Genomic DNA, 115,282 nt, shown 5'->3' with positions numbered 1-115,282 from the left:
GGCAGGAAAGGACAGCAATTTGAGGAGTGGCCACAAATCAGTCCATTAATTCAGAAACCATTTAATGAGCTGCATCTATTAACCTTTTAGTCAGAATCAGCTTGTCATCCCAGCAGCAGAGTGGGGGCAGGTGTAGGGGTGTGTGTGTGTGTTGGGGGGGGGGCAATGATAGCAAACATTCAACTCAGAGAGTTAAAACTCTTCCAAAGCTAGCATGGAGAAGTAAAAGTTTCCTGCTTTAAAAAAAAAAGAAACTCAAAAGATGGGTTCCCCCCCTTCTCTCTCCTCTTCGCTTTCTTCTTATTCTTCGCTGTTACATTTTGATGTGGGTTTTTTTTTTCCCCCGCTGCAAACACCCTTGTCAGACAATGCTTATTCTTCACCTAATGCCTGTCAGCAGCTTTTCCTTAGCTGACATTCCAAGGACTTGACACTTGAAAGCAGATCTTATTCAATAGTTCTATTTCCCTGCAAATATTTAGAACCCTATTAGATAAGCAAGGCATCGTTGCCTTCTCTCTCAACTTTTCAGCAACAATTTGATGGATGATTTTTTTTAAAAAAAAAATTAGAGTAACTAATCAGACCGCAAAAGCATTTCAGAAGGAGGAATTGAAGCAAGGTTGGCATGCAGGAAGGGTTGTCTTCCTTCTGGAGTCAGAAAAACCAGGGAGGAAACAAAAGACTCAGCTTTGAACAGAGTTAGCAAGAAAGATAAATTTTCACCTCTGGAAAAATCTTTCTTTGATCCAGTCAGTTTGGGAAGGGTGGTTGATATAAAGGGGCTTTTGCTGTTTGGCTTTTCCTGGGAAGGGTCAGGGTTCAAAGATAAAGTATCTGCTCAGCATGTCAAGAGTCTCAGGTTCAGTTCTTGGCCTGTATTGGAAATCTCCTGTGTGGTACCCATAATCACCGATCTGTCCAATAATATTTCTCTTGGTTTTCTGCCGTGCCTGACTTGTTTAAAAAAAGAAGTGGGATTTAGATGTTTTTAGTCTAAAATGGGAATCTGGCAAAGCAACAGCCTTCAGGACCCTCTAATTCCAAGAATGTTCCTGGGTCCCATGTAGACCCAGATGAGAGATGAGCCTGTCCTTGGATCAGGAGGCCTTTCAGAGAGCCACTCATGCCCTCATCATCTCACCAATAGGCTATTGTAATGGACTACAAAGCAACTGAGCTTGAAGACCACTTAGAAGCTACAGTTGGTAGAGAATGAGACAGCATGGGCATTAATGGATGTGCTGAAAGGAGGCCATGTGATGTCACTGCTCTGCAAGTGGCCCTGGTTGTGACTTGGCTTCCAGGTGCAATTCAAGATGCTGGTTACCACCTATAAAACCCTTCATGGATAGGGCCTGGTTATCTGAAGGAGTGATTATCTCTGCCCATCCCAACTATTCTGCTTCAGGTCCCTTCAATTAAAAAAAAAAAAAAACATTTAACAGAACCTAGGAAATGTACTTTCTCTGTCAGAGTGTTGGTCCTCTGGAAATGGCTCCCCCCCCCCATCCATATGGTTCCTACCTTGATGATATTCAGAAAGGTGCTGAAAACCTGACTGTTTTCCCAGGCCTTTTGGTAGGCTGGGTGCCAAGCAGGATGTTTTATTTATTACGGATTGTTTGTTTCCAGATGTCTATCATCTTGTTCTTTTAACACTGTTTCTTGCTTTTAAGCTTGTAAGCCACCCAGAGTCTGGTGGCTTCTAAAGTGCAAAAATTAATTTAATTTTTCTTAGAAAACAAGCATGGTGGGTGATGGCAATCCTGCTGGGATTGGTATTGTGCCTACATGTCCAGAAAACAAAGGGAAAGGGAAATCCAAGGGGGAGCGTGCAACTTTGGGGGTTGGAAGAGATGACCAAAAGCATCTTCATGATTTGCCTTTTGATAAATGGGTATTTGGTAACGAAGCGTGGCAACCATTTTGTAAGCCATCCCACCATGGGCTTTTAAAAATCCAGATGGGCTCATCAGCCCCCCAAAATTGAGGGCCACCTACATCTGCAGTGAAAAGAAGGATCACAGTAGGTGAGAAGCAACAGTATGGTTCTTATGGACACCCATGTGCTCACAGAATTTCCCTTAGTCTACCAGCTCTTTGCTCACCTAACTTGTTGGATTTTGGTTTTAGATTCTGTGAATTTAAAAGATGATACTGCGACCGCTGTACATAGGACAAGGGCCAAATTCTTCAGGGATAATCCTTGGGGTTGGGGGGAGAATCACACAGTGTCTGTGACTGGAGCAAGCAGTGTGGCCAGACTCCAAAATATACAAGATCACCCACTCTCTGTCAGTACCCCTATTTTTTTTCTAACTGACACCCTCTTTCTCCACTAAACAGTGTCAGGAAGGAACTAACAGATTAACAGATGTCTCACCTCTTGAAGAATGGCTTTGAAATTAGAGTGAGAACTACAGGAAGTCTTCTAGAGCGCTACCTATAGCTCTGAGGTTGCCCACGACTTATCTGAAAGGTATTCTGTTCTTCCAAGAGATCCAGAGATCCTGTGCAGTCTCCTTTAAATGGTAGCTGATACTTACTGTCTTGTACAATAATGAATTCTTTGCTTTTTAAACCATCTAGTCCATAACGATTTGGAATATGGTCTGGATACATCTGTTTTTCTTTGACTTGGGTGTACCTTTTTCCAGAATCCAAAAGAAATAAAATATTGTGTAATAGGTCATATCCGTTTGGCACTTCCCTCACCCTTCAGTTTTTTCCCTCTTGAATCAAGGGTCAGAAAAGAGATAAAATACAAGGACGAGCATTCAAAGTCTTAAATGGCTTTCTGGGCAATACAGGAACATCCTCTCCACTTTTATTTTTATCTTTTCATAGGATAAGTCTCACATCTAAGTATAAAAGGCAAAGAAGAAATGATAGCAATGTTCCTTTGCATTAGACTGCTCATCTTTCTTCTATGACTCAGCGTCTCAAGTTCTCAGGAACAGATTCTTGAAAGCATGGCCTTTTCTTCTCTGGCAGGCAATATCATTTCTCTGCCAGGAAGGCAATCCAAAAAGCAGTTCCACCTTCATCTGAGCTCTTATCTACCTTACGATCCCTTTGAAGCCAGAAAGACTTGATTAAGGTTAAACATCAGGAAGAATTTCCCTAACCATCAGAATAATTAGGCCATTGAACCAATGTATCATGGGAAAATGCACAGTCCCCCATTATTCCAAGTTATTAAAGATAGGTGGAATCTCTCTGTGTGATGATAATTTATGAGAAAACTGGCAAAGCTTCAAGAATCCCAAAGGCTGCTGGTTTGACTCTAGTTTCATGACAGTAAGCTATTGAAATTCCATTTAGAGTCATCTGCCCATGATTTGATCTTGCGACATGAAGCAATAGCAAGAGTGGGCTCCATTTGGATTGATGCTTGCAGAAGTTGTCCCCAAATTGCACTAATGAGGCAGAAAGTGAAAATTACTCCATAAGAAGACATTTATGAACTGTATTTAAATAACATTTACTTAAAATTAGTCTTATAGTGCACTTCTATTTACATAATTGTCATTCTTTCCAAAATGACACTAGGACAAATAAATTATTATAAAAAATGTGTGCCACTCTATGTTACATTTCGTTTTGCTTTTTTGGTGATGCATTACTTCCTTTTTCAATCAGTTCATAAGCAGAGCAACCTTAATATACATGCGTCACTCACAAGATTAGCTTCAGAGATTGCAACATGGAATTAACCATCATTTATTAATAAATTATAATCGTCTGGGTTCCCCTGAGAAGCTAAGCAGTAAGTCACAGCTTACAAACCGTAATGACCGAGTTCATCCGATATACTAAGCCCAAACCAAACTTTAACTCAGCCTCATTGCAACTTTGTGGATGGTGTGAATCTGATCCTACTATTTCTTTATGCAATTTTCACTTATTTGTACTCCTACATCCCACAGAAGCACATTTGAAACTGTGCCGAGATTTTTTGCATTACCAAACAAGAAATTGCACAGCTTAGTTTTATACTTACTTTTATTATATAAAAAAAAAACTTTTTAATCTCTTAAACTTGGACTAAGTAGAGTTTTAAGGTTTGCAGAGCGATTCTCCAGCTGAGTGCTTCCTTTTAGATATGCACACCTCCTTGTTGGACATTCATTATCAGCCCTCGTGTTCGTCTTTTATCTATAAGTCCTCTTCAGTGTTCAGCATAAACTACACGGACACCTTGCAGATTGACATTTCTTCATTCATGCTTTACCTTAAACAGCATGCAGGGACATCAAAGAAGTAGAACTGGCTTTGATGTTACAAAATGAAAAAAAACGCCTCATGATTTGCCAAGACCAGGGGAACTTCTAGCTTTGCTCTCTTTTTTCCCCTCCCCTTAAAAGTCCAGAGGGAAAAAAGCCATCTTCCCTACAGACATGTGAAAACGCTTTTCCCATTGTTTGCCAAATATCCTCATGGTCAGTAGTATCCTAGATAAAACCCAAAGCCTCATACTCATTGTTCTTTAACTGGAGGCAGGCTCCTTATGTTCTTTAGATGATGGCAAGTCCATCTGAAATATTGAAAACACCTTGTGATCTGCTCACAAAGTGGTTTCTAGGGAAAAGGGCGTGTCCGTCCCCAAACAGTTGCCCTAGTGGGTGCGGAGAGGTGTAAAATGCCTCTAACTGGAAAGCAAACTGGCACAGATGTGGTCTGCCACCCGTTCTAGTCTCCCCAGGATGCTATCTCCTTTTTATTGTTGTCTTTTGGGGCAGTCCAATTAAATGAACTGCAGGTACCTGCCATTTTTCCAAGAAGGCCCATAGGCACCAGAAGCCTTCTTGAAAAATCAAAATGACACATGATTTTACACCGTTTAAACTTCTTTTGGTCTAAACAAAATTAAACATTCAATTGGGGCAGGTCATCTGGCTAGCATCAAGGAAGCTCCCCAGGAGTATTGGAGCCCATGTTAGGGAATAGGGTGAACTACAGCAAGACTGTTGAAATGCAAGATCTTAGGACCTTGGCAGCATCTTTGGGATCCAACAAGCAGCCCCATCTTACATATCAAATCTGGGTACATGCACAGATCCATTTAGCCATTGCTATTCTGTGACAAAACAATGACTTCTTCATCTTCTTTACACAAAGTGCAAGAGAGACATGTCTCAGAGGGAAGAGACAGACTAGCTTCTGGGTAGCAGAGGTGACCAGAATTGATAAGGATGTTTAGACTAGTGGGAACGATTAGAGGTTAAGCTATTGTGCCAAGGAAGAACAGACACAGATCTGTTTGTAGGCCACAATGTGGTTTAGCTGCTTGTGACTTAGTGGGATGTGTGAAAACAGCCTCATGTGGTTTATTCAACAAATTGTGATTAGGTAAATCATGGCTTGTAGTGTTTAACAGTTGGGAGCTTCAGGGGATTTGCAAGTGGCTGAAAGCCAGGCCACTATTTAACTTACAAACATAACTAAGACTTAGGATAAAATCCTGTGTGCCACATTGGTCAATGCTACATATCTGGAAACACTCAAGCAGAAATAGAAAGAAATGGCTGGGTTCCCACATTGTGCTAATCCACAGTTTATTGACTAAGCCATAATACTGGGTTCATACATCACATTTAGTATAAATAATGGTCTACAAACCACTGTCACTGGACTAACACATCACACAAAGCCCAGAACAAATACCAACAACACTAGTATGTTCTGTGAACCAACCAAGATAACTTTTGTCCAACTAGGCATCCATTGGTTTTACAAAAAAACAATTCACAAGAATGAATTCTACAAGAACCTCAACGTCGATTCATCAACGTTGGGATGTTTTCAAGGAAGAATGGTGCACCAGTAGGTTTCCTCTTGGAATGGGATCTGAGTGGAATGATTGTGCAGGATGGATCATTTTGCTAGCATCCATTCATTTATTTGTATATTGGTTAATTTAAAAGGGCATCTTAGGCACCAACTAGAATCACACCTACTTAGCTTTAAGAACCAAGCAGCACTATGAGCCTTCAGACCATTCCCAGGGGCATCATCTGGGAAACTCATTCAAAGATGATTATATGCACTAAATCTAAATGCCCCCTGGGAACAAGAGAAGATGTGCCAAAATATTTGTGTCTGAGGATCTAAAGGACTTGTTCTCAGAGTTATCCCAGGAATGTAGAATCCTAATACTGGAAACAGTTGGAGAGGAAAAGTTCAGATAAACATCTATCAGGGACAATTTCTGTCCAGGGAATCCTAACCAACCACATTGAAAAGCTTACAAAAAATAGACTTTGATGTGCCTTCCAGTTCCACAATTCTTTCAAATGCAAAAGGAAACTAAAGACAATACTGAAAACCCAAAACTAAATTCCAGAGGAGTTTTAAGCTATGGTTTTAGCAGAGCATCCGCTCGGCTCTCTACTTTGGATGATAACAGTGTTTGACAGTAATTTGAATTCTGCTTCAGCTGTTGCCCTTTCTCAATAGCCACTAGCTGTATTGGTCTTGTTTCATAGAAATGACCCCAAACTATGTTTCTTCTATTCCTCTACTCCATTCTCTCCTCCCAACGTATGAATAAAACATGGCTTGAAAGACAAAGGCTTGGGTGTCACTTCTCTTTCCCTCTGATGAGAATCACAATCATTTTAACAAGTTTGGAGTTTTGGCAGGTATTTCATGCACAGTGAAAAATGCCATGTCTCTCTCTTTCTCTCTCTTTTTATTCATATGGGTTTTTGAAAAGGATGACAGTGGTTGGAAAGATGGTTGTTTAAGTTCAGGTGTCTCTGACAGGTTTGGCAGCTTGTTCACTGTGACTTTTTATTCCGGGAAAATATGCATGGATGACTCAGCCTCTTCTGCCTTTTTGCCTCCTGCAATTCATTTTTCCTATCATTGTTGCCCTCTGCATTTCAATCCTTCCGTAGGGTTTCGGCTCCTCGCATTCCTATGGACTGTCTCTGTGTTTTCAAGCACTGCAGTGGAATACAGTGCTGGTTCCACTGACTTTTCCTGGGATGAAGAATATCTAGGTCCAATATTGTGTAGGGATCACAAATACTTGAGGTCTACTTCAACATATTAGCCTTCCTTTCTCTCACATTCTAGTTTGGAGAGTTGGTGCTGTGCAGTAGTTAAGATGGTAGACTTAGATCATCAAGATCAAGGTATCCACTCAGTCATGGAAGTCACCAGGTGACAAGTGGGTCACTCATTCCCAATCATCCTATGTACAGAGTTGTTGTTATGGTGATATAATTCCCCATCCCACCCCACCCCACATAAATTAATATATGTAACCCCACCCCGTGCAACCCCACCCCAAAGCAAAGGTGACATAAATGCAACCGTAATGTAAATAATGCAAAAGAGCTGTAAGTCGTTTTTTAAAAAAAATAATAATAATACTTGTTCAGAATGTCACCGTGTATCCCAAAGTGGAAGAGCCACTAGAAAATCGAGTCCCGTGCTGTGGACCTTGCTGAGACAACAGCTCTTCATGTGAGACAATAGCCCAGCCAGTGTCACCTGCTGTATGCTGTCCAAGGTCCTGAGAGCAATTTGCATTGCCCCCACACCACATCAGCTGGCAGGAAACAGAAGCAGCCATTATTATCTATCCTCTAACCCACTACCTCTAGAGCAGTGTTTCTTAACCTTGGCAACTTGAAGATGTGTGGACTTCAACTCCCAGAATTCCCCAGCCAGCCATGCTGGCTGGGGAATTCTGGGAGCTGAAGTCCACACATCTTCAAGTTGCCAAGGTTAAGAAACACTGCTCTAGATATTCTGTCAAACCAGGACAGCATTCAAAGGTACAATTAACATTACAGTTTGGTGCTCAGTCACCTTACTTTTCAATTCCTAAGTTTAGTCATCCTGGTCTTTAATCCCTAACTTCAAATCACATCACCCAGATCATAGTTTCTATACTTTAGGTAGAGAAGGGCTCTTACAATCAATTTTTGCAGCCTAAAATATATGTTTCTGGTTTATCATTTATAATTGCCTTTCCCCCAGTTTTAGTTGTCACTGGAACCTACAAATATGGTTAGAAGTGTTGGGAGAATGTCACTTTTATGGTTCTCAATGGGATTTTTAGTATAGGAGGAGGAAGAATGAGGGTTTAGTAGTGAGGAAGCTTCATCTCATTATAAAAATGCAGGGTTTTCTCTCTTTCTTTGCAAACAACCCCACATTGAATGTACTGAATTCATTTGCTTTTCTTTAATCATTAGATTTTATATCCCGCCTTTTCCCCAGAGCACAAGGAAATATATGTTGCATTCCCACCTCCACCTTTTCCCCACAGCAGCCCCCTGTAAGATGGATCAATCCAGGAGAAAATAAGTGAGTTTCTATTATTGTGGATGGACTTAAACCTGGGTCTTCCTAATCCGAATCCAATTTAGTTCAACCTCTTAACAGATTGGCTCTCATAGTGACTGTTCTCACAACACGCTGAAGCACTAATTGGCCACATTTTAGTCTTCCATGTACTATGAATCCAGCTTGAAGTTAAAGATTCAGTGTGTTAATTTAAACCCTGACAATTTGGTTGAAAAATTATGGCTAGGTTAACCACAGGGGAGTCTAGTTTCTCTACCCTAAATCTCTCCCAAGCCTTCAAAAACAACCGCTAATTTTCCATTTTCAAAGAGGGCGTTACAATTCAGTTATGCATGTTTGTGTGTGACAGCTTGGAGGGTTGTGGCCATCATCAAAACTTGCATTCAGCAGCAACATGTGCCACTTAAATTATCTACATCTAAATTGGTGTATTTCATGTTGAGCAGCCCAGTGACATGTCAGGCTGCTCCATCTCTTAATTGTTTTTTTTTTCCTTTCAAATAGCTTATTTGGCAGTAGGATAAAGAGACGAAGAAGTAATATGTAGAAACACCCATACTAGAGGAGGATTAAGGAAAGAGGGGGAAAAGATAGAGTTCTCCTATCATCAGATCCAAGAATACCAGTGCTAACCATTATAATATCAACCAACTGGGAAGAGTTCATATCCACTGTTTCTAAGAGAGATGAATTTTCCTGCCACCCTAATAAAACACAGTCATTCTGGCTTGTGATTTCAGGATAAGCACAGCCGTTACATCTATTCTGCAGTAAGAAGGGAATAGAAAGAAATAATAGGCTGCAAAATTTAATCAAAATCTTGGATGTTGTATTATTCAGCGGAAGGATGTCTCAAATTATCCCAAGAAGTGATCCTGAGCAACAAAGGGAGCAATATTTGCCTATTGACCAACCATCACTTTTTGCCTTTAGACAAAGATTGACATTACCTCTGCATCACTGTATACTTTTCACTTTTGGACATAACCAGTTATGACTCCATTTGAATGGAGAACTTGCTGAGCTTGATGTCAGTGATATAGACTTCCAGAGAAGAAGAAAGTTTTCTCAGTGTTGGTTTACATTGTTCCACCGTGCATACACCAGTCTTTCTAAGACTTATCTCAAGATGCTGGGGGTGGAAAAAAGTTTCTTCTGCATGTAAAGGACATAGGTGGTCCCTAACCTACATTCCAAGTGTTGGAAATAAAAGGGCTATTGCCTTCATGTTTTGTTAGCAAACTCTCTGGGAGCATCTGGTTGACCATGGTGAGAAATGGGATGTTGGAAGACATGGACCTTTGTTGTCATCTAACAAGGATCATCTCATATTCTTAACCATGATATTGGAAACTGTTGGTTGCGTGTCCTATTTTGCTGGCTTTTTAGGAGGACTGGCTGAAGAGATATTCAGTCTAATTCAATAGGAATCTTATGTTCTTTAATACACACACACAGAGAGATCATAATTTATGGCTAGATTTATATGGCCAAGCCACTTTCATAGCAAGAACAACAGAAATAAATCCATCTCTTATTTAGTGCTTCATTTCAGAAAAGGTTAATTTGTCATGCATTCTATGAACTTGTTACTTCTGTCCCATTCTGATTAGTTTGGCTTGTTGTCTTCAACTGAATATTTTTCTTTTCTCTCTCCAAGACAAATCCTTTGGGATTGAAGATGTCTGATGCCATTTTGAAGTTCATGCCAAACATTTGTATTAGGCCAGGGTGCAGCATAGGGCTTACTGAGAAACTACAACTAGTTTTGCAGAATCCATTGCAACAGGATGAGCTCTGGCACTGTCTGTTTCACAAATTGCACACCAGGAGCCAAATACTTTAAGATTTTTTTTTAAAGCGAGTTTACAAAATCGGAATCAAAGGGCACAATCCATCAAAGGCTTGTGGTAACTGAATCCAACCAAAAGCAATGGAATGGGACCAGGAACAGATAAATTTGTCTAACACGATTTCAGTCCATTTTCTTATTTTTTCTGATCCTGAGGTTTTTTCTCTCCAGCATTTACATTTATTTTTTTTAAGTCTATATAGAATTGTTAGGCATTTGTACACATTTTTCCTAGCATGCTTAATGTGTATGCATGTTTTCAATAGATATGCAAACTCTTCATGCATTTTCCTAATATGTTCATTTTTGTACATGGATTTCCCTAGAACAGCATGTTCATATTCCCTTATCCTACTACACATTGTTTTGTCACTCTTTAAATATTTTATATTACAAAACTTGGGAAAATGGCATATAACTGAGTTCCAGATAAAATACTAAGCAAAGCTTTTTTTTCCCACCAAGCCTAAATGAGAATCACCCATACAATTGTTCCAGACATTTTAGGAGGAGCTCCAAGAACTCAGTAAACACTTACAATGGCAATGTGACAGCAAGAACATTCAAAGGAGCAGAAGAATTTTGCTGGAACGATCTAACTCAGAATACAAGTTACCCAACTTGTATATATGGCCAACCAGATATATTCAGGATATTCAACCAACCTACCTTTCTTCCTCCACTGCTCCTTAGAAGACATCCTATCTCAGGTTCCAAAGAAGTAAATAGCTATCAAGACAAGTGGCCAGTACTGCCCCATCTTCCATGAATTTGTCCAGGGCCCTTGGTGGCCATCAGCATCTTTGATGGCAACTCTTGTATCTCCCCACATTTGCTTTCAATGGACAGCTCCAACTTCTAACATAAGAGAGGGAGAAAAAACTATCCACACTTTCCAAATTGTGCATATCGTATCTATCCTACCTCTTCAAACCCACCTTTGCTCTGTGTTAACCCCCACCTTCTGGTTCCTGTATCTTTTATTGTAGAAAAATGGTTCCTGCCCCGTAGAATTTGGGTTGTCCTCTTCCTGCACATTTTTCAATGCAACAATGTCTCTGTAGATATTGGTCCATGTCTACTCTCTGCTGTCTGAAGGATCCATCACGTGTGTGCAGTATATCTATGAAGAGTGGGGAGTTTTGCACACAGATTGGTTCCTCTCTACACCACTCTGGGGAATCCTGCAACATCAACATTTGGAAACATGGGGAGATACAAAGCCATATTTCTGAGGATGAGACTAATTAAACTTCTTCCAGATGTATGGAGCACGCTAATGATATGATCAGAGCTTAAAGCAGAAGCGTGGACTCTCTGTCTTCAGACAGCAGGAGGAGATGCTATTTTTATTTCTTTTTTTAAAGTCACAATTTAGGGTCAAATGTTCTAGACCTACACATTCCCTGCTGCATTTTTCTTTCATTTTGAACATGCGGGGGCCCCTTTAAAAAAAAAAAGCCTCTGGTCCCCACTTCTGTTGTGAAATGATCTCGTTCCATTATTCTAGTACATCACAACTGTACTGCATCCGCTTTGCAACTTGTTGAAGCCCCGCTGACTTCAGCTGCAAACAGATGTGGCCAGATTGCAGCCCAGATGTTCTATATCCAAAACGAATTGCCGAAGGGATGGTGGAGGAGGACAGAGTGGGTTGCCTTCTTCTAGAAAAACAACCCTGGGATTGCATTTGGAAAGTTGGAGCCCATTGGAAGTTGGACTACAACTGGGAAGCAGATGTGGCGCTATCATCATTACAGCTGTCGGAGAGATGAAGGTGGCAGCAGAGAGGGATGGGACCCCCTTTATGAGCCAACTGCTTTGATCTTTGCAACCTAAGTCTGGCCAGCTTTACAAACATAGAACAAAAATCAATTACAGTGCTCCATCCAGCAGTGTTTATAACTCGTGACACAAGCTTGGATGCCTTTATATATGCACACCATTCAAAAGGGACACTGTCCAGGTTCCAGCAAGAATTCCTGTCTCCCACCATGTAATCAACACATTCCAAATTGTTTCATTCCATAAAGTACTTGGAGGATTTTCACGGTTTTTTTTAAAAAAAAGTTTTATATGGAACTCTGAACGTAAATAACAAAAGGCATTCTTCTTCTCAGTTTAGAGATTTGCTGCAGGGAGCTAGATGATCCATGCAAAGAGACAGCTCCCCCCCCCCCTCACCACAGCTCCAAATAATCTTCAAAGGATCTTTTGCTTTATAGAAATGTAATGCTGGAAGGGGGCTTGGAGTCCAAGCTCCTATTCGGTGCAGAAATCCAGATTAACGGTTTTCTGGGTAATTGGTTCTCTGTTGAAATGTTCTTGCTGATGGGGCATTTCCCTAATTTTCAATTGGGCTTTGTCTTCCTGTAACTCAACCATGATTCCTTGATCCCTGCACTCTGGGATGATAAGAGAATGGCTTATGACACTCTTTCATAATTATTGATCATTTATTTATCTTCAAGGATCTTGGGAGTTCTGGAAACTACATATGTTCTGTGCTCCACAATACAATTCAGAATCAGATGGCAAAGACAGACTGCAGAGACCACTTTTGGGGCATACTAAGGGGGTATCACGCTTGTCTGGCAGCCACTAATACAAATCACCATGACCACTACCTTCACTCCTCCTCCTCCTTCCTTTGCAGAAAGATTTGCTATGAGCTGTCTGGAAGGGCTTCCATTTGGGAATTATAGGATGCTGCATTTACCTGTTTTCAAGCCAATGGCATGCTTATTTTAGTGAGAAGGATAGAGCTCTCCTCCCCATTGTACCCTACCACATCACCACTATCCAGGCAAACCATAACAGGATGTAGTTGAGCATTAGTGGGGATTCAATACGTTCTTTTCTGTTAGATCATCCAGTCCATTTCAACAGGGTCTGTTCTGGAAAGACTGCAAAGAAGTTAGGTCAATCGGTAGTGCTGAGTCATCTCTGCCAATGTTCTAAGCCTTAGCACACAACCCAGAAGAGACTCAGTTCCCACTAGATCCATTCAGCCTGCCCAGGAATATGAACTAGACTCATTGATGTATTCATTCATTCAAATTTATTAAAGCTGTCCAACTCCAGCCATCCAGCATGGATGAATGGAGCTGAGGCCACCCTGAATAGCAGCAGTGGAGAAGTTCTGAACCCTTCAGTTATCTGGGAGAGCGCCTTAGGAATAAAGATATGCTCAAGAGGAGCAAAATGTCCTTGGAATTAGGTCTGGTTGATGAATACAAGCTGGGCCAGGGTGGGAAAGCTACTGTCTCCAATATAAAACTCTTAGTCTCAAAGCTGGCCTTGCTTGAAAACAAGACCTACTATGCTTTCCTTGAACTTTGACAGCCAGACATGTTTTTCTGTATACCAACACTTCATGGATTCATCACCAATTTTCTGTCTCTCATCTTTGCCCTATGAAACCCCAACTAAGCTCTAGAGTGGTTTAGCTGCTATGTGCGTCTCAGACCATTGTGTTGGAAGTAGTCCTTAATTGTGTAACTATCCTTGTAACAAGGCTTCCTGCCCCCCTTATTTCATGTTCTTTCCCCTTGATTTTGAAATCCCCACCCCAACATTCAGCCAGCATCCTGAGTCGATATCAAACGCCTACTAAGGGGTTGGTGGTTGTCCCCCCTCCCAACAACCTTTCCTAACCTTCTAACGGTATCTCAGAATTGCAAGGCTTGCCCAGTGATTGCTTCCAGCTTAACTCCAGAGAAACCAGCCATCATAGAACTGAGTTATTGCTATTTGATAATATATGTCAAAGTATTATCTCCTTGAATTCTTCAGCTTGTCATAGGAATGAAATGAACCATCCATTGAAGCTGGACAAATCACTCCATGCTTCGTGCCACATTTCTTTTCCCATCCCCTTGACATGGAGATCTTTGTTAGCACCAACAACTATGCTACATATTTTCATTTGCCACATTACCACTGCTTCATTGATATTGAGAAGCCTACATTCCTTCTCAAGCGAAAGTCTTGACCCGCAAAATGAGGGGAGAAGTTTTACTATATTCTCCCCCATCCCTGCCCTTAAAAAAAAATAAAATCAATTTTTGTCAAGTTTCTGCACTGCTCAGAAAAAGACTGTGGCATCCATTAGCCTTAATTCTTTCCTCTTTTTCTCTCCCCCCTCCAAATTTTGTGCGTGTGTGTGTGTATGGAAAACGTCTTTGTAAGAAAATCTCATATTTCAGCAATTTGCATTATCCACACAATCTCCTTTGAAGTTCTAAGTTATGGTAAGAAAAGGATCCACTTATCAGCACATAAAAAATGTTCAAAGCTTATAAAGTCGCTGAAACAGATGTACATTATCACTAGATTTGCCTCTCTCTCTGCTGTTGCATGGCTAATAGACTTTCACATGGCCCTTCCATCCTCCCTTTTAGCATCTTTTTCTCTATAGAAGCGTACCCCCCACTGAGCCAATCCACACTTCAAAGATTTCTGCCTATCTATTAGAAACAAAGCACAAAGTGAGAACATATGGACCCTTTTAAATTTCCCACATTTAAGTCAATATCGTTTCTTTTCTCCTTTGGCAAAGAAACCTAATAAGGTTTATCTCCTACACCCTCCCCTCATTGTCTCTTTCTCTCTTCCTCCCCCCCCCCTTTCCAAAATCTGCTACTCCTTTCAATTGCTCTTGCCAACGCTACAAATATGTGTCACATCAGAGTCAGCAGCACAAGGCATGGGGGGTGGGGGTGGGGAATGGTAACACCCGTAAATGTAAGCCAAAGCAACACATCCACCTTTTTCATTAAAAATGATTTTCTACTACCACAGAACAAGCAGAGGTTTATAGTTGGTGGCAGAAAGGGAACAGGGACATTTGGGGGATCTTCAGTGGAACTGGTTTTGAAAGCAAATGATGGGCTTTGTTATTGGTTCACATACCACAGTAAGCACGCTGTGGCTGTTTGATCTTGATTTGTAGGTGTGATGAACCTTTTGTGGTTTATAGACAGAAGGAGCTGGATTTTATCAGAAAGTGGGTCATTGTCCCCTCAGCCTTTCTCAGGCCCAGCTGGCTCCATCTCCAGTAAGCTCTGCTCAACCTCTGGTGAACCTAACCATCACCCCAATGATCATCACCCACTGTTGTTCATAACTTGACTGGGTCTATGAATACAGCCAATTCTGGATTCAATTATCCAACTAATAATTATTCAATACATAATTCACACATTGTATCAGACTATACAGTAATGTGGTTTGCTTGTTTATAACTTATCATCTCATGTGAACACAGCCATTATGAATGGCACAACATGTAGTTATGAACCCAGTTTAACACCCTCCCCCCATGGTCAAATATGAAAAAAACAACAAGAAAAAAATCAACTTGACATCCAACTTACATATTTGGCCGTTTTTATTACACTCACAACTAGAGTAGCATGCTATTTTGGGGGGTGGGGGAGGAAGACACCTAATTAACATTCACTCTGATTTGGAAAACACTGGCTTGGGGTCTAAGGAGGACATGCAACCGGAGGCCACGTTCTGCTCCCAGCATCCTGTTTGTGGCCCCAGAGTATCCCAAGATCATATCCTGAAAATTCAGCAGCAGAAAGGTCAATTTTCAATGGAACAATCATCTTGTCCCCTTCCCAAACATGGACAGGAACATGAGTGGGAGCCAAACACTTCCCATTTCCATCCTCAACTTCCATCCGCGCACACATACCATGAACACAAAACAAGCCATCAAAATCCAGCCGCTTTGCTGTAGAACAGTGTTTTTCAAACTTGGCAACTTGAAGAAGGGTGGACTTCAACTCTCAGAATCCCCCAGAAGCTTGACAAACACTACCGTAGAATGTTGGCACAGCGTTTGAGCATTTGGAGGACATCAGACAACGTTAAGGCTATAAGCAGGAGTAACTTGCCTGTCAGAAGGCTCTTACTCACAACCTCCCCAAAAGCTTCCCCCCCCCAAAAAAAGAGAGTGGGGTGAAGGCTGAAAATTAGCCCTGGCCCTTCTGATGATATGATCACTGTGCCACTGTGGAGAGGCTGAGTTATGGCTCACAGCCCTTCAAAGGTTGCTAATCTCTGGGCCAAGATGAAGAAATAAGGGGGGGAAAAACCAGCCAAACCTTATCACAGCCTCAGAGCAACACCACAAAAAGAAAAGAAGAAAAAAAACAAGGACCCAAAAAAGCCACATTTGTTTTTAGAGTAACAGATTTGCAACGCTTGACTTTGAAAGCTGTTTGTCAGTAATGAAATCTATGTACAGCTAGGCTCGATTCTTTGGAGTTTCAGACTAGATCCGTGTGCCAATTTATTTGAAGCACGTTTTGTGTTGTCTTCATCTACCAGCCAATGTCTCAAAACACCCCCTGAACTGGTTTGCCATATTATCAGATTGTGTTTCTCCGTGAATGGGATCAGCACAATTCTTTTGTTTTAAAAAGGAGAGATGGGGGGGCGGGGGGGGGAATGCAACAAGATGCAAAGACACGAGGACACCAAACTTCACGAAAGAAATGATATCTGTGCATCTGAACTAATTAAGTTTAACTAAATGTCTTAATTAACAGGGACTTCTCTTGGCACAGTTTTGCTATTAAATAAATAAAGCATTTAGCCAAACTATTTAGCCATCTATATTAACTATACAAAATATCGAAAAGCAAACTTTTTGTCTCGTTTTCCTTTTTTTTTTTTTTTTAAAAAAATGGTATGGAGACTTCAGAGTTCGGTAGATAAAAATTAATCAAGAACAACAACAAAAAAAACTGTGTTACATGACGTGATCCACTATTCACACTTAACCCACATAATACAAATGCCAAACAGTATTTAAATACTGTATATTTTTACATCACTGATTTTTTTTTTTTTTAAAGGTGTACTGATGTCTTATAAAAAGTTACTTGCATTTCACAAAACAGAAGCCAGGTATAGTTTGGAGCTGGAAAAATGAACAAAAATAGAACGCTTAGTCAATGATGACACTTTTGCACACCCATTCTGCTTTGTTTCCTTCAACATTCACCTTACACGTTTTGAAAACTTAGCTCAGTAGAGATCCATGACCAAATGCTCATGGAATGCCATAGATGAAAAGCTCACCCCCTCTTCTTTTCCCTGGGTGCAGATCTTTTCTGATAGAATTTTTTAAGGGAAATGTTAACACCCATCCACCCAGAAAGAGGAACACGGCAATTCAATCCCATCACCCAGGAAACCAAGTGATCCGTGATAAGACAGACCTAGATCTCACTGAAGCGGGCAAAACTCTGTGTGATCCTCAATACTTCCAAAGACAAATAAAAGCTCACATGATTAAATGTCTTCTGTACAAAAAATTCGAATGCCCATCTTTTCACGTACCAGAGAAATTGGCCCTCGAGAAGTTACCGGTGAAAGTAAATCAAAATCTTTGGGGATTTTTTAGGACAAAAAGGTGAGGCAGTGCAAGGAGGGAACGTGGTGAATAAATCTGTACCTGACGTGCAGATGTTTCTTCTCTCATAAACCTAAAACTCCTGGTCAACCAGCCAATGGGCTGGAGATTCAGAAGAGATTTGTATGCCATTGCATTGATTTATGGAAATTGTAGCCATAAGATGTGGTAGACATTAGCCTCCAGGATTTTACATGGAGATATGAGTAGTCTATCTACTGGACAGAAGAAAGATCTGCTATGATCAGGTTCCAGATTAGTCACCACTGAACGCACATGGCCATTATCTTCATATACTGCTTTTAAACTTCCACTGGACATCTGAGTGGCCACAACATAAAACGTATCAGATTAGTGTAATCTCACAGGACACCTTACATTTTTACATTTCTAATCAAGGACACGTACATCAGTATAAATCCAATCTGTGTTATAATCTGTGTTAATCAAAAGAAACCCTGATAACAATACATCTTTAATAGTTTTTTTTATAAAAAACAAACTTGTATTTTCTGCATCTTTTAATTCTGCTAGAAGTCTCTCCTTTTTGTGAATATTTTCCTGATTTTTTTAAAACATAAATTTCCTCAATGCAGCCTTTTTAGCATAGATTTCTACAGAGCTAGTTTTTTTTTTCCTTTAAAAAAGCAACTTGGGCATTATTTCATGATCCTTCTTTTCAGCATCACCTCTTTCTGAGCATACTTTAAATGTTCAACTCTTTTTCTGTACATAAGACATTTAGTCATGTAAACCCCAATTTCAATGAAGCAGCGTAGACTGAAAATGAGTTTCTTACCTTAGTGAGAAATACATGTTTCTTGATCATTTTTAGACATGAGCAAATGCAACCATCAGCACTATTTTGAATCTCCAGAAAAACCTATCTCTACAGGCTTTCTTTAGATAACCTAAAGTTGAGTTTTATTTCTGACATACAGAACAATCCTTTATTTATACCATAAACTTACACTTTATGCTTTAAAACTATCCTTATTAAAGGTGTGTACCCAGAAAAAACAGCCTTAAAGAGTGTTAAATCAATACCACCTGAAAACACTTAGCCAACATTTGGATTATCTGAAGAACTCTAGGAGCTAAGACTTCCAAGTTTTCATCGAATAGGAGATATTACTCTAATGCTCGTTGTAACAGTATTAGGGACCAATGTAGGTCAAAATCTCCTAGATTCAGAAGAAAACTAGAAGGAAAGCAAAACAGGATGCATAAAAAGAAATGGGTGGGGACAAATCTGAAGAGTAATTTCAAAGGTGATGTTTATTTTCAGCATCTCTCTGATCTAGAACACGAGCATTCCCCAGTCAGGTATTTTTGCATTCTGTAGCCTTTTCCAGTATAGTTAGTACTCTTTAATGTGTTTGACTTCTCATCTCAGAATTCCTAGCTAGCTGAAGGCTGGCCTATCTGGAAGATACCAGATTGGAGGACACGAGTTGATGTTCTGATAACTTTTAACATGCGTGGCTTCTTGGTATAGCGTTAGACTGAATGTGAAGGTTGCTTGTGTGAGTTATTACACACAGCTCTTTCCTTCAATTTCTTATTTTCCTTCCCTATTTTAATTTCCCACTTGTTTATTTATTTATTTGGCACCTAAAGGCTCCAAAATCCATTGCTAATCTGTCCCAAGGTGAAGCATTTGCAACATTTCCTGTTCATTACCCTTCAGGTTAGAAGGATATCAGATTTTTGTTCAAGTTGCCAAGGGAAGTAGAAACCATTCAGCATTAAAACAATCTGAAAGAGCAAGGAACCCTTTCTCACCCCCACCCCAGCACTGCACTATTTCTCCAATGGAATGTGTTTTTTCTCAGGGGTTTGCATGCAGTATAACAAATATCACTTGAATACATCAGACTTCATTTAACACTATCATATAAATAAGCTTATTCCTTCTACTAGGCAAGTAAATTGCTTTTTTTTTTTTGCCGTCCATAATTACACACACGCACACACGCACACACACAGAGGAGAAAAACAAAGGACCAGTAACACAAGCAGCAAAATAATGTTAGACCAAAACAAGTCAGCCAGTGGTAAATAGAGAAGTTACTATCCAACTTTCCCTCCGCTGATTTCTAAACAACAAAAATAATATATAAATATTTTTTGAACTTTAGAAATTAAAAGAATAAACCAAACAGGCTCGTTTTCATACAGATCAACACACTGTGGAACATCTTGTCAGCTGAATGTTGGCAGAAAGAAAACATACTACAAGGTCATCAATTTGGTTTGTTTTGAAAAGGTCCACCAGAAAAAAAAGGAAAGCATTTTCCCCCTTTTTCTTTTTGAGACAAGAGCTAATTAGCAAATGTTTCTGGTCTCGGTCCTCAAAACCATCTGATCTTTCTTTGTGTCAGCTTCATCTATTCAACACTTCTGCAAATGTTACACTTTCTCTGGCAAAGGATAACATGACATTTTCATTCAACCAAAAACAGAGCTTGGGGTGGTAAAATCCTAGCCCTAAAAGTTTTTTTTTTTTAATGTAATCTAATAACAGTTAAACATTTTGTAAACATAAACAGCAACCTTAAAAAAAAAAAAACCAAATCAAATATTGTTTTAAAAATAATTCCACATGGGTGGTCAAAGTTTCCTCTATAGTTTCAAAAGCAACAAGAGAATCCTCTGGGTTTCTTGCTGGTTGTAAAAAATAAAAATCAATATTATAGCCAGAGGGAATGGGGGGAGGAGGTGACTTTTGCCAAGGAACCCAGAGCCCCCTTTCACTGTCTTGTAAAACTCAAAACAAAACAAAACCCTTGTATAATCTGAGGAACAGACTTAACACCATTTCCCTTTCAGCTACTCTATTCTACTCAGCAACTAATTTATAATGGGAAGACCAGGTGTTTAAAGGGGATGGCTCTGCCTACAGGACCCCTCTTGCTAGACCCATGGAGCCTTATGGCCTCACCAGAGTGGTAAGGAGAAAGGAATGTATGGTAGGCTTCTCTTCATATTGTCCTACCTCCATCTCACATGTGGAACAAGAACTGCAGAACATAGAATAGCGGCTGGGTTCAGCAGAATTCTAAGCCATGGTCTGCTGGATAGGCCACCGTGGCCTGAGACATACATAATGCTAAACCATGAACCATGACAACATATGAATCTCAATGGCTGAGGTCACGGACTGAGATAAGCTACAACACAAACATCAAGCTGCACTTTGGTTTAGTGCAGAGTGCAAACTCATGTCTGACCATGGATCTATCCAGCCCATTACTGTTGACCTGGATTAACATTAATTCTCCAGAAGTTCAGACAGGCATTCTTTTTAGTCCCATGCAAGGAAAGAGCCAGAGATTAAATCTGGAACTGGTGTGTGCAAAGCGTTTGGCTGGAACTTCCCAGCTGCTGAGTCTTAACTGTTCCCAAATAGTTGGTTCCTATTTCCTTCAGTTTTGCTGAATAAAACTGAATAGATTTGAAAGCGCAGCACACAACTAGGTTGGCTGGGGATGATGGGGATCATAGTCAGATGCATCTAGAAGGGAACATGGGATAGGGGAAGGCTGCTTTTTATCTTGATTTCTCCTGGTTTGAGGAACAGAAGTCCTTTGAGAAAAATGTGATGGAATGAAGTCCAGCAACATCTTATATAGGTTCCCATCTCTGTGCTAGGCATTTCTTGTCAAGTTGGTATGCCAATATGACACTTGTGGCCCTGGTCACTGGTGACCACAATACACTACTAGTTTTTACAACAAACTTCAAGAAAGGCCTCTGGCCATTCTGGCCCTGATCCTCAGTCTCATCTGAGAATTTTGTAGTCAGAGGAACCCTGAAGAGACCAGCAAAAGTTATCTGAAATCAAGAGCAAGTCACCTGTTGATGTCATCTCAGATCAACATGGTGGAAAGGGAAGGCCATTCACCTTCCAGTATCACAAGTACCATAAGGGATGTTAGAAACCCCTTGCTATCTATTGTTAGGAATAGTGACAATCAGCAGAGGTGATCTCCTGCTGTACTCCAAGATTGACCATGTTTTTCTGTTGCCAGGACACAAGTTTCTATAGACCTTCTAATCTAAAGGTAACAAGAGTACATTGTTCCCATGGTTTTCCAACATGACAAGAAAAAAGAAAAATATGTTTAAAAATGACCTAACATATAAAGAAACCTATAAAGGTGGCCATTAAAAAACTGGAAACAATAAACGTTTGGACAATGTAGCTTTGTTGATGAGCAACATGAACCATTTCCTCATCGCTAGTATTAAGGTAGAGCTAGCAAGGAAGTGAACAGTAAAATAGTAGCAGGCTACATGAATGCAATGAAGTAAAAAAATCGCTTCCCGGGTTCCATCATCCTTCCTTTCTGGCAGCACACTCAATCAAATAAGAATTTTTGAATTCTCCTAGAGGGAGCAACTATTTTGTATTTCTGAAGTCCAGAATCTCTGAACAATGCTCCCCAGATTGACAGATTTGCATGAGGTGAGCGAACCTGTGCAATAAACTAGGTGTCTAACCATTTGTTCAAAGCATCTGCTCCAGTATCACAAAGGAAAGCATGCTTTAGTGAAGGCCCTTAAGAAACTGATTTTAAACATAGCTCATCACAGGGGTCTTTGTATGAACCAATCTGTACATTCAACTATCCATTCCCACCACCACAATCCCATTCACCCATCAGTGGAAAGTTCTCCAGAGTTTTGCTTAGAGAACTTCTACACTCAAGGAGGCACCATGATTGGGAGGCAATTCTCCTTGAACATAAGAGATCTTCACACATAAACATGGAGAACTTCTTACAAACTTCTGATGACATTTGATAGGAGAAAAAGCAATGTATAGTTCTGGAGTGGACTAGTCCTACACATCTTTTCATGTGTTCTCTGAATACATGGAGAGTTTATGTGAAGATTCCCATAAGGATAACTATGGCTGTTTTCTCATATGTGTGTGTGTTGAACAAGCCAATTCTTTTAAAAATAATAAAAACCACAAGTTATTAAAGTAAGCGATACAGTTCCACATAATATAAATAATGTTAGGTTATTATTATTATCACCGTTATTTTTTAGTGTTTTCATACAAGTTCTAACATAGCTTTAGCAGAATATTAATGTTATAGCAACAATACTAACATGAATAAGGACAACACCAATCTTTTCCCGAGAGGCCACAACACGCTTCCTTCATGTGGGATAGTTTCCCAAGAGAGAGAGGGGAAGGTCCATTTCATGTCTGGTAGAAGTGGTGATAGTGGTGGTGGTGCTCATGATGGTGGTGGTGCTCATGTCTCTGGATCATCTGCCCAACCTGACCTTCATATAAGATGACGGCAGGCAGATCTCTGACATGCTCTTTTTCCACAACTGTCCCAGGAGCTTGGAAGGTTTTGCACAACTGGTGAGTCTCTTTTGCCCTCTGCTTATGTTTCTTGTAAGTCTGCTGAGACTGTATGGGGTGGTAAGGTAGATTTTGGCCTATCCGTGCAGTAGGGGAAGCCATGGGTACTGATACCCCTTGGATGGGTTTACTCCTCATAGCCCTTCCTGTGTGAACAGAAGCTGTATTTTTGCTTTGAGTCTTGGGAGACTTTACAAAATGCCTGGTGGCATCTTGACTCCGCAGCCTCTGCTGAATTTCTGTAAGCTTTGCATATGAAGCTTCCATTAAGTTGATATGAACAGGATCGACCACAGGTGACCTCCGCTGGTGGGCATGGAAGACCTCTGGCTCGTGTGAACGGGATCTTGTTTGATTGGCAACCCGAACAGTTGGATTGTGCTTCTGAGCTACCGGTGGAGAGCCTAAGAAACAATAAAAGATCATCCAACAATTCCAGGGCAATCCTACACATACCTGAGCAAATGTATTCCCACTGATTTCATGGACATAGGCGGCTGCCTTAATTACCACTGCTGTGAACACAACAACAATTTTACCATTGTTAAAGAGAGATAAATTGTGTTCATCTGTTCCTTGTATGGGCTTAACATGGAAGACCTAGATGGGAAGGAGTGCAGGGAGACAAAACACCAGACTTCTAACAATTAGCAGTTGCATTCAATATCATTTTTAAACTAAGTCACAGAGTAGCTGATAGAAAGGAAACTGATGAGTCTGCTAAATTAAATATGAGCATTCTGATCAAGGGCAAATGAAGAAGCCTTGATTAACTGACTGCATTTAAACAAATTTTGCTTAACCCACCACTAAGTATAAAAATGTCTGTTTTAAGCATTTGAGAAAGAGAGAGGAACATCTCTTCTGAGAATGTGTTTTATGCTTCATCTAAAACCAAAGGAAGCAATACAGAAATGTATGTGTTCTGTGCGTTTATAATAACACATAGATACACAGATAATCAACCATGGCTGTTTCTCACATGGTGCTGCTTAATTAACTCACTTTGATTGAAATGACAATCTTGATGACTAAAATACAATTTTGCACGCAGTGCTAACAATTCATCCAAGGGTACAACAGATTCAACAGTAAAATCTGGCCTGACTGCAAACTTGAAAGCTCCTAAAAGAGAACTAGTTTTTGTTCTACTGTAAAAATAAGGCTGTAACACCCATGAGGACCAGGATGTGTGGAGTTCCACAGCACCCCAACATGGTCTTGCTGAAATCTAGCGGCAAAATGGCTGATCTGGGACAAAACAATTTTTTTCTTCCAAAAATGGCCTAAGGAATAAGAGGTGACTGGAAACAACTCTTATTTCCATCCTTAGCCTGCTCGCCCAAAGCCCTGAATCACTTTGCTGAAGTTTAGTCACTTTGTTACCAAATTTTGGTGGTGGATTTGGGATTGGTTGAACGAAGTTGATCGTCAAAGATGGAAAGGGAAGTGAGTTGCCTCCATGAGACCTTTTGCTTCCACCTTTAACCCTCCCTTGTAACAGTTGTAGGAACAGAATCTTGCAAGTCTGAATGTCCTTTCCCCCTCCCTCACTTTTATCTTCATATGACCTAGGGAGGGGCTTGTCTGAGACGTTTTCTCAAATTAGTTTCTTGGACTGGGCTCAAGCCCCTCTTATCTGACCATTGCCTTGGTAGGCATTCTTCCTCCTGTCCTGTCCTTCAAGATCATTTCCTATGCCCTGTACAAAATCTTTCTGGAAAACAACAGGTAAGTCTTGTATCAGCTGATACCCCCAGACTTAATCTGTTTCAATCCTATTCCAGTATCATTCCTGCAAGTCTCAAAAGACCTCACAACCTCTGCATGCCCATTATGATTCACTGTCCAAGTAAACCAGAAGGTCCCATTTCAAAAGACGAAAAGATAACAGGATCTTGAATCATTTTCAAGGCATGGGTCCAACGTACCTGGCCCAAATTTCGACGTGTAGTTTTCTATTCCTGCCAGATCTAAGTAGTGGTTCCTCCTTTCAATGTTTTCATCCACACAGTGATGATAGCACCCATTAGATTCAGGCTTAGATTCACCATGATGGTACCTATTCACAAATTACAAGATGCATATTATCTTCACACTGCCATGCTAGTGAATGCATTTAAAAGGTACGCCTTATGCTGAAGTAATCAACATTCACCAAATGTAAAAGCACACAAAAGGAATAAGACTTCACAAAACTCCTCACTGCAGAAATTTTTACACCGTTCTGTATTTGTTGGCAGAGTATATGCTTTCTCTGCAGAAAACTTCAAGTTCAGCTTCTGACAACTCAAATTGAAAGGATTTATGGAAGGAGGGCTGGAAGATACCTTGATGTGACAATTTGAAGAGCGAGAGCATTCAGAGATGGTTTAGATTTCAGAGAGACCACCCTCCCTATCTCCTCTTACTTTTATTGTTTTTAAAAGGACTTTAAACTGAAAACCTTAACAGGTGACAGCAGCTAGTTGACCTGGGTTGGGCTGAGCAGCAAACAGTCTCAAGCTTGGTTAGTCTTTGGATGAGAAACAACCAGGGAATATCAAGATTTAAGCTACCCTGGGAAGTCAAAAAAACCCAGAGGAGACAATGAAGCTGGGCTTGAAAAAGGCTTCACCTGTACCATTTTTAATCATATATAATAATAAAACGGGAGCCAGCATGCTGCAAAGCAATGCCATAATCTTTAGCACTGTCTTTTTTTACACATCGGTTCCAGAGTCCCTCTTAGAAAATAAAAATAGTGGGTGGCTGCAGTCCAAAGCTTTGCTTGGAAGTGCGATTAACAGCCGAGAAAAAAGGCAAGGTGACACCAGAGGTGGGATGTCTCTGGTCGGTGGAGAATGCCAGCCATACTAAGTGGGCCAGGGCAGAAAATCAGCTCCACGGGAAGACTAGAACTTTACTTAATGAGAGTAAATATAACACAGAATCTTGCAGGCCTATCCCTCCCCTCCCCTCCCCTCTCTCTTATACCCCAGCTTGTGTTGCTTCTGAATACTATCTTACTTCCCAGAACTTAAATGTCCTAGCCCTCTTTGCTAGGTAGCAGTTCTTGCATAGTTCTGCCAAGGATACCTCCCCTACTCTCTACAGGAGCAACCTCACCCACCGGCCTGGCAAAGGGGTGTTTTGTGACCAGCCAAACCCAACATGGCCATTAGAACCCACTCCTAATTTGGTGGTGGTGGTGGAGTAGCAATATTTTTTAAAAGCCAGCACAACTGCTAGATCCCTGTATCTAGTTCACTTTCCAGGTCAGAAATACCAAATTATTACCTTGCTCTATACCATGCTAGGCCTGGAGAGGTTCTTCACTGCAACGTTTTTGCAGCCTGGCTATTTTGTAGAAGCTTTGTAATCATCTGTGTTTGCTTTTACTGGTCTTCTTTCATTAAAATCCTAACATTTCAATTCATTTCACGCATACTGGTAGCAAGAGGGAAGTTCAGCTGTGATGTTGCTTTTTGGGGGGGCAGTTTTATTTTTCATCAAGTGGGCTAAGACTAAGGCAGAGATCAACTTCAATGTACATCAATAAGTCAGATCAAAAGGCAAGATTCTGAGTCAAATCTTAGCCAGACTCTGCTTTTCGCTAGCCCTTGCCAACGACGGGACAAAATGTGCAGGTTTTTTTGGGGCGGGGAGCAAGGAGAAACACGAAACTCCTAAATAATATGACACAACCCCTTGGGGAGACACAATTTCAAACAGCACTGTTTTATCTAACATATCCAAGGCTGGAGAGTGATACTTGCAGCCGTGTATAAAAGGGACCACTGCTGTCTACAATATTGGAAATGGATGTACTCCTGAGTTACCCGAGGGAGGAAAGAAATCCCAAACAACATAAAAAAGACACTTTCGAAATTGCAATTTTTGATATTCTTCAAATGGTTAGGGAGAATGGCCATTTTATCCTCATGACATATCAATTTGCTTAACAAAACTCACGTCGCAGGTTTGTGAGCCGTTCTGCTGATTTGAAGGCAAAAAGATTAGTATTTTAGCATTCTTAAGAAGGGGAATTCATCTTCATTTGCCTCTTCCCCAACAACCTTCTGCCCAATTGTGGCATAGGGAGAAACTAAGTTCCTGACCACCCTGAGGATTGGTCTTTAGGTATTATTGTTGTCAATCCCATTTCAGTTTTTTGTGACTGTAAGATGATTAGTCAGGATAATAAAGGGTCATTTCTTAGCCTACTTTAACTATACAAATGATCAAGGCAAGATCATGGACAGCTTCAGGTTCAGATCGTTGGTCTGTGTGCATGCATGCATTTTAAGGCAAATGGAGCCACCGGGAAACAAGGGGACTGTGATATGGCTTGGGACCTTAATGATGCTAAAAGGGAGACTGGCCCTTTTCCATCCCATCACCTGAAAATTCTCATTTACCCAATCTGTTATTTCATTGTTGAGCACCATACAAATACATACGGTAATCTTAGCTATCAAAATGGCTAACAGGTGAGTAATGCAATTAAAGCAGACCTATCACCAGTTATAAAAAGAGTATCAATTTTGCTTTTAGTAAGAGTTCACAAGCTAGCAATGGGGTTTTTGAAGCAAGAGAGGAAGAATACAGGCAGGTGCAACGTACTCGTAGTAATAGATAGTTTTAGCGCAGCAGAAACACAGCTTTTTAATTCAACTGTTTTGTTGTCCTTATTGTTGTTCTTGTTGCCTTCACCTTACCCATTTCTCACCTAGCCAGAAGGAGAATACTCCAATTTGAAGCCCCCTTTTGACAGGTCCAACCCTCATGGTCCCACGTTTCTGAACTTTACCATGTTAATGTGGGACTACCTTACAAGAAAACAGATCTCGGGCCCTGCATTGTTTGAAAGGACCCACTGTTTCCAGAAATGCTAAACTAAATTGTTAAATCCAAGGCTATCTAGCATGTTATTGTCTCAGAAAGAGATAAAACATTTTGCTCCAGTTTACCTGAGGGAACCCCTTGGCTTCTTGTCACAGCTTCTTGCTTCTTCACCAGCTTTGCTCTCTGTTCGATGCCTTGAGCTTTGAAGATCTGCTTTGACAACACACACACACACAAAGAGAGAGAGAGAGAGAGAAAGACACAGAAATAGTTATTTCTTCTCTTCTTGTTTATTTTCTGGCCCAATCCAACTAAACAGGGCACATCTACTCTTGGTGGAAAATAGACAGCTGTGTTACTTTGCATCTACCCTTGAAGGAAGGGAAAGATCCAGCACACACTTTAGAAATGTTCTCCAATTTTAGAGGAGAAAAAAAGTGATTGACTGAAGTTAGGAAGTGCAAGCAGGAAGGAGATATCAAAAGAAACCTTGACAAGGGGAAGCAAGAAAAGCAAAGCTTAATTGTGCAAATATTTTCAATGGGGTAGACTGGAGTGGAGAACTCAGTGCATTTCACTAAGGAAACTTTTCGATGTATGTTTTGCATTAATCCAATTTCCTTGAAAGGTTGCATTTCCACATAACACTAAGCCAGGTTTGCTTAACTAATGGTTTGTTCAACAAACCATAATGTCCTGGCTTGTAATAAGCTATAACAGGACCTATTAGGCTAAACCCAAAATGAACAAATCATGTTATGGCTTGATGTTATGTGCAAACTGGGCTAAAGAGTCTCAACTGGTTTAAGGAACATCCTATGCTCACTGAAATGCCCAAATCAAACCTTACCAGCATGATTCAGCATGATACTTTTCTTCTTCTGGCTCCCATCTGGGGCCACAGTGAGTTTAACCCTCAAGGTTTTACTAGAGTTGGGTGAATGGTTTACCGAAGCATCAACGACTTCATAGATGGTATGAAGCAGGCTCGTAATATCCTAGAGGCAGAAGAAAATAAATGTGTAAACACCAATAACAATGTGTTCTCTCTATCTGCCTGTAGTCACACTTACTTATTTCCTTTACAGAAACAGGACTTCTTGCCAACACTCTGAAGTCTCACACCTACAGGTCAAAGAGCTGTAAGTATTTTGTAATATCACAGCAGGTCAAACAAAGGTGGGTTTCCAGGAAGGCAGAGTATAGCCAATGGTTGTAAAATCACGATTACAGAGCAATTTTGTGATATTTCTGTTTCAGTTAATTCGTCCCCAGACTGTTCCAGGTGCCAGGATATAAGAATTCTCAAGCGAAGGAACCATATTCATATCCCCAATATACATTTGTCTCCTTAAAAGCACCAATCATACCTGTTAATGCACTCATGAAAACTTGTTTTACTAAACTATGAAACAACCAACCAACCAAGAACATATTTTGTTACAAAATCAGGCACTTGCGAGTTTATTCTAAATATTTCCCCAAATTCCACTCTACTCTATTCACTTAGTCTGCATTAGCTAAATAGCTAACTAACCAATTTGCAGAGGGAGAGACCAGCCTCTCAACACAATCCTATTTCGCGTGGCTGTGTCTCTCATCCCCAAATTGTGCAAATCAGAATGTGTCTATTTCGAGTTTTCCCCTTCTCTTCTTTTTGGCTGAGATCATATAACAATTCTGGTTTAGCAGGTGGTAACTCCTATCAACTATAAGTGCTGGGTCATAGCTCAGTGTCATGTGGAACCTCACCTTATGATGGATTAGTCAGCAAATGAAGGTCAAGCCAACCATGGCTTTGATGGAGGTGTGAATTCAGCCCCATTGCAAGCCACTCTTTTCAAATATTAGTGCATTGCAGGAAGGCAGTGCCTATATTATTGTTGCTGTAACACAGCAACTGAGAAAAGCATGTTCAATACATCATCCATATAATTTTAACAAGTAGCAAGTTGCTGCAGAGAAGTTTGTCCACGGAAGAGGTATATAAATAACCCCAAGTTTCATCAGCATTAAATCAGGGTGAGTTCTCTCGCTTCACAACCGCTAAAAATTGGCGGCATGGCTTGAGGTAGGAGATGTTCAGAAATGCACTGCAATCCCTAAAGTAGGCTTAGCATATTTTATAAAGAAAAGGAAAAGCCCAAACTCTACTCCAACCCCTCCAAAGAGAAAACCCCTACCTCCTGAATACCCCATATTAACTTCTGTATTTGAATGAGCTTGTTATGAGTGTCCTAAGAAATCCTGGTAAATTTTAAAAACTGGTAACCATCTAATCTAACCACCATAGTAGTTCAGCATAAACCTTACATGTGCAATACCCTGAAAAACACTGTCATTTAACATTTAAAAAGTAAATGGCTTTTTAAGATGTAAAACCTTCAAGCTTAATAAGGCAGGGTAATTAAAAGCCTCCCCATGTTTCAAAAAGCTGTGAATTGTAACAGAAGTGAAAAGTAATTCCAGATATACATGAATTCCCATCTAATGCAATTATAGTTTTGCTAGAATGTTAGTATTCATCTATTCCAGAGACATCTTTCTCCAGTCTTAACTTCAAACACAACAGCTGGATTTTCTCTCTCTTTCTTATCCAAAGTCTTTTGATAGCTTAAACCCATAAAAATAAAAATCTTGGAAGATACGTGGGAGAAAGGATGCAGCATGAATCTGTTCGTGCTTGGAGCAGGGGCTATATTTCTGTACTCATTTCTTCTTTCACTCACATCCTCTTGGTACCTCTCGTCAACTCTCAGAAGCTCTATTAACACAGACCTCTCCAAGAAAGGCCTTAAAGCTATAGGGCATGCCACTAAGTTATTCACAAAGAACAACACTCAGGATTCGTAACAACCCACGGGCAACACATTTCTCTCTGAAATACCAGTTTGCTTTCTAATTCACCGCATCAGAAATAACACACTTCACACTTGGCTAAGCTTTGCTGTTCTTCAAGCAGAGGAAATTTCTGTTCCCTCTGGGTCTTGCTGAATCCACAGGTATTCTGTGTTCTCACCTGGTCATTGTGTGAATCTAATCTAGACACACAAATGTCTGTATAACACACTACCAAAACGAAACACCCTACAGACAAGACACAACAGAGGTAGAGAAGTCACTCCAAGAATAGAGTATGTTTGTTGTTTCAAAGGCAAGGTTAAGTCCAGACTAATGGAACAGCCTGAAAATATTGAGCATAGCCCCAAAGCTTGGCCTAAAAGATGAATGCATTCTGGGGCTGGTGGGAGTGCCACTGCTAAATCTATAATAGAATATAAGGTTCAGCAAAGTCTTACACTTTGCAAAGCCTTAGACCTTGCATCTTATATTGCTAGATGCTATGTACCTAGTTTCCAATTTAGTGGCCTTTTTAAAGCATGACTGGAATTTGGAATGAGCTTCATATTACCATCTTAACCCAAAAAGTTTTTTTGTGGAGCACGGAGTGAATGTGTTTATGGCCTATTCTACTTTCACAACTGTGTCATACTTTATCTCAACTGTTCCTGGGCTGGACTGCAGACAATTCCAAACATTTTCTGGATCTGGACTGGTTTAGGATAATGGTAGTTAAGGATGTAATGGTAGTTAAGGGACAAACACCCCTGGAGGATGCCAGGATAGGAAAACTCTTTTATTTTACCTGTGCAAAAGAAGGCATACTTTCTCCACTATCTGGACAATCAGTTTGAAAACTGGATGGGCTGAAAATGTCACTTGGTCTATCACTGTAGTTTCCAACTTGATTAGCAGGAACCGCAAATTGCATTTTTATGCAATCTTTGCTTTTGTTGACCCAATTTTAAATACATAGGAGATGAGATGGGATAGAATGATATCATACCCAGCTCACCAAATGCACCCTTTGTTGCCTCAGCTGCAAAATCTACCCACCTAAAAATCACTTATGGGTTGACCATATAATTCTGGTTCATGTTATCTCAACATCTCCACGTACAGCTCTTACACAGATGAGATGTCAACAAAGAGAGGCCCACATTGATTCTCCTGTAAGGTGCTGTAACCCAGGCCTTCAACCATAATTTGACTTATTAAAACCAATCCTAAAGCTCCTTTCAAGATCAAAACTTATGAATTGTATTTTATGGAGGAAGCCATTCTCTGACCCCAGCTGCACCATGTTTACAAGGATTTCCCTAATCTCGCAATACATATAATAATTACATTACACTGATGTCATTTTTACTGCAAAAACAGAGGTCATTCAGAAATCGTGCTGCATTTGAAAAAGCTACTATGGCTATAGTGCTATAGATTAAGGCTGAAACCCAGATCTAGGCATGATTTCTTTGTTCTCAAAAACTCTGAGAGGCTGCATGTAAAAAGACGGGGGCAAGGGAATAGCCCACCAGCAACTAAAAGTACAATCCAAAAATACAGGTAGTCCTCACTTAACTATCACAATTGGGACCAGCAACTCTGCGACTAAGTGATGTGGTTGAAAGTGAGACATCACCTGACCATGACGGACTTACGACCTCACCTCCACTGTGGCTGTTAAGTGACATATCACATGACCGCAACTTGCAATTTCACTGCCAGCTTCTCCATTGATTCTGCTTGTCAGAAGCTGGTTGTGAAGTGCGCAAATGGTGATCACGTGACCATGGGACACTGTGACAGTCATAAAAGCCTGCTGGTTGCAAAGCATGTGAATCTCGATCACATGACCACGGGGACACGGCAACTGTCGTAAGTGTGAGGACCGGTCGTAAAGTTACTTTTTCAGTGCCATTGTAACTTTGAATAGGGCAGTTGTTAAGTGAGGTCCATCTGTAATACTATTCTCAACAGGATTTTTTCCCATATAAGAGTCCTTAGGAAAGTAGCCCAAAGTAGCTTGGACTAAAATGCAGAAAGGAAAGAATTTTGTAACAAAGACTCTTATGTCATCTTAATGATTTACAATTTTATTATACATTGAGCTTTTGAACATTTATGCCATAATACATATGCAGGCTTAGTTTGAGGGCAACAGGGCACACTTAAAGTTGCATTGTTAATGGGGCAGGGGGAGTTCCAGCACTAATCTTTTACATTCTGTTTAAATCAATTTAATAGCTAATTACTGCATTTTGATACTTTATTGATACTCAAGGCTCTTTAGCACATGCTATAATTGGATGGCGTTATCAATGTGTTTAATAAATAGATAATAAGAAAATGTTGCCCTCATCTGTTGTCTGAAAGGGACTGGGTGTATTTTGCAGATTTCAAATTTAAGATGATGGCAAAGAGCATATAATTCAACCAAGATAGCAGTCCAGATCTCTCTTCCATGCCGATAAATATGATTATCAGTCAATCCAACTGAGAAGACTTTCAAAGACATTTGAGCACCACACTTGCTATTTTATTGGCTTGGATCTAATAGCAATTGAGGAGCCAAAAAGGATTTTGTTTTGCAAAGTGTGGTCTTGACACTCTGTTTAAAGAATAATTTCTTTCAGATGTTTATCCCTTTCCAAACACACACTTTTAAAATGTCTCTTAAACACACACACACACACACACATCCCGCTAATCCTTGACATTAAACAATACTGAGTGAAAAAGCAAAACAAGCAAAGAAATTGCACGGATTCTAAAAGCAGGACAACAAAAAAGTTGGTTCAGATCCATTCAGGGTTGCAAATTCAGGCAAGGCCTTCAACACGTGTGAACCAGTTCTGTGGAGGAGGGCTTGATCCACAGACCAAATTAACCCTACAGGCAGATCTTCCAGCTCACCCCCAATGCAATGCTATTCCAGCTGTGTCCATCCATACCATGAGCACCCAGATATCAAATGATTGTCACCTGGTATACATTTGAGAAGGGAGTCTCCTGCTTAGGTTAGCCAAGGAGAGAAAGATCTTTGGACCCACAGCATTGTTGTATGCAGGTCACTTTCGGCGCCTATGAAAAATATCCCAAATATGTATCTCGAAAGCATTCCAGAAAGGATGAGCGAGCTGCATAGATTTATCTCAGAAACCTGCAGCAAATGAATCAGTGGGCCTAAAGAAAATCAGTATGTAAAATTCATTCTCTCCGGGCATATACTTATTGTATTTATAACCTACTGTTTCTCTATTTTCTTTGCCACTGTTGTTCTTTTGTCTTGTGTGGTTTTTGTGTTTTTTATATTGTTCTTTGTTTTTAAATGTTGTAACAATTTTAAACCACCCAGAGTTGGGCAGCATATAAATTTAATAAATCGTTGGATGATGATGATGATGATGATGATGATGATGATGATGATGATGATGATGATGGTTGGTCACACAGTCAGCCAGATGTTTAGACCAGATTTGGCATTTGTAACAACCTATTGAGTCCTTCCCAAGGACCTGGGATAGGCAGATGTTGTTGCTGGATGGTGTTCAAAGTTTATTGTTGCAGGATATAAGCTGTTGTAAGTAAAACTGCCTGTTGCAACTGACTGATGGTGATTTTGTCAATGCCGATGGTCTTCCAGTGGTGCTCCAGATGTTTTGGGATTGCACCCAAGGCACCTATTACTATTGGTACTATCTTTGCTTTCTTTTGCCACAGTCACTCTATTTCTATTTGCAAGTCTTTGTATTTTGTGATTTTCTCCAGTTCTTTCTTTTCTGTTCTGCTGGTATTACTACTACTACTACTACTACTACTACTACTATTATTTCAAGGTGACGTACATAGCCCAAGTCCATTTCCTCATCTTGTTTTTCAAGTCTCCACTTTTCAAAACTGCCTCCTTTAGGCACATAGCTAGACTACATAGTACCCCTTGCTTCCCATCCCTTTATTTTATGATCTTGAGTAGTAAAAAGTTTCTTTGTTACCCTTTTCCCATGTAATCCCATCCTGTTCCAAATCCCTGAATTCCATAGCATTATGGCACTTTAAGCCATCAGAGGTAAAGGTTTCTGTATCCAAAAAGCAATACTATGCAGAAAATATCTTGTATTTGTAAATGTAAACAAGCACCATACACAGTCCAGGACGGAGTAACTTCACTTACCTCACGGGTGACTCGGCCATTGTTGTCGAAATCATAGAGTGTGAAGGTCCATTCTTGCCTGTTGTCTTCCTCAACAGACACATCACACTGCAATTCCTAAGGAACATACAAAGATTACCCAAAGCAAAAGTCCTAGTTGCAGAGGAGGCTGACTTGTCTAAAAATACATTTGTAGTCCTCAACTTACAACCATTCGTTTAGCGACCATTCAAAGTTATGGCGACACTGAAAAAAGTGACTTATGACTCCTCCCATTTATAACCATCATAGCGTCCCCACAGTCACATGATTGTGATTCAAGCACTTGGCAACTGTTGTGCATTTACGATGGTTGCAGCATCCTGCGGTCACATGATCACCTTTTGCGACCTTCCTAGCCAGCTTCCAACAAGCAAAGTCAATGGGGAAGCCAGCAGGGAAGGTCAAAAGTCATGGACACATGAGGTTCTTGCTTAACAACCATGGTGATTCACTTAATGACCATGGCAAAAAAGAATGTATAATCAGGTGTGGTCACATGATGCCTCACTTAACAACCGCACCACTCAACAATGAATTTTCCAGTCCTTATTGTGGTCATAAATCAAGGATTACCTGTATGTTTGAAGATTCTTTTTCAAGGGAAAAGTCTTCAACCTTCCCTTTTTAGGGGAGATTGCTGAGAAAAGTGGTTGGGCTGTGGCTTCAAAGGGGCCTGGAGGAAACAGATTTCCTAGACCCCTTCATTAGGGCTGTCCTTGAAGACTAATCAAGGCATAATTCTGAGACAGTGTTGGTCATGCTTGCTGATGACCTCTGGCACAACAGGATCAGTATGTTGCAACGATCCTCATTTCTCTAGAATCTCTCAGAGGCCTTTGATACCATCCACTTTGGCATCCTTCTGGACTGCCTATGGGGATAAGGAGGAGGAGGGCATACTAAGTTGTGGTGGTTCTTCTCCTTTCTCTGTGGTCAGTTCCAGTTAGTGTTGGCAGATGGGGACAGATCAAACCAAAGCACCGTAGGGCTTGACACTACCATCTACATGAGGCCAGTGGGTGAGGTCATCTGCCAGTTTGAAGTTAGGTATCATCAGTGCACTGTTGTCTGTATGTAATAATAATGTAATAATATAATCCCCCAGTAGGCTGTACATAAATTACGGTGATGAGGACAATTAAGTCTGGGAACGAGCATCATAAATCATCAGAAATAGTTGCATGTTTAATATCCTTTGATATGTAAGCCTGACTCCTAGAAGCTCTAAGCAATATTTAAAAAGGTTAGCTTCTATGGTGGTCCACCAAAACTTTCAATGACAATGTAGTGATCTGCATAGAACGGGAACTGTACATAGTTCTACATAGTTAAAACTTGCCTTCCACACTTCATCTCACAATGAACGGCACCCATTTTCAGCAGTTATAGGCAAATTAGATGGGGAGATGTGGCATTCAAACCTAAGTTGTAAGCTACTACCCCCTTCCGCATCTAATACAACATTCATTTCCTGAAGTGGCTGGTCAAAACCACCAACCAGGGCATGTGGATAATGACCTCTGGTTTTTATGCCAGATAATTCCAGAAACTGTCTTACAGTTATTAAAAAATATTACAACCCCAAATAAGATATGTCAGCTTGTTCATTTTTTCCTCCCCAAAACCGTAATAATATTTAGGGGGTATGCGTCAGCTATTCTCTTGTTGGACAGAAGAAGATGTTCAATAGAGCTTTTATCTAATTCCCTTGGGCTAAGTTTCCTGCAGAGTTTGAAACATTTTCAGTTTCCTTAAGCAATAAGAAGAAACTCTGTGAAAGCTACTTACAAAAATGCTTAGAAACAGGAAGTAGAATCCTCCAATTTGAGAGAGAAAGAACAAGCCAATTAATTTAAGGAGAAAATGGAAGAGATTTACAGCATGAAACAGTGGACAAGAGAAGCAGAAGTTACTGCAAACTAGTCACACAGATCCATTATCTGGAAAAACTCTTTTCACCGCACGGATGTTAAATGTAGCATTTATTCTCATTCTCCCTTCTGACCCATTAAAACATCACAACTGCTGAATCAAAACAACAACAACCCTCTTGCCAAGCCAGAAATGCTTTACCTAATTCTGCACAAGTTGATTTATAGTAAAAACATTAAAAGGTTTTAGGACCCAGCAACTAGAATCAGGCCAGATAGTACAACATCTGTAAATCAAGGATGTTAACAGAATATCGCTTATACAAACAGTTTATGCAAAACCAAGGAGTTTTCGTGCACCAAGCATTCATCTTTTTACAGGCCAGCAATTGCAGCGAAAGATTGTTTTAAAAACAATGCTTGACATGATAAAAACCAGTCAACATTCTTGAGCAGAACGGTTATGCCTCAAATATTGTTTCAGCCTCTGTAAGCATCAAGAATCAGAGGAACCAACTTCTCCCATCTCAGTCAGCAAACTGGATTTCCAGTTGGTGGGTTTGGAATTGCTCATGGAATTACTAGTAGAGTTGCCTCCCCAAACAATGAAAACTACTTGCCTCCCCAGATATACAGTGATTCTTTGCAACCAGGCTGGTTAATAAGACTAACCACCTTTCCCTTTCAAGCTTCAATTTAGTATACACAACCAAACATGGTAACCCCAGACTCTTTTCCTTGACATCAACCAGGCCCCCTACTTGACTCAACTTTTACTATGGTATTCCTTCAGATCACAGGGTCTTAATCTGGAGTCCATGGATAGGTTGGGGATCTATGCGTAGATTTCAGGGGTCTGTGAACTTGGATGGGGGGAAAAATACAGCTTTCTTTTCACTAAACTCGAATTGAAATTTAGCTTTTCATTCAATAATTTAAGGGGGCAACAAATTAATTTATGGCTGCTGGATCCCAACAATGTTTATTAACTTCCATTCATCTAAAATAATTACACCCTAGAAAAGGGTATTGTTATTGGTTTAATGAATTAATAAAGCACATATATTACTAAATTATATATTGATTGTTTTTTAATATTTAAAGAACTGTATTTGAGCATAATAGGTTTCCTTTATATCAATCTATATCTATGTATTTTATTTTATGCATGTAAATATGTTTTTCGGAGAAGGGGTCTGTAGGCTTCGCCAGACTTTCCAAGGGGCCCATGACACAAAAAAGTTAAGAACCACAGCTTTAGATCATTTTCATTCAAAAAAAATTCAATGGGAAATTGGAATGTTACAATGCAAAATGCAAAATGCCAGCCTCCAGCATCTTTCTTTCCAAAAATATTAGGCCACACCACAGCCCCCAAATATTTTCAGGAGGTTAAAAAAAGGGGGTGGTTGAAACCTTGTCAGAAAAAAAAAAGTGAGAGCACATAAGGGTAGGGCAGTAGAGGAAGCGAGGTTGGTAAGCAACCTTGCCACTGTTTCGTATGTCATATTACAGCCCTACAGGTAATCTGGTATTTGCATATTACCTGCTAATACAGTGGTTTCCATCCCCCCCCCCCGTTTTAATGGATTACTACATCTTCAACAATAACTTCTGCAGACCACCATGGATTGCCACGGATTGGCAATGAAACAGCCGAAGATTCTCCTGACGGAGTCATTGGAGCCCAACAATAAATAAAAATACTATTAAAAAATAAAAATGGCTGTAGTCTCAGAAATCTCGTGAGAATGTTTTTTCAGTTTGTATTTTGACAGCAACATCAGGCCACCTTTTTGGATCCCAGTTTAGGGATCAGTGAGAGCAGCTGAAACTTAACCTCAATATTGAATTCAAGAAGACAAGGATCAGCTGCAGTGGTTAATGTAAGGATGCCTGGTGATGTTACCCAGCTAAGGTAAGAATTAAACTAGGGACTTTCCAGTTCAATCTTGAGCTTCCAAGGAGAAAAACTGTTTGCACAATCAACTATTTTCAATCCAACGCCCCACCTCAACTTTACAAGACCTTCACCTTCCTTCTGTAGAAGCTTGCGTGATCAGAGTCAAGGAGAGCAATGCAAGCCATGGGGGCAATTAAAAGAAAAGCTGTTGCACTCAAGTAAAATAAACAGTTCCAAATAGCTTTGGCATGATGGGAGCTCTGAAATACCTGCTTGATCTGCTGACTTGAAACCAATTCCCTACAGCAGTTAACGGTAAAGCCCCCAGCTCCCTGCTGAGTTCAAAGGCAGCCGTCTCTTACTTGTAACAGGCCCTGGCTGAAAACTGCCAAAACACCCCTACACAGTCGTGGAAGTGGCGTTTCAGATTACAGTACACAAACATTCCCATCTTCTTTAAAAGCGAAGGCACATCCTCCACCTCAGATTTAGACCTCTTGGCTGTCGTATTTCAGATTCCTCTGTACCCTGTCATAAAATGAAAGAGTCTACTGTGTGCTTAGCCCCTCGCTTGCACCACTGAGAAGCTCTGATCTGAAATACAAGGGGGGACATGCATGGGCCTATCTCTGCACTTGACTCTCTGACCCACAGGAGGAGGCATCTGTCTTGCACAGCCTGAGACACAAATCAGTAATATGTATTATTATTCAGTGTCGAATTCTACATCTAGGACTCATTTTTGTAGAGTGTCCATGGGTTACAGGGAAAATGGAGACATGTAGGCACAAACAGGATTTTCACTGACATAGAGTTTCTCTTAATCAGCTAGCCAAAGCAAGCCCCAAAGCTGAATCGGGTCTTCATTTGGATCTCTCCATAACCTCCATTTTGTGAGAGTATAAGATACTGACGTTTTCAAAGAGGGTTTCAGTTCACTCTTGGAACAGTAGCTGAATTACAAGACAAATATGAATCAGCAGTGTTTGGTGACTGCAAAAAGGGGTAAAATCAACAAATGCATCCACAGAAGGTCCAAGTCATGGGAAGTAATATTCTTTCTATTCTGCATAAGTGAGATACCATTTTGAGTATTGTGTCCAGTTCTGGAAACCACATTCTATGAAACCTATGGAAAAGTTTCAGAGAAGGGTGACAAAACTACTCAGGGGACTGGAATTTACAAATACCTGGTGGGTTGTCACATAGAAGCAATCCAAGACTCATTCTTTATCAATTCAGAGAATGATCTTATGCTACAGTACAGGAAATGGATTCAGGAGAAATGTTAAGAACTGTTCTCCAAGGTAACTTCCAACCCTTACATTCTAGGTTCTGTGGTGGAACCAGTTCCTGCAGAAGGCAGCAGGCTCCTTTTCACTGGATATATTCAAGCAGATGGTGGATAGCCAACTGTCAGGGATGCTTTAATTAGAATTCGTGCACTCAGCAGAGAAGAATGGAGTTCTGTCCCATCAAGATAGCTCTCAGGCTGAGACAACAGTTGACACACTCTTCACTACACTGTACTCCAGAAAGGAGTATTGGAGTTTGTCCATGCAACCAGGTCATGTGAACACAGAGGATCTTGGTTACTTCAGGCTAGGTCCTTGCATCAAAGCAGCAGAAGAAGTGGGTGTTCTTGAGATTTCTGAGCTTTTCTCAGACATGCTGTGCGCTTGCAACCTAAGCATCTGTTTATGTTTGACCACATGCTCTTTTTGGCTCTTTCAACTACAGGGTGCCTAAGTCTTCCTAGAGGCAATCCTAACAAGTACAGTGAATTAAAAAAATGTCTAACTGCTTAAATGAAAGAAACAATCCTCCATTCCCCCCACCCCCCAATCATTCTGCTTGGAGGGATGGGTGGGATGGAGGGTTGGGTGGGTGGATACACACACAAACACTTCTCTTCTGCAGTCTTTCAGCATTTATCGTGAACAAATGTTATCTCCTTCTTGTACAGTGTTCACATTCACCTCTAGCAATGTCATCACACAGTCACCCAAAATGGCTATAAAGAGCTATGACTCTGAGCCACTGCCAGATCTGAAGTATACCTTGACTCGGTGACTGCTAATATTCATTGTTAGCGATCCTATATGTGAAACAGAGACTCATTTAACAGAGAGGAACTGACTTCAGGATAAATGTGCAGTGGATTGAACTATAACTGAAATTATTTTAATGCTTATTTTTATTTAAATTATTATTAGTAAGAGTTGTTGGCATGCAAATGTACTATGCAGTAAATTGGTAAAGCGAAAGTTAAATAGACAGCAATAGCGTTATCAGTAATTTAAAAAATGGTGACAACTTAGAAAATGTGGAAAGGAACCTCTCCCCTCCAGATCTGATAAGACTACATTTCCCCAAATTCCTCACCAACAGGGCTCAGCCAAAGGGCATATATATTGGCTGGAAATTCCAAGAGTTATATTCTCATTCATTCTGGAGGCCACTAGATATGGAAAGGCTACTGCAAACATTTCCATAGAGAAAAAGCACTGTAAAGATAATGATCATTGTTACTAATAATGATATAGTCATAACAACGTATTAAGATATCAATGAAGCTGTACGAAGGGTCTTTATTTTCTCAAGGATGTCTCTCCATTTGACTGAAAGAGCAATCCAGGAGGCTTAGAAAAACAAAGGAAAGATGAAAGTTCATTCTTTTCCAACCCCACGTATCAGTCCTGGAACAATTTTAGAACAATTTTGGCAAGATCGCAGCCATCCTCTGAGGACTCTTAATCAGTCTACTTAGCTGAATTTATACCCAAGGAGGAGAATTACATCACTTATGTACTTGTAATTGGCTCTGCTTACTCCCAGCATTATCTATAATTTTTACAGCAACAACAACATACTGATCACCTTCTGCAAGCAAGCAAGAAAACCGAACACAGATAAAACAACACGGAGGAAGAAATGTGATGATAGCCAGCAGAGAAAATTAGTTAATGCTAGTTCATGATACTTAAGAAAATAGGTAATATATTTAAATTTTGCCACAGTTGGGATCGGTGTTGCTTGGTGGGCATTAGAGGAAGTTCTCATCATATGAGCTCCCAGGAGTCTCCAACTCATGCACACACTAGGACAAACCAAATAAAAGTCTTCCTTGAGTCAAGTTTGATTCCTGGTGATTTCCTGGAATGAACCATGCAGGCTCTTTTCAATTAGTTGTTTCTTCCAGCCTCCCAGTCTAGTCTATACTCCTGGGATTAGTCTTGATCAAGCATGATCCTGCTTAGCTTTTCAAGATCAGCTAAGGTCAGCTAAGTGCTGCCATCCAGCTGGGCATGAATCTAGAGCTTAGTTTACAATTTTAAGTATTCCGTGGGACATCACTGAGGAAACTCCGCACAAACACACACACCCCACTATAGTTAAAGCAGATGTTTTAGCTGGTTTCTATCCTGGATGCCTAGGCATGCCTTTTTCAGAATTACAGGCACGCCATTACTTTCTGGAATACCTGATGCCACAACAGTATACTCCTTGATTGCTTCCTAGATACCTTGACTGCCAACCAACCTATCTTGTGCCCTGAGTTCCTTTGCTGCTTTGGTTTGTCTCTGCCTGGAACATGGTAAGCATGGAGAGACTTGCCACAGTGCAGAACATCCAAATGAAACTCATTCCAAAAGCCCCCTTCCTGGAAGTTGATGAAAGTCCCCAAAGCTGATGCAAGAAAAGCAGTGAGTTGTTCTAGACAGCCATCTCATCATGAACATGTGAAGCTTCTTTCAGTTGCTCACAATGATTCACTAAATAGAAAAGCTGGAATAATCCTCCTGGCAGTTGCAGAGTCTTTGTACTTTGAGAGAAAACTCTCCTTGCACCATGGGTCAACTTGCATTCTTCAAAGGTCTGGTCCCATAATTAAGCAAAGTCAATCAACCGCCCTCAAGAAGCCAACTGAGAGATGATGAGTAGGCAGACTTGTGAGTGGATACATCTGCCCTTCACCTGAAGCTAAGCTCTCCCTTTCAGGTGTAGTAAGTAGTTGCTGCCTCACTGTCAGTTTTGAGCCAAGATTCGACTGCTAGTATGGTGGCCTTTTATATGTATAGCAGGGTATGGAGTAAGAAAGCATGATTTTGGGTCACCTCCAATTCTTTCCAAATCTGTCCTTTTGCCAGGAGAAAGAAACAGACAACCACTCTGCAACCATATATGCAAAATGTAATTCCGTACAATCCTTATTATGCACTCCCAAACAGGGCACAAAGCTAGGAGTTCTCTGAACTTTTGAAGGTTCTTCTATCTGCCAGGAAAACAGGGCATGCATTTAGCAGGCTTGTGAAATTTTTTAAAGACAAAACATTTCAAGACTCCAAATGCTGTTTCAAGCTCAAAATGGGTTATTTCATCCTTTCTGGAAGTGTTCTGATGTTGTTCCAACCCTTCTGGAAGCGTTCCAAGCATGAACCAGAGCTGTTTTGACCTCAGGACACTCCTAGAATGTTTGGAACCAAATCAGAATCGCTGTTTTGAACTACATCTGTATTTGCAACCACTAACATTGAGCTGATTAGGAGTCAAATTGGGTGGAAATGACATCTTTAAAGATATAACAGTAACAGACTGCCCCAACAAAAGACAACATTCTTACCTCAAATTTTAGCTGCTTCTTGGCATTTGTGTGTGTATCAGCTTCCTTCTCTGTTTTCTTTTCATCACCACTGCAACTTCCCTCTGTCTTTTCTGGAGGCAGAGCAACTGGGTATGAAAGAGAGTCAAAGACAGAATTAAGGAGAATGTTCTAGAAGTTGCTCTGAGTTACAAAATGTTTCAACCATCAAATGTTCTGAGCGCAAAAGAGATGTTGAGCCTCTTAAGCATGTAATGGCATGTGGGAAAGACCTTGAGAAATGGGGTGAAGAGATGCTGCTTAGGGAACAATCAGATAAGAGACAGCATAGCCTGCAGCTGGACAGTGGGTGGAACAAGAGGCACAGAAGAGACCCTCCCTAATTTCTCAGGCTGTAAAGGAGATGGGGGGAGAACTGTACTTTCAAACTTGCAAGATTCTGTTAATGTAGCCTTACAATAAAGTAGAATTAGCTCATCTGGTCGTGTTTCTCGTCTGGTCTACCTAGTAAGGCTGACAAAGCATGAAACAAACCTCATGAATTTTTAGAGTTTTGTTCTGTGTATGACCCACAGCACATTTTCCCAACATGAAACCCAGCTTAGCTTTATTGAGAGGCATATTTTTCAGTGCAAACTGTTTCTACCTCAAAACATTCCAGCTTCAAAATATCTATACTGAAAGCTTTATTCTGACGTGAAATAAAACATATTTGTCGTTTCATGCCTTAATTACCTGATATGCCAGGGACCTCATTGTAAAACCTATGTTTTAAATGTCTGCTTAATTTTCAAGTACTTTGTATAAAAATTTTAAGTGAAGTTCTACTGAAAAAACTAGCTTACAGAATCATAACTTTAACATCCAAAATCTTATTTGATTTAACAGAATACAATATTGATAGGACCCCATCCTCTACTGAAATGCCCTCTGGATGAAGAAAAATGAGCTTTAAAAAAATTACACTCAAAGGAAATACAAAAGTGAAATTTTAAAAAGAAAAAAGGAAATATCAAAACCTGGAACATTTCTACTAAGACAATAGACTTGTTACAAGGCACACATCAATTTCTCATTCAAAACCCACAGAAGCCAATGGCCCAGTCTGCATATAAGGCTAAATCAGAAATTATTTTTATTTTTTTTAATGCCATGTGTTTTTTAACAAACCACAGCACTGTGGCTTGCACATACAACTAAAAGCCATAATGGCTAGCTTTACACATTGCAGTAAACCCCCAAAACAAATAAGCTGCCTTATGGATTAGTGTTAAGTGATATTTCATCCTTCATCAACCTTAAATTAAGTTTCTATGTGCAGGCAAGATACGGGCAAGCAGAGAACAAGTCCAAAAGAGAATAAACGCTCTTGGCTTTAAGCACTGCAGTTTAATCTTTCTCCAAAGTCAGAGAGATAAATAAAAGATTAAAGTAACACTTTCTGGCAGGTAAAAACTGTGCTGTGACAAATTAGATCCTACAAATATAAAAGTAAAGAATATTGGAAAGATGATGGAGAAGGAAAAGCTTGCCGCATAAATGTCTTGGACATGTGTTTTAATATGGTATGCAGGCAAAGATTTCTTGTTCATCTGGCCTGCAATCTGATTGCTGGAGGGACTGCTACTTTTAACATCTGTATTTGAAGATGCAGCACACCGTAATTTTTTCCAGTGATTATCCCCTCTCTGTCTCTCACCTACCCACAAACCAAGTTTTAGAAAGAAGCAGCACCGTGACTAGTCAAACGTCTAATAAAAATTGCCCATAGACACACAAAGAATCACAAATAAATAATATACTCCTTTACAAGAAATCGATCCAAGGATGACTTACTCTTTACTTGGCTAAAAAAAAACAAACCATGATTATTCCTATGCCGAGGCAACAAAACTCTACTCATGTTTATCTCACAGCTTTCATCACCAGTGTCAGGTTCGGTCAGCACGGGGCTTCGGGGAAGCTCGTAGCCAGCGAACTCCACCGGCGGCAGCTAGCGAGGAAAAGAGGAACTGAAAGCGCCGCTAATTAATGGGCCACCTGCGCCCAGCCAAACAGGAAAACCGCAGCGGAAGCTTTTAACTATAAACTGATAACGGCGCGAGCCAACAATGAACGGGGCCGCAGGCAGCGAAACAAGATCGCGCGCAGCACAGAACCCGCGGGCTTGCACGTAACGGGGAGGGACCAACCCAAGCCGGGGGGGACTGCCCATCAAGGACAATGGACCCTGACCGAACCTGCCATCATGGACAATCAAGGGGGATTATTGGGGGGGCCTAATAGCCCACAGCCGCAACGCGATCACGAGGCGGGAAAAAGCGCGGGAAGGGGGAATATAACAAGTGATGCAATTGTACCAAGCCAGTCCTGGCTTTGCTTGTGACTACTACGTTACGCATGAGTAAACCTTCTTTGTGAACCACACGTGTCACGAGAGTTTCTCTGTCGAACGGGGCAAATCTCACATAAAGCCAGGACTCACATTGAGTGCTACCCGGTACACACCGAGGAGCGCTCACCTTTCTTTCCCTGCAGCCAAGACCGGAGAGGAATTGATTAACGGCACCAGGAGATGGCAAGCGATGGGGAAACCGCGTGCCAGCTGGGCTACCAGGAGCCCAGATCCGAAGGCGTGATGGCGGGACCAGTCCGGGGCGAATGGCGCACGGACACAGCCAAGAGGGCGCCAGAGGACGGGTGGTCGTTCGGCGGGGGCAGGAGCCCCAACGGGTCGCCAGCCTGGGGGGCCGCGACGAGTAGTGACTCGGAACCCGAGGCCCGAGAGCTTGAGGAACGATTCACCCGACTGGAGGCCAAGATCGAGCAGCGGATGGATGCTGTCCAAGTGATGTTGCAGACCATCTTTCGGCGGGGCAAGGCCCCAGGGGCAGAGTCGCAGGCGAAGAAGGAATCGGGCGATAACGGCAGCAGTGAGGATATGACCTCAAGAAACTGCACGGAGCCTAGACCAGAGGTTGCGCAGATGACTCCAGTCCCTAGCGTGAGGAAGAGGGGACCCACAACCACGGCCAGTTCGCGGGGCGCCAAGCGGGCGCTCAGCAGCGGGACGGAGCCAGAGGGCTTGACGGGACGTGCGGTTCCCGGGAGCAGCGGCGCAGGGTCCGGGAGCCAGGAGCCGGAGGAGAGGCTGGACGGGCTGGAGGGCGACCTCCAGCAGCAGACGACAGCTGTACCGGGCATGCGGGAGGCATGGAGTGGCGGACCCAGGGCCCCGGCTGGGGCAGCCGCAGAGGGCGGCGTGGAGACCAGGCTAGCAGAAGTGGTCAGCCTGACGGGGAGCGCGAAGGGGGGTCGGCGGCCAGCAGAAGCGCCCCGATTCAGGAGCTCAAGGAGCGAGCTCTCGGGGCGTCCCAAGCCACTAACCTATCGCCCTGTGCAGGACAGGCTCCACTCAGAGATCCAGGGGGGAGCACCCAGTAGGGACGACCTGGAGGCTCTAGTGAAGTGGAGCTGGCTGGTGGAGACGGCGGGGGATGCCGGAGACCCGGGGAAGCGAGAGGCGCGAGCCCCGATACCAGCCACAGCGGACCAAAGTGAGGCGGCACCGGAGGCAAGGCGCAGGAGCCGACGGCAGAGGATCGAGGTTGGAAACGCCCGGCAGACTGCAGGGACCTGCTACCGGTGTGGAGGCAAGGGGCATCGGATGGTGCAGTGTCCCTCGAGGCAGGGGGTCTTGGCGAGCTGCACAAAGGACGGGGGCCAGCGATTCCCGGCTATAAGGGACCCCGACCGATCCTGGGAGGAGACAGCAGCTAGTGGAGCGGTGTGCAGCGGAGCCGGCTGGCTCACGAGGAAGCCCGGCTCTGCGAGGAGGGGAGAGCGAGCCAGCGGGAGGCGATGGCCGGCGACGCTGAGGCGCACCCCAGAGCAGCCAACGGAGTGGCAGCGTGAGGAAGGGCGGGACAGAAGAAGCTACTCGCCCATGAGGATCAGGGTCCACCTCAAGGGGGTGAGATCAGAAGCAGAGGCGAAAGTCGATGCCTTGCTGGATTCGGGATGCACCCACTGCCTGATCCACCCGGTACTGGCATCCGCGCTGGGGCTCAGCGTGAGGAGACTCAGGAAGCCCCTCGCACTCAGCCAGTTGGATGGATCGACGGCAGGGGGGGAACCGGCGCAGTATCGCACTGAGCCGGTCGGTTTGACAGTGGGGACAAGCCGGGAGGAGCTAGGCTTAGTAGTTGCCCCGGGGGCCGGCCATGCACTAGTGCTGGGGCTGGCATGGCTTACGCGCCAGAACCCGCACATCGATTGGGTGGCCAAGACGATGCGGTTCGGCGGCACCACCGAGCAGACGGGGTCGAGCTGCGGAGGTGGCACGAGAACAGGGGGCCCCACAGAACCCGGCGAGGTGGCGGCTGGGCGACGGCGAGCCGAGGGCTGGCGAGCTGCGGCAGCGGCGGCAATAGAGCCCGGGAAACCAACTGCACACGCGGCGAGGGCGGCGCCGAGGGGGACCGGCAGAGGAGCCGAGGCGGCAAGCGCACGAGAGAGCGTGGCAGCAGAGACGGTGCGATTCGACGGCACCACCGGGGAAGCCGGGTCGAGCCGCGGAGGCGGCGCGGGAGCTGAGGACCCCACGGAGCTAGGCGAGGTGGCGACTGCGCGACGGAGAGCCGAGGGCCGGCAAGCCGCAGCAGCGACAGCAGCGGGGCCCGGGCGACCAACCGCCCGTCAGGCGAATACGAGGACGGCGCCGAGGGCGACCAACAAACGAGAGGGGTCAGAGACCGCCGAGGTGGCGGTGGCATCAACGACGAAGGGCCCCACAGCAACGCAGGGGTCGGCTACAGCAGAGACGGTGGCAGCGGGACCCGAGGGCCCCGTGGCAAAGCAGGCGGCGATCACACTGGCATCAAGAGCGGGGGCAGGAGCGGCGCCGGGAGCCGACTGGTCCGCGCCAAGCGTGAGTGAAGCAACCGGCGATAGACTGGGACCTGGCCGTGGCCAGGGGAACCTGGAAGGTTGTAGGACACTGAGGGAGCCGCCACTCGAATTGACAGACCCAACAAGGACGACCCAGCTGGAAGCGAAAGGCGGAGCCCAACCCCCAAGGGAGAAGCAGGGGAAGGGAGCCGAGCCGGAGCTGAGGCGGCGCTGTGCAGAGGCGAGCGAGGGAGACCCCTGGTTAGTAAACAACAAGGACTCCCTGACGAAACAAGGGACCTGCTGGGAGCACAAGGGGAGGCTCTACGTTCCAGAAGCTTGCCGGGTGGATGTGCTCCGGAGAGGGCACGCCGAGGACACTACGGGACACTGTGGGTTTGTTAGGACTTTCCACCTCCTGCGTGAACAGTTCTGGTGGCCGTCTCTCCGGAGGGATACGAGGGAGTACGTGGCCAGCTGCTCGACGTGCGCAGCGGCGAAGGAAGGGAAGGAGGGGAAGGAGAACCTTCGGGGACCCATCCTATAAGTGACTTAGCCAAGGAAAGGCACACCGTTATGGCAGATGGGGGCAACACCCTAGTAGCCCAATTAAGAGGGGGACTTGTCTTCAGGGGGGCGGTATGTCAGGTTCGGTCAGCACGGGGCTTCGGGGAAGCTCGTAGCCAGCGAACTCCACCGGCGGCAGCTAGCGAGGAAAAGAGGAACTGAAAGCGCCGCTAATTAACGGGCCACCTGCGCCCAGCCAAACAGGAAAACCGCAGCGGAAGCTTTTAACTATAAACTGATAACGGCGCGAGCCAACAATGAACGGGGCCGCAGGCAGCGAAACAAGATCGCGCGCAGCACAGAACCCGCGGGCTTGCACGTAACGGGGAGGGACCAACCCAAGCCGGGGGGGACTGCCCATCAAGGACAATGGACCCTGACCGAACCTGCCATCATGGACAATCAAGGGGGATTATTGGGGGGGCCTAATAGCCCACAGCCGCAACGCGATCACGAGGCGGGAAAAAGCGCGGGAAGGGGGGAATATAACAAGTGATGCAATTGTACCAAGCCAGTCCTGGCTTTGCTTGTGACTACTACGTTACGCATGAGTAAACCTTCTTTGTGAACCACACGTGTCACGAGAGTTTCTCTGTCGAACGGGGCAAATCTCACAACCAGCTCCATTCTTATGCAGCTAGAAGACCCTAAGAGAAGGGCCTCTGCTCTGGCCCCCTGCAACCCCACCCTCTCTTGGCTATATTAGGACCAAGCTGTGACTCTGAAACACAAGGCAAATCAAAATCACCGAGCATATCCTCCTCTTCTCCCCATTTGAAGACCTCCACAGAACTGTTATTCTTCCACTACTCACCAGGTTACCAGGCAGTTCAGACCAATTTAACATCTCTTTGCTGCTCTCTGACTCATCCCTGATAACTACTCCTCTCCTCTGGAACAGCATCCCACCCTCCTTCCCTGATTAGAACATCTCCAATCCTTGTGGAATTTGGGAAGGCTGTTAAGACCTTCCCGGAAGCCTTTGGAGATTGAAATAGATACAGTCCCCCTGTAGCTTGAGACTGTCTATGCTGCAGAGCGTTTCTCAGGGTATGAGGTTTAAAGATTAAGTATTGTTAATGTAGTGTTTTAAACCTTGTGATGGACAGAGTATATGTCACCAAACAATTGAGTTGATTACAATTGAAACAGTTTATAAACCGGATGGATGGATGGATGGATGGATGGATGGATGGATGGATGGATTGATAAGAGAGAAAGATAACATATAATGTTCAGGTAATTTCTGCCAGTTATAGCCAACCATACTCAACATCACTCATGTCTGTCCTGCTGTATTAGTTTCCCAGGCTAACCGTTTTTGCTGTCGCCATTCATTTTTTTAGAAAACACAGTGCAGATTTTGATTTCACTTACAACTCCTACTGCCCCATCTTCTAACTCAGTTACTGTCCTTACAATCTTTAGAAAAGAGACTGTTTTACGATCATGGCTGTTAATCCCATAGGCTCTAGTTTTTACATTATTGCCAGTCCAAGACTGAAATGAAGATATTGTATTGTGCTGTAGATATAAAGTTGCACAGTTACTAAAGTTTACGATGCATGAGAGAAACAGCATGCTATGCAGTAAATGCAAGAAACATTGAGGTTGGCTTCTGAAATATCTTCAGTAACAAGTATAAACCAAGATAGAAACTTTCCATAATACATATTATCTCTATGATTGCACACTAAGTCATTTTTATTAATTGCATATGCTGTTCACTTCTACAGATACATCTTTTCCAGGAATGAAAAAGGCATCATAATTTGCAAATTAATTCATTTAGATCTATCGGGATTTTTTTTTTTTAATGTCACTAATAGCAGCCCTCTTCAAAAGGGCTGTCCAGGATGAAACGATCATTGAATCAATCAAACTGCTCAGTCATTGGAATAGATAGTATAAGGGGGGAAAAAATCAAAGCAGCGCATTCTTGGCTTGAGGCAAACAAATTCTATTTTAACATGCGTTTAACTGAAATACAGAAAATTTAAGTGCTTTTAGGGTATTTGTCCTTCAGCTGTCTATATGCATATGAAACAGGACAGGACAATTAAAGAGATTTGTTCACGTCTCACACACACAACAGAAAAGCAGTGCGCTGAAAGCCTCTATAAAGGAAAATGTGAACGATGGCCTGGAAGAGTTAAAACTGGCAGCGCTACAACCCAAGAAACACCACAGAGCAAAATGCTAGAGTTCAGCTGTGCACCATGTGAACTTCCACCAAAATCCTTGCCAACAATATTAAACTTTGTCCAGACTAGATTACTATTTTAAATAAAAGGGAGGCCATCAAGGATCCTAGTTTCCATCTCAGAGCAGTTCAAAACAGGTCCATAGGCAAGATGACTTCAGGAAAAATATTCATCTTTTTCAGATGTCAAATAGTCATGTGCACACAACAAACACAAATGCATTTGGGAGACTAAAACCTCAGATTTGCAATTGCAAAAAGACATAATTTGTTTCTTATGGGAATAACTACGTATTAGATTAAGTTACTTTAAATGTGCCCTAAATCCTGGGTTTTAGAGCTACGTAAAACCTTTGCAAGGGTCATTTCAGAACCATGGTGGTTGTAAATCAAGGACTACCTGTATATTATAAACTGCTTTGGAAACTCACCCTTTTGTTTCAACAGGAGTTTGCTACCTTCCAGTGGAGGCTACTTCTGGGAAATACAAGGTTTGTCAGTTGTTGACGTTTCCTAGATTCTGCCTCTAAATGTTGGCAGGAAAGACTTTCTAGCAAGGTGGAATGGTATGCAATTTCTTCTTCTTCTTAACTGAAAGGCGATCCTCCTCTCTAGAAAACCAGTGAGCTGGATGGCAGTGCTCAAAAGCACCCAGGTCAGATGCTAGAGCAATCACACCTGTTTGCTTTCTGCTTAGGAAGTCCATCGGCAGCCACCCTATGCAGAAGCCCACGCAAACGGTCACCTTTCTCCAAAATGATGGTACTACTTGTTATATGATGAGGGATTGGCCAGCTGGTTCTCTTGCTGCCCAGGGTCTGCCCACCCTACAACAGCAGTGGGAACAGAAGGAATCAGGCAATCTGGGGAGCTGAGGAGGGATCTTTTCCCAAGGCCCACTTGAGACTCTACTCTGCTCCCTCAGACAAATCAACCACAAGAGAAGATGCAAACCAGATCCATGCTCCTCAAAGAGAAGTTGCCTCGTTGCGAGAGCACTCAGGCTAACGTTCTCCTTTCCTGGTGGCCACAGAACAGGGTTGTTGGGTTGGGGTTTTTTTGCAGTCTTTCCACTGGAACTTTAACGGAGGCAGGGAAAGTGAGGGGAAGGAGGTAGAAGCAGATTCTGGAGCTGCCCTTTAGTTACATGAAGGTAAGTTTGAAGATGAACTCGCCTGTTCCACCAAGTGATTTGGGGTTTTTTTTGGAAGGATGATTTTGGAATGCAAATGCTGGCTTGTTTGAGACATTTACTTTGAGGGAGAGTTAGGTTGATTTATTCAATTCCTACTTAAGAGGCTTGCTTTGGAGGGAGGTGATCTCTGAATTTCCTGAAACCAGTATAGGCAAACCCCGTCAGTGGACAGTATTTACTCCTTAGTCCAGAAAAGCGGGGGGGAGGGGGGGGGACGACGACAAACCATCGTACTATCTAAAACCAAGGCTTTTTGTTCTCATTTTCAGTTGAATGAGGATTACATCTTTGAAAGTACATCTCATTTGCTTCTTCACAGAGTCTCTTTTCTCCTTTTCTTTGCTGCTAATTAGAAAGTATGTGCCTCAAACGCCACGGTACAATGTTTCTTTTCTATCTGAAACTGGAAATACGACAAAGGAGGGGAAGGGAGAGAAATATTACCTTTCAAACACTGCGAAATAGTACTCTTGCATTCAAGAAACTAATTGCTACAAGAATCCTTACAGATATCTGTGGCTGAGGTCAGTTAATTAATAACATCTATTTGTTATTAGAGAACAAGGGACAATAAAAGGGTGTGTACAGAGAGATCTGGTTGCATTACTGTCAATCTGCGTTAGTGCAATAGGCCTAGCAACTTTTGCAGAATGTTATATCCAGGGCTAGTCAATTCAGTGGGGCTGAATTTTCTTTCAAGGTTCAGGCCTTCAGAGAAATGTTGAGAAATACTCTCAGTACCCACCTTGGGCACAAAAGGCGGCTGGGTGACTTTGGGCCAGTCCCTTTCTCTCAGCCCAACAAACCACACAGGGTTGTTGTTGTGGGGAAAAGAGGAGGAGGAAGGAGTATTAGGTATTCATCGCCTTGAGGTATTTATAAAAAATAATAAAGGCAAGATTTAAAAAATCTAAAAAAAAAAAGCAGGAGAGAGTGGCGGGGGGAAATTACTTTAGGCCAACCACTGTGGTGGCAGATTGCAAAAATATAGCAAGCTTTTGATCAATTGCCTCTTTGTGGACTAGTCTCGTTACACCTGGACACAAATGATCTTATGAAATTCTCCAACTGTATGGAGAGTTTCTTTCAGTTTCTCCAAGGAAGGAGAAGGTCTCCAATCATTTCCCAAGGGCAGGATACTGTCATAAAGGTGACAGTATCGTTTCTTCTGCCCTTTGGAGAAGTTAGCCCTGGGATTTAATGGGAATATGGGAAGTTGAGGAGGCTTGATTTTCCCTCACAACACCCTAAACCAAAACGTGATTCTCTTCCTTGTGCCTCAGCATGTTGCATGAACCCAACTGTGAGTTATTTTGTAAAGTGTGGCTACCCACGGTTATGCAAACTATGGCTTAGTGTGTTATGTGATCACAGCCAACGTTGAACTATGGAAAAGAAACCATGATTAAGAATTATGCCTCCATAAGATATCTTGCAAGACTACTGTCTTTTTACTGAACTCCATACTACATAGACAAATATGGCTACCGGCTCCCATGAGATCTACGTAGCTAATCGCATACTACTCACTTCAACAACAACATAGCATATCTGTCTGTTTGAGCATTCTCTCAGCTGGTCCTGACTGACTAATCCTTGACCCCCAACTTTCTCAATCTGAATAATTTATTTGACTGGACAGTTAGAAGAAGACAAGGGGATCATATAGACAAGATATAAAGAATTAATAGCTTTCTCTCTGTTTGCACTGATCATTAATTCAACCCAAGATCTGAAGCAACAGTAGCCCATTTAGTAACTTTAGAACCCATAAATCCTTTTTCTTCCTTAAAAAAAAAAACACAGGAAAAGAAAATGGACAGATATTGCCAAAACATATGGCAGTTCTAAACTCCTATTATTTAGCAATTATATCACTTCAGGACTAGCTCAGGCACCTAGCTTTATTTTTTGCACTAAACGGCTTGATGAATTTATCTACCAGACAATCGTTTCTCTTTCTAATTAGTGGCCTGGCTGGTAACGTTTCATCAACAGCAGCAGCTAGATTAAATGCCATACTTGACCATCCTCACCCAACATACTTTGATGTTCACTTTTCCAAGCTTCAGAATACCTTTTGGATGAAGATCAGACAGCATTAAACAGAATTACTAATTAATTAAGCAAAGTTAAATTCTAAACACTGTTCTGTTAGCCAAAAGCCTCAACAGAACAGCCTTTTCCCATCTCTGCTGAGATCAAAGGATAAACTGTATATATTTTCCCCCTATCCTACCCCTCCCCACTCATCATCCTCCTCCCAAAGTTAGCAAGTTCAGTTGAGAAGGAAGAGAAGATGAAAATGTTATATTGCTATGTACAGAAAAGCCTTTTCAAAAAAAAAAAAACCCACATGGTTCCAAATTACTGCCTCATAAAAGAAGACACACAGCTTGTGTTGGGTCTTATGACTTGTGTAGCAGATGACTACTAATGGTGCACAGGGCTCCCAGATATGAAACAAAAACTCTGGGAGATCAGCAGATGGAAGTGCAAAACAGAAGTAGGATACAGAATATTAGCTTGAGGAGCAGATGCTAAATGCCTTGAGATTGGAAGGTTTTTGAGAAGAGTCCCAGAAGAACGCTCCCAAAAATAAGGAGGTTGAAGAAATGGGTGGACCAGGATAAAACCTAAATTTAATTTAGTTTTGTAGATATTTAAGCTTAAATTAAATTAACATGGCTACTTTCCAAGTATCTGTCTTAAACACTGTAAGTGCTACACACGTGGCACTCGAGGATCTGGGGTGGGGGTTCCACATACTTATGGGGCCCTAGGGAAAACCTTTGGTTCCAGATATCTGTTTATGAAGATGTGTAATATGTAGCCTAGCTTTGGCCTTAGTTATAAGATCTCCTATAACAGAGACAAAATCCCATTCATTTGTTAATCAAATTTGTGTCCCACTACAATTACAGGACTCTCCGCAATTCACAAAGCAAGACAGCTTACTTAAAGATAGCTGTCAAGGGGCAGCATATAAAAATAGCCAAATCCTGCAAGATCACCAAATCACAAGAGTTCAGTGTATTTGTCCTGAGGCCTAGCAAGAATTCACCATATTTGCCCTGAAAATCTCACAAGATTAAAAGAAAAAAATATTTCCTTCTTTCTTTTGGGGGGTCCTGAAGATGCCATCAGGGGAGAAATGCTCTGAATAACAAGTGCCATGTTGTGACCCCTGGCCTAAATGTTCTTTCCACAAGACAAATATCAACATCTATAATATCTACATGAATAGATGTACATATCAGCAAATCGAATGCTAGTTTACCTAAAGCAGTGTTGTCCAAACTTGGCCACTTTAAGATGAGAGGACTTCAACTCCTAGAATTCCCCAGCCAGCCATGCTGGCTGGGGAATTCTGGGAGTTGGTCCACTCATCTTAAAGTGGCCAAGTTTGGACAACACTGACCTAAAGTATCACAGACTCAGTGAAGCTGAATAGTCATGGATGGTGACAGAATGTAACAATAATCCTGCTCCACCTTCCCACTGGTAGAAGTTGGAGGACAATAGGCCATCATCAATCATTACTACCCAGAGCCAACTTTTAGAGAGAAATAAATCCACCTGAATTAAATATTAGGCCCAGTTGAGATGGCTACGATTTGGCTCAATGAAGTGATCTGCACTGAGAGTCAATCATCTTTTGTCCTGGCGTTCTGAGCCACTCCCTCTTCCTTGTCTGGGGGTTCCAAAGAACTACCAGAAGCTTCAGAAAAGTGCTACCAGTAGCTTCTTCTGGCTAGTCAAAGTGCTGGGAGGCACAATCAGAGCAAACTAATGCAACAACGTCCTTTCATCCTTTAGAAATGACTGTTGGTGGGGGAAGCATGAAAAGAAAAAGGAAGCAACTCAGAGCAGCAGTCCATAAGGTGACAGTGGCAACAATCCGATTAAACCAGAGCAGTCCCATTACTCCAAGAATTCTTGCTTAATTTTTTCCAACATGGCCCCCTCATTTAATCAGTGGGTTCACCAACAGAGAAATGACTCACACCAGCCTACAAAAGAAACACAACAGGGTTGATATTCAGCTCTGTGGGATTGTGATGGCCTGTCAGGGCATATGCCTTGTGGCTTCCCTGGGCCCGTTACACCTTTGGCTGTGTTTAGCCTGCCTGGCCCCACCCAATGGCCCAAACTCCTGCTGTTAACAAAAGAGGGACAAAGTGCAATGGGGAGAGGAAATCCAAACCCCCACTCAGAATAACACAAATTCCCTTTTTTTCCCCAGAGTTGCTCAGTACTTATATGGGTTGGCAGCTGCAGTTTACAGACAGAACTCCTTTCTCTCACACAACCTCAATTTTTACATATTTATGTTTTCATCATCATTTTTTTCTTATTTCATTTTGATTTTTGGAGGGAGGTTGTCTGGTGATCCCTTTAGGGTTGTTTTATTTTGAAGTTCCCAAGGAAAGCCTACACAACACTAATTTAAATGAAGGGTGTGCATAGGTAATATCATTAATAATGCAGACTTTGATCCCCAACCAGTCTCTCGGCTAACTTAGATGTGCCACAAAAAAGCTGTGTTTCTCCCACATTTGCTGTGATAACAAGAACTCTGAAAACGCCAAGATGATGGAATAATCATATCACCCTTTTCATCAAAATTGCTTCCCATGGGGAAAGCTGTCACTGTGATCCTCACATAGCTAATCGTAAAGAAATAATGCTGTGGAGACCAATTTTGAATGTCCTTCTGGTTGCTGTGAACTAACCACGCAATCCATGTTCCTGCAAACAGATTTAAATGTATTGTCCTAGACTGGTCCTCCAAACATCTCCATCCCTTGGGCATGTACTTTCTAAAAAATGCAGCCCAAATTTCACATATACTGTATAAAATCTTACCATCATAGTCAGCAGGACAATATGATGTCCTTCACTCCTCACTCTTTCAATATATGTGCTGGACAACAAAACCACCTTGCTATTTTTGTACCTTGCTATTTGTTATCATGTAATTATGAAAAACAATATTGATATGCTGTCTCACTTTACACACAGCCTGAAAATCATTGTCATTTATTTTTATATCATCATCATCATTATCATCAAGTCTTCATTGTAATGCAGAATCACTGATCATGCCAAGGGTGAAGATGAGAAGGCTTACTGTTCTTAGACACCTGAAAAAAATCTTCCCCAAGTGTGACCCATCCAAGATCTCTTTGGATATTCATTTTAAAAGAACCACCTTCTGGAGCAAGCTGAACTTCAGTCTACATTATGCACTTTATGCTACATCATTTCATAGACTGGAATGTTTCTTGCATTCCTGGATCTTCCTTACTAAAATAAAAGGGGGAAATCCTGATTATGTTCAGGATTTCAACACCATCCCCCTTTCCCCACAAAAATATATTGAAGTAGTTAGGAAAGGTTTAGTCTAAAGCAGTTTTCCTCAATCAGGATCTCTCCAGATGTGAGGGACCAACTTCTGGGATCCCTACCAGCACTGTGAAGCCCAAGTCATCAGACTCCTCACTTAAAACAAGCCAGCTGGTTACCGGGTTGTCTATAATGAGAATTAATGCTTCAGGTTTACCTGATTGCTTTAAATTTACTATTTTCTTTTTTCACAGACTAATAGCGGTTCCATTAAAATGTGGGGGAGGGAAATATAGGAAAGAGAGAAGATTGACTCTAAATAAATGCCATTTTGTCATTTTTCCCCCTCCATAGTAGAATAAAGCTGACTGATGCAACTACTTTGAGGTCTGGATATGATTGAGATGAAACATCTGTTAAAGGAGAATGGAAAAAAAAACTTTTCCCCCACTAAAAATACATCTCTATTTCCCACCCCTTCTCCTCAAACTTAAAACATGTGATGAAATCCCTGAAGCTACTTGAGAACTATAAAAGTCACCTCAGTATCTGAAGCAAGTCAGAAATTCCACCGTTCCTGCTGAGCTTTTATGAAGAGCAGATTTTAAGAGGAAGGGGTGGGGGGAAGCTATAATCTGTCTAGGTAACAAAGGCTACCTTATTCTCTGCCTGTTGAGTAAAACTTTGGGTTTTCTGCAGCTACCCTGAAAAAAAGCAAAGTTGAAATACACAATAGGCCCCTGACAGTTTTGTACTCTTCAGGCTAGGACACCAAGCTGGCTGAAGCTATTTTCCTTTTTCCTCCTTGCCTCTCCTGCCCCGCACTTGCTGTTAGTATTATTTGCTACAGTTTTCCCAAGAACAATAAGGCTGCTGTGTCTGAAAACATTCAGCCTCCAAGGGCTTCCAGAATTTAACCAGCCATATGAACATTATGAAAAGACAGGTTACAAATTCCCTCCATCAATTAATTCTTGCTATCTTCCTTCTGAGACAGAAAAGAGTGCTCTATAAATGCACACTCGTGTGTACATATACCACCCTTTCATAGCTACTTGACTTAGATTTTAATTTTAATTTAACTGGTGGGTTTCTGTGGTCATTCTCCTAGAAACATAGAGATGGAAGAATTGAGTTCCATTCCCTGCTTCGCTCAGGACTCCATATTAAAGCATCCTTAACAGAGGACTTTCAACATATCCAGGAGAAAGGAATTCCATCACCTCCTTTACTGACTGACCCCACTAATTACTATTAACTACTCTCACCATTCGAAAGTTTCTTCTAACATTCCACTAGAATTTGCTTTTCTCTAACTTAAATCCACTCCCCTGTGTCTTGTACTCCAGAGAACAGAAGCTAGGTCTCAGCCCATTCCTATGTGACATCCTTTTGGTGGAAAGGCTGAGAAAGTAATGGAGGAACATTAGACAAAAATAAATAATAGATAATAAGCTAATAAGCTCATGAGTAGCTTATCTTACAAATGTTGGTTTAGTCCATGCTGCAAAAAGCCCAGGAAAAGTGATTCAAAGCGTGCAAAGAGACTCCATCTTAATGAACTCACCAACCATGAAGGATGGAGGTTCCTATCACAGTTTCCAAATTCTTCCATTGAAACTCCTTATTGAAGGCTATACAATTCATACTTCATTGATCATGTCCTGCTGTATGGGGCTTGACACCTTCAGATATTTGAAGAATATTATCTTATCCCCCCCTAAGTGTTCTCAGACTAATCATACCTAGTTCTGTCAGTGTCCCTCATAGGTACTGGAAACCTATTCAAAGTAAGGTTAAATGAATGCAGAACAATAGCTCTTTTCATGAGTTACTGTTGCATGTTCAATCTAATACGAAAGGAGCAAGAAGGAGACCAAGTTGTGCTGGTGACATAAGTGGAGAAATGACCTCCACATTTATAGTGTGATGATCTGCAGTAAACAGGCTAACTCTTCCAAGTTATCCCTTTGATGTGAGCTGGAACTGAAAGGCTGCAACTCATGTGGAAATAACAATAAATGCTCCTAAAACATTTATCTGGTACATTCCAAACACGCTGCCATTTTACCTAGGGCAAGGAACTTAGTCAACTACTCTGGCATACGTACTGTGAACCATCTCAAGAATACCTAACAGTGGCTCACAGGTTGACATCAACAAGCATGCTTGGAAGACACATATGGCCCTGGCACCATCCAGTGGAACTGCATGGAGACAAAAGATAAATACTATTAGGGTTTGCTAAGACTAATCTGCATTGTTTGGGGCAAATCTGTACTTTTACCACACTTTTTAACTTGTTGTAAATCTGTTGTAAACAAGCTGTACAGCGGCTGCAGATCTATAAATGTTTCAATTGTTAAGGATTTTATTGTAAAGAAGAATTACATTGTCTGCTATCTTACAGCTTTGCAGCAATCCTGAAGATGGAAGCACCAAGCTGATCTTATCTAGCCTCAGATGCTAAGCAGGGCTGGGCTTGGTTAGAGCCACCAGGGATCTTGGCTCCATCTTTATCTGACCCACAGCCCAATCTCCATGGTCTGCATCAGCCAAGGTAGGTTTCTACAAGAGATAGGAGGAGGAGGATCAAGGCTTTCCAGCCAGAGGCAAAAGCACATGGGAAAGTTGACCACAGAATAGACTTTCTTCCACCAAGTAGTTCTGCTAAGGTTAGGTTAGCCACATAGCTTAATTTAACAGAGGACAGCCCTCTGTTTCAAAGAGTGTTTATTTCACATTCAGTAAAGAAATACAAGAGGTGACCTTGGGGAAGGAATGGATGAACCATTATGGGACATGAAACAGCAACTCAGTCCTGGGAAAGTCCAAGAAAGAGACTCAAACTAACCCCACCTTGATTCTATTTGGTGTACAATGGGACAGAGAGAAATACTGACTCACTTTCAAGATTCTTATTATTATATCTTACAACAATAAAGTAGCATTCCTGGAATCCCTGTGGTATCTGTTTCCTGACCTGATCAATACAGTTCTGGAGTCCTCTTTAGATAATATTCTGAAACCAATATTAGTGGGATCATTTTAGTAGCTATGAAACCTGATGACCTCTCCTGTTCTATCTTCCTAAACGTAGTGCATATTAAAGCTTCCAATGGCAATACACTTCTAATTCTGAGAAGGTAATCATTACAAAATTGATTTTAAAAGTGAGCCAGTCCATCATTAATCCCTACAAGAACTTTAACTTCAGTATGTGGGATAAAAGAAGACCCCCGCAAAAAAAATCCAGTTGTCCCAAAAGTGCTAGGACTTCCGAAGCTAAAAAATCAAACCAGGCACAAGTTAAATCAGGCAATGGTAGTCAGAGTGTTTCTATCTTCCTGCTGTATGATAAACAAAATAACTCAGTTGCAGCTGAGCCTCTTGTTAAATCTCAAAACTGAGTCAACAACCTGTTCTTGTGGCTTAGAGCTTTGATGTTGATTTTGTTCTTTCCACAGTTGAAAAGAGAAGGACTTGTGCAACAGTCCTTTTACCAAATACAATCTTAATCCCAGAATCCAGAGCCTTTTGCTGTTGACCGGTTAAGCCAGTTAAGAAGAAAAGGATTTGATTAAGCTTTGCATTGCAACCCTAGAAATTAAATCCAGCATTTTTTCTGGACTAAGCAGAGGGTTCTTTTTATCTTGGCTGCTGGTGCTTATTGTGGGTAACTCCACAAAGTGTGGGAGGTAACAGTCTCAATATGAAACAAAATCACAGACTTCTACCGCTTATCTAATGGATGCTTTGTCTGATCACTGTAGTTCTACTACAATACATCTTCTCAGGTGAAGTATTAGTAGGTCTGCAGATGCTCAAAAAGTCTGGGAAGCAACAAATCCAAAAAATACTTTGGGGGCTGACCATTGGACAAGAAATACGGAAGTTCATCAAGAGAGCCTACGTCGTCCACTAATATAAGAGATAGCCAGAACATCTCAAAGGAAATTTCAAAGATCATTGGTTCAGAAGAAAGAAGAACTAATGTAATGTGTTACACCAGTTTATTTGAATTGTGATTTGTTGAATAAGCTACTATGTAAACTGGCCTATAAACCACAATGGCCAGATTCACATAGCACACCAAGCCAAAACTAATAAATTACATTACGCTCAGCAAGATATGTGAACTCAGGTTCCATGTTATGAAGAGGTGCTCCCCGCTTCCATATAGCACAGCTATCAGGCCAACCTTCTTTGATTTAGAAAACTAAGGAGGGTTGGCCATTGTCTGGTCTTGGATAGCAAGCCACTTGGGAAATCTAGAATTGCAAGCCAGCTTGGGGTCACGAAAAAAAACACACCCTATAAGAAGACAATGACAAGCCACCATCTTCTATAGTGTGCCCAGAAACCTGCTACATGGACGTGTCCCTGTAAGTCACCAGAAATCAATCTTGACTTGAAGGTCACATTACTTCAAAGTGATTAAACCTTTCACTTTACATTTCAACATGGACGAATGATAGCTGTCTTATCTATGGTTTAATGAAACAGGTCCACTTCAAATTGTAATTTATGAAGCCAGTTCATTTCAGGAAATCATCGCAATTAATCACAGGTTTGGTTCCTGTTCACACGACACTGTAGTTAGCATTCAACAGCAATGACCTGAAAATGAAGCAAACTCCACAATCTTCAATGGATAGTGTTGTACAAGGTACCCATACAATATGAGAGGAGAAGGGAGAAAGGAAATGTGACAAAGCAACTAAGGGGGAAAAAAACCTCTTCCAACATAAAACCCGAATCTGCTTTCCTTGGAGCAGGCAACAGTGAGAGAAGATCTTCTGTGTGCATAAAGAAAGAGTATCAAAAAAGAATATTCTAATGCATACGAAATAGCACTACTGCTGCTAAAAATACGTTTTGAATGTTATGCTAGTCTTAACAGGAACTTTATTGGCCAGGTTTCAGAAGGTCCCAATATATTTCTTTTTGTCTGTAGATTTATGGTTAAAATATTGAAATACAGAGAGAATAGAAAAAAATGAATGTTGAAATGCAAAGAAAGGGGGGGGGGAGAGAAAAAGAAAAGCAAAAGATACAGAAAAGACTGCTGCATTCGAATTTTTAAAAAGTGAAAAAAGAAAAAAAAGTTAAAGGTCACTATATTGTTGAAGCCAATACAGTGATTTTGACCCATCGATCTGTCATTAGGCATTACATAAGTTTTTTTTTTTTAAGGAAACATCCACTCTTGAAATGTTCTTTCAACTTTTTAAAGCAGTGTTTCTCAACCTTGGCCGCTTGAAGATGTGTGGACTTCACCTTCCAGAATTCCCCAGCCAGCATGCTGGCTGGGGAATTCTGGGAATTGAAGTCCACACATCTTCAAGCAGCCAAGGTTGAGAAACAGTGTTTTAAAGTGATGTCTGCATATATAACTGACTTAATGTATTCTATACCCCAGCCCTACAGTAAGACATCTCAAAGCAGTGCATGCAGGTGAAATGTAAGAGAAAGACAAATGAATAAAACGCAAGGACATAAAATTACAATAAATTAAAAGCATTTGTTATGAAATGTATACTTGGAAAGTGAGAGGCCATGGGAAAAGCATCCATCCGTTGCATTCACACACTAAAAGCCTAGGTAAAGAAACAGGTTTTAGAAAGGCCCCTGAAAGATATGAAAGCAGACATTTCTCAAATATTAGGAAGACGAACCTTGCAGAAAGAGGACACAACTGCAGAGAAGCACACCCTCTAATAAGCAAATGCAGATAATGAGCCTTGGGATTGCATATAAAATGGGTCTACTGACAAAGAAGGAGTTGTCAGGATGCCTGGGGGGAAACTGAACTTTGCAGATGAATAAAATAAATAAAAGGAACAGAAAACCTAGGAACCTTTCTGTTTCCTTCTCCCACCCCAAAACAACTCAACAAGTCCTGATTATGCTCACCGCCTATGCAATGCAAAGATAACTGGGAAAGGAAAGGAAAGCAGAGAGAAGACAGAATGGAACCCAGAGATTGGAGGATGCAACTACAACCTTCTAGAGAGGGTCAGCATGGTTGAGAAGGTGGATCTGTCCCAGGAGAAGCCAGATGCTAGTCCAGTCCCATCAGGGGAAACTCCCCAAGTGATTTTGGGCCTGGCCCCTTCTCTCCCAGCCCAACCTACTGGAATGGTGGTTGTTCTGGGAAACAGAGGAGAAGGGAGCTCTCTGCAGGCCACCTTGCATGAAAGGCAGGATATAAATTTAACAAGCAGGGAAATAAATAAGGAAATAAAAGAAAAAGCAGGGAGAAGAGTGGAACACACAGATTGAAAGAAGAAGCTGCAACCTTCAAGAGATGGCTTGCTTTCAAGAGATCAGAAATACCACGGCATTTCCTTAGAAAGCCCTCCATGTAAACCGCCAGGAGCCCACAGGAATTGGAGAAATAGAAAGACCAAAAGAAACAAATAAATATAAATAAATGATTTTTAAAAAATTATTACAACGAAACAGGCTTGGAATCCATGTTCGACCAGTACCGTTGCAGTGTGGGAGCAGACAACAAACAGGTTTTTTTCTTTGTCTCTCTCCCCCATATGTGTACATCTTGAAATGCTTTAAAATATACATCTTTATACTTTAAAAAAATGTAAAAGACATAGCAATTTTTTAAAAAAAAAATCACCTTCAAGATGAAAATGTTCGTTCTCAAGCGCCTCCCTGAAAATTTCACCAGCGGCCTCCTGTATTTAAAAAGAAAAAAGATATCTGTTATCTTAAGACACTGGTAGGCAATATTTTTATTTGGTGCACACGTATACCTAAGAACGAGACAAGCACACAATAAAATGTCAACACTGTGTGTATCCACACACACAATTATATGTAAATTGCCTTTTCTTATTTAGCTAGTGGACAAGTAAATATGTGCCAGAAGAGGAGGAGGAGGAGGAGGAGGAGGAGGGGAAGAAGAAGAGGAGGAGGAGGAGGAAAAGAAGAATTATTATTTAAATGAAGAAGAAGTAGAAGAAGAAGAATTATTATTCAAATGAAGAAGAAGAAGAAGAATTATTTAAAAGAAGAAGAAGAATTATTATTTAAATGAAGAAGTAGAAGTAGAAGAAGAATTATTATTTAAATGAAGAAGTAGAAGTAGTAGAAGAATTATTTAAATGAAGAAGTAGAAGTAGTAGAAGAAGAAGAATTATTATTTAAATGAAGAAGAATTATTTAAATGAAGAAGAATTATTTAAATGAAGAAGTAGAAGAAGAAGTAGAAGTAGTAGTAGAAGAAGAATTATTTAAAAGAAGAAGAAGAAGAAGAAGAAGAAGAAGAAGAAGAAGAAGAAGAAGAAGAAGAAGAAGAAGAAGAAGAAGAAGAAGAAGAAGAAGAAGAATTATTTAAATTTATTGGCCGCCCAACTCTAATGGACTCCTTCCTCCTATTTTTCCCCACAACAACCCTGTGAGGTAGATATGTTTCTGGCCCAAAGCCATCCAGTGGGTTTCCAAGTTGATGGGAGATTCAGCCTGGATCTCTAGAGTCATACTTCTGAACCCTTACACCATTTTACAGTGAAACTGCTTTGAAAAATTAGTGGCCTTACCACCACATTTTGGCAATACAATCCCAAAATTGAGCTGGGGGGACTTAAAACCAGCCCTAGAGTTTCTTTCTAGAGCTTTTTTGTATATTTTTATAAGATTATTACATATTAAAAATGCAAACAATTCATTTGCTCACTTTAAAATAACTACTGCATTGGTAATAGGGTTCAATATGGAGAAAGAAGGGAATAACAATGTATTTTCCCTATCCCCCCACTTTTTTTTTTAACATATGCTTCCCCCAGCCCTCCAGCACCAGCTTATGTTTATCATTCTCCATTCTGTACTCATTAGTTATTTGTTTAACTGGGCTGATAATTATTGACAATTCAGGCTTTGGTTCTTAAATTTCCTCTCCTTGGGCTAGTTATTATAATGAGAACTTCCAAATAGATGTTTTGTTGATTTCTGCAACAGCATCAATACGCTTATTAATAGCCTATTAACCGAATGTTCTTTTCTAAAACAGACCATGCTAATCTTTGTGCATTTCAGAGACATGGCTGGGTAAGAGGAGTGCATCAGCTGTCAATTAAAATTTGGCTCTGTCGTGCCTGTCTGATTATGCCATGCATTATCTCAGATAGACAGGCATTTATTTAATAGAACGATGTGTGCAGACAGACAGTATTGATTGTTATTATTCTAAGAACTAAGGAAGAAATATTTACTTATTCATGCAATGGACATTGCACAGAGCTACACTGTTACCCCTGCCTTTAAAACACCCCTAGAAAGAAATCATCGCCCCCTTTGCAAAGATACCCCAGGATCAGACTCCAAAGAGAAATTAATCACACAGATTTTCCACTGAAATCAAATGAAGGTTTTCAGAGTCATCTATCTCTGGATCAAGGTCCCTTTAGGAAGCCATGGATCAGTTCTGAAGGAGGGACAAAAGTGCAGTTGCCATCCCAGTTCCTCTCTAAGGGTTAGTGGTCCAGTTCAAGTGGCCATTTGTTCAGGAAAGACAAAGAAAAGTATCTCTTCCACCGTGCATAGATGAAATTCCCCAAGGAAAACTACAACTGATATAGCTGAGAAGCTCGACAAACATAAGGTCATCAACAGCTATGAGCTGTAGTGGATGACCCTTATTTTTAATTGGTACTCAGCCTTTACTCACAAGATCTCAAGACTGGAAACATGGTTTCACTGACCCATGTTTTATCCTTGTAACACCACTACGAGGCAGGTTATGTTAGAACTAATGTGTGGCTCACACATCCTGTGAACCTATAATGGGGTCTGCTTGGTCTGGACTTAGCACCAGAGAGAAATGGCAGGAATGTGGCCCCTCTCTGGGCAAAGGCTGTATCTTTTTTACAACTCAGTCTGCCTGTGAAGAACAGATGGGATGTTCAGATGGGAGGAGCACCACTGGAACTTGAGAGAAGAGCACAACTGTTTTAAGCCTTTTCTTGGCAGCCTTCAAGCTCCAGAGCCCCACCCTATTCCAGATCTGTCAGTCCTAATCCAGCTTGCCTCCCAACAGGTGCTATACCATTAGAAGGCTGTGATTTTACCCTGGTAAAGTGTCATTGCAAATAAACCTTCCATTGGCAAATGAGAAATCGTGTTTACCCCAAAACCAAAACACAGGTGTAGGACCTTTATTATGGAACTAATACAACTCTATAAATCTGTCAGCAGAAGGTGCGGGAAGAACAGATGTTTTGCATCGCTCAAGCACAGATCCTTGGCTTCTCTGTGTCTCCTTCCCCACCCAGAACTGCAGGTATGTCAACTCATTTTTCTTTCTTTAACAGCATCTCGGATTTTGGAGGACTAGAAAATTGGGAAACTTAAAATGGGAAGGAGGAAGTGCCCAAGACAGAGGGGACGGGAGGGGAGAGAAATCTACCCTCACTGGTATTTGTTCAGCCTCTCAGCCAAAGAATGAGCCCAGTGTGAACAGGGACGTCCATAACTTGAAAGACACAGGGTATTTTTCACCCCTCCGCTCCTGCACTGAAAAATATGCAAACTAGCTGCCGTGTGCCAGTAGAGAGAAAGCTGAGATGAAATAGGTGGGGAAGACAAAAGTGTCTGACCCACCATTCCAGAAGAGCTAAATGAAGAGCTAAAGGACCTAGCCATGAAGATAGGTTCTGCTCTCTACCATAGGTTTTTCCTAAGAAACACCATGGCTTCTCACTGGGTCTCAGGAAATCATCAGATGGCCTAATAAACATAGAGCTGTTTTAGGGCTCTTTGTAAGGCAAAGTGGACACGTGTGAGTGTGTGTGGAATGACATTCTTGGGGCCTATTTTCAGCACGTCTTTCTCACAAGGCATCCCACTGGGGATATAACTGACTCCTGTTTCAAATCCTGGAAAAATGGTGCTAGAACAAGGGAAGCTGTGGAACATGTAGAAGAGCAGCTCTCCACTGTAACCCACCTATGTTAAAGAAATGCCACCAGGAGAGAGGAAAAAATGATGAGACTATAACCAGCATGTGTGGCCTCCATTTCAAAGGCATGGATAGAGCATACCATTTGCGTGCAGAAAGTCTCAATCCTTTGTATCTCCACATAGAACTAGAAAATTCCTGTCTGTCACCCTGAAAAGATGCTGTCAGTCAACAATTGTAGAAGAAATGAAGAGTTTGATTTTGAGAGCCAGAATGGTATAAAGCAGGGTTCCTCAACCTTGGCGACTTGAAGATGTGTAGACTTCAACTCCCAGAATTCCCCAGCCAGCCATGCCAGCTGGGGAATTCTGGGAGTTGAAGTCCACACATCTTCAGGTTGCCAAGGTTGAGGAATCCTGGTATAAAGTGTTGGATTAAGACCAGGGGAGACCCAGGTTCAGATCCACCTTCAGACGTGGAAGTTCACTAAATGACTTTAGGCCAGTACAACCAGTCTCACAAGGTTGTTATGGGCTGGGGGTGGGGGGGAGAGTAAACAGCCCCTTCCCTGCCAACTTTTGGGAAGTTTCCATCAGAGTATTTCTGCAGTAACAGTGCTATGTCAGGCAACATCTCCACAACAGTTTTTTTAAAGCCAAGAATCCAAAATACACACTCATAAGCACAGCACATACACACACGTTCACAATGCTACCAGGGACCAATCTTCTATGTGAATTTCCTTAAAAACAACCACATCAAAGCTCCAGGATTTTGCCAATCCCAATTCCCCCATTCTCCAACTTTAAAACCAAGGCTTCCTACTAGAAAATTTAATATCTTTGCTCATTCTCCCCACTCTGTGTATTTTTCCCCCAACAGCCTTTTTGTCTGAAACTCTGTTTTCTTAAAAGCTAACAGATGTTAATGTCATGAAGGGGGAAAAATTGTGCCTGCATAACTCATTAAAGTTAACATATTCCAAGAATTCTTGTAATTTAGGAATCACTGGAGGTCTGATGGGGGGGAGGGGAGAGAGAAGTGAGAGAGAGAGCAAGAGAAAAGGCCCGATATTTGCTTGGAATACATTTTGAAAGAATATAAATAGTTTGCTCTGCCTAACATATACACCAGGGGAGAACAACCAGTAGTTCCTCAACCACGTCTTGCAGTTCCCTTCCAATTGTGTCATGTAATACCTGGGTGGGCAACCTTTTGGTGCCCAAGGAACACATTTACCTCCATGTGATTCCCCCTCCCAATGGCCAAAAAGTGTGCCGTTAATCTTCAGCAATCATGATTGGAGGATATACTGAGGGCCACATAAAGGGAGCCCAGGTCTACAGATGGTCTTTCCTTGCAGAGGGGAAAGGAATGGGCAGTATGACTTTATTTTTATTTTTTGCTCTATAATTTTTATTGCAAATCTTTATTACAAAAGTAAAAGCAAATACAAACTAAACTCAGAAAGAGAAAGAGAGAGAAAAAAAAGTGCAAAGAAGGAAAAAGAAGAAAAAGAAAAAGAAATATATAAAGAAGTGACTTTCGACCTTCATCACAAGTATAAACAAATTTGGTAACTCTTTACCTCCTATAAGGTTACAAACAGATATCTCTTCTTCCCATAACCCATCTCCTATCTATATGCAAATCTATAAATCATCAACTTTTCAGTCCGCAAAAAGTCCATAAAGGGTTGGTTACGAAAGCTTTATAGGAACACACCTTATTTTAACCTTGGTCAAACAAACCAACCTTATATTCCTTCCGTTTACTTCTAAAAGTAAACGGACTTCATGACCTTATAAATTTCCTTTGACAAAAAATGATTTTTTATCCTTGACTTAGTAGACTTCATGAACCTGTGACTATCAAGAGCTCATAGCTTAGCATAAGTAAAGGCTGCCAGTTGCAGCTTCTTCAAGAAACCATGGTTTAGTATAATCCATGAATCCAAATCTATGTTCCTAAGATTCAGGTTCCCCGTTGCACATCCCCAACACTCATCATTTCCATTTCTATTTCCATCCCACCCCCACTCCCCCAATCTGCTATATAAGCTTTACCCTCGAATAATGGATTTTACATTCCTATGCTTTTTATCAGTCATGTTTAATTCTACTGGATTTTTTTACCATTTTGGATGCTTTTAGAACTTTTAATGTTTGAATTAATACTGTAATCTGCCCAGAAAAGCTTTATTTCTGGGGCAAATTACATATATAACAATCAAATAAATGACAACATTGACAGTAATATATATTGTCCATGTCATGGTCTCCCACCCCACTAAATTCTCTGCAGCTTTCATACCACTGATAACCAATGCAAGCAGACCTTGCCCTTTAGTTGAAAGACTAAGATGCACAAAGTGTATCCATGCTTTTCAGATGTGCCAGATTTTTCCTCCAGTTGGGCCCAAAGATCCCAAGACCAACCAGGAGTTACGGATGGTGCTTTAGAGAATGAGGGGAGAAAAATAACAATAAGATTACATCACTTTCCCAGTAGGAGGGTATCAAGCTGCCAAGCCAGCTTCAGTTGCCTTCCTTGTTTCCTGTCCTGATGCTGGTCAATCTCCCCTTGAAATCAGTAGGAGTTGCCTGCATAAGGGCTGCAGGATCAACACATTTCTCATCACAGACGTTCAAACAGCAGGGTTCAGCATCACGCATGACCTCAATCAGCATCATCCTTCAGACTTGGCGCCTGCCCTACATTTAGAGGCATATAAAAGACTCCTCTCCCTTCCCCCTCATCCCAAAAATAACTGTTGTGGAAAAGGAGGTGGGGACGGGAAAGGATGAAACTAACTACAATGCAGGCACTGTTCAACTGAAACCTCTTCTCTGAACCTTGAGTCTCTATCTTGCATTTTAGGGCAACCACAAGCCTTGCCCTGATCAAAGATACCGACAGTTGAAAGGCATTCAAATATCAATTGATCCAAAAATGGGCTAATTCACAGCACTCTGTTGCCAGCCACTTGCTGCTCCTGCATCAACTACTACTAGGAGAAAGCAACACTGTGCAGTAAAGCAGGGCTTTGGGAGGAAGATGTCTTAGCAGGTGTAGACAGCTAGATGCAGCTCAACTGTTTCCTCCAAACTGGCACCAAGATTGGAATTGTCACATTCCAACAGGGGACTAAGCCTCCTTTGGGGACCCAGAGTGACCTTCCGTGCTGCCAGGACCTTATCCCATTGTTCCTTGCTTGATCTGTTTTCTCACTAACCCAGAACTGGTGCTACTGCTTAATCACTTACGTAACTTTCAGCAGGACAGAGAGAGAGAGACAGAAAGCAACTGTAATTAAGTGCTCAACAGCAAGAGAACAGGAGTAGGGAGAATTGCAAGTAGGCTGTCTTTTAGAGCTAAGAGACTAACTCGTTAGTGATGTCCAAGTTACTTTCCTCAGATCTACGGACATTTCAAAAAGATTTCTTGCAAAATCCCTGAAATCTCATACAATTTCACACAAAACTGTCAAAATCTTGTCTGAGTGCATGTCACCAGAATTTGGCTGGAGGGAGGATGGGGGAAGAGGCGTAGGTTGCCTTTTAAGAATTCAACAGGCCACTTGGTACCACATCTGCCTTATTCTACACCACTTGAGTACAAGACAGCTCAAGCTGGATGAAGCATTTCTCAAACTGAAGGCACTGAAAAAGAAAAGCTGCAGCCCGCTCTTTGTCTTCTACATCTGCACTCAGCAGATGCTAATATATAACAAGTGGAAGAGTAATTCTTCAAGAAAATTAAACAGCAAAGTCCTGCTTTTTTAAAAAAAAAATGTTCTGTACAATTAGGAGTACTCATTTTACCCATAGGACATTATTGTTCAAGTAACAGATAAACATCATCCAATTTACCTTTATATGAAAACAAATCTTACAGTTACAACACATAAATACAGTTTCCCAGGTCTGGCTCCAGACTCCAGCTGAGGTTTAGGCAGAGTTTAAAAACTGCTCTATGGCAGGCCAAAAAAAAAAGAGGTAGAAAATTCCATGTAGAAAATAAAACTCAGTTATTGATGCATAAGATCTATTTCTCTCACTTTCTTTGTTTCTTTTCTTCCCCAAGGGCAGCAGGGCACAAGCTTTGCATTTCAATGTATCACATAAAATACTCCCAATTAATAATCATTGGGGGAGGGTTCCCCCCAAATAAGGTATTTAAAGCTTAGGAGCACAACAGTAAAGACTGGCAACCAGTAAGTGCCCAGAAGGGCTATTGTCCTATCAGGACAAAGGAGGCATGGCAAGATGGACAGATCTCTGAGTCGCAGGACGCAACACAGATCTGGATGGCTATCTGATTAAATTCTAAAAAAGACTAGAATTACACAATGTAATTAGAGAGAGACTTAGCACTCTGGTGTATGAGTCACCAAAATCTGCATTCAAAACAACACCACGAAGCAGTGCCCTAAAAGTCAGCTTAGCCACCTTTGTTCAATTTGGGCCAATAAGAGTAACATCTGCACTTGCACATTTCTGTGGGGTGAATTCTGTAAAATTTGCCCAGGCCCAATCATTAGTTAACTTTGATCACCCCTACTCAACCTTGCTCTGCAGACATGCAAAGCTCTAGAGATATGCAGCAACTTCACAAATGCCCTGAATGAGGCCCTCCCTTCAAAAAAAGGTGGTAGATCCTTGACATAGGAGAACGTTGAAGCTTCCTTACACCAAGTCAAGCCACTGGCCAATCCAGTTCAGCATTGCCAAAGCCTATGATCAGGAACGCACTAGAGTTTCAGATCACATACATTTCCAACCTTATCTGAAGATCTTGGACACTGAACCTGAAATCTTTGGCAAAGCAGATGTTCTATTAGGTGTAGTTAAAGGACAGATGACTCTATGCCTACCAAATGTTTTGGACTCAGATTCCCTAAAGTCCTGACTTATGTCTGTAATGGCTGGGGCTTGTGGAAGTCATCGTTCAACAGATCTGCAGGGCATCACATCGCCTATCCTTAATGGCACTGAGCAGCACATGTTCTGCTTGCTATGACTTCCTACTACCATAGACAGGAATAAATCCTAAAAGGGTCTTTTTCTTTTAATGCCCGGTCTAGTTGTAGGGTTTCCTGGTTCTCCCATCCAAATACCAGCCAGGCCCAAACCATACTTATCTTCCAATACCAAATTAAAGTCATCTTTACTTCCATCTGCTGACATGCATATTATTTTTTACACACAGAGAGAATGAAATTTAGAGGCTAGGACACAAATCCACATAATTGGAAGAATCTCCAGTGCTTCTCCTCTAAACTCCCACTGTGTGCTAAATAGGGCACCAAGTCTTCTGACATCAAAGGGGCAACATCTCACTTCACTTGAAAAGTCTTCCAGATCTTGTACAAACACAGCATCAACAGCCCCACCCCTTTAAAAAGAAGATGAAAGAAAGCAATCTCCTTTCAAAAATTACCGAAGGAAGCTGGCGCCTGCACTCCCCTTTTTCAATGAGAAGTTTTTATAGAAGGAGGGGGGCAGGGAGAAAGAGCCTAACTTCAATCAGTTTGTATAAACCAGCTTTTGTTTTTTCTTTTACCCTAATGACTTTGCTCTTAAGGATTTGTTATAACTGGATTGCTTTGCTAACCCAGCAGGGAGCTGTAGCAGTAAGCAAAGCTGAGCAACCCAAGTGGGTTTCTTCCCCAACTCTGTTGACAGTTCAGATTTTCAGCTCTTTGGAACTGTTTGCTGTTGCAGAAGCTGTCATAAAGAAATGGAGAGCAGCTGATTTCTCCCAACTGAAGCTAAGAATGGGGGGTTTCATGTGTAGCCAGCAAGGGGTGGATCTAGGGAGAGGGAACCAGATCAATTGACCCTATGGGGAAGGGAGAAGGATGGCCACAGAGCAAAGCAAAACAAAGAAACCATCAGGTGGAGAGTTAAAGTGAGTAAGTAGAAAGGAAAATTATTTTCTTGGCTACATGAAGCATTAAGAGAGCCAGTTTGGTGTAGTGGTTAAGGTGTTGGCTTAGAAAGCAGGAGACGGTGAGTTCTAGTCCCACCTTAGGCACGAAGCCAGCTGGGTGACCTTGCGCCAGTCACTCTCACCCAGCCCTAGGAAGGAGGCAATGGCAAACCACTTCCAAAATCTTGCCAAGAAAACTGCCAGAACTTGTCCAGGCAGTCACCAAGAGTCAACACAATGGTTCAAAGCAATGGTTAATATATATTATGCCAGGCAGACAAATTATCTTGCTTCCCCTCCTCACCACCACCACCGCCACCACCTATCCTCATTCAGTTTGATCCTTCCAACATTTCTCTAAAAGGAGAAGAGAATTTTGGAGCCATTCTCGTGAGTGGAATACAGCATTTTGGTGCTTCTTTTGTTAACGACATTTGTACTTAAATTTGCGCTGAAATAGAAATATATTGCATTTCACTGCTGTAGGGGACTTTGAGAGCACAATGTTTGCTTAATGTACCAATTCAGAAGGCAAAGTGAGAGAGAAGCCTCTCCAAATTTAATGGCCGTGACCTTCGGGGAAGGCAGAGTTTGGCCCCTTGAAAAACGAACAAAAATTGGTGGAAATTCTTCATTCTGTAACCAGGATTAGCTTCTGTGTTTCTATAACATACACGGGAAATAACTCTAACTTGAAGGTGGGATACGGTATGCAAAGCATCACTAGACCTCTGATCCTAAGCACACTAGGAAGGGGAGACAACACGTTTTTCTCCAATTTGCCATTGTTTTTCTCCAAACTTTCCCATCCCTAAACTCAGATTGTTGAATTAAGCATTACCATACTATGCTTCGGTGCTCAGTTAAACCCAATTTAATTGTTCATATTTATTACAGGTAGTAAAGGGAATTCCTTCACTTAATACGGTGAATATTCTGTATTACCCCTCGGGAAAAACCTATTGTTTTGGATCTGGCTCTGAAGACATGGTGTGTAACGGCCTAATGTGACCCAAGAAACGTATTGCTGGGACTCGGTACTTCTTGGCACCCTCCAAACAGTAGCTAAAGATAGAGTAGAAGTTTTGCTGAAGAGCATTTAGGGATATTAATTATGTTATTGGTATGCTTTTAGATAAGCGTGAGAGACAAAGAGTAGGCCAAATTGAAAAACTGGTGAGGTATATAGTTTGGTCTTGTGGCTTTGTCACAGACCACAACCTCTTCAGAAACTCCAAAACTAGAAAGACACATTCCCTTCCTGATTTTCATGGGCATCTGGACTTCTAATCAGCAGAGGCCACACCTGGGCAAGACCCGGGTGATGAAAGGACATGTTCTCTTGCTCCCACAGACTAACTGGAAAGACCGCTTGAGTGATCAGAGACACAAGGGCACTCCTGTTTGCCTCTTGTTTGCTTTGTATTAAACTAATGAATGCCATTAACCACTCAACAGGTTGGACAAACACTATGTCTTCCACACGTGATCTTAAAGAAGGCCAAGTGCTTTTCTTTCTTCCCCTGTTTATGGGTCACCTCCATCTATTGATTGAAGGCTAGAGGAGGGACAGGAAGTTTCTTGTATCATCATCATCATCATCGTCATCATCAAAATTTTATCAGGAGGAGGAGAAGGGGGGAGATGCTAACCAGGAAAGGTTAAGAGGCTTGGATCAGTTGTGACCACCCAGCTCCATGAACACTTATTTCTGGTTGCTCACATATTATCACAGGAAGCTACCTTAAACCACCTGGACTACAGTAGGTTTGTCCATTTCCTTAAATTATAGTTTTCTTAACTCTAATTTATTGGTTAGAGAGCCAGTTTGGTGCAATGGTTAAAGGCACTGGACTAGAAACTGGGAGGCTGATATCTAGTCCTATGTTAGGCACAAAGCCAGCTGGGTGACTTTGGGCCAGTCCCTCAGGAAGAAAAAGGCGAGGGCAAATACCTTTTAAAAACATTGCCAAGAAAATTGCATGGACTTATCCAGGAAGTTGCCAGGAGTCAAGACTGACTCAAAAGTACAAACACCGCCCCCCCCCATGGTTAAACCTCCATGGTTTGGAAGAGCTTGGTACTAAGCCACTATCAGACAAACCACATTATGGCTTGATGCAATGCATGAACTCCACCTATTTGTCATCTTCTACTACTGCCTGTATTTTTCAATTACTATTGTTGTTAATATTATTCTGTTGCACCCTTCTTCCCAGCAGAGCCCAAGATGCTTTGCAAAAGAATGATAAAACAAATTTAAATCAAACCATCAACCACATCTCCAGCTTAAAAACCAATAAATATGAAAATTAAAAGAACATTCTTGTTTAAAATTGAAAAGTGATTCCACTCTGATCCTGGAGACCTTGTCCTCCTTCTCTCATCTGGGCAAAGAGGTATGTCTTCTATTGATATCTAAAATTGGAACAGGAGGGAGGAACCAACTATTGTGTTCTACTAAAAGGGGAAATGGTTGTGTAAAAGTTGAGGAATGGTTACTTGCAGGTGGCAGCACTTACCTGACCTGGTCTGAGCTCTGAAGCTAAGTCAGAAACCAGTTGGTACTTGGATGAGAGACCACCAGGGAATCTCAGGACTATAACTAGACCAGGAAGTTGAAAAAACACCCCAGAATGACAAACCACTTCTATCTACTAGTGACAGGACAACTGAATCATGCTGGACTTGAGGGAGTAGTTGGGTTTATTTTTCCCCCCCAAACTTGATGCTGGGGATAACCCTTTTCAAGACGGTGGGCTGAGGGCAAAGAAGTGTACAGGGCAAAATCTAAACTTGTTTTAACTTAAACATCACCTTGAGTAAATTCCATTTAATGTAGCTGATACGATTAGCTGCCATGTATTTCATTATGTTCATGTTCTCTCCCGTTAAAGTGATTATCAGATGACAACCCTTGCAGAGACTCTGTAAAGAAATGCTCCTAAGGAGCAAGCCACAGGTGGCCCAGGCACACTTTCTGCACACCTATTTTCAGGTTTAATAAATATTTGTCTTAGTGTTCAAGACCCACAATTGTCTTCATCAGACTCCTGAGACTGGCATATGTACATTATGGAGGTGGACCAAGGAGTGATGATCAACAAGCTACTAATACATCTGTAAAACTTCTTGTCTAATAAAAAAAAAATGGGGTTATTACAATACTAGACAGAAGCTTGATACCACACAACTGTTTTCCATAAGTGAACCAAGGGATCACAGTAGAGTATACAAAAAATTGGTTAGAAATAAGAGAAAAAAGTACAATGCACCTTAAATCAGCTTCTTTCTTTCTTTCTTCCTTTCTTTCTTCCTTTCTCTCTCTCTCCTTCCTTCCTTCCTTCCTTCCTTCCTTCCTTCCTTCCTTCCTTCCGCCTCCAAACATATTGCATGGTTTTTGGGTTTGAAATGTTTCTCTGTGGTCATGTAACTCCAATATAAGCTTTTATTTAAAACATGGGATTTGGCAAGTGAGGGGATTCCACAGAAACCTACTTATTTTGGAAAGAGTTTCATCTTTTTTTTTTTTTTAACGAGCCTTGACCAGCAAAGTTTGCATCTTTGGGGTAATTTGCCTGCTCATCCTCAAGCAAAGTCCTTAAGTATAGGCATATTTCACTTCGAAACACGTCACAAACCCTTAGGAAGAGCAAGAGATGCTGGTAGACACAAAATTGCTGTTGAAAATGGCAGCCACACCCCTCCATATCTTATTTAATACAACTTCTGGTAGAGCATTCATTCATTCAGAATTCTCAGTTGCTGCCGATTAATCAACTGAGTGGGAAAGTGAATGGCATGAGGACACCGCACAATGAAGTCAACTCCATCCAGTGTCATGAAGAAGAGGAAGCACTCTTGATGCGTAGGTACCGTTTTTCAGAAAGTCTGAGATTCATAATACTTTCTACCTTCACTTTACAGATTACCTCCATGTAGATATAGACGCAGATGTGCATTATATGTACAACTAAGCTCAACTTTTAAGTTTGCTACCCCAAGGCAGGGGAAGAAATTCCAGGAAAAGCAAGGGGAGTTACTCCAGGTACCTGTAAACGTGGCACTTTGATTTCTGACATTCATGCAAGAGAAGCCTGAAATATTGTCTCATTCTTGAGGAGGTCTTATCTTACTAGCTACAGAAGCAAACTATAAGCAAGGAGGTCAGCAAATCTCCAGGGACCCATTAAATTCTTTAAATGATCTTGGGCCAGCCATCAATGCTTAGCTTAACCTATCCTTTTAGGTTGTTCTGCCAATAAATTAAGAACAAAAACATGGAACTCCTTGAACAAACTTGAGAGGGGAGTATAAAACTGTTAATTTTTTTTTTTAAACTCCTTGCAATTTGCTTCCACCCAAACTGCCTTTATCCCCCCCATGAAAAAACATGTTTATCCCTCAGATCATATACTCACCCCAGACACCCCCCTCGGAGTAGACAGCTTCAATTTGGCCCCATCCCTTCCAATATGGCCCGTTGGTGCTAAATTTAAGTCTTCTCGTCTTTCCCAGATAGATCTCAACAGAGTCTATTTTAGCCTAAAAGGAAAAGATCCAGCCTGCTGGATCCCCCAACACACACACACACACACACACAACTGCTGATCACAACCCCCTGGAACACTGCTCCAGTGAGCTGTCAAAACTGACCTGTGTGAAATTTAAGAAGAGAACGGATGTAAATCAAAGCAGCAGAAAGTAATAAAGGAGCTCCTGGAAGACTTGATGATATGTTGATAATGTTCTTGTCCTGGAGTCAGGGTGACACCATGCTGAAGATGATATATAGAACTAAGCCCACATACCACACGATTTACTAGCCTAACGACAGTTTTCATTGATCGTCAGCCAACAACTACTGGATCCGATCCCACAGCCTATTTTGGTATCGGCTTTGGCTCACAATCAAAACACTAACCCTGTTTCTCCGCCGTTTCAGTGCCAACTCTGCCTTGCAGGACTGAGGCAAGAAAGGATGATATGCAAATCTGGCAGGTGTTTGGGGCATGCCAATACTGTTCGCAAGCCTAGTGTGGATGGTTTTTTTGGTCTTTGTTTTTAAAGAAACAACAGAAGTGGATTAAGGCATTCTATTCAATGCTTTGACATAGCAACAACACAGTTAACGGGAGCGGGGGGGGGGGGAAATCTCCCAGGCTGTAGGAGAAAAGACCAATTGTAGGTTTGGGTTTTGGCTTCCATACCTACATAAAAACAGAACAACAAAACATAGTCTTTAAATCCCCTCCAAACTGTTTGAAGTCTTCTCTCCCTGGAGGACGTGAAAAGGAAATGTGCTGGCAGGCCCTGTTACGCTGGAGAATTTGAGGTCGCCTTCTTCTGTCTTTAGCAACTTTAGGAACAAGTGCAAAATTTAACACCCTTCCAAATTCGATATAAAGTTCTCCCTCCCCAATCACACACCTCTATCTAAAAATATATCAACGGTATTCGCTATTCCTGGGAGCTGAAAATAAAATGCTACTGTCGTGTAGGAGGACTTCAGAAGCCTGAGCAAAAGCAGTTGTCCAAAAGCAAAACTTTTAAGCAAGATCCAAGGGATCAGCTGTGTGTGCGTTTTTTCTAGATGGAGACTCTCTTCAACAAGGATGTGAAAATCTGTTGCTATCAATAAAAGCTTCCAGATATTTAAGCATGCCTCAGCTGTGCAAACAAAACTTTTAAAAAATATATCTATAATTTTGTTGCATAACCAGGATCTATTTTCTCCAGTGTATCGGCAATACGGGACTTCTGTCCTCGAGACTTTCCTCAGCACTACACGCTAGCAAGCTTCTGACAAAATCTATCAGTTAATCAATCAGTGCATATTTTAAAAGAATATTTTTACAGTCATCCATGAAGGAAAGAACGTTAAATCTCATTCAGGTATTTGCATCACATTCCCTTTGCCTGCCTTATCTATACAGTTCCAAGCATTTTCTTCTTTTTGCTAAATTTCATGTTACATACAGCAGTTTAACCGTTTTGCTATTCATTCAAACCATATGATCCACCAATGTTTGAAAAGCCCAAAGTTTGATGTTTCTATTCTTGTTATAACAATGATAATAATAACAATTCACACTGCATAATTAGTTTCTTTTTCTAATGATTCACGCAGCAGTCTGAACACTCATCGCCTCTTTGTAAGCTTCCTAAAGCCTAAGGTGGCAAGTTAGCAGAAGCAAGATACAGTCACGTTACTAAAGCAAGAACTCATTCGCAACAACTCACATTTTTTATTTTCTGAAATGCAAATCTTCTATAATACCCAAAGACATTGCTGTAATTAAATTACATTTATGAGTCCTCTTGCCCCCCCCCCCCCCGCCGCCAAAAAGACAAGCATAAATTGTAATCATAAAGAACATTCTGGGTAGAAGAACAGGGGCTGGAAGAGGCAACTGCACCAGATAAATGGATGTTTTGTGTCCTCCCCAGGGCCACTGTGGCAACCAACCCTTGTGGGGTTAATTGCTTTTGTTGCATCATGCCAACCTCTCATTTTCTTTAATTAAAAAAAAAAGTCATGGGAAGCAGAGACAAAGGAAGTATCTGCAGGCACTTTGGCACCTGTAAGTGCTAGTCTTCCAACTCCTAAACTACACCGTTCCAACCGAGGAAAATGAAGCAACAAATTGTGTCTCTCCACTCCAAGTTGTGCAATCTCTGGCTCAATCTCCTGAGCTAAAAAAAATGGCTAAGACTTCAAGACATTTCAATTTCCTGGAAGGCAGCTTTTGAACTTCCCTCAAAAACAGCCCAGAAGTGTGTGAAAGAGACCCGTCTGAAAGCTGCAAAATGGGAACGCCTCAAAGTCCCTCTTTGCTGGCGTTTGGCACACAGTCACATCAGAAGCGACAGAGCAGTCTCCCATGCAACTCCATGTGGGCAGCAAACCCAGAATGAATTCTTGAGCTCCCCAAAGGACTTTTTGATTAATATCGTTCCTCTGTCACTCTCAGGCTGGTGAACCCCCAGGGAGATAAGATGCACTTTGGAGACCAAGCCTAACAGAAGCTTTCTGATATTTGGGACTTAACCCATGTGGCACTCTGGTTCAGAAGATCACTGTACTAACAGACAACCCTCTGCAGCTTAACTCAGAACAGGCTCAGGAAAAATAGCTTTTCAGGAAATCAGGATTTTTTTTTTAATCCAAGTGTGTTCCAAACATCAACTCTGTTGTCTTGCTCCTAATATCATTACGGGTCTGGATTCTCCTTAGGGCAACCCCCTTTCTTTTTTCCATATGAACCATCTTGGTTGCCCCATGCCTTTATGCTACTGACTTCAAGAGATTTAAAATATCATAATCACACAAGCACAGATTTGGTAGGTCCCTCAGAGATCATCCAGTCTACCCACCTGTCCATGCAAAATACCAGCTACTTTGCATCTCTGCTAGGTGGACATCCAAATTCTGCTTCAACATTTTTCTAGGGAAGAGGAGTCCCTCCCTTCTAAGACAAACTTTTTTACTGGCAAGCAACACCATAAGAAAACTCTTTCTGACATTCAGTTAACATTTGAACCCTCCAGAGCAGTTCTTGCCCACAGGAGCAAGAGGCAATGCATGCATTTCATAAATCTTTCTATGCATCGAAAATATTTTTTCATGCTGCCCTATACGAAATGTTTCTGAAGGCAGCTTTACAAAACAAAAACCCGAAATTGTATATAAAATTATTTATTTACCCGCATTTGTGATCTGCCCCATTCCAGCGGTCCTCTGAGTGACTGACAGCAAAGGACCAAGCCAATTAAAACCGTAAGACAGAAACAATGGAAAGACCATAAACAATAGAATCGGCAATTTCTCTGAGGACCACCCACAATCAACCAGAGCCAAAGCATGCCGAAACAAGATGTATCAGAATTGGGGATGTACATACTGTTTTCTATGCTGTTGATTGAATCTTGCTGCTTTCTGTTTCTGGTCTTTGTGAATGAGTGAGGGTTTCAAAAGAGAGATACATAAAACATACACACCAATACAGAAAAAACTGTCTATACAATTGTCGAGGAATATGGAGATGGCTGGGAAGAAGATAAGTGGTGACCATTAGTAAAATGTGAGCTCAGCCCAAGAACACGGGAAAGTGTGAGAAAGAAACTCAAGATTGCCCTGTCTTGACTCTCTTGGCTGAAAGAGGGAAGGAAAGAGAAATTCTTTCAGGCTTTCAAGTTTCTGTTATCATAGCCTACAGGTAGTCCTCACTTAATGACTGTTTAACAATGGTTCAAAGTTATGACTTTACAACCTGTACTCACGCTTATGGCCATCGCAAACCGTGGCACCACCCCTGCAGTCACGTAATCACGATTTGTGACCTTTTTTTGACAGTTGTTAAGCAAATCATGTGGTCATTAAGTGACTTTCAGCAAAAAACATCCATGGGGAAGCTGGATTCACTTAATGACCATGTGATTCGCTAATGACTGTGGTGATTCGCTTAACAACCATCATAAAAATGGTCATAAAATTGGGTCCAGTCATAAGATGACTTGCTTAATGACAAACCCACTTAATGACCAATTTTCGGTCTCTATTGTGGTTGTTAAGCAAGGACTACTTGTATATCAATAAAGCAGAGTTCTAGTTTTTGGTATGGGGTCTGTTTCCTGACCTGGTCTATCTCAAAGGGCTGATAATAATATATGTAATAATTGTAAACACATAAAGTAAGATCTTCAAGTTCAGTTGTTGGCGATTTTGTGGACACATCCAAGTTGTTTTCTTGGCAATGATGCAGACATTGCTTGTTAACTGACTTTGTTCAAAATGCTTTCTTCAGTTTCCCTACCTGGCCTACAGTTCTGGGGTTTCCCTGTGGTCTCCGATCCAAGTACTAGCCAGGTCTGATTCAAGACAAGGGTACTGAAATCAACCATAGCAGCTCAACACTGCCACCTAGCGGGGCTCCTGGAACACACACACACACACACACACACATTTAATTGAACCAGCAATATTCCTAGACATGGGGATGAATCGCATGATGTCCCAGAGCAATAGATAGATACAGCAAAAAATATAACACAACACATTGTTTACAATCTTGATTTTAATTATGTTTATGTTGGTTGTATCAGTAAAGACACTGTGTCTACCACTAAATCAATAAAGACTCAAACAGAATAAATAAATAAATAAATAAATAAATAAGCAAAATAATTTCCTTTTGAAACAAATGGTTTTACAGTGCTGAGAACGTTCTGGACTGTGATGTTTAACTGCCTAAAGCCAGATATATTGCCTGCTGTATGCATGGAAATCCTCTCCTTACTCACACAGATACACATAGGCAGGGGAGCTAGGATTTCCCTGCATGAGAATATCCCTGGGGCAAAGATTGAGCATATTAACTAAAATTACATTCAACACATAATTAGCCGAAGCTTTGAAACTGCAAGAGTCAACCTGTCCTTTTCTAACACGCTGATTTGATAAGACAACCTCTGGAGCTGAGGAGTGCAACTTAGATCTTTCCTGATGGGCAAGATTCCTTAGTTTAGACAGCACTGATATGCCATCTGACGCCCAACGGGAGAAGCCCTTGCTCTTTTAAACCTGCACTGCACCCAAGCAGGGTGCTGATGAAAGGAAGACAACACTGAAGCCCGCAAACAAACCAGCCCTGATTTCTGTTTTCTCCCAGGCCACTAAGAACTATTTTTGCATAGCACTAAAACTTTTGGATTTTCCGATTTCCAGAGACACTGATGCAGTTTATGGTTTGGGTTGTAGGGAGGAGGAGGATGCAAGACACAATTTGTAGAAGAAAGTGTGGAAGAGAATTCTTTCTTACCAATACAGTAAGACTTCAGATCTGATGCAACAGCACCATTAATGGTTGTAATTACTAAGCCATTCCTACTGCATCTATAAATCCTCAAAAATAATACAATACTCTTCTGCAAACTAGAGTTCACTGTTGTTTATGCACACTAAAAAAAAAAAGAGGGGGGAGTCTAAGTTGGGTAGCAAAAAATCACCTCCCCACCCCACCGGCTGAAATACTATACAGACATGAAGTACATCAAGGTCCAAAGTGTAATTTTGTTTATATATATGGCAAGGTGTCCCTGAAGGATAAGAACTGTGCTATATGTTCTTTCCTAATTCCTTTTAAACAAGAAGAGAAAAAAATAAATTCTTATCATACATTTCTAAATGCTCGTCCAATAATAAGCTTGCTTTAAAAAAAAGTGCTTGGACTCTCAAAATGAGTGCACTCATTGAGTCTCAAGTTGCATTTCAGTTTCAAATATCGGGGCAAAGGAAAAGTCTAGGCATGGGAGAAAGAAAGGAGAAACAAATCAACCAGGAACATAGACTCTGCAAAGAAGCTACATCACCCGAATACTTCTAAGCTCATCACAACCTTTTTCCAGTGATGCTCTCCAGATGGATTGTTCTGTTATGTTCCTGGCTGGAAATGTGTAACCAACACATCTGCAATGCAGCATGCTGGGGAAAAAGCAATCTATCTCACGATAGCTCAGCAGAGGGTGGTAGCAGAAAGATAAAATGGACACAAAAGGTGATAAACCTGGACAGGATAAACGTGTGGCCATCAGGCAGGATTGATGAAAGTTATAGTATCCGATGTCTGTAGGGTTGCAGATTGCTGACTGATGCAATACATCTGTGGTCCCAAATATTGCTGAAATACAGCACCAAGCATTCCTTAGCCATAGCCATGCTGATTACTGTCCAGTCTGGAAGCAATGCTGATTATTGTCCAGCCTGGAAGCAATCTCCATGGCATTCACTATCCCAAATGAAGAACGTGAACATCTACCTATTACTTCATCTTTAACACTTAGAATCTTGGAATGGATCATCTCCAAATGAATGGTTGACGCAAAATACTTAAGACGGCCATTTCAAGAGTAAGAGATAGGGAACCATAGATAATTCAGTAGCAAAATACCAGTTTGCATTACAGGATGTTAACAGGTTCAAACCATTACAGGTGATTTGGTTTTCTTTTAGTTTAAAAAGATTGGGAATGGTCCCAGTAGCAATTCCATCCACCTTGCTTGGAGAAGCCAGCAATCCAACAGAGGATGTCTTATATGCAAAAAATAGGAACACAGCAGTCAGTCCTTGAATTCTGTCAACAATAATTGGCAGCAGTTCTCTACATGCTCAACAACTTTCTTTGGCTTTTTTTAAAAATTGGCTATTATCTGTGTTTTTAAAATTGTATTATTGCTTGCCTTTACTTACTCATATGAGCTAAATCAAGCACTTTGTGTGAAGTAGAAATGCATAATGCAAACATTTAAAAAAAAAAGATCTTGAATCACATCAAAATACCCAAGAACCTAATCTGTCCTTCCCCAATCTGGTGTTTCCCAGATGTGCTGGGGTTGAAACTTCCCAAGGTCCCGATAGATTCCAGGCACACCCAAAGAGCCCCAACCTGGGAAAGTCTGATCTAGTTCATTAAAAAGAGTGGGGAAGTAGAAGAATTAAGTTACAAATGGAGATATTTTTATAACTTCCACCTATATAAATGAATCTAGGAACAAAAAAGCCAAGGATGACACAAAAGAAGTCCAGTATTTGTTATAAGATCTGCACAGATATTAGAGAAGCACCATCTTTAGATGCAAGGCAGAATGCAAGTGGAGTTATGGTACAACACACATCACAAAGTTAAAAAGTGATCTTCTAAATGGATTATCTTCTGGTGCAACAGACAAGCTGCCTTCTCAGAAACAATAGCTCTCTCTCAGATAAATGGCCTGATGAAAGAGAGAGATCTTCTGCTTTGTAAAACTACCGCCTAATCATAATATTAATTCTGCACACAAATGCAAACATGAAAGCTAGATTAACCAATTATAGCAACCTAGATGACAGAGGCCCAAATCCCACATGCTTTAATGAATCATAGTCAAGGCTTGAAACGGGCAACGGGAAGGGGAAGCAATGAATCCGTAATTAGGACAAGTTTTGCTCTCTTCAGAGTAGGCTTTTAGAGACGGTGCAAATCAACACAGAGGAGGAAGCATCAGCTACCTGAAGAAATTTTTCATCTGAAATTTCAGAGTCAGAGCCTTTCAAGCTTGAGAAATGGTCATAATGGAGAGAATGGAGTTAGTGCCCACACCAAGTAAACAAGTCAGTTCTACAGGGGCGGGTTCCTCAACCTCAGCAACTCTAAGATGGGTGGACTTCAACTCCCAGAATTCCCCAGCCAGCATGATAGCAACATCAGGCAATTTCCCAGCAACTGATCGCAACATCAGGCAATCAGAGAAAGTTGGTCATCACGTAGATCATACAGTTCATCCATGGCAGCAAATTAACAATTTAGGCCGATGTTTTTAGCAGGCACCCTAAAACAACCTTCCACAGTCTGAGCAATCTCCAGGCATCATCATTTCAACTCCCAAAATTCACAAGCCAGAACAGCTATTGCTAAGAATTCTGGGGTTCATATCCATATAGCTAGATGATACCCTGGTTGGCAAACAGTAACCAACAGCGGTAGAAGACTACCTTGACCAAGAGTGGTAGAAGACTACTTTTGGTGACCAGGAACCATATGAAACTTGAAAGGGATCAAAGACTGCAGCGGATAGACGGCTCTCAAGGTTTTGAACCAGGCAAAGTAATAAAATTCGTTCTCTCTCAACTCCCTCCTAAGCAGATGCAATGGGGTTTTTAAAAGAAGCAAATCCACTGTGAAGCCTATTTTAGAACTCCCATGGTAGTTTGCATGTGTTTTCTACCTCAAAATGACAAGAAACCAAGCTACAGATTTGGGGCAATGAAAATAATTGGAGAAAAACAAGGGATTCAAATGTGAATTCTAACCAGCCCTCTCCGCTGGCCTCTTGCTTTGTTGAATATGGGAAATAGAAAGGGTCATGGTTTTGCATCTCTCCACCCCCCAACTTGACCTTTCCCCCCTCTGCCCGACCTTACTGAATACTTTGCCTGATGATTCCAGGTGGTTTTTCCAAACTACCATTTCATCCTTCACAAGGTCAAATCAAAAATAAAGTTTTTCCAAGAGGCAAGAGGCTTTGTAAGTGTCAGAACACTCCTACAAGAAGAGGAGGGATTGTTAAATAAAAGATTTATTTAGGGGGGGGAAAAAAACAAAATGTAAATGTAACGGAAGAAGCATGAAACAGCTTTCTGAACTAGCAACTTGGCTCAGATGTTAAATGTTACAAGCAAAGGCATACATAAACACATTTTAGAGCTGGCAGGCTTCCGAAATCTGTGTGAGCCATTTCTTGGAAGCAAAAAGCACTTTCTTCTTTGCATTAGATAGAACTGCATGTCTGAATGGACCAGCCGAAGTGGCAACAAGTGGAGCCGGCTTGCTGGGAATTTGATCACCGCATGAACAGTTACGTTAAGGCTTCGGCAAGATTGCAAACATGCAAACAATACAGGTTCCCAATAGATGCTCCTGAATAAAGAGATTGACAGTATCAGAGTTTCACCGCTCTAACTATTTCTTCAATGTTCGCTTGAAAGACCAAGAAAGACAGAAATTCTAAAATCAAATGACCCATGTGAACATTGTTCAACAAATTGTATGCTCTCCTGAATCTGCAGTCCTACAAAACATTCAACCTAAGAAATGTACTACACTTGAGCATCTCAAAAGAGCTTACATTATTTTTTGGAAAACTTCATTTCAGCACCTGCCTATTTCTTTGAAAAAAGGAAGTATTTATGTTGGGTATTAAGAATTCCTCATTTGTTAAGACCGAGTCTCAGATATGGAGGAAGCTAAGGATCTACAAGAGCAGGAGCATCATTCCTCCTTGTGACCATCTTCTCCATCACAATATTTAACTTGGGCTCTAAATGTCCAGTCATACGGATTATTTAAAAGAAGTTCCAGCATTCCCTTCACTTCTGAATAGTTTACTGCAAAGAACTTCCTTCTTTTTTCTTTTCAATTAAAGGCAGAGTCTTGACTCACATACACCCAAAGGTGTCCAGTTCTGAAAGTATGGATGTCTGCAGGAAAATGATGTTCTTCAAGCAGTGTCAGCCTGGGTAGACCCAGTTTATTTATACAAATGTTTACTATCAGTCTACTTCCAAAGACTCAGTGCTCCTATGATGAATACACTCAGTTTTCTAAGCCTGAAGAGAACTTGGGCTTATTTCAAAGGTATCCCAATTGCCTGTTTTTCAATGTAACTGCACTAGTATGGGAGGGATGCCATAAATATGGGTCTTTCAGAGGCAGGGGAACCCTTTTTAGAATAAGGATGCTCAAAGCATATTGCTAGAAGGCTCTGCTGACAATGTGTAATAGGTTCTCTAACTGTGGTCTGGACTCCACTGATGATCTGCAGTGCTCCACCTGCCACCCAAATCCAATTGCCAGGAGTGAAAGAAAATATGACAGTGAAAATCTAAATAAATGGGATTTCACAGGGCTAGAGAGCCACTCACCCCTAGCCTTCTCTGTTTTATGTTATAACACTTGATTGAATTATGTCATGAAGCTAATTGTTATTATATGGCACGGGTACATAAAATGATTGCAGTGGTAAATAGATATTTAAGGCCTTTAAAATGGAGGAGATAGGAAGACCTACACAAATGCAACTATAATCATTATCTTATTTGCTATAAAACATGGAGTTCCTTGCTCTTAAATGTACGGAGGAAGTGTTTGTTGAATTGGGCGTTCTCCACATTTTCCGAATATTTTTTTAACAGTCCATAATTGTAAAAAGATGAGAAAGACTGTACTAAATGCCATAGATATTTTTTTTTTCAAGAGTGACCCATGAACCCAAACCTGAAGCACCAACTCCAAGCAAACTATCCACTCAAACAAGGCCCCAGAAGATCTTGTAAATATTTTGGCTGTTGTGCACCCTCAGTGAATTTTATTTTGGGTCTACCTGCATAATAATAAATGCATTTTCCAATCATGTGTACTTAACTTGAAGTTGAAATCAAGGTTGTTTGGTAGGGGTGGGAGAAATGGGAAGAGAAGGGCAATAAAGTATCAAATAAATCTTTGAATATGCCTCTTGGCAAGAAAACTACTTCTTGGTGTCACGAAGAAACAAGTTTACTGCTGTCTAAAGAAATACTGAGTTCAGAAGTTAGTACTGTATTTAAGACACATGGTAGTTACATTAAATCAAGCTGTGAAAAATTCTGGATTTATGCTTTTAAATTTGCTTTGCTTTTTTTGTTAAATATCTTGAAACAGATCTTAGCATTTCCCCCCCCAAAAACAGAAGGGTAGAATTACTTTGGCTTCCATAAATTCTGAGTAAAGGAAGTTTAAAACTTGGGTGTTCTTAAGTTACACTCCACATGGAGACCATTTGTTTCAAGGGTAAAAAACTTAAATATACAAAAATCTTCAGTGCTGTTCTAAAAGTTGGGGAAAACTATTTTTGCAGAGTCAGAGATATATGTTACAGACCTATATAGTCTGCCTCAGTGACACAAGGCACAATCTTGATTATTCTCATTCCACTCTAACTTTGGTCTACAATCATCCCTAACAAGTAACTGAGGGCTAAAAAGATATTATTCTCATTCTAACTCTGGATTACCACCATTTCACTTGTGAATGATAAAACTCAAGCAGCTATGAGAGACTGGGCAACAGCACCAACAAAAAGGATACATGTTCACTCAATGAGAAAAAGAGGCCAGCAACTTACCAACTCATCATCTATGATAAAGGTCCTTCCCCTCTGGCCAATCGTTTGTCAGTGTTAGCCTGTTCTCTTTTGCTCAGCTTTTTGCTCAGCCCCAAATCTTAGTAAACTGCCCTCTCCTTTTGAGGAAACTGAAGTGGAGAACCAGTTCACCAACAATGTTCATGCACACACTTACCACATGGGCAAAGGTTTACCATATTCGCCCTCCACATGATGGGGCAGGGGAACAAAGAACCATAGAAAATATGGTCCAGACAGATGATGTTAAAGACAGGCCAATGGAATTACTTCTCCCAGAGCCCAAACAAGTGAACAGAATTATGTATATAGTAATTTTGCTTTGGAGGTCAAAGCTCTGAACATTCTTTTGATGATAGCTAATAGGGGAACTAGATAGGGAGGTAGGGAGATGGATGGATGGACAGATACACACAATTTCTCTTTCTCTCAGCCCTTTTTCTTTGAATATGAAGTTTATCTATTATCTATCATCTTAACAAGGTCCCCCACAGCTTCAACATCCAAAGCAAAGTTTGAGAAAAATTTTAAATATCAAAGCCTCAGCTCCATGAGTTGCAAATACTCAATGTCAAGTTGTTACCATCACATAAAGGCTTTTTTAAAAAGTGCTGATTTATTTCTAGACTACTGAAATGTGGGAGGAGTGTTGGAGATCTGGTGTAAGATCTGTGCTCTTCCAAAGTCAAGGAAGATGAGTTTGCAGGATGAAATTAACCAATGTTTAGTTTTTAAAGCACATTACATGACCTTCAATCAGAAAGATGGAAGAAAAAGAAAACCCAAATAAAACAAGAAAACACAGACATTTCAAAGAAGGGCAGTTTTTATCTTTACATTTTTAAAAATGCACAGAACCAAAGTTATCATCAATGGTCATAATGAAGATCAGAACCAATTTTAGCAGTGGAAAGGAAAATGATAGTTTTATTTGCAGATACCTTTTTAGAAAACATGGAGTCATTCCAAACATCTAATTCAATGGTTCTCAGAAAAAAAATCTTATTTTACAAAAAAAGCAACAGCATAATAAAGTATATGCATGCACTCACGCACACAATTACATCACTGTGCAAAAACATGGGGAAAAAAATCTCTCAAGCAAAAGGCATAGTAATGATTTGCCTTTATCAGAGAAAAAAATTCCACTAATGAGTGTTACACAAAGCATTTCTGCAGCTGTTTTTCTGGCCCTTTGTGAGTTGTGAAAGAGAGAGTAGGGGGAAGAAAGGGTCACTCTCTTGGGGTCAAAGCAATTGCTTGTTCCATAGGACAAAATAACTTTTTGCCAAATTTCAAGAACAAAGAGCCTGGGAAGACAATGCACCCCTCCCTTCTGTGTCATCTCTCATTTCCGTAGCTTTGTTTAAAATCATCTTTAAATGCACACCCTCCACGGAAATGGAAACCAATATTTCACAGTGCTAGACTCAAAATATCCCAGCTTCATGATGCACACACTACAAATATTTCAGAACACCCAAAGGAGGAGTTATATTCTCTCTCTGTCTCTCTTCAAACCTAATATTATTCCAAAATCAGCCTTGCAATTTCTCAAAAACTTTTTTTCCCCTTGTTTTCAGGGAGCCTGATAATTTGATATCTTTGGGGAAGGATGTGATTGCTTGATTTATTATTATAAGTGATGGAAGGTACTAGAACTGGTGTTGACACTTTCCAGCTACTCATACTGCCCAATATGAAGAAGGTCTAATAGGAGGTCTTCTCCTAGGATGTCCTCTTTCTGAATTCATTGAAAGCGCAGAACATTAGAAAGAGAGGGCTATATATTGGAGATATTCAATATATGTATCCCAAGCAGGCAAAAGTGCCTCTGATCTGGTGTGGGTACTCACTCTGTACCCATCAACTGCTCCTTAAGGATCCATGTTTTTTCCTGGACTCATACAGTAGTCTCATGGGATCAGGAAAATACATGGTTGAATTGAGATGTTACAGAGATGACAAGAGGGTGCCATCACGTTTTCTTCACTGCATATCCTCAGAGTAGAATGGGAACATCTCTACAGACAAGACCAATTTTTTTTCTTCCTCATCCAGGGGATTATTCATCAATGAATAAGAATTTCAAAATAACCACTTATTAACAGACGGACAGGATCTTCTTTTTGCTACGATAGATGATCTCAGCCTGTGGTGTGATACATTTTATATGGAAATTATTTCTCTCTGCGTGTGTAAATATAGGTGACCTCTCTGTAAAAGCAGGATTGTCTCTTGTACCAAAAATAAAACCCCACCCATGAGATGACAGTGTCTGACTCTAGTATTTGTAGAAATCCGTCTTTACAACAGCAAGAGCCAACAACACTTGTAATTTAGGAACACCTCCAAGGCTTTTAAGTACAGGCCAATAAACTAAGTATGAACAGAACTCTGCACGAATTGCATATCATCCAGTTGCATCTGAAGTTACAATCAATCTTCTCACCCTATAGCAGTCTTCAAGAACAGCTTTTCCCAACACTGGTGCCTTCCAGCTATTTTGGGCTCTGACTTCTATTATCCCCAGGCACCTTAGCCTTTGTGATTACAGGAATCAAAGCCCAACACATGTCCAGACCCAAAGCTATTCTGGAAGGAAGTATTCCCTCCTTCAAAGGATATGCAGGAAAGCTTCAAAACAATAGTACCAGTAACACACACAACCGAATAGCAGCAAGCATTGCTAAAGGCAGACCAGGAAGCTCTGATTCATCAGAATTCATCTCCTCTCAAGGCAGTCTTTAATGGACCATATTTACTCTCTGTAGGAGTCCAAGATTACTCCTACATTCTTTTCAAAAGCTAGGCCACACCTTTCCTCATTGTACTGGAAATCCTATGAAACACCCTACAATTAAAGGAGAATGCACAACCCTTTCAAAGAAGGACCTTAGATTCTCAACCCTTCTTCTGCTGCATAATTCATGATGTAGACACATATTTCTTCACAGTCCCTCATCCAGAGATGGACCAAACCCAAACAAGCTGGCAGGTTTGCTTTATACGATGCCTCTAGAACATTTCCTGGAACTAACGCACACCTCCTACATTTCTGGAATGCCCTTGGATAAAGCAGCCAGTATTTGTATAACTAAACCATCTAATGTTAAGAAACATATCCACAATCTTCCCACCAAGGATTAGAAGGGCTAAGTGAACTCACCCCCATCTAATGCCTTCAGGATGTGCAAATCTTGAGCTTTCATAATAACTAGCCAGCACTGGCCTTGCTGGCTAAGGATGAGAAGAGTTGAACCACCACCAACTGGAAAGGCACCAGGTTTGGAACAAGCGGGGCTATGGGACGTGACAAGATGCAAAAGACTAGACTTTATTCCAAGATACTTGTGCTAAAGAGGGAACTGCCCAAACCCAAAAAAAAATCTGGCACAATCTAAGAAGCTAAGAAAAATGAATCCCCTGGCACGGCTTAATAAGCAGAAAGATCTGGCTTAATCTTCACAAGGGTAGGAGGAGCAGAAGCAGCTGATGATTACTACAGTCAGATTCTTTGGGCCTTTGGGGGGGAGAAGCACTACCACACAGTGCTTGGAATATAAACTTCATCTCTATAATCCAATATTCATCAGAGAAGTTGTCTTTATTTATGTATTTAAAGGGCTTAACGATGCTATTAACTCCTTTTCAGACAGAAGGAAACTGTCTTAATTCTCTTAAGCTTTAAATAATGGAGGGAGGGAGGGAGGGAGAGAAGGACGGATGGACGGACGGACGCACTGTGGAGATTTTCTATCCTGGGTGTTAAAACTTTCCAAATGTGGTCTCAGGCTAGTTTTCCTAATTTCAAGGGAACGGTTCCTTTTTATAGAATGTTCATAATGTTAGGGGAAAAGGAACAAATAGGATTTCTTTTCTTTTCAGCCCTATGTATAGTAAGTTCAAAAGAAGGCTATCTTTATTCTAGTATTCTAGTATTTATTCAGTATTCTCATTCAGCTGCTCCCAAGAACCACTGCTGAAACCAACTCAAAAATTAGCCAGGGCAGCAAGCCATTCCCATGTTTCAGTGGGAGACAGCAATGTCTAATGCTGCCTAAAAGTGACCTACTCTGCTTGCAACTAAGCTTAGAAGTGGCAGTGCAAAATATATTTAATAAATACATAGTGTAAATAGAGTACTATGCAGAATTTATACTGGTTTCCCAATAGCTAGTGCCCCTTCAGGGTCGCTCACCATGGTGGCATTTGGCAGGCTCTGGAGAAGGCTGGAGTACCTCCTATTCAGACAATACAAGGAGGCCCTCTTGAACCCCCACCCCCAGGAGTTGTTCTCATTATAAAGGCTCTCCATTATAAAACCCAGTCCACCAAAAAGCTACCCACCCAGAGCCTCCCATTTGAATTCTTTTGTAAACATTTTGACACACATTTCATTTAAGGCAAGTCAACAAGTCAAAAACCCCGCTGCCAAGAATAACTTTGTGGAGAAGGTCATTTGGTTATTTTAAGACAGTTTAAAACTTCTAGGCTCCATGGGAACCTAACAGTTCTGCGCCCTAATCTTTGGGGCAGGATTTCGGGGCAAACAACCAGAGTCCCACAAAATTGAAGAAGACCTGAAATGCAATTTGGGGATCTGGAAGTGAAAGAGCTTCTGAAGTGGGGGAATATCTCCAGAGTGAAGAAAGTCAAGTTCCCCTCAGTACTGGTCAATATAAATCCCTGTATCCCTCACCAATGGCCTGGATGACCCAGGTCAGTGAAAACTGAGTTTTGCACCATCAGGAGGGTCACAGTATCTCCATCCTGGGCTTAAAATGATCAAAACTACCCACTCTTCAGATATGTAGCAACATACACACCAAATGATTCCTACAGACCTAGTTTACATGTTACTTGCCATCTCCAAGAAGCAAACTTTCTAGATAGAAAGTCAAAACATCATACTCTAGTGCTCGAAACCATGATTATAGTCCTGTATTTCTTTTTCTTTCATTTTTTTTTAATGACCTGACTTCTAAGTCAAACACATACAGTGAACACAAGCAATGCCTTAGGAGCACAACAGAATTCAGACCTGATAAAATCAACAAAATCCAAACGTGACCAAGACTGAAATTTGGATCCATCACTGAAACATAGAACAGATAGACAACAGCACATCAGAAAAAGCGCTGCAGGAAAAATAAAATCACCCATCCTTGCGAACAAGGAAAAAAAGTTTGAAAGAATAAGAGTGTGAACAAATAGTGCCTTCATTCCAGAGGAAGAAAAGTCCATAATCTCAGAGAGCTATCATTGGAAAGGCCAAAACTTCTGGCAGCAAATATTCCAAAATCAGGTTCTCACACTCCCAGATCTGCAGCCATGAAGAATGTTGGTTCTATGCTCAAAGCTCTGGGACAACATTTGTATGGGAGGGGATCAAAACTATCAAATACTGGAAATAAGAAAGAGGATGTATTTAGGGTACAAATATGTTACAAAGATGAAGTTTTAAAGCAGCCCAGCCTACACCATAAAAGAAGAGAACAGGAAGGAAGAGGAAAACAGAATACTCCATTTGGAGGGTGGGAGCTCTTTTCAGAGTTCCCAATTCACCCTAAAACCCCTTTACAAATTCTCTTCAAACTTTTCAAAAGGGCTCCTTTTGCTGACACCATGGAAAGAAGTACCCCTGCAAAGAAGCTTGTTCTTGAAAAAAAAAAGGGCGGGGGGGAGAACAGGAAGGAAATAAAGACTGATGATAGAATATTTCCAGCTACTTAGTCACAGTACTATTACGCATGACAGAATAATGTCTATATAGTCTTACTAACTGACTTTATTCTTCAGAGCAGTTAAGGCTTTGCTGTCAACTAAATGCCCAGCAAAGATTCAGAGTTGCTAAAATCTTAAGAAAAGAATCTTAACATTCTTTCCAGCATGAGAAAGATGTTGGATAAATGTCTCTTGAGTCTCTTCTCCAGGACCTTGGGTCTTGAGACTTCCCCACCATACTTCACCTGAGCTCAGACACATCCTGGATAAGAATGCAAAAGCCATCTTGATGAACGAGACCAATATTCCATTTCATGCTATGTCTTGTTTCCAGCAAAGCAGTTGGAAAAACAAAGTATGCCGTGTAGTTTTACACATAGAGGGAACAGCATAGACCCAGTGTTTCTCAACCTTGGCCACTTGAAGATGTGTGGACTTCAACTCCCAGAATTTCCTAGCCAGTACTGGCTGGGGAATTCTGGGAGTTGAAGTCCACACATCTTCAAGTGGCCAAGGTTGAGAAACACTGGCATAGATACTTAGTCTACTACTAAGTAGCCCTCTTTTACCACTTCCAAGGCCCATCCTGCACAGCAAAACTCTAATTTTGTGCGGGGCAGGGAGGGAGTTGAAATTTTAAAAAAAGAGAGAAGAAAATAGGACTGCTGAGCTTTCTCTAAGGTTAATGATCCTATTTTCCTTAACCTCACTCAACATGCAAGAATAAACAAAAAAGTCAACAGTTTTAGTCCAATCTCCTCCAGAGACAATGACATTAAAAGTCAAGTCAAAACTGCTTCCTGATGACTACATGACTATGGCCATGTTGTTTTCTTGGCAATAATACAGAAATGGTTTGCCATCGTCTTCTGTCAAAATGTACTAGATATTTCCTAATCTAGTATAGAGCCTTGATGATATTTCCTGCTGTTCTCCCATTCAGACCCATCTCGTCTCAGCTTTCTCAAAATCACAAGGCTGCCAACTGATACACACACCCAAGAACAGGACCTCTTTTTCCAAACTGGAGCTCTAGAGATTATCCTGGATTTTCAGGGAGCCCAATTGCTTAATGCAGGATATTCCAGGGAACCAATGTGGTGTTAAAACAATAATCTAGGCTTAGGAAGACCTGGATTTCAATCTCTCATTTGACCATGAAACTCTCCGGATGACTGGGTTGGTTATGCTATCTCAGCCCAAACTACTTCACAAATTCCCAAAGGAAAGGTAGTATATACAAGCAATAAATAATAAATCCAGGAGGCCACTATAGCATCCATGATACACAGTCATTCATCCTACACTTAAAATATTTCCAGTGAATGACAACTCAACCAAGGCTGCCCCAAACATTTTATTTATTTTTATTGCATTGCTCAACAGTTCTTGACATTTCAAAGCTCCTCTAAGCATCTGCCTTCAAATCTGCCTCTTTGCAATTCCCACCATTGGAGCCAACCCTGACCTTTGGAGCTACAGAAAACAACTCCATTTCATCTGCTTGGCAGCCTCTCAGATACTTGAAGACCTCCTTTTACTTCTCCCCTTTCTTTTTCCCTCCATTGAGCTAAATGTGCTACATTCAACTATTTTTCATATGACTTGGTTGCCAACCTCCCCACCAACCTAGATTTATTCTTGAATGCCCATGTCTCCTTAAAACGTGGACCTGTCTTTGATTGAATTAGAACCAGAAGATTTCCCTTGGATAACCCAATCTGAACATAGACTAGGTTTTCGTTCCAATTCTACTCTGATTGTTCAAATCAAATAGAAGAATAGAAGCCACACAACTTTCCCATTTTATTCCCTGCCTGTAATTTGCTCCAAACAATGTCTAGATGGAGTTTAAACCTTGATGAAAGAAACTAAATCAAAACATTAACAATTCCATCTGTGAATAGCTGGCAAAGAAAACTCCATTTGCTCTCCAACTTAAGAATTCTCTAGCATGGTGGGAAGTGAAAAGAGGCTCGGGGAAAGGGGAGAGTTCCCCCCTCTTCCTACTTCTATCCTTTATAAAATGCTCCTGTGTTTGAAGTACATCATAAACCTTTCTCTTAAAAAGTTTAAGTCAGACAAAACCTGACCTTACATTATACGTTTGCGTTTAGAAGCTTGGGAGTTTGAGATAAACCAAGCTCATCACAACGTAGACAAGCACTGTTTAAAGAAAAACATCACATACCTCCACCAAATCACACACGGTTCATGAGCTGAACACAAAGGTCCGGAGGCTCAGAGCCAGCCTGGATAGTCCTTTGAAGTTAGCAAAACATCCTCCAGTCAGGACACATTCATGAAAGTGTGGGATAGGTCTTTTAAACAACGTTTGCTCCAAGATCACCTGTGGCCTGTCCACTGAGTAACTTCAACAACATCCCCCCTCATCCTCAAAAGAAACTGCCACTCCAAACACAAGACAGAGAACAAAGGTTACCTGTGACACATTCCATTCCAAAACTCCTGGGTGCTGGGAGAGCAATTTTGTCTGTGCAAACCAGAGAGTCATTGTAGACAATGAAGAGTAACTGGAAAGTCATTAAGAGCAAGAGCATGTGATCAGACATCACACTAAACCAACACAGACACCTTAGTTAAGCCACAATAGCTGACTTTTTTGATGCCTACTATCCTAGGTATCTCCTGAAGCTATTCCAGCATCAAGAGGAGTCTTGATTGGAACATCTACAGACACCCCCTACTTTCTAAACTACTAACTCATATAGATGCCAATGTCAAGTCAGGTCATTTCCTTTTTTCTCCCACTGCTGCTCTACCTGATCTTGCTTAAGCCTTGTCTGATAGGTCACAAAATGTTCATTTGTGCCTTTTGAGCTGACCTAAGAATTGATATTGCTTATTTGTCCGAACAGAGATTTCAAATAATGTCGTCGCTCTTGAGCAAGAGAGATGACATTCTGCCTCTCCCCCAAAGATTACCAGAGCTCTGAAAGATTTGTCAGCCTTGGGCACATACAGAGTTTTGAAAGCATCACCTGGAATTTACACAAAATGACTATCCTTTGGGGAAGGGGGCTTGGCTATTCCCAGATGGCAGCCTTAGGGTCACAGTCAGGCACAAAACACCCACAAAGTACACTGTGAAGTTGGTGCTCACATTCCCTTCCCCAAGCAAGTTCCCCTTCCCCTTTCTGGGCAGGTGGGCATAATTCTCAGCAAAGCATTGGGCTGGAAGCATTTTCATTTTCTAGAAGGTCTGTGGACTCTGGATTGTAAATAAAGACGATGCTAGAAGTTGCCTCTTTGCAACGTCTCTTCCCCCCCCCCAAAAAAAAGTCTAGTGGGCCAGGGAGGCCAGTGGGCTCCAAAAAGGACATCCATTGGTGCCACAGAGATTGTAAGTCAGGCTGCGAGAGAAGGCAACCTCATTCATTCATTAAGCTAAGCCGTCTGAATGTCTTTCTGAGATCCAATGAACGCTTTCTTTAAACACATTTGTTAGGAGATTATTGGTGTTAATAATTATCCTTTGTTTGGGTGGGGGGCGTTGCCTTTAGAATTCCACATTATTTAGCAGGTATCAGAAGACACTCAAGGGATTACTTTAGATTTATCGGCTGACATAAAGCTTCTCCATGAACTGTGTACAGAATGTAAGAAGCATCTGCAAAGCTGGTGAACCACCTGTCCATACTGAGACTTCTGCATGACTTTGGAGGAGAGATTGCAAGCTTTCTGAACGTTCAAAGGATAAGCAACAATATAAATCTGGTCTGTATCTGGCATAGATCCCAGACTTTCCCCACTATCAGATTTCAGAGAGATGAAAGAAGTAATGCTGTGCCTAAGTTTGCCCTGCAGTTTCTCAAAAAGTTTCTTCCACTGCAAAAGAGGCTTCAGTTTTTGTGCCTTCTTCTCAGTGTGCTTGAGAACTTCTTTCGCATTTCTCTTATATTTTTTAAAATTTACTTTCTTGTTGGAGATAGCATAGGTTGCGCCAGCCTTGGTTTCTCTTAACATTTTTTTTACTCTGGAATCGTCCTCCTGCTCTTATTTCCCCTTAGGGTGTAATGGAGACAAGGAAACCAAAGGAGACTGCAGATTACTACAGATAACTGCACTGAAGTATTAGAAGTTGTTCATCGGCCATTTCATCACTAACAAGGTGCAAGAACATCACTCTCCACCTGTGAGAATTTGATCAACACTTTTCCTCTATATCCTCAGAATACTTTTAATTAGACATAAATATCAGGGCATACCCCAACATCGTCCTTCTTTCCTAACACTCTTTTCACCCTAGTCAAAATTAACCTGGCTTCCAACATCATTATGGAAGCAAAACAAATACGCCAGAGCCTCTTTGTCCATGTTCAGTCATATGCAAAGTAGACGATGATGAAAAGTGAAGGCCAACTCATTCTGGAGGCCACCAGATCAGAGAGAGATGGTTGTGCAGAACTGCATGCTCCAAAGGGAGCTATGCACGTCCCAGATTAGAGTTTGTATTCTGCCACAAATACAACTCAATACTATTTCAGAGACAGAGAGAAGTTGAGAATGCACAAAGACACTAGTTTAATTGGCCTGTCCAAGTTCTGAAAGAGGTTCATCAGCAACATGTTAATTCCCACAATTCTTGTGTTTAAAAAAATACCCCGCAATTTAGTTCCCTTCAGACATTTGCCCTGCAATTTGAACTTCAAGGGAGAAAAAGTGTTTAGCAGTCTGAATATTTGAAATAAAGAATAATGTAAGTCCTGCCAGTGATGATTTATTCCACGGACTATAGATTAATGCAGTATATAAACCCAGTAATAAATTGGTGGTATAGACTGTTTATGCCATAATCTGCTTTACAGTTTCCTTCTATGATTTCATTTTTGCCCCTTCCATTCCCCAAATGACCACCTCTCCATAACATGAATTACTTTTCTCCAGCTGTTTTTGATTCCTTGGTACTCTCTAGTTTTGCCATTTCTCCTGGCCAAGAACATGCCACGTCCTTGGTCTCACTGTTGTTCTCTACAGAAGAAGCTGATACGGTAAGTTACCTCCAAGGGCACCAAGACACCTCTTCCTCCTCCCTCTCGGCAGATAAGAAACAGAGAGGGTGTGCTAGCTTCTTCCACTGCACACATCACACAGCAGATGAAAAGACCTCCAGAGCTGCTCCCCCAGTTCCATTTCTCCTGCAAGATGGCACTTTGTTCTCTCTCTTTCCTCCTGAGCTGATCCCCGCATTGCATACCTCACAGCGTGCACAGCATCACCCCGAGATCAAACACTCAGGCATGAGTTTTCCTTCTACAGATCTTGAAATCACAGAGTTAGGCTTTAATGGAAACCTCAATGTGCCCTAATCCTCTAAAGCTGGTGCAGAGATGCTCAGAAACATATTATACTCCACCACAGCCACGACAGCTCAAAAAGAAACTCTCTTGGACAGATAACACACATGCACACAGAGAGAGAGAGACAGCAGCAGGGCCTGTGTCAATACCCTTGGATCTAACACAGTTGCAGATGTGGAAGGAATGTGTGTAGCCCAAGGCAGAAAATCTAACCACCTGAGACCTTGACCACAGCTTCCATTTTCTTAGGGGAACTCGCCCCTCCCCTTGTCAAAAAAAGTTAATTTTATGGAGGCACGGAAGGTCATGCTTCCAGCAGCTAAACTCAATTGGATTTGCAAAATTCTGATGGTCTTTCTATCTTCTGAGCTTCTATTGTAATGAGCCATGATGTTGCATCTTAAAACCACAGCTTTTTAACTATCCCGCAACAGCTAAGGTCCCCAATACACTACCTTGTCACAATGTATGCATCCAACTGCCCTTATAATCTGCAAAGTACATCTCATAAAGAAATTAGCATTTGCACTAAAGCACACTTTCCCTGTCTGGGAGACTCTTTAGCCCGATTCCCACATCCCTCTAAACCACAGGTGGCACACACAATTATGCTAGGTATGTTTGACTTAACCATTGACTAAACCAGAACTGGCTGGGCTCACATAACACAGTTAGCCAAAACCAAAAGCATGCCACATTACAGCTCACAAGTTGTATGAAGCCAACCATCACGATTCATAACTATGCAATGTCTGAATCAAGTTTCTAGCTTGTTCAACATACCATGATTTAGAGTTCCATGAAAGGACCGAAAGCTCTATGGGCTCGGGGAGAAAAACATTGGTGTTGAATTGCTAGAAACTAAATAGGAGTAGAAGAGAATTTTTGAAAACTATCTTAAACCAAACCAGGCATATAATCCATCGAGTCTAGTGCTTCCTACTCTGGCTGTCAGCAGCATCCATAGGTTAGGTTCTCCAAGGCAGGAATAACCATTGATGGAAGCAGTGGTCAAGTATGAAGACTTAAGTGTCCACCAAGTCGACAGAGAGAGCTTCACTCGTTCTTCTTTTTTTCCTTTGAGGAAGGCAGAACACACAGTTTTCCACTTAAGATTTTCAACAGTGTCTTAAGTTTGTTATAAACTGTCTCTGATCCCTCCAGGCAAGGGCAGAGTGCAGAAAGGCATCAAATGGAATTCATTTACATGCTTGCTGTAAATGCTTTCATCAATGGGCAGGGTCTCCTTAGAATTGGTAAGGTCAGACACACTTTTTTTTTATGATGGCGCCTTCGCAGGTCATGCACCATTGAAGGATGCGTACGGCAAGGCATTTAATTTCCCAGTGAAATTCCTGACATGCAAGGAAGTGCCCCTACTCACCACAGCCAAGTCTCTCGGTCAGCTGAAGCCCCGCCAGTGAGAAATCTACACATCTCCTAAAATGACGAGAAGGAGCTACAAGCAAAACAAGATTCAAGAATGCAGCCTATCCAGAGGCCCTTCGTTTGCAGTGCTTTCCAGCCTTAAAGCAAAAACAAGAAGCCTATTGTTTTGCATTTGCCACCAAGAGGACCAGAAGCTTATTTCTGTTTCAAAGTGAAGTATACAGAATCCCCTGCAGGTTTTCCATTTGCTGCACAACACATTTTGCTTATCTCTTTTACTGTGTCCGACTTTAGATGTAACTGCTTTATTGCAATTCACACTGGGCAAACAGGGTGGGTCTCTGGAACGCATTCATTAAAATCCAAATGGCCTTCATGATAAAAGATGCAAGTATAAAGAAACGAGAACAGCACAACCATTAACTAACAACAAAAAATAAATAACAGTCTGAAGACTTCAGGGACACCAGCCACAGGTAAACAAGACCGCAGGTGCTTGCTACTTTCTAGCACATTTAGTACTGAAATTCTGCTAGCCAATCTAAGGTGGAGGAAGTTGGCATGCTTTAATAGCTGTGACATCAGACACTTCCACTTGACTTTTCCAAGCGAGGCTGAGTAAAATAATGGCCTGTCTAATGTGATGGAAAAGCAACAGAAACTGCATCCTTTGCCAGCCATCACAAACTCAATTTCACCTTCATCAAGTACCACTGATGCAATCTAGGCCAAACTAACCAGGCAAGGGAGAGATTAAGCCTCCACATTGCAAGAGCATATCTATTATGCCAATGACAGACAGCCTGGCGCAGTGTTTGGATGATAACTTTCATCATCCCTTGCCACTGGAAATGCTGGCTGCAGGGCTGGTGAGAACTGGCATGTGAAACTTCTGGAGGACATCAAGTTATCAACTGCTGCACTAATTGGAGAAAGAGATCCAGTATGATTACCCAATGTTGCATAATTGATCCTCATCATAGCAAAGGCAGCTTTAAGAGTTTTGGCACCAGTATCTACCCACTTAGGCAGCCCCCCTGAAATCGGAAATCCAGGCTGGCCCTTCTCCTGCCCAGCTGGCACCGACAAAATGGGCCCAAAAGGAAAAGAAAGTTGCAGGCCCTACCCTAGTCAAAATCACCAACCTTAAAACTCTTTCCCTAGTTGGGAAGCTACCCCAGCTGTGACTAAATTCACACACATTTGTTTTAATCTTGGCTTGTTAAATAAGGGTCAATGCATATGTTTATATAGTATGCTAGCCATAAACTATGATTTACCCACCATGATATCTAGGTTCATACAACATGCAGGGATGGACAGCTTTCTCACGGTTGGGGAATGAGCTTCATTAATTTTGTCATCTTCATGGAGCTCCAAAGCTGTCTCAAGTGTAGGCTGGGCTAAACTGTTCAGCTTGCCTTAAATTCTCCCCCGAATGAGAAAACAGACCCTTAGAACTTCCCAACTTCTCTGTGCAACCTACCCCCCCTTCCCAAAATGTCGGACTCACCCAGGTAAGGGAAGGGGTGCTGCTGCTTGCAGTCCATGGTCGCCCATCCTTGTGTTAACCAATCCTCAGCATATCTTAAGAGAATGCACAAATCCAGCCATGGAATTGAGTGTGGACCTGAAGCATTTTCCAAGCCACACTCCTTGTTTTATCCACTACTGGCAGTGTTTCTCAACCTTGGCCACTTGAAGATGAAGTCCTCACATCTCACCATGCTGGCTGGGGAATTCTGGGAGTTGAAGTCCACACATCTTCAAGTAGCCAAGGTTGAGAAACATTGCTCTGTTGCAACATGTTCTCATTAACAGAGAGACTTACCACTGAAGAAGGTGCTGAAAACAGTGTCTTGATCTCTGTAGCATCCAGATCTCCAAAATACAATTTAGCCGTCCAGCCAACAACCAATATTATGTTTCACTAAGACAGTCACGTTGTAAAAACCAAGAAACAAATACAACTTGCGTTGTCCAGATTTTTGATTAAGGGCTCATTTAAAACAAGAGAATTTTAACTATGGAATATGCCATAGCTGTACTTCCATTTTGTCAATGAATATGTACACAAAAAAAGCCTTGCCCAGCCTGGTTCATGGTCACCCACTTAGTCCCCGTCAACAACTGCTCCCCTGTAAATGGGACCAGACATTTGATCACAAACGGAGTATTACTGGTAAAAACAACCAAGTGGACTAGTAACTTGAGGAACAGAGTCCCATTCCTGTCTGTGAACCGACCCAGAGGCTGCCATTTTCATCTCTCTTATGGTTCAGCCTTCTGTTTCATGAGAATCAGGAAGACTAGTGCCCCAGGCCTCCACAGCAGGAACTGTCTCGTTTGCCAGCGCATTGAAAGAAAAAAGAAAAATAAGCGCGCCCAGACAAAAAAACCTCTACCAGCCCCCCTCCAACATCTGCAGTTTACTTTTCAACCAGGTTTTGAAGCGCACATGCAGGAAACCTAACCCGTGCCGTTCCAGAATTTCTATGAAGGCCAGTGGCTAGACCAGCAGGAGGTGGCCCTTGTGAACGCTCTGTTTTGTTTTAAAAGATCATCACTGCATGGATGTTTTTCTTCTTCTAAAGCAAGCATCAGCCCTTACAAAGTTTCAATACTCCAGTGGCCGCGGCTTCTTTTCTTTCCCCCGCTCCCCTCCCCTCCATTTCGAAGCCAGTTCAAAGAAAGCCATAAAAAGCCATCCTAACGTCTCTGGGAATGGAAGGAACGGAGGCTATAAAAATACTGCCTATTTAGCAGCTCTCTGCTCTTTATTGCAGAATCCGCACAAGGCTTAGAAAGAATGCTTCCCTGAATAAACTTGAGAGTAAACGCCTGCGCAACTTTTCTCTCATCCTCCATGCTGCTGGAGAAGCAAGTTTCAGGATGAGGCTTTGAGCCGTCCAAGGTGCTTCACACCGTGCTGTTTGCCCTCTTAAAAGGAAACCCCATTGTTCAACAAGACAAACTCTCCAAAAGGCACATCTCAACCTCTTTTGCAGTCCAACACAAGGAGGTGTTAAGGTTAGATTGAGACACTAAATGAAGCCACGGATCTTTTAACTACTGACTACTCAATGAACAATTTGATTTCCAGAATCCCAGTTCTGTTCTCAGGCCAAAGCTGGCTTACTCTGTATAGATAATAAAGCTGTTCTGATTTTGAATGTGGAGAGTTATGATATTTGAGCTAAGGCCCTATGTCCAAGACCATTTACATCTTCGTTTATTTGGTCCATGTTTTCGCCTTTGATATGACTCTCTAAATCAAAGAAAGAGTGAAAGAAAAGCTGAATGGGTGCGCACAGCTTTCTAAACCATGATTTGCTGATTATATCACTACAGCTGGAATTTACACAAAACAGTCAAATGCCAAGAAACCACAAATTTAGGCATGGAGTCCAATCATCCAGCCATCTCATTTAGCTTTGTGTACATGAACTAGCAATAGCTCTCCTGGGGATTAAACAGGATTTTTCCCAGCCCTAGTTTCTCCTGAGCTGACTTTTCAGCCTTTGGCTCTTGCATATGTGTGTCTCTAGGCACATTTCAAATATCTGTTCCCATCAGTTTCTTTACACACCAAATGTGCCTAAACTTAGCAGACCTTAGCTGACCTCAAGAGACTAAGCAGGATTGGACCTCCTTAATACCTGGATGGTAGACCATCCATAATATCAGAGCTCTAGGCCAAACTGGAAATTGAAATAACAACCTAGATGAAAGGGGTGGTAATCCACAAAGTTGCCAAGAGAATTTCATAGATGTGACCGTGAAGTCTCCAGGAATTCAGTTCAATTCAAAGGAAGCATTACCTTTACTTCGCCTTTTTGACTCAGCTATAATCAGTCTCAATTATTATTGTTTACACTCTGTTCTTGCAAGCATTCTATTCTCTTTTAAACTAGAAAGTAAATTCAAGTATGGTATGCTTGCCAAGATCCAAATTTACAAGTAGCCCCATCAGATTTGAACAATCCGGAAAACACACCCAAATAAACACAGATCATCATCTCTTCTTGACCAGCTCCATCAGGTGCCTCTTTAAACTCAACTCTGCAGATTTTGCCGCACAGAGCATTTAAATGTACGTTTCTCCAACTCACTCCTTGTGACAATTTAACCCCCAGCGAAAAACTGCAGAGATGCTGGAAGCTTTCCACATGTTAACTGTGTTATGGCTTGTAACTCTACTGAACTGTTCTCATCTGAGAGTAATTGCCACAGAATCCAGCTTTCTGTTGAATTGTGGGGCAATTCAGTTAATCTTACCACCACAGTATGACTAAGACTTCAAACACCAGAAATCGCAACTGAGTAATAAACCAAATTAATCCAAATTAAAAAAACAAAACAAAACTGGCACATTGATTTGCTCCATCAGAATTTCTCCATGCTCATTTTTAAATGCATATTCTGTGAAAGAGATCTAGAACCAAGAATCTGTGGACAGTTCAAGAGATCAGCATAGGAAACAATTCTATATAGGCTAGGCCTGTTTATAATGTTAAATCAAAAATCCATGGTTTACAAACCACAGTGGCTACATTCACACATGGGGCTTAGCCAAACCATACAAATAGCATTATGGTTTTGTGTGATAGCTGAAGTAGGTCACAGAATCAGATCACTGGTTTGCTTGCAGTTGCTTCCTAGAATTTGAAACCTAGGATTATAACCCTGGGGTGGGGAGAGGAATCCTGTCTTGAATGACCTAGAAGAGCAGGATATCATAATAAATAACAATGTAAATATGCTAAAACCAAAGAAAAAATGCAAAATTTGTAAATCTAAATTGCTCGATAAAAAACAGATAATCCTCATGGTGTATTGCCATCTTTTATTTGTTTTAACCAACATGCTAAAATAGCAATCAAATGTGTTCTCTTAGCTCTGAAAAGCTGAATGAACTTTCATCTCAAGAAAGTAATGGAAAGCAGAATAAATACCCTACATTCCTTGTGATACACATGTTTTGTTGGGCATAACACACAACTCAAGACATTTTTCTTCACTTACTTTCAAATCAGGTGAAACTCACTCGCCAAAAAATTATTTGCCAACTTGGTAAGAGATGAAGATAAAGCTCAACAAACATACCCCTCCGCTTAGACAGAAGAACCGGGTGCCATATTTTAGAACCAAAGACTGCTTGTGTGAGAATGACCCTGTAACTCAGTATCAGATCATCTACTTTGATAGCAAGAGTTGAAGGACAATCTTCAAAATCTCTAAATGAAGTTGGAAAAACTGCTGTCTGAAACCCAATCACTCTTGATAATACTGGGCTCAATGGACCTACAGTCTGACTCAGAGTAAGGCGGCTTTCCACATTCCTATGAATACTGAAGTTCCTAGGTACAATGTGCTTCCTCTACTGGTTTACTACTGGCTCAACTTACAGTCTTATCTAACTCTGTGCAGACACAGGTGACTTATACAAGGTTAGACCCCTATCCTATCTAACCCCAGTACTGACTGCTCTGGCTGGCAGAGCTCTCCAAAGTCTCTGATGGCCCACACAACCATTCCTGTCCTTTTAACTGAAAACACACAGGACTGATCCTGAGATTTACAGCATAAAACTGAAACGTATTTTAAAACGTATTTACAATAAACTAAAAACTTATTTTAATAATAAATAATTTGGAGGTGCAGGGAGTGATTTGACAGCTTCCAACCTGTAACAGACCGATTAAAAATAGATAATTGACTCAATCAATTAACAAAGATGCCTGAAGTCTGCACAAATTAATATACATCTATATCATGGGTTACACTTCTGACCTATGACCCTCTCATAGTTGCTACATCAAAGGCCCAGAGCATAGGAAAGACGACACAGCATGGCAACCCAGCGTACCTTTCACATTTTGAATTAATTTCAGTGCCTCTGGTTATACCAGGCTGACCCAAGCCCCCATGTTGCAGACCACAGAAGCCCCAAAGATCATGCAACCCAGTTTTGGACATTAAAGCATAGCTATTAAATATCTACAAATGTTTCAAAAGCAGGGGGGAATCAGACTGAACATTGGTCCCCTTTCACCTGGTAAATGCATAAAACTCTGTCTCTGCAGCATCATGGTCTCTGACTGCATGTCTGTATCTATTTTATTTCACCAGCTGCAAAGAATCGTTTACTTCCAAGTTAAAAGGATTGGGGAGGGTGCAAAGGAAGAAATTGCTCAAAATCTTGCTAGGTCAGTGTTTCTCAACCTTGGCAACGTTCAGATGTGTGGACTTCAACTCCCAGAAGTCACCCTGCTACGCCACAATGGTGAAAACCAGTGGCATGATTTCCCACCATTATGAAGGAACTGCGTTACAAAATCAAATGCATGACTTATCTGCTCATCAGGGATACTTCGGGAACTACAAGATAGTGAATTAGATTATACATTCCTGACATGGAATGTCTACTAACATGAAGGCTGGGTTCACCTAACAAGTTTAGCAAGTCAATAAAGTCCTGACATCTGCACACCATGTTAAGCTTGATTAGAATTAACCTTTTTATTTATGCATGTACTTATTTGATTTCTATAGCCGCCTATCTCAAGAAGTGACTCTGAGCGGTGTAGAATCATAAAAACATAAAACAATAAAAACAACACAAATAAATATACATGGTCGCCGAGCAAAACTATTGCCATAGATGTTAATATAGCCAAGAAACGGGGCCCTTAACACACTCGGGGCCCGAGGTCCGGGTGCGTAGCCAGGTCTTCATGGCCTTACAAAAGACCAACAGGGTCGGGTCATCCTAATCTCTGAAGGGAGAACATTCCAAAGGGCGGGGGCTACAGCAGAGAAGGCACGTCTCCTGGTCCCCACCAGCCGACATTCCTTGGCTGACAGGACCCGTAACATGCCCGACCTGCTGGACCAAATTGGACGGGTAGAAATAACTGGGAGAAGATGGTCCCTTACGCAACCTGGTTCCAAGCCATGAAGGGCTTCAAAGGTGACAACCAGCACCTTGAATTGCACCCGGAAGCACGCTGGCAACTAATGCAGCTCAGACAGCAGTGATGTTACATGTATCAAATATCCGACAACATTTACTACCCGCACAGATGCATTCTGCCCCAGTTGAAGCTTCCGAATGCTCTTCAAGGGCAGCCCCATGTAGAGCGCATTGCAGTAATCCAGATGAGAGGTCACGAGGGCATGCATGACTGTGAACAAAGCTTCCCAGTCCAGGAACGGGTGCAACTGGCGCACAACTGGTGCAAAGGTCCTCCTAGCCACAGCTACCACCTGCTCTTCTAGCAGGAGCCGTGAGTCCAAGAGGTCCCCCAGATTGCACACCAGGTCTGTCTGAGGCAGCGCGACCCCATCCAAGACCGAAGATAGAAAAACCTTGTCACCAGAAGGCCCAAATACCCAAAGCCACTCAATCTTGCTTGGGTTGAGTCGAAGCCCAATGTTCTCCATCCAGACCCTTACATCCTCCAGGCACTGAGACAGGACATCCACGGCATCTCTCAGGCAGCCTGGGTGGAGATACAAAGCTGGCTTCACCCCAAACGGTCAGATCACCTCACCCAGCAGCCTCATGTAGATGTTAAATAGGAGAGGAGAGAGAACCGAGCCCTGGGGGACCCCACAAAATAGGGGGCATGGGCTAGATCTCTCCCCTCCCATCAACACTGACCAGAACTGACCCCGGAGAAAGGAGGAGAACGAGCGCAACACAGTGCTGCCCACCCCCAACTCCCAAAGCCAGTCCAGAAGGATACCATGATTGATGGCATCGAAGGCCACTGCAAGGTCAAGAAGAGCAAGATGGTCACACTGCCCCCATCCCACTCCCACCAGAGGTCATCTAACAGTACGATCAATGCCACCTCAGTCCCATAATTCAGCCTGAACCCTGACTGAAAAGGGTCCAGATAATCCGCTTCATCCAGGGTCCTCTCCAGCTGCCACGCAACCACTTTCTCCACAACCATCCCTAAAAAGGGGAGGTTGGAGACTGGACAAAAACTGTCCAGATGGGTTGGCTCAAGTGATGGCCCCTTGAAGAGAGGGTGCACCACTGCCTCCTTAAGAGCCGCCGGAACCCCCCCCCCAAGGAATTGTTAACCACCACCCAAAGCCAATCACCCGTCCCCTCCTGGGCAGCCTTAACCAGCCAGGAGGGACACAGATCTAACACAGTAGCGGCCCAGCTAGCAGCTGCAAGAGCTCCATCCACTTCCTCAGGCACAACAGGATCAACTCCCCTCAGATAACCATGCAAGACTTCGTCCCCGTAGCCTCCACGGGTGCTGCCCTAAAGCTGGAGTCCAACGTAAAGCGAATGTCCACTAGATGTGCAGCATTCTCCTCACAGCGACCCTGTAGGTGAAACCCAGCATTACTCCCTCCAAGGAGGGACTGGGTCACTCGAAACAGGGTCACTGGGCAACCATCTGTGGATGCAATAAGGGTGGAGAAATAATCACATTTCGCCACCTTTACCACCATGAGGTAGGTTCTAATAGCAGCCCTAGCTCACGTTCGATCATCTTTGCTCCCCATCTTCCGTCAGCCGCGCTCTAGGCATCTCTTAGGCCTCTTAAGTTCCCTCAGCTCTTCTGTATACCACAGAGAGTTACGGGAACCATGGGCACAGAGAGGCCACTCAGGCGCGACCCGGTCCAAAGTTGCAGCCATTCTCCCATTCCATGCGGCCACCAAAGTTTCGGTTGGACTGTGTAGCAGACTTCTCAGAACAACCCCAAGTTCCCTCTGAAACCCAGTCGGGTCCATTAGTCACCTGGCACAGGCCGATCTAACCTTGGATAGATTGGGCTTTTTTTAAAGCTTACCACTTTGTGCAAACTCAGCCCTTTTGGTCTATTACACCAATCTCATCTAGCCAGTTTTGTGTAGCGATCAGGGCGCCAGGCTAGAAACCAGGAGACCGTGAGTTCCAGCCCTGCCTTAGGCGCAAAGCCAGCTGGGTGACCTCCGGCCAGTCACACTCTCTCAGCCCCAGGAAGGAGGCAGTGGGAAACCACTTCCAAAAAAGATCCTGCCAAAAAACTGCAGGGACTAGTCCAGGCAGTCGCCAGGAGCCAACACTGACTTGAAGGCACCAAAACAAAAAACAAAAAAACCCAAAATCATTGGATTAATTTAGTAACCAACTTTAAGAGTGTTGTATGAACCCAGTCACTGACTCCTATCAAATGCATTGTCCACCATCAAGATGAAGCTTCTCAGAACAGAAACAACAGGGAGCCTTCCTCCAGATAACTTGGGAATTATGAAAGCTACATCCTAAATTAGGGAGTACCCAACTCGCTCATACTGTCTTAGGAAGGAACAATCCTTCCAGATTTGCCCAATAATGGGATGGATTATGAACACTGGGTCCTAGTTCAAAAACAACAGAGCTTAAGGCTACATGACTTTCTTTCTGCACTGATTTCATTGGGAACAGGCATGAGTAATCTAGTCTGTCCTCAATTCACTGTGAGTATGCTTCTAATGATCCTGCCAGTTTATTCATCTCTCATCCAACACAACAGATAAGGCAGAGCACTGGACTTTGTATGTAAACAAACAGGCCAGCATTAAAAAAAATGATCAGCATTTGAAAGTTGTAGGCAGTGGAATCAATACGCTTTGGAAGATCCCATCTAAGGAAATTAGACTGGTGGCAATAAAGAATGGATCTAATTGCTAGGCTGTTCATTGGAAAACACGTGGCTATATAAAGTTATAACAAATATTTGGAACTATGCTAAATTAACCTATTGGGTAAGGGGATTTAAACTCCAACTGCTTGACTGTTCCACATTTTTGTCTTTGCCTCTTGAAAGGACAGAGGAACACCACACGAACTTTGGCTCAAACATCAACCAGGAAAAAGAGAAAGATTATTCCATTTGTGTTCTGCCTTTGCTTAATGTGACACATATGGGCGCCTCCCCTAATTTTATTCCTCCAAAAAGAACTCTGTAGGGTAGTTTTGGCTGAGAGAGAGCAACGAAGTCACCATCATGGCCCATGGCTAAGTGGAGATGTGTATCTGGGTCTCCTCAGATCCAGCCCAACACCTTAACTACTAAACCGTACGTCTCTTATGTAAACAATCCACAGCTGAATAGTTTGGCAAAGAACCAAACTTCCACATTGGCTGAATGTAAGTGTATACTGTAGGATACACCCTAGTATCCTTAAAAGTTATCGAAGAAAGAAGAGTCAATATATGAAGCACAGTCCACACACACACACCCTGCAAAAGATACATATACTCTTAACTAGGTCAAATGCATTTAAGTGTCCAGAACAAGCTACACCACTTCATGTGCGTGATGACATCATCACCATAGAAATGAGGCTATCTGCATAATGTGCCTCATTTGCATGATGACATCACGAGGAATGGAATTTCACTACCCCCCCCAACAGACACTCATGTGTATGTGCTTTATTTAAATTTTAAATGCCAGGGGAATCTGTTATAGGTCACCACAGGGGAGTGCTCAGTGTCAATAAGAGCTGTCTCCAGATGACCAGAAAGCTTGGTTCAACATTGTTTCCAGCTGCAAATAATAAATATCAGCTTGTTAAAACAGACATGGGCCAGGAACTTTGAGGGACATCTATAAAGCTGCTTTAAAACCCTCAATTCATCATGTACACACACATTCTACCAGTTGAAGAGAAAAGAAAGAAAAAACTCTCATGTCTCAGCCAGGGACAAAATCAAATCATAGCCTTCAATTATCAGGGTACAAACAAAACATTATCTTCTCTAAGAACTCAACACAAACGACACCAGACCATATTAAAGCATAAGAAATAAAGGGCTATCCCTTAGAACAAGGGTGGGAAACATGTGGCCCTCCAGATGTTTATTAACTTCAATTCCCAATAGTCGCAGGCAACCGCCTATAAAAACGGATGACAGAAACTGTAGTTCTGGAACATCTGGATGGCAACAGCTTCCCCATCTTGACATAAGAGTCCAAGTTTGCCTCCAAATTAAAAAGAAAAAAAAAACCTTTCTAAGATGGGGAGAAAAGAGAATCAAAATCCAGATGTTCAAGGAAAACACATTTGATACTTTTGCAAATGCATAGACATCCAACAAGTACCTGCCTGGTCAAGAGACATATTTTCACCTCACATTTAGGCATATTTACTCATGAACAAGCCCTGTTGCAAAGCACTTCGCAAACTCCTAATAGGGCCAACTCAAGGCAAGGAGCTTAACTTATTGTAAGCCTATCAGTGGTTTTTCAGAACATCTTTCTGGGCACCACTCTGCTAATAGTTCTACCCCAGCCTTCTCCAACACGATATCCTCCATTGCATAGGATTAAGCTCTCATCATCCTCAACCAGCATAAACAGTGGGAACTATAACCAACATATCTGGAAGGCTTTGGGGAACAGAATCAAAGAAGTTGGGCTAAAGGCTACAGGAACAAGAAAGGGCCCTTCAGCATTGTTGGTTAAACCATTGGCCACCCTTGTGCATCATAATAAGCCCCCAACACAGTTTACAAGCCATAGTGGTTTCAATCCCACAGCATACCGAGGCCAAGCAAACAAGTTAAGAAGTAGCAGGATACACGAACAACATCAGAGCCACATCTGGAAGATCAGAGAATACATGGTTCCCTTTCCACTCCCCCTTCAAGAGGCCCATAAAGAAGAAGTCACTGCTCAAGGAGAAAACGGAACTGACCACCTCCAAACACCCTTGGAGGATTCCAGCAGGAAGAAATGCCAAGCGCGTTTAAGCAGCCAAGCCACAGTGAGGGACCGAAGGGGGCACCAAACAAGCCACCACAGGGCAATGCAGTGCCGGGCCCTCCAGATGTCTTCCTTCCCAATCTCCTGGGGTGGAGCACGTTCTCTGGGACTAGTGAACCGGAATTCAGAAGCCTCAGACGGGCATCCATGAGCCAATCACCGGGCAAAGAACTTTCATCCCGTCAAGCAGGTCTAGGAGTGAGGGGAGCTGTAGCCCACCGTCGTGGAAGAGCACCAGAGCGGGGAAAGGTTGGAAAGAACAGCTGGGGGCAGTTGAGGAAAGAAAGAGTGAGGGCGCCAGTTGACGCAGAGTTCCCACGCCCGGGAAGCCCAGCACAAAACGGTGCGGGTCAAGCCCCAGAGCTTCCCAAGGGGCCCCCATCCATCAGCCTCCCGCGTTCAGAAGGAGCCCGAGCCTCGCAGCGCAAAGCGCCGTGGCCCGAACCACCGCCGTGCCCTGCCCCCCGGAAAGGGGGGAGGAGGAAAAGCGCCCCCCTTCTCCCCACCGCGCCCGAAAGCCGCCCCGGCCGGGCCAGATGCAAGCGGGCGCCCGCGGCGGGAAAGGCGAGCGGCTCGCCCGCTCCGCCGAGCTGGGCTGGGCTGAGGCGCCAAAGGAGCGGGAAGGCAGGACTTACCCTGGGGCCGGAGAGCTTGCCGAGCGCCCGGTGCGGGCAGCCCTGCGGGATTCCCAAGCCGCCGCCGTCGCCGTCGCCCCCGGAGGCTTTCGGGTTCACCGGCCACTCCTCCAGCCCTTTCCGCGCCAGCGAGGCGTTCACGGCGAAGCTATCACCTGGAGAAGCAGGAGCAGCCGAGGCAGAAGTGGGCGGGCGGCCGGCCGGCCCGGGAGCCCCGTCCTCCCTGCCCCCCAAGCCCCGCGCCCCTGCCCCGCGCCCCGGGCCCACGAGGCACCCGCCGGGGGCCAGCCCGCGCCAGGCAGCCGCCCGAGAAAGCGGCGCGCAAACTTTTCCCCCCTCAGCGGCTTCGGGGGCGGACGCGCGCGCCCAGCTCCGCGCCGGGAAAAGTTGGGGAGGGGCCGGGAAGGGCCCGAAAGCGGGCGAAAGCCCCTCCGCCCGCCCCCAAGGCGAGGCCGCTTACCTTCGGGGTTCTCTCGGGGTTTACAGGCAGCAGCTACGGGAGATCCGGCGGGAAAAGGCGAGGGGAGGGAGAGGAAGGGGATTCCAAAAAAAAAAAAAAAAGATGGTTAGATCCCAGCATAGTTTATCGCCCCCCGCCCATCTTCCCGGCGCCCCCCGTCCGGCGCCCGGGCTGGTGCTTCTCCCCGGCCGCCGCCGCCGCCGCGTCTCCCCGCTGCAACTTTGCAACTCACCGTGTTTGGAGTGAAGTTTCCCCATCGCTCGGCCCGGCTCTGCGCCCGCGATGGCATTGGAGAGCGTGGCGGCCGGCGCTGGGGGTCCCGCCTTCTCGCTTCCTCCCGGAGGACCTGGGGCGGGGGTCCCGAACCACGGCAGCGGGGAAGCTCGCTCCGAGTCCCGCTCGCAGCCGGCGGCTCCTCCCGCGGCAGCGCCTCTTCTTCTTCTTCTTCTTCCTCCTCCTCCTCCTCCTCCTCTCCTTTTTTTCTCCCCCCTTTTTAGAGATCCACGTGCTCCCTCCTCGCCTGCCGAGGCTTATTCGCGCGGAGGGGGAAAGGCGAGCGGGGCGGGAAGGGGCAAGCGTCCGCCGCGTCCTCCATCCAGCGGCGGCAGGAGCAGCGCGGCGAACGGAGCGCTCGAGCGGCGGCGGCGGCAGCAGCAGGAGCAGCTGCGCATCTCTCTCTCTCTCTCTCTCCTGCCACTCGAGTCTCTCTCCCTTCGCCCCCCCCCCCGTCTTTTTTCCCTTCCCAAAGACAGAGGCGGTTACGAAAGACTTTCCTTCACCCACCAGGGGACGTGATTGACACCTCATGGAGATTAGACCACTCGCGGGCCACCTCTGGATGCGGATTGGAGAGCGGCGGCACATGAAAGGGCCCTTTTGGAGTTTCCAAAAAAAAAAAAAAAGAACCACCCAGCCCTCCTGAAATAAAAGGAGCGGCGGCGGCTTTGAGGTATTTCATTTCCAGCCAGGC

General features: G+C 42.2%; 2 protein-coding genes across 2 annotated transcripts; one reads left to right on the top strand and one right to left on the bottom strand.

Moving 5' to 3' along the window:
• Nucleotides 1-16,855: 16,855 nt before the first annotated feature.
• NKD1 (NKD inhibitor of Wnt signaling pathway 1) lies at nt 16,856-114,748 on the bottom strand. The gene is made up of 10 exons (XM_088136122.1): nt 114,545-114,748; nt 114,313-114,345; nt 113,853-114,007; nt 64,086-64,143; nt 43,263-43,369; nt 34,844-34,939; nt 28,682-28,829; nt 27,957-28,041; nt 24,936-25,066; nt 16,856-23,408 (listed from the first exon to the last, which is right to left on the bottom strand). Exons 1-10 carry the CDS (start codon nt 114,567-114,569, stop codon nt 22,834-22,836), a joined length of 1,413 nt encoding a protein of 470 aa, XP_087992248.1. The 5' UTR covers nt 114,570-114,748; the 3' UTR covers nt 16,856-22,833.
• Nucleotides 45,579-58,830, top strand: LOC148216495 (uncharacterized). The gene is made up of 3 exons (XM_088136363.1): nt 45,579-46,527; nt 46,645-46,848; nt 58,795-58,830. The coding sequence occupies exons 1-3, from the start codon at nt 45,817-45,819 to the stop codon at nt 58,828-58,830; spliced, it is 951 nt and encodes a 316-aa protein (XP_087992489.1). The 5' UTR covers nt 45,579-45,816.
• Nucleotides 114,749-115,282: the final 534 nt, after the last annotated feature.

The sequence above is a fragment of the Python bivittatus genome, unplaced genomic scaffold, assembly GCF_059951505.1.
Source record: "Python bivittatus isolate LINGU-HERP-01145 unplaced genomic scaffold, Pbiv_v1 ctg000190_np1212, whole genome shotgun sequence".
NCBI classification, from domain to species: Eukaryota; Metazoa; Chordata; class Lepidosauria; order Squamata; family Pythonidae; genus Python; species Python bivittatus.
Note: the sequence above shows the minus strand (reverse complement) of the source record. Positions and strands in the feature narration are given on the sequence as shown.

Bases quoted from the DNA above. Each gene is read 5' to 3' on its own strand.
- LOC148216495 (XM_088136363.1), top strand. From the start codon at position 45,817: ATGGCAAGCGATGGGGAAACCGCGTGCCAGCTGGGCTACCAGGAGCCC. The intron at 46,528-46,644 runs GTCAGCCTGACG...CGCCCTGTGCAG, and splicing joins AGACCAGGCTAGCAGAAGTG to GACAGGCTCCACTCAGAGAT. The intron at 46,849-58,794 runs GTTGGAAACGCC...CTTGTACTCCAG, and splicing joins GCCGACGGCAGAGGATCGAG to AGAACAGAAGCTAGGTCTCA.
- NKD1 (XM_088136122.1), bottom strand. From the start codon at position 114,569: ATGGGGAAACTTCACTCCAAACACG. The intron at 114,346-114,544 runs GTGAGTTGCAAA...GATCTCCCGTAG, and splicing joins GAAACTTCACTCCAAACACG to CTGCTGCCTGTAAACCCCGA. The intron at 25,067-27,956 runs GTAAACTGGAGC...ATTTGTGAATAG, and splicing joins AAGCCAAGGGGTTCCCTCAG to GTACCATCATGGTGAATCTA.